Genomic DNA, 144179 nt, shown 5'->3' on the forward strand with positions numbered 1-144179 from the left:
ATTACAAGATCAAACATAGGAAATCTACCCCCTATCATCCACAAGAAAATGGTCAAGTTGAATCTACAAATAAGGTGATTGAAGGAATTCTCACTAAGACTGTGCATCTACATAGAAGAGATTAGGCAGAAAGGCTTCCTGAAGCCTTATGGGCCTATAGAACTACATGGATGAACACGACGGGACATACACCCTATGAACTTGTTTATGGGAAAAAAGTCTTGTTCTCTATAGAGTTTCAAATCAAAACCTTCAAGATGGCAGTCCAATTGGGATTGGATTTATCAGAGGCACAAAAACATAGATTGGAGCAACTCAATGAGCTTGATGAAATCAGGCAAGATGCGGTTCAAAGAACCAGTATAGTCCAATAGAAAAGGGCTAAATGGCATGATAAATATATCAAGGAGAAGAAGTTACAAGTAGGATATTGGGCACCCTTGTTCAATTCAAAATTCAAATATTTTCAAGGGAAGTTTCAGACTCATTGGCTTGGGCCATATGAGATTGAATAAGTCTTTAATAACGGAGCAGTAAGGATAAGGACAATAGATGAAAGAAAAATACCTCTTCTTCTGAATGTTTATCAGTTGAAGATATATCAAATGCCAATTTCAAGAGAGGAGTTAATTAATATTTTCCATAATAACTCTGAAATGAAGCTAGTGAAGAAGAAGAATTCTTCTCCACTAAATTAGCCTTCTCTTTTCCTAATAGATATATATATATATATATATATATATATATATATATATATATATATATATATATCTGAAATGAAGCTAGTGAGGAAGAATTCTTCTTCTCCACTAACTTAGCCTTTATTTTTCCTAATATATATATAATAAATTGTATAATTTTGAAAACCAATCATTGATTGGCATACTTATACAGAAAATACAGGGTGAAAATTAGAGATTTCTGACATCCTATATTTTCCATTTCCTTTCTGTAATAGGTAGTGACAAAAAGGTACATTCATTTGTAGTTCAGACTCTGCAAATTCATAGTCTTATTCCATCTCATTTTGTTTTCATTTTATTTTACAGTTCCATTTCATCTCAGTGTCATATATCATTTACATTTTATTTTTACAGTTTTACTCCATCTCACCCTATTTCCAGCTTTTTGTTTCATTTCATTCCATCTCACTATCATAACCCATTTCCATTTCATTTTTACACTCATATTCTATAGCCATACTTCACTTTTCCTTCTTTTCACATTCTGCAGCTGATTCCATTCTACAACTAATTTGATTCTGTAGCTACAACTTACTTATCAGCTTTGGCACAATTGTATAGCTCACAAATAAATCATGAATGCAGGAAATTGAAGAATCCAATTTTGGAGACCAAAAATGCTAAAAGGGACCTACAGATCAACAGCAAAAGAGTTATCAAGCAGAAAGGTTAAGTTCTAAAGGTAAAATGCAAAATTTATTTCAAACAGCAAGTTAAAAACATAAGGCATGTATAATATGGATAATCATATGTCTTCTTAACGAGTCATCATTTGATTTGACTGCCACTTCATCATACCACATCTTTGCCACATCTTCCATACTCAGTACCAAACGGTCCATAATAACTTAATCATACCAAATCTTCGCTACACTCTCCATACTCTGTACCTAAACTGTCCCTTAACTCCATCTGTTAACGGTCATGGCTACGATGTGACCAACTTGTCCACGTCTCTCCAAACCCTCACCATCTATTTATTCTGCGCAAACCCATAGTTCTTTTTCACCATACTCACAGTCAATCCATTTCATAGACCAGGAGAGTAATTCTGAAGGTGAATAAATTTTGTGAAACAGAAGCCATGGGACTCATTGTCAGGATAGAGCTAGTAGGAGCGAAATATATGGAAGGATACCCACAACTCAAGGAAATGTTGCAGAAGGCTGGATGGCTCAACTTCATTGAAAAATTTGATGGTTTTCACAAAGAGATCACAAAATATTTTTCTAGATCATTTGATGGTATAGAAGTAGAAATTGGAGACATTAAGTTTGCAGTAATAAAATCCTTCATAACAAAGGCTACAGAACTTCCAAGACATGGTGAAAGATGGTTCAAAAACAAGGAATTCCACACTGAATCATGGAAAGTAATCCTCAGGAACCCAGGTATGGATGTCTCTGTGTTTAGAAAAGGAATTCCTATTTCATCACTTAAAAGTAAATGGAGAAGCATGCTTTTGATATTACAGAAATTTATTATCTGTGACGGGAGATTCGAGTGCATGTATGTCTACCATATATGTTTATTGATGAACTTTCTAGAAAATGGAGAAATCAATCTTCCTTTCTTCCTGCTAAACAGTTTAAGAAGGATGGCTTCAAATGAACAGAAAAAAATAGAATTCAAAGACACAACCATGTACCATCATGGGTTGGTAAAGATACTGGTTGAGTTTCATTTGAAAAGAATAGGGTACACTTGGGAAAATTTCCTAATAAGAAACTATTTCCAAGAGGCACCAAAGTCACCTGAAGAAGGTAATGTCAGAAGGAGTAGGAGAAAGAAGACCGTTCAAAGAAAACCTAAGTCCTCAACGCAGAAAAATGATGAAGAGCTAGTCTCTGAAAAAATTGACAGAGATCATGAAGCAAATCAAGCAAAAAGAGAAGATGAAAAAGAAAGCTGGTGAAACTACTGGAAACAAAACTGAATCTTCATCACAAAAAGATGATGAAAAATTAATCTATGAAAAATTGACAAAGATTAGGAAACAAATCAAGAGAAAAGAAAAGACAATAAAGGAGAAAATGGGTACAAAGGAGGAGAACATAAGTCCTATAAAACTTAGAAGGACCTCTAAACTTTGAGGTATGGTAAAGAAGATATCATCAAAGGGGACGAAGTTCATAAATTTATAAGAAGAAACCCCAGTACCATCTCCTGATAATGTTCCATCTGCACATAGTCCTCAAAATTCTCCTGAACAGTATTTTGAAGGCAGCCCCAGCATAAGATCTCCGGGCATAGAGCTAGTGCAGCAACAAATATATGACTATATAGAATCACTATAGAAGAAAAATGCCTCAATGGATCTAGAATCCTGTGTCAATCTAGAACCCTCTGTCAATCCACAAGAACCTCTAATTGACTCTCTCAAACAGGAAATCTATGAATTAGAGATATTGAACAGACATATCAAGAAAGAAAATGAAACCTTGAGGGAACAAAGTAAATTGGACAAGGCTATTCATGATAATACAATTATGCATCTAGGACTGTGGTATAAGAAGAATAGGAAGTTGAAGAGGAAGAATAGAAGCTTGAATAGAACAGTCATCAACCTTAAATATAGGCTTCTTATGAAGAAACCCAGAATGGCAGTCACTTCAAAGAAGAGCAAAAGAAGAAAATTGGATGTACTAGCAGAAGTGTCTAAGCAAATGCAATAGGAAAGAAGAATTCACATTTTTGGAAAATTGCATGAGGACATGCAATGATTTTGTAGTGGGGGTATGTTGAACCTCAGAATTACCCTCTCCTTGACATCTTTTCTCACTCCTTTCCCTTTCTTTTCCATAAGATTACAGATCCCAATCAATGATAAATGATAGGTTTTGTCTTAAGGAAGGCCCTAAATGATTGACATGTTATATTTTTATGTTTTTGATATTTGAATAAATTTTTGAAAATTAGCTACAGAACGTAGCCTATTCTATAGATAACTGTGTATTCCGTAGCTACTTCCATGGTCTGGCAGGTTCCAGGTGTCAAATGAAGAATCGACCACATGGGCATCTCTAGAATCGTCTCCACATGGATTCTATCCTATTCACTCAACCCAGATCGACAAGAAAGCAAGCTCAAGATTGTAGTCAAAGGTGGAGTCAAACATATGATACCCGGAAGCAATAGGACTCTGTGTCTGCTATTTTGTGGTTAATCAATAAATCTAATAGTTTTATTGCAAGCATTAACTCGAATCAGCCACCTGTGTTAATGGTTCTATTGCAAACATGTTTGTCGAATTTAAGACACTTGTAGCTGATTAGACGTTTACACATTTCTGTTGTAATATGCATGAGCCACCTGTAGCTAGCTTTCCTCAAAGATAGTTATGATTATTTCCTTTTAAATACTGGTTGTACAGAACAGATGGGGGTTTGAAGAATTTTATTTATTAAGTTCATACTTTCAGCTCTGTATTTTGGACTTCGTTCTTTTCTATAATATAAATCGTGTGTTGACCAATGATCATTTAAGAGAGTATTTTTAATTAGTTAGCAGCTCAACCCAGTTAGTTGCAGAGGGCCCCTGCACTGAAGGAGTTTTTCTTTCCATTTGTTTTTTGTTTAGTTATAATTTCATTATTTTCTTTTAGCAGTATTTCTAACTTAGGTTGATTTATTTTAGTTTTGATCAATAGCATAATGTTAAAACTCAATTGTGTAGTCTTGTTCTTCCAACAAATTTCATGAAAGGAAATGATTTTGTTTCTAAACAGAGTAAGGTTGAAGTAATGAGAATGCACTGTTGTCTAACTTACTATTTTGTTATTTATTTTCTAGGACAAATTTGTCAATCCACTGCGTTAATGAATGTTTTTGAACACCATTTCAAGTTGATACTCATCCTAAACTAAATGGTTAAACATTCACTTCACACAATGGTTGAAATCAATCAGTTACCTTCTGCATGTTTCATTTAGTTCTCTAGATCATAAAGCACAGAAAGTTGCTTTTATCCCATCTCAAGAAGGTTATCTTTCAAAATTCAAGGTTAGAGTGACTAGAAGTACTTCAGTTGATTTCATTCTCTGTATTTATTTCGACATGCACTACAACTTCACCCCTAATTCTAAGAAATAGATTCATGACTTAGGATTGATGACGAGATAGGATAGATGCTTTGTTTTTCCTTTCTTTAAATTAGATTTTGACTAGCTTCAGCTCTTGGTTCACCTTTAGGAAGTTTAGATTCACTTAAGTTTCTCACAGTTTAGATTGTACATTATTGGGAATCAAAGAACATAAACCCCCAAAACAATATAAAAATACAAAGCAATGAAGTAAGAAGGGTTAACTAAGCACATATAGTGCATTACACTTCATCAGCTTACAAACCTCAGTTGATAATTTATGCAAGCAATTTAGGACACTAAATTGACTAAATAGACCCATATTCCTCAAAGTACTGACAATAGCCTTATCAGTTTCTGCCTCCGCACTCAAAGCTCCATTAGGTAGCACGACTGCCTGGAGATCCATTGACCAGACCATCTCTGCTACTTGAGTGGTCCCCGGTGCCAAACTGGTTGATGCAGCGTTGCTCTATCCTGCACCTGCCTGGATTCTAGTCGTTTGGATCTGCATCTCACACAGACTCGTCTATATGGTGGTTAGTGCCTGCTTTTGATGTTGCTCAAACTGTTGTAGCAATTATGTTGTTGTATCCTGCACCTTATCGCCAATATCATCCAAGTCACCCTCCATCAAGGTAATTGGATCTAGCGACGACTTAGTGGCTTTTGTCTTCTTACATAGTCCTTCCTTTTCCTGCTCCTTGTACCATTTCACTCATTTCACTTAGAAGGGAGTTCTCTCCTGCTGATCTCTCTACCCTGCTCTGACCCCTCTTCTTCCTTTGTTTGGGGTGAAGGAGATTTTTGACTTCTTTTGGAGCCACGCTCTTCCTACTCTGTATGTCCCTTCGCAGTGCACTTCACATCTACCCGGGCATTCTCCTCATCCTCTTTCTTCCTCTTCTCAGCCAATAGCTAAACATTCTCTTTCGCTACTTCCTTTTTCTATTTATCCATAGACTTGCTAGACTCGGTAGCCACATCAGATGCAAAATGCCATTCTATTGGCCAACGCTTGATGACCTTTGCAATAGCATCATTCATAGCCAGATAGGGTAAGTCGAACCATTTCTGCTTGGGGTCCTTACGCTCCCGAATGTAAATGTGATGGAAGTCTGCATTGAACTCCGCGTACCCCGAGAGTTTCTCAAACACAGTTGGTTACAACAGCAACTTTTGGTTGATGGCCATGCGAATACTCACCTCCATCAACATCCAAAAGACTTTTCCTTCTATTACCTGCGTAACATCTTTTATGGCCCAAAGAGATGTGAACTTTTCGGCTTCAGGTAAATCCTTCTCCACAGGAGGAAACTGGCTATCCTCCGGAAAATCCCATGTCACCAGCACTATTGAGATCAATAGCCACAAATAGTGAAAGGTCTTACTATCATTTTGTGCCTCTCTACTGTTTGTGAGGAACTCACTACACAAGTAGCACGCCCAGTTGAACTATACGCCCTCCGCGCACTGAGCTGCTAATGAAACCACTGGTGCCGGCACCTTGTCCGCACGGCACTTTCGCATAAATTTTCCAACCAGAATATGTGTGGCAATCTTGACCACAGGGTCAGTAATGCTAGCAATTGAATACCCGCGCGACTTTTTGACAAGTTTAAACTTGTCCTTCATCTTCTCAGCAAGGTCATGCTCACTCGTCTTTCTACCAAACGCATTTGTCGGATTCAATCCAGACTGCGGTAATAACATGATCTAATGGATCAACATATATGTGATAGATATCAACTCATTTAACCACAAGCACATATCATGCACCAAGCATAGAAGGTGCTTAATGACAATTAGGTTGATATTCGACCAATGATAGTGCGACACCCATAACAGGTTTAGCCACCCTGACTTGTTGACTCCATGAATGCATTCCACCACTCCAACGCGGTGACACTAGATTCCTTGTAGAAAAACCTCTACATGAAGGTGTCAGTAGCAAGGTGGGGGAGCCGCTTGTGGTCTATCAAATCCTAGTCTTCAAGCTTCAACTACGGGACCCACACCAAGCGCAGACCTTCAAAGGTGATGTTCTCCGGCAACAAGGGTGTGTTGACAGAGAACTGTCCAGCATATGGGTCCTTCAGGACCTTCACCCTGCCCTTGTGCGGAGGGATATACTCTAGTAGATTAGAAATAGGGTCCACCCCCTCAATGTCGATATCTTTTGTGCCCTCCTCCGGTTCTAGATCTACCACCTTCCCCTTCTCCTTTACACTTGGCTTTTATTTTCTCTAAGCTTGCATAGTTGCATGCTTTCTTGATGACTCATGCACCGGCATCTACTTCTTTTGTTTATCCTTCTTCAGCTTTGGGACCTCAGCACCGTAGGCACAGTTGTTGGAACCTCCATACTCACAACCTCAAGAGCAGCACCCTCAGAGGCAATAGACCCTCTAGCGCTGGCAGTTTCTACGGGACCTGGTCCTAACATGATATCGTAAATAAGCTTTTTGTCTAACTTGGAATACTGAGCGAATAAGGGGCTTGTGAGTAAATCCTCAAGGAACTCACGGTTCATGCGCAACAGACAACACAACTCAAAAATTCTCATAATGCAAAGTGTTTCTCATTGGACGACCACCTATAATTTATAAGTGAATTCAAATTCAAACTCGATTGTTCCCCCATAATTCGTTCATAAATTCAAGATTGGCGGTAGATTTCAAAATATTTCACTCTTAAAATCAATCTTAAATGCCTTAAATGGTGGTCGCCTACTCCTCTTAACCGTCTTCTAGCAATCAAATCATTAATAGTGACAGTAACAGTCACTTTCTAGCTGCACTATGCGGTCTCCCCTCCTATAGTGCAGCTCCCTTCGCACTTCTTCTGGTACTGTGACACCCTCTTGTTTCACACAGACCCCTTGTCATGCAACTCTACAACTCAGTCAGTGTAGCTTATAGTCTTGCACCTCCTTGAAGCTGCTTGGAGCACTAAGACTGTGCTACCATCATGTAGTCATCGGGACGAATCCCCGGTGTATGGCTTCAATCGGCTTCCATTTAACTTTCCCCAAAACGGATCTCCATTCAATTTCACAAGATGAACTGCTCCACCATAGGTAATCTCTTTGATAACATATGGCCCCGACCAGTGCATCTAAAATTTTCCCGGAAATTTATCAAACTTACTGTCATATAATAAAACTAAATCGTTTACCTTGAAGTTGCACAGTTTGATGTGCCAATCGTGACAAGATTTTTCACATTCCTTCTGAACCTACTAATGAAATCCAGCCAAAAACCTATCTTCCTCGAGCTTTGTAAACTGTGTGATCTTTTCTTCTGAGGCTCCGCTCTCTACCTCCCCTGTGAACTCCATTATGTGTAGACTAGGCACAATCTACTCCATAGGCATCATAGCCTCTATGCCATAAACCAGCCTAAAAGGTGTCTGACTAGCAATCTTCTTACATGAAGTTTTGTAAGCCCATAACATAGCTAGTATGCGCACGTCCCAATCATTCCTCTACACATTGCAAACCTTCTTCAGCGCATTCTCCAATATCTTATTAAATGCCTCAACTATCCCATTGGCCTGAGGATGATATAGTGTACTCTTCTGGTGATAAACTTAGAATTCTTATGTCAGCACGTTGATCATTTCATTGAGGAAGTGCTTACCGCGATCGCTCATTAAAATCTTCAAGAAACCAAACCTGGTCAACACATACTCAAATAGAAATTTTGTTTTTGTTGCCCCTGTACAGTCCTTCACAGGCTACGCCTCCACCCATCTGGTCAAATACTTGGTCGCGGTGATGATATATCGCACACCCATCATCTTTCCCGGAGTCTAAATTGGTCCTACAAAATCAATTACCCATTTCTCAAATGGTTGTAATGATACCTGCAGATTCAAAGGCAGCTCATCCCTCTGCGATGGCCTGTCAGTTCTCTAACATGCATCGCACGCCCTACAATATGTTTTGGAATATTTATGCAATGTTGGCCACCACAACCCAGTGCTTCAAATCTTTTTCATCATTGCTTTCCCTGCATAATGGCCGCCCGCAACCCCTCCATGAGCTTAGCTAGGATACTTCTTCATTCAAAAATAGGCACATAGCATCATAATATCTTGTATGATTCCATCTTATACAAGTGACCAGCAATAACAGAAAAATATGTCGTGCGCACCACCAATTCCTTCTTATGTTGACTAGTGTATCCTTCTGGAGCCATTCTCGTAGTTAGGAAGTGGATAATGTCTGCAAAATGATTGTTTTCTACACACGCCACAAAGAGTTACACGTCAGGCAGCCCCTCCTCTAAATTGGTAGGCTCCTCTCCTATTTCAATGTGTGACAGATGATCTAGCCCTGCATTTAATTGCCCTGGCTTCACAATAACTTTTAAGTCATACTCATGAAACAACAAAAGCCATCTGCATATTTCCCCCCCAACACAGGCTTGTTGACTAGGTACTTTAATACAGAATGGTCTGTTTACATCTTAAAGTGTCTGCCTAGCAGGTAATGTCTAAATTTCTAGAGCGCATACACCATAGCAAACCCTTCGTGCTTTGTCGTTGAGTAATTCTTTTCAGCCTTAGAGAGCTTCCTGCTTGCAAACGCTATCGGGTGATCCAATTCTCCTTCACAAGCCTGTGTTAGCACTGCTCCCAGCGTAATACATGAAGCATCGACATGCACATGAAATTCCTTTTTCCAATCCAAGAAGACTAGGATCGGCGCAGTGACCATTTTCTCCTTCAATACATCCAGACTCTGCTGACATTCTTCATCCCAACAGAATGTAGCATCCTTCTTTAGTAGCTTTTCCATTAGCCTGGTAATCTGAGCATAACTCTTTATGAACTTTCAATAGTATCCAGTATGACCCAGTGTCACGCGCAGCTTTTTAACACTCCTTGGAACCTCCAAATTAATTATGATCGTGATCTTAGCAGGGTCCACTATTAAGCCTTACCTCCATACCATATGACCTAGCAAGATTCTGAAAGGGACACAAAATAAGCACTTCTTCAATTTTAGTGTGATCTGATACCTCTGGCATGTATCCATCATCAAGCACAAACTGGCTACATGGAATTTTACCAATCCAAACATTGTCCAATTGTCAAAATATACCTCCAAAAACTTGTGAATCAACTATCTGAACATTGCAATGACTACGCACAAGAAGATTTTCGGCACATTCTTAAGTCAAAAAGGCATTACCATATACTAAAAGCATCCCCACTCAGTTGTGAAGATAGTCTTACTCCTATCTTCTGGCACGATCTTTATCTGATGGTATGATCCAAAAATGGATCCTGGATAAACCTCTAATTCTAAAAGACTTCATATAAGAGGTAAAAGGTGCTAAATGGAACAAATCCTTTGTAAATCAGAAGAAAATGAAAGTCATAGGCTGCTCTCGAAAATAATCTCACTGCAGATATCTCCTCATTCTAAATCCAACACAACTTGAATGGGCAAAAACGAACTTCAGATGGAGAAGTTATCACAAAAAGAAGTTCCCCTTTTTTCCTTAGAAAAAGAGGCAAAATCCTTTAAAAATGGCCTAAAAGGCTTAATGAAGAAAATCGCATCGGAGGAGGTCAAAGTCAAACTTAAATGGGAAAGGGAAGCACCCCCAATCACCAATCTCCAACATATCGGGTCGGAGGCAGGCTTGTGTGTATATAACCTAAGGCAAGATCCGGGGCAATGTGATATCATGATCGCCGATATCGGCAGATCATAATAGGCGACGGCATAAGGCAAAGGATAGACCCCGGGCTGAGCGACATTGAAATCACCAAAATCAGCAGATCGGCATTGGAAATGGCATGGGACATAAGGCGGGACCCCGGGCCATGCGACTTGCGATAAAGCCGGACTCGACGGGTCTTATAGGCACAAATATATACATTTTTAAGATCCAAAAAAGGGGTTTTTCCTATGTAAATTGGCATTTTCGTTAAATAAACAAAACATAAAGGAATGCGCCTGATGTGATATATGATGGACCCAAAAGGGTTTTGTAAATGCCACTACATAAACATTTTAAGTCCGTCTAAAGCGTTTTTATGGGATTTTTCAATGTTTTAATGTATTTTTTAATACAAAGGAAACAAGCAGATTTCGAGAGGACAAAAGGTGGAAAGTGGTTTGAACTAGGATCTACCCGATCCCATACAATGGTTGCCACATGTTTAGGCTAAGGAGAGAGAAAACCACCCTTATCAGGTGGTTAACCCCCGTATTCCTAGGCCGCCTGAGATCGCATATGGATCATTGGATCGGGGATTCCGTAGATCGACGATGGGGATTGCACTAGTGCCCAAAGGTGGACCCGATAGGAAAATAGAGTGGATTTGAGGACTTTTGAAGTCCGATGAATAGTGTTCTCTGTGTATTTTTCTCGTGTTTAGTGTATTTTCCTATGTAAGATGAGAATGCCAAAATTTGGGGATTTCAAAGGCTCGATGGCCCCTTCCATTATAGTACAGGTGGCCACCTACCCTAAAGGCATTAGAAATGATTATTTAACACTCAAAGAGGAGAGTTTAGCAGACCAAAGTGGGAAGCCAAAGAGCCCAAGAGGGAACATGAACCGACAAGCGTCGATTGGCTTTGAAAGCCATGAATGTCATGTGGTTGAAGGTTGTTGGGTTTTGTTGCTGAAAGCGAAGCCAAAGCAGGAAGCTAAGGCAAAAAAGAGTAGAAAGAGGGCCACAGAAGCCAGAGCCGAAGAGCCAGAGTCAGAGCCAAGAGCCAAAGCCTCAAGAGCAAGGGGAAAACATGGTGTCTGAACCCACTTCTTTTGTGAAAAACAGTAGGAGTTGAGCCAAGAGCTTGTAAAAAGGACTTATACTATAATCCCAGAGAGCCTAGTTGAGTTGACTAGAGCTCACGGAGACATAGCCCAAGAGTTGTGGGTGAACTCCTAATTAAATTGTTGTCTTATGTGTTTATTCGCTGCTACTTTATTTACTGTTATATGTATTTATATATCAGTTGAGCACATCAACTTATAGAACAACAACAGAATTTAAGGCATATAATCAGTTAAAAACAAACATCAGCATACACCTATATTTTCAAGCATTTCTTAATTCCGCATTGGTTAATCAATAATACTTGGGAAAATTTAAAGCTTTGGAAGTGGGATAGGTTCTTGTAAGTTAGACAAGAAGCCTAAGTGCCCCATTTTCAGATCAGGTGGTATCAGAGCTTAAGTTTGTTTAACCACACCTTTAAGAAGGTTATATCAGAATGCTTGATTGACAGAGCAAAGATTGCTTGTCTGAAAGGTGTTGCGCAGTCAAGGATTGATTGTCTGATTGATTGTATGCTTGTTGCAGACTAACTGTTTTCTGAGTTTGCAGAGGTAAAGGGAAAGTTGTTAATAACTCAGTACAGGAAGGACAAGAAGGAAGAAGGGCTGAATTAATTCTTCTATTCCAAAGGACCTCAAAGCAATGCTTGAAGCACAAGAGTTTTGTTGTAAAAGGTTGCTTAATAAAGCTCTTTATTTATCTTGTTGAATTTTTTTTGTTCATTGGCATAATGACAACTTCTACAAGTGGGTCCTCAAATTTTTCTTTCTTCAAAAGATTATTTGATGAAGACATGAAGCAAGAATTGTCCACCATGATGGATATGGTGAGAGAAATGTATGAGGATGGAAGGAAGAACATCATGCTTAGAAAGCAGCTGAATTCCATGAAGGAATAGAAGCAGTTACTTGCTGACAGACTGTAGGAAATGAAGAGGCAACTTCATATTGCAAATATGAACCTGAAGAGGATGCATGAGTTGGAAACATAGCTCTTTGTTGCCCAAGAAGCCTTAGTCAAGTATCAGCTTGAAGAAGAGGCAAACCATTCCAGTTTGTCTTCAAATTCCTCTAACGATGCTTATATTGGTTCTTTTGAAAAACATACTAGAGGCATAGGTTCCAAGCTAATTTCCAAGATGGGCTATGAAGGAAAAGGCTTGGGTAGACATGCACGAGGTATTTTTGAGCCAATAATGATTGAGGAAAGGCCCAAGTATTTGGGTCTTGGCTATGGAGAGTCATATGGAGAGAGTTCCAAATCTACCATGAAGGCCATTGAAACAGCTCCAAGAGGGAGTTGCATTGCAAGTGTTCAGAAGCACACACTTGAACCAGAGAGTTGGGGACACTCTAACAGCCTTGAAGAGATTGATGGTGTTCCAAAGGGAGCCACTTCTTCATTTGATTCACCTCCTCATGAAGGCAATAAAGGTGAAAGAGAAATGTATAAATCTGGTTCTAAACATTTTCCTTTTGATTTTGCAAAGCATGATAAATTCCCACATAAATATGGGAAAGAATTGCATGTTCCTTTTGTGGGTTGGATAACCATAATATTTCTAGATGTTGGAAGAGAATGGCCACATATAGGAAACTTTTGAAGGAAAATAAGCAAGAATCCAAAGGTCCATTGAACAAGGCAATTCATGCTGTCAAGAGGATGCACATGTAGTGCACTTACTACCATAAGCAAGGACATCTTGTTGCAAAATGTTGGACTCTGAATCCAACAATGCTTCCACAAAAGCTGAAGAAAGTGGAAAGAGAATATGGCAGAAATGGAAAGGAAGATTCCATGAATGATGTGTCTCAGGATGATTCACATGATGATGCTGATGTGCAGACAAAGGTAGTACCTTTGAAAGGGATTGGTGAGAAATGGTTAGAGTTCTTATCCGATTAAGATTGCATGTCTATTGATGCATCTACATTATATTTCATTTCAGCTTCGAAAGTATAGTGTGCTTAAGTGAAAGTTGAAGGATGAAATGCATGCATGAGAATGAGATGCATGAACATAGGGATGTTGATGATTTCCTTGTTTTTGAACATGTATGTGTAATTAACTTGTAGGGTTGATTGCTTTGACATGCATGTGATGCCATGTTGACTTGGGAGAAGTTAACTTGGTCTCCAAATGGAGATAATGATGAAGTGTTTCATCTTTTGAAAAGAGTCCTAATGGTCTTTTTCTACATGCTTGACTTGAAGGGTCATTTGTTTTTAAAGGCATGTTTTGTGGGCTTGTTGTCTAGTCCATCATTTGTATGCAGATACAAGACATGGAGGTGTTCACAAGATGTGAAATTTGTTTCTTTTGTTGAAGCAGCAGTTTAGTCCATCCAGTTGTTGTTTGTATGCCTGTTGTCGTTAACTGTTGTTGTTGGCAGCGTTTCAAATAGGTACAAATGAAATTTTGTGGAGCTGGTGTACTTCACATTTGTTTAAGCCACCTTGGATCAATGATCAAGGCAAGAAGTTCAAACTACCTTCTATGACCATTTCAGTAGAATTTTTACAGGAAGGCAAGGAGGAAGACAGTTCTGCCCAGGAAGACCAGCCCGTCTATAAGGGAAGTGGTCAGAAACTTTGGTTCAGAGGCACTATGCAAGGCAAGTGTAGGGAGGCTGAAAGAAGAGGGTGATACCCTCTAAAACTTAGAAGGAGCTCTAGACTCTGAGGTATGGTAAAGAAGATATCATCAAAGGGGATGGAGTTCATAAATTTAGAAGAAGAAACCCCAATACCATCTCCTGATAATGTTCCATCTGCACATAGTCCTCAAAATTCTCCTGAACAGTATTTCGAAGGTAGCCCCAGCAGAATATCTTCTGGAATAGACCCAATGCAACAACAAATATATGACTACATAGAATCACTGGAGAAGAAAAGTTCCTCAATAGATCCAGAATCATCTGTCAATCCTGGACCCTCTGTCAATCCAAAAAAAAACTCTAATTGACTCTCTCAAACAGACAATCTATGAATTAGAGATATTGAACAGACATATCAAGAAAGAAAATGAAACCTTGAGGGAACAAAGTAAATTGGACAAGGCTATTCATGATAATACAATTATGCATCTAGGACTGTGGTATAAGAAGAATAGCATGTTGAAGAGGAAGAATAGAAGCTTGAATAGAACAGTCATCAACCTTAAATACAAGCTTCTTATGAAGAAACCCAGAATGGCAGTCACTTCAAAGAAGAGAAAAAGAAGAAATTAGATGTACTCGAAGAAGTGTCTAAGCAAATGCAATAAGAAAGAAGAATTCACATTTTTGGAAAATTGCATGAGGACATGCAATGATTTTGCAGTGGGGGTATGATGAACCTCAGAATTACCCTCTCCTTGACATCTTTTCTCACTCCTTTTCCTTGCTTTTCCATAAGATTACATATCCCAATCAATGATAAATGATAGATTTTGTCTTAAGGAAGGCACTAAATGATTGACATGTTATATTTTTATGTTTTTGATATTTGAATAAATTTTTGCAAATTAGCTACAGAACGCAGCCTATTCTACAGCTAACTATGTATTCCGTAGCTACTTCCATGGTCTGACAGGTTCTAGGTGTCAAATGAAGAATCAGCCACATGGGCATCTCTAGAATCATCTCCACATGGATTCTATCCTATTCACTCAGCCCATATCGACAAGAAACCAAGCTCAAGATCATAGTCAAAGGTGGAGTCAAACATATGATACCTAAAAGTAATAGGACTCTTCGTCTACTCTTTTGTGGTTAATCAATAAATCTAACAGTTCTATTTCAAGCATTAGCTCGGATCATCCACCTGTGTTAACATTTCTGTTGCAAACATCTTGCTCGAATTTAAGACACTTGTAGCTAATCAGACGTTTACGCAGTTTTGTTATAATATGTATGAGCAACCTGTAGCTAGTTTTCCTCAAAGACAGTTATGATTATTTCCTTTTAAATACTAGTTGTACAGAACCGAGGGCTTTTGAAGAATTTTATGTACTAATTTCAGACTTTCAGCTCTGTATTTTGGACTTCGTTCTTTTCTATAATATAAATTGTGTGTTGACCAATGATCATTTAAGAGAGCATTTTTAATTAGTTAGAAACTCAACCCAGTTAGTTGCTGAAGACCCCTGCACTGAAGGATTTTTTCTTTCCATTGGTTTTTTGTTTAGTTTTAATTTCATTATTTTCTTTTAGCAATATTTCTAACTTAAGTTTATTTATTTTAGTTTTGGTCAATAGCATAATGTTAAAACTCAATTGTGTAGTCTTTTTCTTCCAACACATTTCATGGAATGAAACGATTTTGTTTCTAAACAAAGTAAGGTTGAAGTAATGAGAATGCACTATGGTCTAACTTACTCATTGTTGTGTTATTTATTTTCTAGGACAAATTTGTCAATCCACTGCATTAATGAATGTTTTTGAACACCATTTCAAGTTGATACTCATCCTAAATTAAATGGTTAAACATTCACTTCACACAATGGTTGAAATCAATCAGTTACCTTCTGCATGTTTCATTTAGTTCTCTAGATCATAAAGCACAGAAAGTTTCTTGTATCCCATCTCAATAAGGTTATCTTTCAAAATTGAAGGTTAAAGTAACTAGAAGTACTTCAGTTGATTTCATTCTCTGTATTTATTTCAACATGCACTACAACTTCACCCCTAATTCTAAGAAATAGATTCATGACTTAGGATTGATGACGAGATAGGATAGATACTCTATTTTTCTTTTCTTTAAATTAGATTTTGACTAGCTTCAGCTCTTGGTTCACCTTTAGGAAGTTTAGATTCACTTAAGTTTCTCACAGTTCAGATTGTACATTATTAGGAATCAAAGAACATAAACCCCCAAAACAATATAAAAATACAAAACAATGAAGTAAGAAGGGTTAACTAAGCACATATAGTGCACTACACTTCATCAGCTTACAAACCTCAGTTAATAATTTATGCAAGCAATTTAGGACACTAAATTGACTAAATAGACCCACATTCTTCAAAGTGCTGACAATAGCCTTGTCAGTTGCTGACTCTACGCTCAAAGCTCCATTAGGTAGCGCGACTGCCTAGAGATCCATTGATCGGACCATCTCTGCTACTTGAGTGGTCCCCGATGCCAAACTGGTTGATGCAGTGTTGCTCTGTCCTACACCTGCCTAGAGTCTAGTCATTTGGATCTACATCTCACGCAGACCCGTCTATATGGTGGTTAGTGCCTGCTTTTGATGTTTCTCAAACTGTTGTAGCAATTATGTTGTTATATCCCGCACCTTATCGCCAATATCATCCAAGTCGCCCTCTGTCAAGGTAATTGGATCTAGTGATGACTTAGTGGCTTTTGTCTTCTTACACGATCCTTCCTTTTCCTGCTCCATGTACCACTTCACTCAGAAGGGAGTGCTCTCCTCCTGATCTCTATGCCCTGCTTTGACGCTCTTCTTCCTTCGTTTTGGGCGAAGGAGATTTTTGACTTCTTTTGGAGCCATGCTCTTCCTGCTCTGCCTATTCCTTCGCAATGCGCTCCGCGTCTACCAGGGCCTTCTCCTCGGCCTCTTTCTTCCACTTCTCAACCAATAGTTGAACCTTCTCTTTTGTCGCTTCCTTTTTCTATTTCTCCACATACTTGCTAGACTCGACAGCCACATCGGATGCAAAATTCCATTCTGATGGCCAACAATTGATGACCTCTGTGATAACATCATTCATATCCAAGTAGGGTAAGTCGAACCATTTCTGCTCGGGGTCCTTGCGTGCCCAAATGTAAATGTGATGGAAGTCTGCTTTGAACTCTGCGTACCCTGAGAGTTTCTCAAACACAGTTGGTAACAACCGCGGCTTTTAGTTGATGGCCATGCGAACACTCACCTCCATCAGCACCCAAAAAACTTTTCTTTCTATTACCTACGCAGCATCTTTTGTGACCCAAAGAGATGTGAATTTTGCGGCTTCTGGTAAATCCTTCTCCATAGGAGGAAACTGGCTGTCCTCCGGCAAATCCCATGCAACCAGCACTATTGAGAGCAATAGCCACGAATAGTGAAAGGTCTTACTATCATTTTGTGCCTCTCTACAATTCGTGAGGAACTCGCTGCACAAGTAGCATGCCTAGTTGATATGTACGCCCTCCGCGCACTGAGCCGCTAATGAAACCACTGGTGTCGGCACCTCGTCTGCACAGCACTTTCGCATAAATTTTCCAACGAGAATGTGTGTGGAAATCTTGACCACAAGGTCATTAATGCTGGAAATTAAATACCCGTGTGACTTTTTGACAAATTTAAACGTGTCCTTCATCTTCTTATCAAGATCATGCTCACTCGTCTTTCTGCAAAACATGTTTTTCAGATTCAATCCAGAGTGAGGTAATAACGTGATCTAATGGATCAGCATATCTGTGATAGGTGTCAACTCATTTAACCACAAGAACATATCATGCACCAAGCATAGAAGGTGCTTAATGACAATTAGGTTGATATTCGACCGATGATAGTGCGACACCCATAACAGGTTCAACTACCCTGACTTGTTGACTCCATGAATGCATTCCACCACTCCAACGTGGTGACACTAGATTCCTTGTAGAAAAACCTCTACATGAAGGTGTCGGTAGCAAGGTGGGGGAGCTGCTTGTGGTCTGTCAAATCCTAGTCTTCAAGCTTCAACTGCAGGACCCACACCAAGCGCAGACCTTCAAAGGTGATGTTCTCCGGCAACAAGGGTGTGTTGAGGGAGAACTGTCCAGCATCTGGGTCCTTCAGGACCTTCACCTTGCCCTTGCGCAGAGGGATATACTCTAGTAGATTAGAAATAGGGTCCACCCCCTCAATGTCGATATCTTTTGTGCCCTCCTCTGGTTCTAGATCTACCACCTTCCCCTTCTCCTTTACACTTGGCTTTTCTTTTCTCTAAGCTTGCATAGTTGCATGCTTTCTTGATGACTCATGCACCGGCATCTGCTTCTTTTGTTTATCCTTCTTCGGCTTTGGGACCTTAGCACCGTAGGCACAGTTACTGGAACCTCCATACTCACAACCTCGAGAGCAACTCCCTCAAAGGCAATAGACCCTCTAGTGCAGGCAGTTTCTGCGAGACCTGGTCCTAACATGATATCGTGAATAAGCTTTTTGTCTAACTTGGAATACTGAGCAAACAAGGGGCTTGATAGTAAATCCTCAAGGAACTCACGGTTCATGTGCAACAGACAGCACAACTCAAAAATTCTTAGAATGCAAATTGTTTCTCTTTGGACAGCCACCTATAATTTATAAGCAAATTCGAATTCAGATTCGATCATTCCCCCATAATCCGTTCATAAATTCTAGATTGGTGGTAGATTTACAAATATTTCACTCTTAAAATCAGTCTTAAATGCCTTAAATGGCGGTCACCCACTCCTCTTAACCGTCTTCTAGCAATCAAATCATGAACAGTGACGGTAATAGTCACTTTCTGGCTGCACTGCGCGGTCTCCCCTCCTATAGTGCAGCTCCCTTTGCACTTCTTCTGGTACTGTGACACCCTCTTGTTTCACACAGACCCCTTGTCATGTAGCTCTACAACTCGATCACTGCAGCTTATAGTCCTGCACCTCCTTGAAGCTGCCTGGAGCACGAAGACTGTGCTACCGTCATGTAGTCATCGAGACGAATCCCCAGTGTATGGCTTCAATCGACTTCCATTTAACTTTCCCCGAAACGGATCTCCATTCAATTTCACAAGATGAACTGCTCCACCATAGGTAATCTCTTTGATAACATATGGCCCCGACCAGTGCATCTAAAATTTTCCCGGAAATTTATCAAACTTACTGTCATATAATAAAACTAAATCGTTTACCATGAAGGTGCACAGTTTGATGTGTCGATCATGCCAAGCTTTTTCGCGTTCCTTCTGAACCTGCTGATGGAATCTAGCCAAAAACATATCTTCCTCGAGCTTTGTAAACTGTGTGACCTTTTCTTCTGAGGCTCCGCTCTCTACCTCCCCTGTGAACTCCGTTATGCATAGACTAGGCACAATCTACTCCATAGGCATCATAGCCTCTATGCCATAAACCAGCCTAAAAGGTGTCTGACCAGTAAGCTTCTTACAGGTAGTTCTGTAAGCCCATAACATAGCTAGTATGCGCATGTCCCAATCATTCCTCTGTGCATTGCAAACCTTCTTCAGCGCATTCTCCAATATCTTATTAAATGCCTCAACCTTCCCATTGGCCTAAGGATGATATGGTGTACTCTTCTAGTGATAAACTCAGAATTCTTATGTCAACATGCTGATCGTTTCATTGAGGAATTGCTTACGGCGATCACTCATTAAAATCTTCAGGAAACCAAGCCTAGTCAACACATACTCAAATAGAAATTTCATTTTTGTTGCCCCTGTACAGTCCTTCACGAGCTACACCTCTGCCCATCTGGTCAAATACTTGGTCGCGGTGATGACATATCACCCACCCGTCATCTTTCCTAGAGTCTGAATCGGTCCTACAAAATCAACTGCCCATTTCTCAAATGGTTGCAATGATACCTGCGGATTCAAACGCAGCTTATCCCTCTGTGATGGCCTGTCGGTTCTCTAACATTCATTGCACACCCTATAATATGCTTTGGAATCTTTATGCAATGTTGGCCACCACAACCTAGCACATATTTTGCGTCATTGCTTTCCCTGCATAATGGCCTCCCTCAACCCCTCCATGAGCTTCAGCTAGGATACTTCTTCATTCAAAATCAGGCACATAGCATCACAGTATCTCATCTGATTCCATCTTATACAAGTGACTAGGAATAACATAAAAATATGTCACGCGCACCACCAATTCCTTCTTATGTTGACTAGTGTATCCTTCTGGAACCATTCTAGTAGTCAGGAAGTGGATAATGTCTGCAAACTGATTTTTTTCTACACACACGATAAAGAGTTGCGCGCTAGGCAGCCCCTCCTCTAAATTGGTAGGCTCCTCTCCTATTTCAATGTGTGACAGATGATCTAGCCCTGCATTTAATTGCCCTGGCTTCACAATAACCTTGAAATCATACTCCTGAAACAATAGTAGCCATCTGCATATTTCCCCCCCAACACAGGCTTGTTGACAAGGTACTTTAATACAGAATGGTCTGTATAAATCTTAAAGTGTCCACCTAGCAGGTAATGTCTGAATTTCTGGAGCACGTACACCATAGCAAACCCTTTGCACTTTGTCGTTGAGTAATTCTGTTCAACCTTAGATAGCTTCCTGCTTGCAAACGCTATCGGGTGATCCAATTCTCCTTCACAGGCCTGGGTCAATGTTGCTTCCAGAGTAATACATGAAGCGTCCACATGCACATGAAATTCCTTTTTCCAATCTAAGAAGACTAGGATCGGTGCGGTGACCATTTTCTCCTTCAATACATCCAGACTCTACTGACATTCTTCATCCCAACAGAATGCAGCATCCTTCTTTAGTAGCTTTTCCATTAGCCCTGTAATCTAAGCATAACTCTTGATGAACTTTCGATAGTATCTAGTATGACCTAGTGTGACGCGCAGCTTTTTAACACTCCTTGGCACCTCCAAATTAATTATGATTGTGATCTTAGTAGGGTCCACCATTAAGCCTTGCCTCCATACCACATGACCTAGCAAAATTCCTAAAGGGACACAAAATAAGAACTTCTTCAATTTTAGCATGATCTGATACCTCTGGCATGTATCCATCATCAAGAACAAACTGGCTACATGGCATTTTACCAGTCCAAACATTGTCCAATCATCAAAATATACCTCCAAAAACTTGTGAATGAACTATTTGAACGTCGCAATGACTACACTCGAGAAGATTTCCGGTGCATTATTAAATCCAAAAGGCATTACCATATACTAAAAGCATCCCCACTCAGTTGTGAAGGTAGTTTTACTCCTGTCTTCTGGTGCGATCTTTATCTGATGGTATGATCCAAAAATGGATCCTGGATAAACCTCTATGTCTAAAATACTTCATATAAGAGGTAAAAGTGCCAAATGAAACAAATCCTTTGTAAATTAGAGGAAAATGAAAATCGCAAACTGCTCTCAGAAATAATCTCATTGCAGAGATCTACTCATTCTAAATCCAACACAACTTGAATGGGTGAAAACAGACTTCAAATGGAGAAGTTATCACAAAAAGAAGTTCCCCTTTGTTCCTTAGAAAAAGAGGCAAAATCCTTTAAAAATGGCCTAAAAGGCTTTATGAAGAAAATCGCATCGGAGGAGGTCAAAGTCAGACTTAAGTGGAAAGGGGAAGCACCCCCAATCGATGATCCCCGACATATTGGGTCAGAGGCGGGCTTGTGTGTATATAACCTAAGGCAAGACCCGGGGCGATGTGATATCATGATCACTGATATCGGCTAATTGCAATCAGCGATGCCATAAGGCAAAGGACGGACTCTGGGCCGAACGACATTGCCATCGCCAAAATCGGCAGATCAGCATAAAAAATGGCATGGGACATAAGGCAGGACCCCAGGCCGTGCGACTTGCAATAAAGCTGGACCTGACGGGTCTTATAGGCAGGAATATATATATTTTTGAGATCCGAAAAAGGGGTTTTTCCTATGTAAATTGGCATTTTCGTTAAATAAACAAAACACAAAGGAATGTGCCCGATGCAATATATGACAGTCCCAAAAGGGTTTTGTAAATGCCACTACATAAACATTTCAAGTCCATCTAAAGACTTTTTATGGGATTTTTCAATGTTTTAATGTATTTTTTAATACAAAGGAAACAAGTGGATTTCGGGAGGACCGAAGGTGGAAAGTGGTTTGAGTCAGGCTCTGCCCGATCCCATACAATGGCTGCCATGTGTCCAAGCTAAGGAGAGAGAAATCCATCCTTATCGGGTGGTTAACCCCCATATTCCTAGGCCACCTGAGATTGCATATGAACTGTTGGATCGGGGATCCTGCAGATTGATGATGGGGATTGCACTAGCGCCCAAAGGTGGACTCGATAGGAAAATAGAGCAGATTTGAGGACTTTTGAAGTTTGATGAATAGTGTTCTCTGCAGATTTTTCCCATGTTTAGTGTATTTTCCTCTGTAACCTAAGAATGACAAAATTTGGGGATTTCGAAGGCCCGATGGCCCCTTTCGTTACAGTATAGGTGGCCACCTCCCCTAAAGGTGTTAGCAATGATTATTTAATGTTCAAAGAGGAGATTTGAGTGGACCAAAGCAGGAAGCCAAACAGCCTGAGAGGGAACATGAACTGACAAGCGTTGATTGGCTTTAAAAGCCATGAATGTCATGTGGTTGAAGGTTGTTGGGTTTTGTTGCTGAAAGCGAAGCCAAAGTAGAAAGCTAAGGCAAAAAAGAGAAGAAATAGTGCCATAGAAGACAGAGCCGAAGAGCCAGAGCCAGAGCCAAAGAGCCAGATTTAGAGAAAGACCTAGAACCAAGAGCCAAGAGCCAGAGCTTCAAGATTCAAGGGATAACATGGCGTCTCAACCCATTGTTTCTGTGGAAAACAGCAGGAGTTGAGCCAAGAGCTTGTAAAAAGGAATTATACCATAATCCCAGAGAGCCTAGTTGAGTTGACTAGAGCTCATGGAGACGTAGCCCAAGAGTTGTGGGTGAACTCCTAATTAAATTGTTGTCTTATGTGTTTATTTACTGCTGCTTTATTTACTATTATATGTATTTATATATCAGTTGAGCACATCAACTTATAGTACAACAACAGAATTTAAGGCATATAATCAATTAAAAACAAGCATCAGCATACACCTATATTTTCAAGAATTTCTTAATTCCGCATTAGTTAATCAATAAGACTTGGGAAAATTTAAAGCTTTGGAAGTGGGAGAGGTTCTTGTAAGTTAGACAAGAAGCCTAAGTGCCCCATTTTCGGATCGGGGGGCATCAAAGCTTAATTTTGGTTAACCACACCTTTAAGAAGGTTATATCAGAATGCATGATTGACAGAGCAAAGATTGCTTGTCTGAAAGGTGTTGGACAGTCAAGGATTGATTGTCTAATTGATTGTATGCTTGTTGCAGACTGACTGTTTTCTGAGTTTGCAAAGGTAAAGGGAAAGTTGTTTATAGCTTAGTCTAGGAAGGACAAGAAGGAAGAAGGGCTGAAGGAATTTTTCTATTCCAAAGGACCTCAAAGCAATCCTTGAAGCACAAGAGGTTTGTTGCAAAAGCTTGCTTAATAAAGCTCTTTATTTATCTTGTTGAAGTTTTTTTGTTCATTGGCATAATGACAAATTCTATAAGTGGGTCCTCAAATTCTGCTTTCTTCACAAGATTCTTTGATGAAGACATGAAGCAAGAATTGTTTACCATGATGGATATGGTGAGAGAAATGTATGAGGATGTAAGGAAGAGTAGCATGCTTAGAAAGTAGTTGAATTCCATGAAGGAAGAGAAACAGTTACTTGCTGACAGACTACAGGAAATGGAGAGGCAACTTCATATTGCAAATATGAACCTAAAGAGGATGCATGAGTTGGAAACACAGCTCTTTGTTGCCCAAGAAGCCTTAGTCAAGTATCAGCTTGAAGAAGAGGTAAACCATTCCAGTTTGTCTTCAAATTCCTCTAAGGATGCTTATATTGGTTCTTTTGAAAAACATACTAGAGGCATAGGTTCCAAGCTAATGTCCAAGATGGGCTATGAAGGAAAAGGCTTGGGTAGACATGCACAAGGTATTGTTGAGCCAATAATGATTGAGGAAAGGCCTAAGTATTTGGGTCTTGGCTATGGAGAGTCTTATGGAGAGAGTTCCAAAGCTACCATGAAGGCCTTTGAAATAGCTCCAAGATGGAGTTGCATTGCAGGTGTTCAGAAGCACAGACTTGAACTAGAGAGTTGGGGAGACTCTAACAGCCTTGAAGAGATTGATGGTGTTCCAAAGGGAGCCACTTTTTCATTTGATTCACCTCCTCATGAAGGCAATACAGGTGAAAGAGAAATTTATAAATCTGGTTCTAAACATTTTCCTTTTGATTGTGCAAAGCATGATAAATTCCCACATATATATGGGAAAATAATTGCATGTTCCTCTTGTGGGTTGGATAACCATAATGTTTCTAGATGTTGGAAGAGAATGGCCACATACAGGAAACTTTTGAAGGAAAAGAAGCAAGAAGCTAAAAGTCCATTGGACAAGGCAAATCATGTTGTCAAGAGGATGCACATGCAGTGCACTTACTGCCATAAGCAAAAACATCTTGTTGCAAAATGTTGGACTCTGAATCCAACAATGCTTCCACAAAAGCTGAAGAAAGTGGAAAGAGAAGATGGCAGAAATGGAAGGGAAGATTCCATGAATGATGTGTCTCGTGATGATTCACATGATGATGGTGATGTGCAGACAAAGGTAGTACCTTTGAAATAGATTGGTGAGAAACGGTTAGAGTTCTTATCGCATTAACATTTCATGTCTATTGATGCATCTACATTATATTTCATTTCAACTTCGAAAGTACAGTGTGCTTAAGTGAAAGTTGAAGGATGAAATGCATGCATGAGCATGAGATGCATGAACACAGGGACGTTGATGATTTCCTTGTTTTTGAACATGTATGTGTAATTAACTTGTAGGGTTGATTGCTTTGACATGCATGTGATGCCATGTTGGCTTGGGAGAAGTTAAATTGATCTCCAAATGGAGATAATGATGAAGTGTTTCATCTTTTGAAAAGAGTCCTAATGGTCTTTTTCTACATGCTTGACTTGAAGGGTCATTTGTTTTTAAAGGCGTGTTTTGGGGGCTTGTTGTCTAGTCCATCATTTGTATGCAGATACAAGACATGGAGGTGTTCACAAGATGTGAAATATGTTTCTTTTGTTGAAGCAGCAGTTTATTCCATCCAGTTGTTGTCTGTATGCCTGTTGCTGTTAACAGTTGTTGTTGGCAACCTTTCAAATAGGTACAAATGAAATTTTGTGGAGCAGGTGTACTTCACATTTGTTTGAGGCACCTTGAATCAATGATTAAGGCAGATAAGTTCAAACTACCTTCTATGACCCTTTCAGCAGAAGTTGTGCAGGAAAGCAAGGAGGAAGACAGTTCTTCTCAGGAAGACCAGCCCATCCAGAAGTGAAGTGGTTAGAAACTTTGGTTCAGAGGCACTATGCAAGGCAAGTGTAGGGAGGCTGAAAGAAGAGGGTGAGTCACTCTCATTTACTGATCAAATCAGTATATCAGTCTTTTGGAGACCAAAGGTTCTCTTAGTGGGAAGGCATGATCCAAAAATGGATTCTGGATAAACCTCTAAGTCTAAAAGACTTCATATAAGAGGTAAAAGGTGCCAAATGGCACAAATTCTTTGTAAATCAGAGGAAAATGAAAGTCGTAGGCTACTCTCAAAAATAATCTCATTGCATAGATCTCCTCATTCTGAATCCAACTCAATTTGAATGGGAAAAAACGGACTTAAAATGGAGAAGTTATCACAAAAAGAAGTTCCCCTTTGTTCCTTAGAAAAAGAGGCAAAATCCTTTAAAAATGGCCTAAAATGCTTTATGAAGAAATTCGCATCGGAGGAGGTCAAAGTAGGACTTAAGCGGAAAGGGGAAGCACCCCTGATCATCGATCCCTGACATATCAGGTTGGAGGCGGTCTTGTGTGTATATAACCTAAGGCTAGACTTGGGGCAATGTGATATCACGATCACTGATATCGACAAATCGCAATTGGTGGCGGCATAAGGAAAGGACGGACCCCGAGCCGAGCGACGTTGTGATCACCGGAATCGGCAAATCAGTGTCGGCAATGGCATGGGACTTAAGGCGGGACCCCAGGCTGTGCGACTTGCGATAAATCTGGACCCGACGGGTCTTTTAGGCACGAATATATATATTTTTGAGATCCGGAAAAGGGGTTTTTCCTATGTAAATTAGTATTTTCGTTAAATAAACGAAACACAAAGGAAGATGCCCGATGTGATATATGATGGACCCAAAAGGGTTTTGTAAATTCCACTACATAAACATTTCAAGTCCATCTAAAGCGTTTTTACAGGATTTTTCATTATTTTAATGTATTTTTTAATACAAAGGAAACAAGCGGATTTCGGGAGGACCGAAGGTGGAAGGTGGTTTGGGTTGGGCTCTACCCGATCCCATACAATGGCTGCCACGTGTCCAGGCTTAGGAGAGATAAAACCACCCTTATCGGGCAGTTAACCCCCATATTCCTAGGCCACCCAAGATCGCATATGGACCGTTGGATCGAGGATCCCATAGATCTATGATGGGGATTGCACTAGCGCCCAAAGGCGGACTCTTTAGGAAAATAGAGCAGATTTGAGGACTTTTGAAGTCTGATGAACAGTGTTCTCTACGGATTTTTCCCGTGTTTAGTGTATTTTCCTGTGTAAGCTGAGAATGCTAAAATTTGGGGATTTCAAAGGCCCGATGGCCCCTTCTGTTACAGTACAGATGGCCACCTCCCCTAAAGGTGTTAGCAATGATTATTTAATGCTAAGAGAGGAGATTTGAGTGGACCAAAGTGGGAAGCCAAAGAGCCCGAGAGGGAAGATGAACCAATAAGCCCCGATTGGCTTTAAAAGCCATGAATGTCAGGTGGTTGAAGATTGTTGGGTTTTGTTGCTAAAAGTGAAGCCCAAGCAGGAATTTAAGGTGAAAAAGAGTAGAAAGAGGGCCACATAAGCCAAAGCTGAAGAGCCAGAGCCAGAGCCGAGGAGTCAGAGCCGAAGAGCCAGAGTCAGAGCCAAGAGCCAGAACCAAGAGCCAAGAGCCAGAGCTTCAAGAGCCAGGGGATAACATGGTGTCTGAACCCACTATTTCTATGGAAAATAGCAGGAGTTGAGCCAAGAGCTTGTAAAAAGGACTTATACCATAATCCCAGAGAGCCTAGTTGAGTTGACTAGAGCTCACGGAGACGTAGCCCAAGAGTTGTGGGTGAAGTCCTAATTAAATTGTTGTCTTATGTGTTTGTTCATTGTTGCTTTATTTACTATTATATGTATTTATATATCAGTTGAGCACATCAACTTACAACAAAAAAACAGAATTTAAGGCATATAATCAGTTAAAAACAAACATCATCATACACCTATATTTTCAAGCATTTCTTCATTCTGCATTGGTTAATCAATAAGACTTGGGAAATTTTAAAGCTTTGGAAGTGGGAGAGGTTCTTGTAAGTTAGACAAGAAGCCTAAGTGCCCCATTTTCATATCATGGTATCCATAGAACCCATCTGTGAATGAATATGCTTCCTGTCCACCAACATTATCCAATACCTCATCTGTGAACGGAGTTGGAAAAGTATCATGAACACAAGCATCGTTCAGCTTCGTGAGGTCTACGCAAATCATTATCTCATCCTTTTGCTTCTTTTCCTGAACTACCATTGGACTCACCCAATCGGATTCCTCCACTGGTTCAGTAATACCTACTGCAAGCATCTTTTCCAACTCCAGACGGACCTTTTCCTTGTATTTAAGGATTAACAGGATTCTTGTCTAGTTTCAACATAATTTTTATCACTCCTAAATCACCTACAATGCCTTTTAAATCTGAAAACTTTGTGGGGAAAAAATCTTGATATTCGTAGAGCAACTCAGTGACCTTATCCACCGTAGCATCATATCAGTAATCCCCTATCTTCTCAAATTTCGGCTCTACCTCCATTCCAATTTTCACTTGTTTGGTTTTGAGCGACGCGGTGATATCTGGATCCTCTATCTGTGGTCCCTCAACTTCGCAGTGACCTTCTGCCTCTGGGATATTAATTTTCCTTGGATCCTCTTCTTCTTCTTCAACAGTCACATTATAGCACTCCAGGGCATGGCGTAGCTGGGTGGTCCAATCTGGTTGAATCCAATCCAATGGATCCTATGGTGTTCTGAAAATCACTACCTTGACCTCCTACGATGCTTCATAAATGCATTCAAATCCATCTTCAAAGCTAAATTTCATTAAGAATCCATGTCTCAAAATATCCCACTCATCAGTGTCATGGCAGAGCTTTATTTCCAAGTACCAATTCATTGGTATTACATCCAAAGTGTGACAGAACAAATGCACCCACTCCAGTTGCAGCTCTATTCCATAAGCATTAGTCCATTTCTCTAAGTGATCGGGTGGATCACTCATCCCATCATATTTCTCTGTTAGTCACACTTTTGGGTGACCAAACTAAAACCCCATCATTTTTTTGTACTCGTGTCATCCATCAAAACTGTCTTTATGCATACCCCACCATCGTGCAAGCGTAGCGCACAACCCCAAATCTAGTGCTTGGAAGCGATGTTTCTCAGGAACTTCCCTCTCAAATGCATCCAAAAATTTATCTACATTAGTTAGACCATCATAATAAGGAAAATTCCTTACCTCCGATGATACATAGTGCAGCGATTTAGTCATCATATTACAGCGCAGCGTAGATACTTCATGCAACCTATTCTGCTAGTGTTCCAACTCCTCATCTGAATCTGATGTATAAGAACTTTTATGATCCCGTGCAATGAGTCCATCTGCTGTCGAATTCACCCAACCTTGGTCTCATGCTATTATTTTGTAGATCTGGTCCAAATCATTGTCACTTTCATAATCGCAGACCGGTTCAATATAATGCAGTCCTTCTGCAGGGTCCAAAGTACTACTATGCGGAGCGACTTCCTCTCAAATGACATTGTCTACTTCTTCAAATTGATCACCCCATTCATGTCAATAGCCCAATCAATCCCAAGGATCCCATGGTATGGATTGCTCTCATCAACAATCTCTATCACTTGGAAATCAGTCAATGTGCTCACGCCTTCAATATCTACTGTCACTCCCTGCAATCTTCCCATGAGGATAATATTCTATTGATTTTATATCCTTAATTAAATTGAAAACCACTGCAACATAGGTCTCCCCATTCTCTCCCATGTTTGTTTAGGCAAAACATTCGCATCTGAACCCAAATCCAGAATAAATTGATCCATTTCATACACCCCTATTTGCGCAGTGAGCCTCATCTCACGTCCTTTTCTTGCCTTATGCTTACCAATTTTTCTAATTACACGAGGTCCTTCAAAGGAATTTTCTTTACCGACACATTTATTTATCAACTCCTGTAATCTTTTCATAGCCTTGCTATCATGAAGCAGCTTCATACACATCTCCAAGAATGTGGTAAGCATGGAGGGGTCCATTTCTTCAGATAGCTTATCTTGACTTCCTGAGGTAGAGGCCTCAGCAAAGCTTTTCTTCGCTTCCATGAAATTTTCTTTCATGCACTCCAAATCAAACCCAACCTCTTTTCTTGGAACCTTGCAGACCCACTCACCTCCTTTAGGTTTCTTTTCTTTATCCTCACCAGTTGTCATTACACTCCACAACACGATATTCACATTAGGATCTTCTTCACGGGGTTCAACCCTCATCATCTACAAGTTTTGGGTAGGCTGCTAAGGTTTTTCCCTTTTCTCCTATATTTTAGCTATCAATACAGGGTAATCTTCTATCGCATGGTCAAACTGAGTACAGTATCAGCATGACAGACACGTCGGATTCGTACATTCCCATGCATAGTGTCCTAGCACTCGACAATTGTAGCAAATAACTTGTCCATGACCTCTCTCGGGTCCTCCTCCACCTCAACCTCATCCATGCCCCTGATATCCTCTTCACGTTCCCTCAGCGCCTTCATTTGGAGATCGAGTTTCTTTCTATATTCGATATGCGGGCATTCTCTCCATCGTCAAATCATATCTACGATAGTTACACTCATCGTGGCCCACTGATTTGCAGAAGTTGCAAAAGAGTTGTTGCGGTATCTGTACAAATTTCTGCAGCAAGTGACAATTGTCTGTTACATGTTTTCCAGCTACCTGACAGATAGCGCACCACAGCACAAGCCCTGTATTTAATCCTGCTTGAGCTTCTGGACTCAGAGGAATTGGCCCTCCTCCTACCACATAATTTGCAAAGACAGGGCAGTGATCTTTATCGTGCCCCTCACTTTTACATTTTAGACACCAAACTTCTTCATGCACCTCTGGCCGAGAAGCTCTATCTTTCTTCAGACTTTGGAACTCTAGGCAAAGATTCTGCAGCTCTATGTGAATTTGATGAACTACCAAAGTAATGTTTGCATTATGATACATATGTTGTACTTGATGGCAACCCACTCATCTCAGATAATAAATTATAATGTAGAGAAAAGTTCACGCACTTTTATGCAAAGAAAAGTTTATTTCATGTAGAGAAAAGTTCACGCACTTTTGTGCAGAGAAAAGTTTATTTCATGTAGAGAAAATTTCACGCACTTTTATGCAGAGAAAAGTTTATTTCATGTAGAGAAAAAGTTCACGCACTTTCATGCAAGGAAAAGTGCGTATATGTTGGAGAACTTACCTTTGGTCCATGGTAGTTAGTCCTTGGTTTTTGATCCTATGGTTTTGGCCCATGGTATTGCATCCAAAAGTGTTGATCTCACGCACTTTCATGGTTGGTTCATGGTATTAGTTCGACAGTTTTTGATCCTATGGTTTTGGCCCGTGGTATTGCATCCAAAAGTGTTGATCTCACGCACTTTCATGGTTGGTTCATGGTATTAGTCCAACAGTTTTTTGATCCTATGGTTTTGGACCGTGGTATTGAGAAAGGACTAAGGCTATAAAAGAGGAAGGAGATCATTTGACAAAGCATCTTCTGAATTATTGAATATCTTATAAAGTGATAGATCTGGAATATTGTGATTGGGTTATGGTGCAGATCTGGATTTGAATGAAGAAGGAACCTGAGCGTAAGGAGAAGGATAAGTTCTATTGATGGGTCAAAATCTTAAGGCTGGAATAGTGGTATCTCTATATGATTTTGATCTGTGATATGTGGCATACGCTTGATCTATAAATCTAATAATCTGGGTCTGAATTATTGATGCATGTTTTATTTTACACGTGTTATGATATGGGTATGTCTGATGTATGGAACAACTGCAAAGTTATAAGGAAATATTTGCATATCTGTATGCGGGTTGGCTTTGGTGAAATCAGAGATTGATGATGCAAGTGTAGTTGATGGTTTTTTTTTTATGTTCTTGGATCCAGTCTGAAAATTAATGAAAAGTGGTCCTTGAAAGAAAAGAAGTAGGGGGTTGTAGCTCCCTTCCAGGAGAGACTGGAAAACGAGAGAGAGAGTTGTAGCTCTCTGCAGGTTGTAGCCTGCGTACTGGTAAAGGACTGCACCAGTACAAAATCATTGTAAAAGGAGTTTCTTATTAAAAGAAGATAGAGACATATTGCAGCAGGTGGTTTTCACCCACATTGGGTTTCCACCTTATATCTGGTGTTCTTTTGTGTGACTATTTGCTTTTCTTGTTCCTGCTCATTATTTTATGATTCTGACATACAAAGTAATGATCAATATTTGAAGAATTATTCAAAATAAATAAGGAAGATATATTGAAAAGAATTTGATAATATTGATTCACCCCCCCTCTCAGTATTATTTCCAACAAGTAGCATCTTGAATCAGCATCTCATTCAACCTCATCACAATCTCCAGGGCTTCTGTCTAGGTCCCGATCTTTTGTTGTGATAAATCAACCCTTAGGTGAGGCAAGAGCGAAGCTACAAACCATTCTCAGTGTTTTCCATCTGTAAGATTCATGTTAGCTTCGTGGATCTGGAATTTCAATCTCTGATCCAGCTCCCAAGGTGTCTCACTAGGCCTCATCATGATTTCCTTGAATCCAATGATTGATTGTGCTTCAGACTTGGGCCTACTGAATTCCTTATTCAGTGCGATCTAAATGTCTACCAACATAGCCGTCAGGTTATTCGTGCAGTACTTAATGTACCACATTATTGCACGATCTTGTAAAGTAGTAACCAATGTTGCTTTCTTCATATGATCATCTGTAATATTTTGGGCTATCCACATGGCCTTCACAATGAACCAAAATTGGTTTGGGTCCTCATTTCCCAAGCCCTTGAAAACAACAACTTCAATGAATTCGCCATATTGAATGGCAGTGGAGGTGGAGGTGGTTTGGGTGAAGGTGTATGCTGTGGAGGTGAAGATGGAGGTGGTGTGGGCAGATGGGGTATTCGCGGGAACCCTTACCTTATTAACTGGGCAACGTTCTACGGTGAATCCTGTGATTCTCCTTTGTCGTCACTCAGAGGGGGCTCAATCAGCGGGCTATATTCAAGGCATGTTCTCCCTCTATCCCTGAATAACTTTCTGCTTCGCGTAGCTCCAAACATCAAGGTAATGGCATAACCCTCTTTTCACACAAGATAATTTTAATCCAAGTATTCAAAGATGTAAAATACTTACCTCGCGGTCCCTTGAAGAAGCGTCGCTCTGCTTCATGGGAGCTGACCGAGGTATCGACCACAAATTCTGTCATGAATCCCTTGATGACACGATCCAGCCAGTGATTGATAGTGTGCACGATCTTATCTTCAGAGGCTTCCAATCTCACACTAACTCCGAGGTCCACACTATTGGACCATCAAGCCTCCACCTTCCTTCGCCATCTTCTAATTTAGTGATCCACTCGTATAGCTCGATCGGGAAGGAACAGAAGAAAATTTTGAGTATCTCTGTGTACAGATACCTATCCAACCACTGTTCTTTCGTCAATCATGGATTTCTATTTTCTTGCTCTAAAATTTGTGGATCTTTCTATCCAACCACTCCTAAATTTATTTCTTTGTTGGATTCCAATGATGTGACATCACACATCTCTTTATGTAGATCCTGGTACCGGCAACAGAACCATTTGTTGGCTTAGTGGGTCCTAGCCCAGGTTCACAGTTAAGTTTGCCAAACAAATCCCTACACTATTGGCCCTTTCGTTTCAACCCGCGAAGTGTGGACTGAAGTCTCACCCTGTTATGAAACCAGCTCAAGAAAAGATAGAAAAGATAGATCAATGCCTTAGAATTCAGCCTCTTCGAGGGGGCAACCTCCTTTACATTACATAAATGAACAATTCTTGGATGATTCAAATGACAAAACCTCCTTTCTATATATAGGAGTCTAAGGTGTCACAAAATAATCCAGCCGACCTAACAATAATAATATAAAGCCACAAAAATAACAATAGAGGGATTCTATGGGGCACAGTAATAACAATATGGGGGCAATAGGGGCACAACAATATTAATAAGGGGTATAACTACAATAGTAATGGGGTAATGACTAGTATTATAGGGACCCAACATGCCCCTCTCCTTCAAAAAAGTGTTGTCCTCAACGCTTGAGTAGTTCTGGATACTTCTGCATAAAATTCTCATCCTCCCATGTGGAATCTTCAGCGGATAAGTTCTTCCACTTGATAAGATACTCTGAAATTGATCGATTTCGTAGCTGTCGAGTTCTTGTTTCTATGACTGCTTCCGGTTCCAATATAATTTTTCCTTCCTCATCAAGTTCTGGCAATATTGTTTGAACTGGGAGCTTGTCGCCTATAACCTTCTTTAAACATGAAACATGGAAAACTGGGTGCAATCGAGAAGCTGCAGGAAGCTCCAATTTGTATGCCATAGTACCAATCTTTTGCAACACCTTGTATGGACCATAATACTTTGGTGATAATTTATTATCCTTCTTAGCTTGCTTGAGGGACATTTTCTTATATGGTTGTAGCCGTAGGAATACCCAATCACCTACATCAAAACTTCTTTCACTGCGATGTTGATCTGCCTGTTGTTTCATTCTATTCTGTGCCAACACGAGGTTATCCTTTAAGAGTTGGAGGACTTGTTGTTGATGTTCGATGTGATGTTCCACTACCTGAACCTTAGAATTTTCTCTTAAATATGATGTGATGGATGGTGGTTGATACCCATAAAGTGCCATAAATGGGGTCATTTTTGTTGCTGTATGGAAGGAAGTGTTATACCACCATTCAGCCAGAGGCAACCATTTGACCCATTGTGTCTGTTTATCAGATACAAAGCAACGAAGATATCCTTCCAAACATTTGTTTACTATCTCAGTTTTCCCATCAGATTGAGGATGATAAGATGAGCTATGAGCTAACTGAGTACCAAGACAAGAAAATAATTCTGTCCAAAAATTTCCAGTGAAAATGGGATCTCTGTCACTTACAATAATCTTTGGGTTTCCATGTAGCTTTTGAATTGTTTCCATAAATGCAGTAGAAACTGTACTGGCTTTAAATGGATGTGATAATGCACAAAAGTGTGCATACTTGGTAAGTCTGTCAACTACCACCATGATGACACTCTTTCCCTCAGACTTGGGTAAACCTGTGATAAAATCCATTGAAACCTCCTCCCAACGTTGGCTTGGAATGGATAAAGGTTGTAATAGACCCGGTGTCTTAATTGTTTCAACTTTATTTTGTTGGCAAACCAAACATTCCGCCACAAACTTTTGAATATCTGATTTAAGGCCATCCCAAAAAAATTCCTTCTTAACCCTGTGGTAAGTTTTTAAAAATCCTGAGTGCCCTCCTAAGGGAGAAGTGTGCAATTCCATAAGAATCTTTTGTTTTAGCTGGGAATTCTTACAGAGGTATAAGCGATCTTTGTACCATAACGAATCATTTTGCCAGCTAAATGTATCAGACGTACTGGAATCTTGTTGTAGCTTTCGAATAAGTGCCCACACTTCTTCGTCATTCTTCCATTCCTCCCTTGCTTCATTTATCCAATCTGGTTGGATAATAGAAATGGCGCACAACAATGCTTCCACATCCTCATCCTTTCTTGAGAGTGCATCTGCCACCACATTTTGCTTCCCTTTTTTGTAGATGATTTCAAAGTCATAACCCAACATCTTTGTGACCCACTTTTGTTGCTCTTCAGAGGATAATCTTTGTTCTAAAAAGTATTTAAGGCTATCATGATCCGTTTTTACCTTGAAGTGTCTTCCCATTAGGTAGGGTCGCCATTTCTTAAGTGCATGGAGTATTGCCAACATTTCCTTCTCATAAATAGCTTTGCTTAAAAACTTTCCCTTGATTGGACGACTTTCAAAAGCAATGGGTCTTTCATCTTGCATTAGAACAACACCAATTCCATTTCCTGAAGCATCACATTCCACAATAAAGGTTTTTGTGAAGTCCGGTGTAGCTAAGACCGGTGCTTGGCACATTGCCTCTTTAAGATGTTCAAAGGCCTTTGTTGCTTCCGGAGTCCATGAAAATGCATCTTTCTTCAATAATGTTGTTAGAGGTGCTGCTATTCTCCCATAATTCTTAACAAACTTGCGATAATACCCTGTCAACCCAAGAAATCCTCGCAGATGCTTTATGGATGTGGGGATTTTCCATTCCTTAATGGCTTTAATTTTGCTAGGGTCTACCTTAACTCCTTCATGAGATACAATATGACCCAAATATTCCACCTCTTGGACTCCAAAGAAACATTTGGATCTTTTTGCATATAATTGTTTCTCCTCCAATAGTTGTAGCACCCTGTCAACATGTTCAACATGATCCTTCCAAGACTTGCTGTAGATTAGTATATCATCAAAAAATACTAACACAAATTTTCTAAGGAATGGTTTGAAAATTGAATTCATCAAACCTTGAAATGTTGAAGGTGCATTGGTAAGGCCAAAAGGCATGACCAAAAATTCATAATGACCCTCATGAGTTCTAAATGCTGTTTTCAGAATGTCTTCAATCTTCATTCTGATTTGATGATATCCTGAACGAAGATCCAACTTGGTGAAGTAAATTGATCCATGCAATTCATCTAGTAATTCATCAATGACAGGAATGGGGAACTTATCTTTAATAGTGAGCTTGTTGAGCTCCCTATAATCCGGACACATGCGCCATGATCCATCCTTCTTGTGCACCAATACTACTGGAGTAGAGAAAGAACTTTGACTCGGTTGAATTATACCAGCCTCTAGCATTTCTGCAACCATACGTTCAATTTCACTCTTTTGGACATAGGGATATCTGTACGGCCTGATGTTTGGAGGAACACTTCCTGGAATCAGATGAATAGCATGATCATGATCACGCATAGGTGGGAGACCTTTGGGAGTCTCAAATACCTTGGAATGATTGTCCAGGACTTTTTGGAGATCTGGAGAAATAGATGATTCCGATGTGGAAACATCTAGCGAACATAATTGTGCAATTACACCTCTTTGCTCCTTTTTTAGAAGCTTTGTCATACCATTAGAGCTGATTATCTTTCCTGGTTTCCCTGCAATACCCCTTAATTCAACTTCCTTTCCTTCTGTAGAAAATTTGATGAAAAGTTCTTGAAAATTAAAAGCTATTGTACCCAAGGATTGTAGCCATTGGACTCCTAGTACAACATCAGCACCTCCCATTGGAATGGAAAGCATTGGGCTAGTCAATACATATTCTCCCATGGATAGCTTGATATTATGGCACTTTCCAGAGAAATTTATTGTTCCTCCATTTGCAATCATCACTTGACACTCTGGTGCTGGATATAGGAAGCAATTCAATTCTTTTGCTACCTTACAATGAATAAAATTGTGGGTGCTTCCTGAATCAATCAACACTATTACCTTTTTCTTCTTGATTTGTCCTTCTATCTTGATGGTTTGAGGAGTGGTAATTCCCGCCAATGCATTACAAGATATGGTCGGATTTATTTTTTCTTCATCTAGGCTTTGTTCCTGGAGTATATCCTCTTCTTTTGACCTTTCTTGCTCCTTTTCTTCTTCCTCTTCACAATCTATGTAGAATAATTTCTTCTCAGCACACTTATGACCTTTAGTGTATTTGCTATCACAACTGTAACAAAGCCCTTTTGCTCTTTTTTCTTCCAATTGTTGTGGTGTCAACCTTATAGGTTGTGGAAGACTATGGGCAACAACACTTCCGTCTTTATAGTTGTGAGTGGTATGCTTCCTGGTTGCCATAATTTTGCTTTCCATTTTTCTTGCTAACCTGAATGCCTTCTCTAATGAATCAGGTTCCAAAGGCAAACATCATGTTGGATATTATCCTTTAAAGACCCTATGAACACATCAATCCTATGCTCCTCTGGAATATCTTTTACCCTTATGTTCAATTTTTGGAACTCTTCAATGTGCTCCATTATTGAACCCTTTTGTTTGAGACTTATCAATTGGCTAAAAAAAGTGTTGCTTTTTGTATCCTCATAATGTGCTATCAATTCTTCTATAAAAATTGCCCAAGTGATAAATTGTTTACGAGAGCAAAGCCATTGATACCATACAAACTGATTTGGTTCCAAATATAAAGTTGCCATACGTACCTTTTGTGTGTTTTGCACATTATTGAGATCGAAAAATTGCTCCATCTGTAATATCCATGTTGCGGGATCCTTGCCATCAAACTTCCTCATATCGATTTTTGGAATATGGTGGGTCTTCGATCCAACATTAGAGTCTATGATATCATGATTAACATTTCTTTTGTTTGCATCATGAGTTTCCTTTACTACCTTTTCACCATTAGTAAGTATTTCTTGTAGAAAATTTGTCAAATCTGTCATGCCTGTCTTCAAGTTTGTGTTCAAATCTATCTTCAATTCTTCCATGTCTGTCTTCAAATTTGTCTTCCAATCATCCATCTTAGCTTCCACGCCCTTTATCTTAGATTCCATGCCATTTATCTTAGCTTCTGTTAGCTTTTGTGAGCGTGACATTTGTTGCACTTGTTCTTGTAATTTTGATATATCATGTAGCATTTCTTCCTCTTCTTCATGAGTCATGCTAGAGCTTTCAGGTTCCTTACTAGGTGTTTGCATTTTCTTTCCTCGGGTCATCAGTTACCGATAATAATTCTTTACTATGCCCTTTGAATTCCTTCAAACCCAGTTTACAAAAAAATTTAAAAAAAAAAACTACACACCTTTTTTCACTTTGTAGAAGCCTAATATTGAATCTGATTTATCTCTGTAATTCCAGATCCTCCAATTCTGAAATTGTGACCTGTAGTATCCTTCTTTGTCCTCTTTCCAATGCCATGATTCTGACCCAAATTGGATTCTCCAAGGAAGCGTTATGCGAAATCTCCCATAGTGACTTGATTATAGACTAGTTCAGTAGAGTGAACTTGTACGACATGCAACGAGTCACTGTTTCAACCTATGGATCTGAAAAATACATACAAGAAACTACAGTCCGTTCTCTTTCTGTACCTTCTTACGAAATTTCAATCCGATCCTCAGAGAGAAAGTTATGACGATTTTCCTCAGGTCACCTGTTTTGAATGTAATTCAGGAGTCTACAAAAATACCAACTTCCTCAGATCATATCTCCGCAAATATCATGCCAAAAGCTCTGAAATTCAGACCCAAGGTTCAGTGAAATTTCTTCTCAAATGGGTTTTTTTTGCGACTTCTGAAACATCACAGAAAAAAAAATTATAGCGAAAATGCCATGATGACCTGTTTGGAGCAGTGAAACCCTAGAATCCAAAGCTTTGATACCAAATGTTATGAAACCAGCTCAAGTAAAGATAGAAAAGATAGATCAACGCCTTAGAATTCAGCCTCTTCGAGGGGGCAACCTCCTTTAAATTACATAAATGAACAATTCTTGGATGATTCAAATGACAAAACCTCCTTTCTATATATAGGAGTCTAAGGAGTCACAAAATAATCCAGCCGACCTAACAATAATAATATAAAGCCACAAAAATAACAATAGAGGGATTCTATGGGGCACAGTAATAACAATATGGGGGCAATAAGGGCACAAAAATATCAATAAGGGGTATAATTACAATAGTAATGGGGTAATCACTAGTATTATACGGACCCAACACACCCGAAGCAGTATGGGGGGATGTTGGAACCAAGTTTTTGCACCTAGAGATGAGCGTGATGTTGTTTTATGCCCTAAACCTGCCTTGGCGCAGATCGATAAACCTTAAGTCTTATTGATATATCTTTAGTTAACCAAATTCTAGACCTTCGTGCATCAATACAGTATTAATTCATAAACCCATCATTCATCAGAACATAATAGCGCATTCATTCATAACATAAATAAATAGCCAAAACACAGGAATTGTTGGAATAATCTCTTTATTAATACTTCAGTTCATCTTACAGACTCAAGACTTCCCTGCACACACAGATGCAGGTGTCGGCGCACTCAGCTACGTACTCTACTCTAGGCCTCTGCGCACACATCTGTAGAACCTCTCTTCTATTCTAAGACTTCTTTGATATTTCCTCTACTGACCCATTACATTTGTCTTCATTGATATATACCTTGTCTTAAACTCTCTAAGACTCCCCTTTTTTATACAATCCCATGGTCCGCGAACCATGGGTAGATCTACTAAAGCTGACACAACTTACATAAAAGAAGGGTAAAACCCTTTATGACACTTTACTATCTATGTGCTCCATGACCACAACTTGCAGAGACTTTACATTCTTTACAATAAAAGTTGGGCTTTTTGCCCCAAACTTGGGCTTTTGCCCCAAAATTGACCCTAGGGGACCCTTTCCCAACAGTTGCGGCTATATATTCAGCTTCAGCTGTAGAGAGAGATATAGATGATTATTTTTTGCTGAGGCAAGATGCCAAGCAATCTGCTATAAAAAAGGCATTTCCACTTGTGCTTTTACAATTATCCATTCTTCTAGCCCAATCAACATCAGTATAAGTTGTCACTGTAAGATTTATGTTTTTGGGATACCAAAGGCCAAAGTCAAGAGTTCCTCTCAAGTATCTAAGAATTATTTTCAAAAACAACAAATGGGATTGCTTAGGAGATGATTGAAATCTTCCCACCAATCCTACTTCTTGCATAATGTTGGGTCTTGTAGCAGTTAAGTATAGGAGAGCTCAAATTATTGACATGTAAAGAGTTGCATCTACTGGGGGGGATTCATCATCTTTTCTTAATTTGTAGTTTATGGTCATTGATGTGATCCAGGTGGATGTTGGTGGCCACCCACCGATCCCACTTGGACCCCCAAAAATGTCTCTTTTAGTTTTTTAGTTTCCGTAATTGTAGCACAATTTACTATTTTTAGCATTTTTTCAGGTCCTAAACTTCCAGAGCCATTTTGAGGCCCTAAACGACATTTTTTGGGAAATCTAAGAGAAACATGGGTCCATGTACCGATGTTTCTCTTCCCAAAGTTGTATTTCTTAGATAGATATTTCTAACAAGATATTGAACGCATCAAACAGAGATCATATGTCAAAGTTACGACCCTGGGAAATTGATGTACCAATTTGCCCAAATGGGGCCCACAGTTTGGCGTTTCATCTTCTAGGGTTAGGTTTTTGGATGTTTAGGGTTTTCCATTGTTTCTCAACAATAAATAGGCCTTCGAGCCTCATTGTAACACAGTTCATAGGCATGTAGCCACCACATCTCTTCTTAGAGATAAGATACCATCGCCCTAGCTGGTTATTTCCATTTCTATTTGTAAGCATATTTCAGTATTTTACATTAATGAAATGAAGTAGTATTTCTATTGCATCTCTGTATTTATGGTTATATCTATAATTTGTTGCATTCCTGTTTAAATCCGGATCAGTGGTATTAGAGCGGTCTGCTTTTTCTTTGTTTTTCTTTGCATGTCCCCAATGAGGTCAGGATATAAGGAGCTAGGGCTCGATCTGGTTGAACTTTGCAAGATCAGCCTCACAAATCTCGACGGCCTCCCATGGCAAATGAAAAGAAAGACGAAGGGGTAGGAGATCCTATCAAAATCTTGCTCGAAGAAGCCCTCGAGTGAAAAAGGAACGCGATGATGGAAAACTTTGCCCAAATCCTTCAGCAGCTACCATGAGGCAAAGCATCGACTTCCAACAGCTACTCTGGAAATGCCACACCCTTTAAGGTACAAGTTAATTTTGAAATCCCCATATTCGAGGGTCAGATAGACGCAGATGTCGTAGATAAATGGTTAAATCTGCTAGATGGGTATTTTTATGTTCATGATATTTCCAATCGGGAAAATATTATTTTCGCTCTTCTCAAAGTAGACCCCCACATCAAGGACTGGTGAGAAACATACTGCGAGCAGAAGGATGAAAGTTCGGGCTCACTATTTTCAGCCGCACCCACTTGGAATTCATTTTGGTATGCCATCAAGGAGAAGTACTACCCTGTCAAAAGCTATGAGAACAAATACATAAAGTGGACCACATTGTGGCAGGGAAGGGACCAAGATGTGTCGGACTTCACAAACATTTTTCATGCCCTTCACACACAGTTGGGTATCAAGGATTCTAAGTTGCATTTGGTACTCAAATACTATGGCTGCCTACACAGATACATCTAGGATGAGATGGAGTTCCTGAACATCTCCTCGCTCAGCACGGCGTACCGATACGCTGTCAAAATCGAGCAGAAGTTTAAACAGAAGAAGCGAGACTTTGGATCTGCGAATCCGAAGACCAAAGGACAAAGCCAAGGTGGGGTGACCCAAGACAACCCGTCGAAGCCACAAGAAAGGAACAACACCACAAAGTTGAAGAAGGACACAGGAAAGTGGTGTGAGTTCCACAAGAGCCCCACTCACAACACAAGTGAGTGTCATATCAAGTAGTCACTGGTGGCTGAGTTGAAGGCTTCAGAATCAGAGACATGTTTCGACCAAGTCAGAACCTGACAAGGGGAATGGGCCACTGTTGTCACTGCCAAGATCCAGAAGAATGAGCTCAAAGATCTAGAGGAGGGGGGGCGTCTTTTCCACTCATAGATGTCGGTGAAGGGTTCGCCACTGCAATTCATTATTGACAGTGGGAGCCAAACGAACCTCATTTCAATAGAGGTCGTGAAGCGGTTGGGCCTACTGACTACACCACACCCATAGCGATACAGTATTAAGTGGCTTCACCAAGGACGATATCTTCAAGTCCGCCAGCAGTGTTGCCTTCCCTACAACATCAAGCCCTTTACAGATGAGGTGTTGTGTGATGTCGCACCTCTTGATGTTTTTGATGTACTATTAGGCCAACCATACTTATGGAGGAAACATGTTATGTATGAGTCAAGGCCTCATGCCGTTATTATTACTTTGGGTAATTCATTATACAAGATATCAAAGTTAGTCCCACCTACCACCACCTCTTTTATCACTACTAAGAAAGGCAGCAAGCTTATCTCCCAAACTAGGAAATTCATTCTCTGTCTGGTCCGCTCCCAAAGTAAGGGGAAGATCATCGCCACATCCATGACCCCCGCGAAGTGTTCCTCCACGCAGCAGCAGTAGATGGATACGGTCATGAAAGTAGACAGGAACAACTTCTCCTCACCCATAGGGGTACCACACAAGTTTCAGGTGGGCAACAAAGTCTGGTTGCATCAGCAGAAAGAACACCTTACCAGAACCCATCAGAAGCTCAGACCACTCTGACATGGTCCTTACACCATTACCAAGGTTGTGGGAAACAATTCTTTGGAGCACAACATTCCCTCATTCCTTCGCCTGCACCAAGTATTCAATGTGTACCACCCTCGACCATGCTTCCCACCATTACTGGACACATCCGAGATCGCAGAATGGCTCACCAAGGACCAAGTTCAGCGGATGGAGGAACTCAACGCAATGGGGACCATTGCTTCCTAAGGGGGCAGGAATGATCCAAGTGGATGTTGGTGGCCACCCACCTATCCCACTTGGACCCCCACAACTATCTCTTTCATTTTTTCAGTTTCCGCAATTGTAGCATAATTTACTATTTTTAGCAGTTTTTCAAATCCTGAACTTCCAGAGCCGTTTTAAGGCCCTAAACGCATTTTTTGGGAAATATGGGAGCACCATGGTTCCATGGACCTATGTTTCTCTTCCCAAAGTTGTATTTCTCGGATATATCTTTCTAACGAGATATTGTGTGCATCAAACGAAGATTGTATGCCAAAGTTACGACCCTGGGAACTTGATGTACCAATTTACCCAAACGGGGCCCACAGTTTGGCGTTTCATCTTCTAGGGTTAGGTTTTTGGATGTTTAGGGTTTTCCATTGTTTCTCAACAATAAATAGGCCTTTGAGCCTAATTGTAACACAGTTCAGAGGCATGTAGCCGCCACATCTCTTCTCAGAGATAAGCTACCATCGTCCTAGCTAGTTTATTTCCATTTCTGTTTCTAAGCATATTTCAGTATTTTACATTAATGAAATGAAGCATTATTTCTACTGCACCTCTGTATTTTTGGTTATATCTGTAATTTTTTGCGTTCCTATTTAAATCTGGATGAGTGGTATTAGAACAGTCTGCTTTTTCTCTGTTTTTCTTTGCATGTCCCCAATGAGATCGGGATATAAGGAGCTAGGGCTCGATCTAGTTGAACGTTTGCAAGATCAACCTTGCAAATCTCGACGGCCTCCCATGGCAGATGAAAATAAAGACAAGGGGGTAGGAGATCCTTTCAATATCTTGCTCAAAGAAGCCCTCGAGCAACAAAGGAACGCAACGATGGAAAACTTTGCCCAGATCCTTCAACGACTACCTAAAGGCAACGCATCGGCTTCCAATAGCTACTCTGGAAACGCCACACCCTTTAAGGTACAAGTTAATTTTTAAATCCCCATATTCGAGGGTCAGATAGATGCAGATGTCGTAGATAAATGGTTAAATTTGCTAGATGGGTATTTTTCTGTTCATGATTTTTCTAGTTGGGAAAATATTAGTTTCGCTCTTCTCAAAGCAACCCCCCATGTCAAGGACTAGTGGGAAACGTACTGCAAGAAGAAGGATGAAAGTATGAGCTCACTATTTTCAGCCGCACCCACTTGGAATTCATTTTGGTATGCCATCAAGGAGCAGTACTACCCTGTCAAAATCTATGAGGACTAATGCATAAAGTGGACCACATTGTAGCAGGGAAGGGACCAAGATGTGTGGGAGTTCACAAACATTTTTCATACCCTTCGTACACAGTTGGGTATCAAGGATTCTGAGCGGCATTTGGTACACAAATACTGTGGTTGCCTACATAGATACATCCAGGATGAGATGGTGTTCTTGAACATCTCCTCACTCAACACGGTGTACTGATACGCTGTCAAAATCGAGTAGAAGTTTAAACAGAAGAAGCGAGACTTTGGATCTATGAATCTAAAGACCAAAGGAGAAAGCTAAGGCAGGGTGACACAAGACAACCCGTTGAAGCCGCAAGAAAAGAACAACACCACAAATTCGAAGAAGGACACAGGAAAGTGGTGTGAGTTCCACAAGAGCCCCACTCACAACACGAGTGTCAGACCAAGCAGTCATTGGTGGCCTAGTTGAAGGCTTCATAATCATATACATGTTCCGACTGAGTCAGAACCTTACAAGGGGAATGGCAAAGGGAAGCAGATCATTGATGCAGGGCATAGCGCCACTGTTTCCACTACCAAGATCCAGAGAAGGGGGGTGTCTTTTCCACTCACAAATGTGGGTGAAGGGTTCGTCGTTGCAATTCATTATTGACAGTGGGAGCCAAAAGAACCTCATTTTAGCAGAGGTTGTGAAGCAGCTGGGCCTACCAACTAAACCACACTCACAGCCATAAAGTATCAGGTGGCTTCACCAAGGACGAGATCTCTAAGTCTGCCAATAGTGTCACCTTCCCTACAGCATCAAGCCCTTTACAGATGAGGTATTGTGTGATGTTGCACCTCTTGATGTTTGTGATGTACTATTAGGCCAACCATACTTATGGAGGCGACATGCTGTGTATGAGTCAAGGCCTTGCACTGTTATTATTACTTTGGGTAATTCATTATACAAGATACCGGAGGTAGCCCCACCTACCACCACCTCTTTGATCACTGCTAAGAAAGGTAGCAAGCTCATCTCCCAGACTAGGAAATTCAGTTTCTGTCTGGTTTGCTCCCAAAGTAAGGAGAAGATCGTCGCCACATCCATGACCCCCGTGAAGTGTTCCTCCATGCAGCAGCAGCAAATGGATATGGTCATGAAAGTAGACAGTAACAACTTCTCCTCACCCACAGGGGTACCACACAAGTTTCAGGTGGGCAACAAAGTCTAGTTGCATCAGTAGAAAGAACGCCTTACCAGAACCCTTCAGAAGCTCAGACCACTCCAACATGGTACTTACACCATTACCAAGGTTGTGGGAAACAATTGTTTGGAGCACAACATTCCCTCATTTCTTTTCCTGCACCAAGTATTCAATGTGTACCACCCTTGACCATGCTTTCCACCATTACTGGACACATCTGAGATTGCAGAACAGCTCACTAGGGACCAAGTTCGGCAGATGGAGGAACTCAACGCAATGGGGACCATTGCTTCCTAAGGGGGGAGGAATGATCTAGGTGGATGTTGGTGGTCACCCACCTATCCCACTTGGACCCCCACAACTATCTCTTTTAGTTTGTCAGTTTCCATAATTGTAGCACAATTTACTATTTTTAGCAATTTTTTGGGTCCTGAACTTGCGGTGCCATTTTGAGTCCCTAAACGATGTTTTTTGGGAAATCTGGGAGCAACATGGGTCTCTGGACCTATGTTTCTCTTCCCAAAGTTGTATTTCTTGGATAGGTCTTTCTAATGAGATATTGTGCGCGTCAAACAAATATCGTACGCCAAAGTTACGACCCCAAGAAGTTGATGTACCAATTTACCCAAACGGGGCCCACAGTTATGTGTTTCATCTTCTAGGGTTAGGTTTTTGGATGTTTAGGGTTTTCCATCATTTCTCAACAATAAATAGGCCTTCGAGCCTCATTGTAACACAGTTCAGAGGCATGTAGCCACCACATCTCTTCTCAGAGATAAGCTACCATCACCCTAGCTACTTTATTTCCATTTCTATTTGTAAGCATATTTCAGTATTTTACATTAATGAAATGAAGCATTATTTCTATTACATCTCTGTATTTGTGGTTATATCTACAATTTGTTGCATTCCTGTTTAAATCTGGATCAGTGTGCTAATAGGTGCACATTCTTCCATTCCATATATTTTAAGCATGTCTTTAAGATATTTTGTTTGAGAAATGAACATACCTACTATGGTTTGTGATACTTTCAGTCCAAGGAAGAAGGATATCTCACCAATCATCGACATTTCGAATTCTTTTGACATATTTTGAGAAAACTTATGGCTCATTTCATCATTATTTCTAGCAAAAATCATATCATCAACATATGCAAGAGTGATTAGTAAATTATCCTTATCCATCTTCGTGTAGAGATTACTTCCTGCCACCCCCTTTTTGAAGTTTTGTTGTTGCAGATAGTGATCCAATATTGTGTACCATGCTCTAGGAGCTTGTTTCAACCCGTATAATGCCTTTTTCAATTTACATACAAAGTCTTTTCCTTCTGCTAGATCAAAAACCTTTGGTTGCTCCAGTAGACTTCTTCCTTGAGTTCCTCATTCAGAAAAGTTTATTTTACGTCCATTTGATAGACTTTGAATCCTTTTGAGCAAGAAAATTCCATGAACATCCTTATAGCTTCCGTATGAGCTACTGGTGCAAAGGTTTCTTCAAAGTCAGTTCCTTCAATTTTTTAATAACCCTTATAGACAAGCCTTGCCTTATTTCTAATGATTTGCCCATCTTCATTCTTTTTTTTTTGAACACCCACTTAGTTCCAATTATATTTTTATCCTTTAGACAAGGTACCAACTCCCATGTCTCATTTTTCTCAATTTGAGACATTTCTTCTTCCATGGCTTCACCCAATGAGGATGCTTGCTTGAGTAAAAGTTTTTGGTTCTATCATAGATAGGAGAGCAACATCATTTTTCTTTGGTGTACTTGTCATCCTTCTTCGGGTTTGTATCCCTTCATCTACATTTCCAATAATCTACTCTTCCGGGTAGTGTTTTTGGAGGAATCTCACTTTTATAGGAGTTTGAGATTGTTCTTTTTCCTTTTGTTTTTCTTGATCTTTCTCCTCCTTTTCAGGTTCTTCTTCACTTTCTTCAATGAAAGGGTCAACTTCATGATATTCAATTTTTTTTCTAGAAGGCCTTCATCAATCTTCACATCAATAATTTCCACTATTTTTTGTAGTCGATTATTATAGCACTTGTAAGCTTTTCTTCTGGTAGAATATCCAAGAAAGATTCCTTTGTCAACCCGAGAATCAAATTTTCCTGGTGAGTCATCATTGATCTTTGTGAAGCACTTGCTTCAAAAACTCCTGAAGTATTTTACTGAAGCAGGTCTTCCTTTCCATAATTCATAAGGATTCTTCTCATTATTTGGTCCTATTTGAGTTTGATTCAAGGTATAAACTGTTGTCCTGACTGCTTCCCTCTAAAATTTTCGCTGCAAGTCAGCTGCAGTAAGATAGTACTTACCATTTCTTGAATAGTTCATTTTCTTCTTTCAACTACCATTTTTCTTAGGTGTTCTAGCAGTGCAGAATTCTCTTTTGAATCCATGTTCGTTACAGAATTCATCAAAATATTTTGATGTGAATTATTGCCCCTATCCGTTCTAAGACATTTAATTTTGGAATCCTTTTCATTTTCTACAAGAGCTTTAAGATTCTTAAAACATTCATATGCTTCAGATTTATATTTTATCAAATATACCCACATTAGTCTAGTATATTCATCAACAAACAAAGAAAAATAACTTTCTCCTTGGATTGTTGGAGTTCTAGTTGGCCCACATAGATCTGCATGAATGATCTCCAGAGGTTTTGATGTGCAGAACTCCTTAGTCTTGTGGTTGGTTCTAGTTTTCTTGCCATGTTGACATGGGCCACATATAGCTTGATCTGGTTTGAACATATTTGGAATGTCCCTTACTACATTGATTTTGTTGATATTGATCAAGTTATCAAAACTTGTATGCCCCAGTCGCTTATTCCACAACTAGTTTTCATCTATTTGACTTAGATAACATTTATCTTCTTAAATTTTGTTCAAAATGTAGACATTATCTGATGTTCTAACTCCTTACGCCACAAGTTCTCCTAAGAAAGAGTTCCTTATTTCATAATTTTTAGTGCTAAAGACAACAGTATGTCCTTGATCATAGATCTGGCAAACACAAGAGATTGTGTTTGATCCCATCTACCAGCAAAGCATTTTGAGCCTTTCATTTTCCATTAATAAGGGTAAAGGTACCTTTTCCAACAATTTTAGCAGATCCACTGCCAAAGGATACATTTCCTTCATTTTTGTTCATTGAGACAAACTTCCTTTTGTCACATGTCATATGTCTGGAGCATCCACTATCCACAAACCAAATATTTTCATCATTGTGAGCACATAGAGCTAGACCACATTTATCTGTATTGGGATTTTCATCTTTTGATTCTCTTCTTTTGAGGGGGCACTTTTGTTCACTATGTCCATTATCATTTCATAATGAGAAAATTGGATCAAATTGGATCAAAAGAGTTGAAGGTCTTTATCTATCCTTGCCCTTTGAGACTACATGGTTTATTTGTTTGATCCATCAATTTTGGTGCTTCATTCTTACAATTCATGCAACGTTTAGCTTGATGACCAAAATTTTTACAATAATAACAGTACCCAAGAAAGATAGTTTGGTACCTGTTGTAATAGCCATGATTTGAATCAACTATCTTTCTTGGTGTTACTCTTTATTCATTATTTGGATTAGAGATGGGCCTTTGATGAGATGATTCTTCTTCTTTTGGATTGTTGGAAAGTATTGTTGAGCTAATTTGTTTACCTAAATTAGCACAATTATTTCTTATCAATCCAGGTTGTTTATGCTTTGAGGCAAGTTCACTATATGTGAAGATCAGATGTAATCAAACCTTGAAAGATAAGTTATTCAAAAGCTGAAAGTAATACATCCTACAACTCTAATTCAATTAGTTTACAAAGAGGAAAAACATTGAAATGGTTCTTGACTCAAGAAGTCCACTTTTGCCTCAATTACCACTTAATGAATCAGAGGTTAAAACCAAGAACTTAAGATGGATCAATTATTAATGAAATAAGCTCTTAACTTAAGAGACACATAAGATATTTCATCATAATTCATTCATCTCAATACCAAAATCTCAATAAGAAACTACTTGCATGCAAACAAAGGAAACTAGTTTTACTTCATCATTTTAGTAGAAGGGATGCTCAACTTGAACACTTGTTTTTCCAACTTAATAAAGTGATGAATAAGCTAATAACTAATGAATTCAATCACCATGCATGAACCATAAAGCAATCTGAAATAAAGCTTTGAAAAACCAGTTCTACAATAACCAGATTACAAGAAATAAAACTAGTTAACAAGGAAGTGTACTTAGCTTGGAATGGGGGCCCTCCACCCTTGCCTTGCACACTTGAGAAGTGATATTAGAAGATCAAATTCAGTCACACATCCATAGCATTGAACAGCAAAATAATAATAGCACAAGTCTTCAAATTAACTCTTCAATCCAAAAGTGTCAGCATAAAAGTATAATGAGTCAATACATAAGCCATCAAAGTTTTGGCTCTTAAATAAGAAGTCTCATGAAACAAACTGATCTATATTCACTCAAACAAACCCATCTACTCTCATCCACCTATCTAAGTCGAATTCATTACTCCCATCCCAAGAAATATGACCAATCCCATAGAATCTCAAAACTGCCCTATTTCTATGGGATTTTTGACTGACTAGTCATGATTGACTAGCACCAAATGGGCCTAATAAAGCTTGTTCTATTCGAACTAAGCATAGTTGGCTTAGTCCTAGTTCCCAAGCTGTCCATCCATGCATTCAATTCATGCCCAAGTGTCCTACAACCATATCAACCATAGAGCTATTACTTCTGAATCTGCCAATTTTGCACTAAAAACCAAACTTTCATAAAAACTTTAGAAATTGAGAAATTAAAAATAAATACCTGAATGGATATCAAATATACATCAAAATGGGATGAATGAAGGGAAAATGGATGGAAAATAGATGGATTAGTAAGTTTCTTAGAGCAAAAATAAGACCAAAACTAAGGCCCAACATCTCTCCCTTGCTTATCATCAAGCATGTCCTCATGCTTGCTTACTCCTCTTTGATCTTCTTCTCTCTGTAGTAGACATTGTACCTGTAGATTCTTCCTGTTGTGCTGCCCTGACCAAACAATCCAAACCTGAATCATGTCTTTCCCTGAACAAAGCTGCTTTTACCTTCTATTTTTCATACTTTGCCTGCCGCATATTCTTTTCCTTTAGCCATTTAAATGCTTGCTTAGAAAGTAGATCATTTTTCCGTTTCAGTCTCCCTAACTCTTCATTTAACTTTTCATTTTCCTTGACCAACTTAGAATTATCTTTCTTATTTGCCTTGTTTTCCTCTTTTAATTGTTTTTCCAGGATTTTGCTAATTTCCAATTGGTCAGTTAAGTCCCTGATTCTTCCCAAATTGATTTCTTTTTCAAAATCTTGTGTTGTTTTCATTAATGATGCTGCTACTGAATCATCATATGAAGAATCCCTCTCAAATACTTCTTGTGCAATGTCATTTTCTTCTTGTTTTCTTGGAGAATATGTTTCTACTTCCTTGTCTAAGTCAATGGGACTTTTATTCCTAAATCTTCTAGGAATAGACATAACAGATGTTTCATTTTCCTGCATGGCCATGTTATTTTTCTGTTTAGCTCTTGTTCTGGGATACAAGGGTGAATTCATCAATCCTCTATTTTCCTGCTCTATTTATCCTGTACTTCATTAATATGTTCAATGAATTGATTTTTAGACATGAACTCTCTCCATACTATGCCTTGTGACCTCACCTGATACTCAACTAGGATTTTGATCAATCCTTGGTGGTAAATCTGTCTTGCTTTAGGCCTGTGTTCATGTCTCACTGTTTCAATCATTCTCAAGAGGCTCCTATATAGGAAATATGGCAAGTTAATCCTATCCTCTCCCTTAATATGTTGTAGAAGCCTGACATGATACAAGTGGGCAACACTATATCCTCTATCACAAGTCAAAAACTTCTGGATGACCAAAACCAACTCACCCCATGGTTCATTGAACCATTCCCTTGGTATCCCCTTTGTTCTATCAAAAGTCCCTTTCCGGTTCTTCTCAAGAAAGAAAGTCCATGCTTTCTCCTTGAAGTGCAGGCCTTTGTAATATTTCTCACCTATCATGGGTAGATCTAAAGCTTGGGAAAGATATTCCTGAGTCACAGGAATAATAACATCTCCTACCCGTGTCTGGTCCTGACTGAAATTGTTTATAAAGTCCCTGGTTATCTCTTCAGAGTGGCCATCAAATTTTTGTAAAAAGCCTATCATCCCCGCTTGGTAAAGTTTTTCTATAGTTTCCTTCCCCCAGCTCTCTATCTGAAATTTTGGCTCTACTCTGGCTGACATTGTTTCTGAAAACCAGTGAATGTATGCTTCTGCTGTTACTAATTTCATCTTGACAATAAAAATTTTATGACTATTGTTCTTTTCAAAATGAAATTCTGAAAGCAGAGAAGCTTACCTTCCTCTTCACAACAATTTAATTTTGATTTCTTCAGCCTCTGTTTACTCTTTCTCTGCAGCAACACTGTTTTAAATCCCTGTTCAAGCAATCAAACACCTGTATATCCCTATCAATATGCTAATCTCTGTTCTGGTAAACAAAATACATATGAAAACATTTTTTTTGTTTTGTTCCACGTATGCCCATCACCCTACATTGTGTATACTGTCACCAAAATCAAGCCATATGTTCACTGTGTATATACAATCATTAAAAACAAACAGCGTTTTGACTAGCAGCGCATTCAAATGGCTCTCGGCCTCAACATAAAAATTTGGAAATCGACAAAAATGCTCTCGGCCTCAAAACAAATTGGAACAAAACAAATAGCGCATTTAAAATGAATTTTAAATGGCTCGGCCTTTACTCCCTTTGGCAATCAGCGCTCGGTCTTAGACACATTACACAGCAACTAAATCGCCCAACATTACACAGCTCTTCTTTTAAACATGACACGGCTCGTTCGGCCCACATAGACTTCAATCCATTGTTTTGGTCAAAACAAAGACGCACAGCAGCAAAAAGGTTCATAACAGAGACACATCCATTATGTTTGTTTACCATTCGGGCCGTTTCCATGCACAGGCATATGATATATCAGTTATATAAATGATGACAGCGCGCAATAAAACAAAGGATGTGTATTAATGCGCAATCAAAACAATGCACAATCAACCAACAGTGCGCATTCAACCAACAGCACGCAATCAAAACAAATATGCTATGAAAATCACATTTCGGCGCTATGAACTAGACTTTGCCTCCTCTGTTTATAGACTTTGTTGTGATTTACAACACTTCACTCTGTTTTAGTTCACAAAACTTCACATGCGCTCCTCATACCCTAACGTGTTATCCATGCAACAAGTTTAAACTTAAATTATGTGCTATTTACTAGTGCTCTATGCCATGATTTACGCAGTGAATCTTATCGCCATATTTATTAACTGCTATCAACCGACTTATTGCTGGGGTTAATGCGTAGTTTCGGCGTTACCTGGTTGTCAACGAGCGCTGAGGAGTGTTAAACAGCGCTCCAAATCCCTGTTCATTCGTTCAACTGACTGGTGGCAAGGGCAGAATAATTTAACCATTAATTATTGGTAGTTTACAACTATATTCCACAGTTTCCGAGCTTAAACAAACTACTTTGTTACCTGAATGAATCCCGAAAATCAGTGATCACTCGTCGTTAAATCCAGGGTAATTTTCCTTCTTAAATCCTCACAAACCTGCTTCAATCTCCTTTTCACTAGTTTGCAGCTCCAAACACCATTGTTTTGAGCTATTCGGAAATGAAGAATGAGGTTAAATAGTGCAAGAACCATCAGTCAGTTCATGACCATTTCATGGGTGTATTGTGCACTCTTGTTTATTGGTGCTACAGTGTATGGTTGGTATGGGTGTCCTATTGACCAATCGCCCGACTGTGTCATGAGGATGGTTGAATCATGGTTTTAGTTTGAACATATGCGCATGACTCCTACACAGCGCACAGTCCAATGAAAAATAGTCGCCATGCCACGGTGTTTACCCCGTACCTGTGTGCTGGCCGGTATTTGTCATTTTGTTGATGTCGTTCCATTCAGTCGCTTAACCTTTGGCTGCATACAATGTGATTTCCACCGTCGTGTGTTTATACCCATCAAGGATAATTTTAGGGGCGAATGTTCGCCCTTTGGCGAAATTAAGGGGTTTTAAATTTTTAGTGGGCGAATATTTTGTATCATAGTACATTTTTACAAATCACCTCAAATAGCCCACCTTATTTTAAGGGAGAGGGTAAAAAAGGTAAATTTAGCCCTTGAAATTAGGACTTACAACCTTCCATTCGCCCATTTTCAAGAATAGGTTTTATTTAAGTGAATCCATTCGCCCATTTTCAAGAATAGGTTTTATTTAAGTGAATCCTATGGGCCAAATACCATATTTATAAAAGAGGTATGGTAAATTAATAAAAATATAAATAAATGAGAGGTATGGTAAATAAATAAAACATTTTTTATATTTACTCCATAAGTCACCTTATATACATGTAAGGGTGTAAACAAATAAAAATATAAGTAAAGTGGAGGTATGGTAAATAAATAAAACGTCTTTTTATACTTACTCAAAAGGTATGGTAAATAAATAAAAATATAAATAAACTAGACGTATCATAAATAAATAAAACCTCTTTTTATATTTAGTGCATAACCCTTGTTCTATTTATGAAGGCTCAAGAAAGAGGTTTTATTTAAGTGAATCCTATGGGCCAAATACCTTATTTGTAAAAGAGGTATCGTAAATTAATAAAAATATAAATAAACGAGAGGTATGGTAAACAAATAAAACATTTTTTTATATTTACTCCATAAGTCACCTTATATTTACGAACACTCAAAAAATGGGTTATATTTAGGTGAAACCTATGGCCAAAATACTATGGGACAAATACCATGGACTAGATTGTTATTAATACCATGCAAAAAACAATTATTAACCCTAATATTAGAATTAATAAAAATAAAAATGGCACATGGTATTGACCCATGATTTCACCAAAATGGCACATGGTATTGACCCATGGTATTCACCTGGAATGTAGCCTATTTAAATGGGGAATTAAACCAGCATGTAGCCTATGCTAAGATTCACTAGGACTTTACAAAGTTTTATTATTTAGTGAAAGACTCGCCAAGATCTTACAAGATTTTATAATTGAGTAAAATATTCGCCATGCCTGGTGAGAGATTCGCCAAAAAATTATATATACATATTATATTATTGATAAAATCGCCTTTCATTTTTCCTATATACCATGGAGATTCGCCCATTTATTATATTTATAAATTTAGGGGGGTTCTTAAAATTTTCCCTGATACCCATGCTCCTCACTCATTCTCATATGCAATGATGTTAAACAATGCGTTCGTATTGCAATGAGTTTGAACAATGTGCAATTATCATTTAAGCCCTACACAATACCCCGCTGCCACATATGCAATCACAGTTTCGTTCTTTGTACGCGGTCATGCCATATGGTTTGCACGCGGCCTTCCCTTTATACCCCTTACTTTATATTATATGCGCCCTTCCTTATATCATATACATGCGCTTTGGGTTATGATATATGTATATAATCTTTACTTCACCATTTTGACTATAGCGCATGCATATTATAACCATTTGGACTATAGCACATATATTTTCATATGGCATATATGGATTTTCATATAGCGCATGATTTTTTTGATTATATGCACATCTTTATAATTTTAAAATGACCATCTTGGGTCATATTTAAAATTATCACCATTACTAATTCTTGAGTTGTATGTGCAGGTTGAAAAGTTGTCCCAGTTTGGTCTTGTTATGCTTCTAAAAAAAAATACTTAGGGGTTAATGATCATGAAATAAATATGGGATATGTATGGAGATGAAATGGAATATGGTGTATAAGGGTTATAGGGTATGTATAGGGAATATAGGATATGAAATGATAATGAATATCCTCAGGTACTAATTTCAACTTAACAAAGACTAAAAATTTCTAAGAAAAAATTGAATTTTCAAGAACAAAATGACTATACATATACTCCCATGGATGATGTCTGTACAAGTGGGATGAAATCAATTGATCAAATGTTGTAGATGGATTGAAAAGTAAACTTTATTGCTGCTCCTTGTTCTTCATGCTCTGGTTCTTGAATTGTTGTTCAGGTCCCTCTGTAATGATTTCTTGTTTCAGGTCCCTCTGCAATGCTTATGGAATATGTACATGTTGTTTTGACATTGGCAGGTCTTTCAGGTCCCTCTGTTGACAATACAAGTTCCATCTATACTTCAGCTTTCCAGCTAAAGGTCTTATGCAATTCTCCCCCTTGCTTATGATTTGACTTGTCCTCAAGTCAGTTGTCTGTGGAGAGTTCCTGCATTGAAATTATGTGAGAACAGTAGAACAAGAATAAGGAATTCATAGAGTCCAAGTTGCCCTGGTTTTCCCCTATGAATTCGTGTTTGCTTAGTGCCAGTTTCCTGGTTTTCACTAGCAAACAAATTATTTATTTTTTATATGTTATATATATATTTTATTTTTTTTTCTATTCAACTACAAGACTGGAAGATGGCTGAGCCTGGTGTGCCATGATTTCCAGTTCTGTATCTTCTATCAGTTGTTTCATAAATGCTTCTTTACTGATAGGCCTATTATAAACTTTGAGCCTATGTCCATTCACTACAAATGAGGTGGAGTCCTGGTCGATTGTCCTGATCTTTACTGCTCCATTGTCAAAGATTTCGTCAATTTCATATGGGCCTAGCCAGTGTGTTGTGAACTTTGCTTTGAAGTCTTTGAATTTGGAGTCAAAAAGTAATGCCCAGTCTCCCTTGTGAAATGTCTTTGTTTTGATATATCTGTCGTGCCACTTCATTCTTTGTTGTTGCACCAATGTAATATGTTCTATGGCTTGTTGACGATGCTCATCTAATTGATTTAGTTCCATGATCCGCTGCTGTTTAGCTTCAGTCAGGTCTAGTCCTAGTTCAGCTGCTAGTCTGTATGTTTGTATCTGAAACTCTATAGGCAATAAGGCCTCTTTTCCATATACTAACTAGTATGGACTAAAACCAGTTGTATTCTTCCATGTGATTCTGTAGGCCCATAGTGCATCTTTTAATTTTTCAGACCAATCTCTTATGTTCAGCTGTATTGTTTTAGTCATGATATTTTCTAGGACTTTATTTGTTGATTCAACCTGCCCATTTTCTTGAGGATGATATGGTGTAGATTTCCTGTGTTTGATCTTGTATTTCTCTATTAGATCTCATACTAGCTTTGATGTAAACTGTGCCCCTTGATCTGTTACAATTTGTCTAGGTACTACGTATCTGACAAAGATTTTTTCAAAGAGAAAGGTGACCACTGTATTTTCTGTTGCTCTGTTCACTGCTTTGGCCTCCGCCCATTTGGTTACATAATATGTACATACTAGGATGTACCTCTTTCCATTTGATGGTGGATTGATAGGTCCAACAAAGTCAAGTGCCCATTGCTCAAATGGTTCTATGAGGACCTGTGGCTTGAGCGCATCTCATCTGATGTGATTGGTCTCCCTGTTCTTTGGCAACTGTCACATTGCTTGACATATGCCTCAGAGTCTCTGAAGATGGATGGCCAGTAATAGCCCAATTGCAGCACCTTATATGTTGTCCGTTTGTCTGCAAAATGACCACCACATGGTTCATCATGACATGCTCTCAGAATGTCTAATATTTCATCTTCTCGCACACATTTTCTAATCATCAGATCTGAACTAGTATAAAATAAATCACCATCTACCCAACTATACCTAGAACTTTCTCTAACAATTTTTCGTTTTTTCTTTTTAGAGAATTGAGTTGGAAACTTTCCAAAAGATAAATAATTTGCAATGTCTTCAAACCATGGTGTTTTTACTGTTATGGAAAACAGGTGTTCGTCTGGAAAGTTATCTACAACCGGATTTGGATCGTTGGGTGAATGTATGCGGGACAGAAAGTCAGCCACTTGATTTTCCTTGCCTGGCCGGTCTTGTATTGTGATATTGAATTCTTGCAATAACAATAACCATCTTGTTATTCTTCCATTGGTGATGGGTTTATTCATCAAGTACTTGATTGCTGAATGATTTGTATGAATAAAAACTTGATATCCTGTTATATAGTGCCTGAATTTGTTTACTGCATCTATAACGGCTAACATTTCTTTCTCTGTGACTATGTAGTTCAATTCTGCAGGTGTTAGATTCTTGCTGATAAAGTATATTGCATAATTGAACAAGTTCTCTTTCTGCCCAAGAGAGGCACCTATCGCGGTATCAGATGCATCAGTTGATATATGAAATGGCAAAGACCAGTTTGGCCCACGGAGAATGGGTGCAACTGATAATTTTTCTTTCAGAATTTGAAATGCATTTTGAAAGTCATTTGTCCAGTGAAATTCAATATCTTTTGCTAATAGTTTGAACAGAGGTTGGGCTATTTTACTCAAGTTTTCAATGAATCGTCTATAATAGCCTGCATAGCCTATGAAACTTCTTACCTCTTTTTGTGTTGTAGGAGGCATTAAGTTAACTAGGACTTGGATTTTTGCTGGATCCACCTTAATTCCTGAAGCGGAAATATGGTGTCCCAGAACTATTCCTTCTGTCATCATATAGAATTTCTCATTTCTCAATGACAAATTTGTTTCAATGCATCGTTTTAGGACTTTCTCAAGGTTATTTAGGCAATCATTATATGTGTTTCCATAAACTGTGAAGTCATCCATATAAACCTCTACACATTCATGAATTAGATCAGCAAATATTGCAAGCACTGCTCGTTGAAAAGTTGCAGGTGCATTGCATAAACCAAATGGAAAAACATTATATGCATAGGTTCCCCATGGGCAAGTGAATGTTGTCTTGTCTTGGTCTTCTGTTGCTATTCTTATCTGGTTGTATCCGCTAAACCCATCCAAGAAGGAGAAAAATTTCTTTCCAGCTAATGATTCTAACACTTGGTCAATGAATGGTAGAGGAAAATGATCTTTTAGTGTAGCTTTGTTTAGTTCCCGATAGTCAACACATACCCTCTGTTAATACCCAGGTTGTTCCCTTTGACTCCCAAGGGAATACGGCCGAGGTAACCACTAACCAAGCTTTGGATTATAGGTTCTAGCCTACCTATAATCAGAGAGGGCTCTCTCTTTAAGATTTATCTCTCTTTTGTCAAGATTTTAGGCTAGTTATGATGTTCAGTTTTGTTCAAGGTTTTGGTTGAATGATGTCTTTCAGTACCTAGGGTGAAAATCTTTAGATAGTATTAGTTCATTGGGCAATGGAGTCTGGTGGTTATAGGTTGTTTGAAGTATTGAGTGAGATTGTTGAAACTACAGGGCCATTTAAACATTTCATGAAACAAACTTTGAAATAGTGATGGTGAAGTGTGTTTAACCAGTGGAAAGCAGTTAAGAATTTTCCACTAAGCTGTGAGTGAGAGAAAGAGATATACTGCACAGAAGCAGACTTGAATTTCTGAGCAATAACCACTGTGAAAGATATAGTGTGGAGGTGCAGCAATTAAGAATTACACCCTCATAACTATAACTGAAGAAAACATTTATAACAGCATAGATTGAGGCCAGGGTATTCTATGAATAAATCCTGGAACTATTCTTTTTCTCTGCCATTAAACTGTGAAACATAGAACATGAATGGGTTATGAAGAAATAATAAAAACACATAACGAAGAGTTTAAAGGAGACTTATTGTGCCATGAAATACGCAGGAATCCTGTAGCACTCAGCAACACACTACAATGCCTCAGACAACGCAGAACCTTAGAAATTCCATCAGCTTTTGCATTAATACTCTGAAAATTTACAGCATAAGATCTCTAGAAGAGAAAATCAACAACCCCTGCATGCTTATGCGAGGGGGAATATATACAATCGGTTTCATAAAATATCTGAACCGCTGAGTCACTTGATGAATTGAATACGCTCACCAACTTTACAAAATAGTAGATAAGGAAGTTATTACTGCTCTAAATACAAAATGAATGCTCTTTAATGCTGTCAGAAGTCTTTTTGACCTTTGGAGGCCACTGAGTCGGTTTAGCGTTCTGAATAAATGCTGAATGATGTGTCTTTATGCTCTGTCATCCTGTAGCTTTCTCGGCCCTGTCATTTGCAGCTGTCAGTATTGCTTTGGTGGCCGAATCTTTCTGCTGAGTTGGCTCAGTCCACTCTTCTTCATTCATATTGAATGCATCAAATTTTCCTGTATATGATAACTTATGTTTTTTGATGAAAAAACTTGATGAGAGCCTCTTGTTCACAGTATCATCTGTATCATTTTGGTCCACCATTCCTGTGTGGGCAGTTGATGTCTCAGAATTGCATCTAAGGTCTCATCTGCCTCTGTATATTTATAGAAGTTTGGAGGCACTTCAAACAAATGTTTGATCTCATTCATAATGAAAAATAAGTTCTCTACTCTGTTATAGAGACTTTGCCCAGATGCTGGCCCTGTTTCTTCTGAGGTACTTGGTCTTTCAGTGATTTGATTGGTAGCAAATGTATTGACCCTTTTAGCATAGTTCTCATGTGAAAGTAGTTTCCCTGCGCTGTTCAGTAAGCCAGGAAGACCTCTGTTTTGTAATGCTGCAAACTTGTCCATAAATCTGTTTACTTCTATCTGCATGTCCTGGCTTCTTCTTTCTAGTGTTTGTACCAGGCTTCTTAATGTAAGGACCCTCTTTATCAGCAAAATGGTTTCAGTTCTATTGGGAATTCCCATTGCTGGCAGCTGAGGACCTGTACGGTTATTGAGCACATTAATCATTCTGTTGGCTACCTCAGGCATGTTGCCTAGAGATGCCCTTGATCTCTGGACTTCTCTGTGTGCTTTTCCTATGAGCTCTATTTGCTCATGAATGGTCTCAATATACTGCCACTGATCTGTGATTGATTGGCCAATGTTGGCCCATAAAACTGTCTTGAGCTGAGCCACCACTTTGTCAAGGGTGAGCTCTTTCTCCAGCTCCTTTATCTTCTCCTTAAGGGCCTTTATTTCCCTCCCTTTTTCTGCTATGCTTTGTTTTGACTTGTCATATTTTTCATTGAGCTTAGCCAAATTCTCCCTGGCTTCATTTAACTCTACCATTTGGGCTTCCAAGGCCTGAATTTCATTCTTCAGCTTCTGCATATCAAGGCTTGGAGCCTGCTCTGTTGTTGGTGCTGGTGCTGATGTAGATGGTGCTGCCTGAGCTGTCTGTTCTGTAGGAGGAGCACTAGTTTGAGGGGGTTCCTCAAGGTTGATTATTTGTGGAGGGGGCTGTGATGTTTGACCTACTTCCCTCTATTGTAGGGCTGCCTACAGTGCTGCCTCTGATTCTCCCAATTTCTCCTGTGTCTGGATCAGCTGTTTGTATAACGATACTAGCATAGCTGCTGCATCCTGGTCATGTCTCAGCTGAGCAACCTCTTCCGTTTGTGGGTGAATAGTTGTTGGGACCTTAACCATTTTTCTTAGTGCTGCCATATCTGCATCTCTTAGCTTCAGCAGCGCTTGTACAGCCTTGATTTCCTTGGGATCATGCCCAAGTTCTATGATTATATCCTCTAAAGCTTTGATTCGGTTCTCCTTTGCTTGAGAGGATGCCTTCTCCAACTCAAGTTGGGAAGCTGTATTGTTTAGGCTATTTTCCAGCCTAAGATTTACCAATTTTTTGTCTGCAAGAGTGGCATACACCATCTCACCCGTTTGCTTGTGCAATTCAATCTGATCCATAGGGCGGATGTCTTTTGCAAGGACATCAAGGTTGGTCCTTATGTAGTCTGCAGCTGACTGTGGCTGCAACATGGTTGGCATGAAATGATTCATTACGATTTTGCCCTCATGTACATCATATGCAGACATCAACCTTTGTTGGTTTGTAGGAGCCATATTTAATAAGTGGTTGTAGAGCTGTATCTTAAGTGGCTCATTCCTCTTTTTGATATCTATAAACTGTTGTTTGATGCCTGCTTCAGCTCCCTTTTGGTGGCTTGAGGAGCTGACTTCTCCTCCAACTGTCCTTTCATGTTCCTGCTGAAAGGAACTTGCAGATGCTTCCATGCTTGGTGGGCCCATGCCCAAAGATTGCCCAATAGGCATTTCTTCCTCAGAGAGGGGATTCATTCTGTGTCTTTTCTCCCCATGACTTATAGATGTGGTGAGGGGAGTCTCCTACTCTCTATCCCTCTTCTTTCCCTTTTCTTCTTTTTGTGGAGTCTGTAGTACTGAGGCCTCCACTGTCTTTTCTTGCCTAGGGGGCACATTCTCTTGAGCCTGTTGCTCAGTGGATATTGGGGTTTCAGGTGTTTGTTCTTGCTGTTGTACTTGCTGCTCCTCTTTTCGCCCTCCTTCTTGTTGTTCTACCTGTTTTTCTGCTTGCTTTTCTGCCATAGGAGGTGGATGTTCTTGCTGATGTGCTGTTGAAGATGATGCCGCTGCTCCAAGCTGCCTTTGGTATGAAGAGGAAACTTGCCCACAAGTTTCCAAGTCAGCCTCTTTCTCAATATTTTTTGCTTCTCTTTGTAGCATTTGCTCTCTAGTGATTGGCTCTTCTAGGGTGCCCTCTTTCCAACTTAGTAGATTGGCATATTTCTCAATATGAGGCAATTTAATGTGAGCATAGCCACCCAATTTATGTTTTATCCTCCTGAGAGAAATGAAATGATTAGGGTCATAAGGTACCCATTTGAAACTAGTTTCGAATCGGAGGGCCTCTAGCATGCCATCTGCTTCCTTCCATCCCTCCTCCCTTATGTTGTAAAGGAAAGGGCCTAGCTGGTTCCTAACTTTTAGTTGCACTTTCTTGTTTTTACTATGGAAATGGATCATGTCTGCATTTCCAAACTGCCTGAAATACTCGAAGGCAAATAGTCTCATAGGGACATATCTTGGCAGCCTATAAGGGTCCAACTCACAGCCATATATTCTGATTACTGTGTGGTGTTGGTAAAAGTACCAATCACCAATGCTGTAGGACTTAGAGAGATGGAGAATTCTTTGCATTTCATCGGTTAATCTTGGAGGAGGAACACCATATAACAAGGTCAAAGCTAGATGAATGAAAAGGTCTATGAATTCAGAGTATGTGTATGGTGAGCAAGAGGTGTGATGAAAAACTGAAGTCCAAAACACAACTGACCTTGGATTTCCCTGGGCATCAAGTTTCTTGAGAGGAATAGGGAAACTGTCAGGTTGATAAAATAAGAACAGATGATATATGTATCTGGTGTATCTAAACACCTTCTCCCTTTCTAGATTCATCAGTTGCTCATGAATCTTGTTTGCAATATATGTAGCATAATCATAGTGCACAGCAGGAGGCTTCCCAGGAGAAAATATGGACAGCATAGCCATAATGGTGTCATCAACATCCTCAACTCCCTTGTAGCCCAAGACATAGCTAATCAAATCTACAAGCATTTTGCCCAAGTCATTGAGGTATGGATTTCCAATAGGAGGCGTTCTCACAGTTTCAGAGCTTGGCTGTATGAATAACTGATTGATTTTGATGATCTGGGCACTGGACAGGTTGCCCCCCTTCTTTAATAAGTCTAACATGGAGAGAGGAGTCAATGGTCTTGCAGTGTGAAAGTGCAGCATCTCATTTATGGCCTCAGGGGTAATATGAAACAAGACTGAGCCTATGGGACTGATAACAGCTCTCTGACATGGATCATAGCATTCACAGCATTTATGGATCAAGTCTGGTAGGGAATTGACTTGAGGAAGGTTAAAAATGGGCAAATTGGAGTCCCAAATCCCTAATATATCAGCTCCACTAAGGTGTTGGGCCTTTAACTCATTCAGCAGATGGATGTTAAATTTGGAATTCATTGGAAATGAGTCTATCATCTGATAATCCTTATCCCCTAGGGCCTTCCATTCTAATTCTCTTTGTGGAGCATTCAGAGGTTGAATATTCAGGGCTACTGGTGTTTCCATGGCTACTTTAGGACTTTGTTTCGTATATGAACTGGTGTTACTGAACAGAGCAACACAGATGAGTATTTCTTGGAACAGAGAGGTGAATTACAAAGGAACAGAGGGTAAATGGCAGTGACAACAATTGAAATACTGTGCAGAGGACTGATAAAGCCAATACCAGCACTGATAAGAGTGTCTCCATGGTGAATTAGTGCGGTTGAGGTTCTTAGTTCACGAATGCGCGAACTAACTGTGAATTTAGGTAAATTTTGCTAAATGCAGGCTCTGCAGAGGAATTGCGACCCACCAGTTGGAGATAGATAGAGGTTACTGGAGGTTTGCTGGTAAATTCAGTGTTTTTCACTCTTTTAAGCTAGCATCTGGACAAATATGGATAAAACCAGGCGTGGGGAAGTGATTTTGATAAATACCTCTTTAATTGCAGGCAATGGCTACGAATGCAGGTGGAATGGAAGCGCCCACGGTCTCTGTGTTGATTTCAGCAGGTTGGCGGATGAGGTCGTGATATGCATGCAGAGCAGAAAAGTTCTTTATTTTTTGCAAAAAGTGAGAAAAACCGCGTTCAGCATGACGTCATCAGGTGGGGTCAGGGTCGGATGACGTCAGCATGACGTCATCGAGTGACGTGGCGGCCTGTGGGTGGTCCACGGGGATGGTGAGGTGGTGGACAGGTCGGAGCAGTGGCAGACAGGGGCGCTGACGCGGCGGCGATGTGGCATGACGTAGGCATGACTAGTGGTGACGAGGACGTGACGTGAGCAGCGGAAAACCATAAGCGGTAAGCGGATTTTCTCGGACCGCCTTAGATACGGTCGCGGTTTTGTCAGAGGGCGACCCGAGAGGATATGGGGGTGACGCGTGGCAGAGGCCTGACGTCACCCTCTGACAGTTTCTCGGGCGATAAATTACGGTCATCGGGGCCGACCCGATATGGATGTGGGCCGTCGGATGGGAAAGCCCAGATCCGACGGTCGACGGGTCATCAAGTTTTCTGGACAATATGGAAGCGGGCGGGGAATAAAATAATGCTTTTTGTGAAATTCGTGCCCGGCGGAAACATTAGAAAAGTGGGTTTCAAGCTGTGTTACGGGCAAAGTGGATTATGCGCGGGCTTATTTACAAAACCGAGTTTAAGGTTATTAATCCCAACAGATTTTGGATTAATCCCTGGATTAATATACCAGCGCTTTTGGGTCGCGCTATAATGTTTTAGCGCTCAAAACATTTCAAATCAATAATAGAGCTATAATGCTCGGGAAGGGGATATGTAGGTATTTTTGGGTTTTTTGCATGATTTACATAGTAATAGGGGGAATAGGGGGTATAGGGAGTTAAATAGTAGAAGTTAGGGGTTAATATGAGTGGAAGAGGTGGATGAGGAGTGGAAACACTAAGTTTTATATGGAATCAACTTAGTTTAGGGAGTAGATCAAAATGAAAAGAATTTTACACAAGAAATGTGGCTTTTAAAGAAACAAGAACCACCACAAGACCTTGACTTTCTTTCATGAGCATAACTGGTAATGGGATGTTAGTAATGAATGTGAGGGGGGGAAAACAGGAAGTTAGACATGCTCCTTTGTATTGCTGCAAGATGATGGAGAAGAGGAACTTCTCTATCCATTGATGTTTCCTTTATGTTAGACCAGCACAATTCAATTGAAAGGAATGACATTTCTGCAACCCCCTCTACCTACCCATTAACTTGCCTAGCATTTTTTGTTTCTTCATGGAGGGTGCACTTAGACTTGCAGACCCTCATGTGCCTTTTCTTTTCTTTTGGCTTTTTCTTTTGATTTTCTATCTATAACTACCCTTATTGCTTCCAAGGTCCCAGATTAAGCAGTTGGGAACCTTATTTCTCTACCTAACTACTGGTCTGCCAAGATTAAACAGTTTGGACAGACTTCTTTCTCTATTCTACAACAAGAAATTGAAACATGGCATGATCCAGATTAGGCTGTTGGACCATCCATCCAAAATTGAGTCAACATCAAGCTATGTACACATATTACCTTCTCTTGAAAATATGGGATCTTTGCATCACCAAAGCAGAGCATATTTGGAACTTCCTTTGCCAATCATGAGATATGAAACCTATTGGTATAGGTATCTAACAGTGGCTCCACATGGGGATGGTTTTTCCCTTTGAAAGACCAAGAACAGCAGGTCAGAATGCCTTGGCCCTTGACTTCTTTCACCAAAACTTGGAGTTTTCCTCCTTTGAACTCTCAAAATTGTGCTCTTGCCATCTTGGTAAATCTCTGAACCTATTTGCCTTTTGCTGATAATTCACAAAACTTGAAAAACTGCATTTTTTACATGTTAACAGAAAGTAATATATACACCTGAGTATGTACAAAGGAGAATTAGGCAACACTCATGGATAGTAGTCAAAATAGTGCTTCAACATCCTGCCATTCACAAGACCTTCATCCAAATCAGTTTCACCAAGATTCTTAAGGAAGTAAGTATTGTTTCCTTGTACTGCTTGAACAGCAAATGGTCCTCTCCAAAGGGAATCAAATTTTCCATGTTTTCCTTTATCTTCCCTTCTTGAATCCCACTTGAGGACTTTGTCACCAATGTTGAAATCTTCAGCCTTAGTCCTTCTATCAAAAGCTTTCTTTAGCTTTTCTTGTAAAACTTGAACTCTACTATAAATTTGGTCTCTAGTTTGCTGCAAACATATTATTTGATTGATCCTTCTTTGCATGTCATTTGGTTCAGCCTGGCTTTCTTGAAGTAGTTTCATAACAGGAACCCCTAGTGATGAAGGAAACTTGGCTTCTAATCCATAGACTAACTCATATGGGCTGACCCCAATTGATCTCTTGGTTCTTAGTCTATCTTCCCATAAGGCATTGACCAGCTTCTTATGCCAATTCTTCTTATTTTCTTCCAACGCCTTCTTTATGATGTTTATAAGGCTTTTATTTGATGATTCTGCTAGACCATTTCCTTGAGGGTAGTATGCAGTGGAGTGGCCCAAAGTAATATGAAATTTGTGGCAGAAATTCACCATCTTCTTAGATCTAAAAGCAGCAGCATTGTCTGTTATTATCTTATCAGGACAACCAAATCTAGAAAGGATATTGGTCTCGAGGAACTGAATGATAGCGGAATCATTTGCTTGTCTGCATGGAATAGCTTCAATCCATTTAGTAAAGTAGTCTGTAGCTGTTAGGATCCATCTATGTTGGCCTGAAGATGAGGGATGAATTTCCCCGATGAAATCCAAGCCCCATTGTTGAAAAGGTCTCTCTGTTGCAATAGGCCTCAAAGGAAGTGGCAGTAACTTTCTCTTTCCCTCAAACACTTGGCATTTGTGACATGAGGTGGTAATTTTTTTGACATCAGAGAAAACAGTGGGCCAATAGTGACCAGCCCTTAATATCTTATCCACAGTGGACTTCCAATACAAGTGTCCACCACAGTCACCTGCATGAAATTCTTTCATGACATTGTTAGTCTCATTCTCAATTAGGCAGTTTAATAATATACCCTCATGGTTTTTCCAAAGCAAATTGCCATCCATGACACAAAATCTTGAAGCTTTCATTTTTAGGAACCTACTTTTAGTTCTGGACAATCCTGGGGGAGCACACAGGTTTTGCAATACATAACAGATATCAGAGTACCAAGAGGATTGTTCAAAGGCTACATTAATCTTTGGAGTCGCCAGCTCCGGTTCATTGTCCAGCTGGTTTATGTCTAAGGCTTGGAAGTTTGCCTCTGTCATTAATTTGGCCAAACCTTGCCCTTTTATCAGTTTTGTGGGTTTTATTTCAATATCAAATTCCAAGATGTTGGCAATCCATTTTCCTCTTCTGCCCTCTAAGTTTTCTTGAGTGAGTATGTCTTTCACAATGGGACTTGGCACATAAGCTATAACATGGGAGTATAGGATATAAATCCTAAAGTCTTTGATAGCTTTGACCAAAGCATATGCTTGCTTTTCCATGATCTGATATTTCAGGGGTGCATCTCTGAGAGCTCTACTAAAGAAAGCAATGGGTTTTTCATTTCCTTGGTCATCTTTCTGTAATAAAACAGCAGCAATGGTATGCTGGGAAGCAAAAGAGAAAATGATAAATTCTCTGTCAAATTGAGGATTTGTTAGAACTGGGGTTTGGGTAAGGGCCAATTTTATACCTTCAAAAGCTTGGTTGGCTTCTACTGTCCATTTCACTTTTGAATCCTTCTTTAGCATGTTGTTTAGTAATCTGATCAATTCTGCTAAGTTTGGGATAAACCTCCTTAAAAAGTTAATTTTTCCCAAGAAGGCTTGTAATTCTTTGATGTTTCTTGGGTGGGGCATTTGCAAGATGGCCTGTATTCTGTCTGGGTCAATTCTAATGCCATCCTTTGAAATGATATGCCCTAACAGCTTACCTTCTTCCAGACCAAATAGAGACTTCTTAGGATTCAAGGAAATGCCATATTTCCGACATGTTAAGAATATTTGTCTCAAATGTTTCAAGTGTTCTTGGTCAAATTTTGAGAAAGGTGTGAGGTCATCTAAATAAATGACAAGGAAGTCATGAATCTCTTTGGAAAAAGCAATATCCATTGCTCTTTGAAATGTAGCCCCTGCATTTTTCAATCCAAAAGGCATTTTTACATATTTGAAAGTTCCCCATGGGGTTGTGAATGCGGTTTTGTCTTGATCATCAGGGTGTACTAGGATCTGATTAAAGCCTGAGAATCCATCGAGTAATGAGATCCTTGAGGCCCCTACCACTCTTTGGAGAATGTGATCCATCTTAGGTAAGGGATAGTTATCCTTGAGGGATACTTGGTTTAAATTCCTTAGATCAACACAGAGTCTGATTTAACCAGTTTTCTTTCTTGTGGGCACCAGGTTTGAAATTCAGTCTGAGAACCTGATAGGTGCTATGATACCCGCTTTAAACATTTTTTGTACCTCTTTCTCAATTGAAGGGCGAAGCATAGGATTTATCCTTCTTAGTTTCTGCTTGAATGGCTTTTGATTAGGCTTGAGAGGGATTGTGTGTTGGATAACAGAAGTGTCATAGGATTTTAAAACCTCATAACTCCATGCAAAGACATCTTGAAACTCTTTGAAGAGGTCAATGTATTTAGGCTTCTGATCAGGAGGTAAGGATGCAGACAATTTTATTATCTTGGGCTTATCAATAGTTCCAATGTTGCATTCTTCAATGGCAGCATTAAGGGGCTGCAATTTTGGTTTTCTAGGGAGATCATTTGAGTCAAAAATGTCCTCCAATGGAGTTAGGCCTGTTGGTAAAAAGTTATCCTTCAGCTCTATGATTTCAACCTCTGCACCAGCTACTTCTTCACAACTGATTTGTTGAATTTCTTGTATGTTATCTTTGTTGAAAATTGTTGGATGTAGCATTTGATTAGCTGTTTTGGGTGATATTGCCTTGTGGTTCTGTTCATTCAGTGTTTGTAACTCACTTGCAGCCTCTGTATCAATGTTTAGTCCTGAGAATTCTTGCTGCAAGGTCAAGAAGTTATTTATTTGTGTATCATCCTCAAACACTTGCCAATCTTTAACATTGTTTGGGACAGAAGGTCTGTGTTTTATCTCGGCTGTAAAACAATGCTTGGGTTCAAAAGGTAGTTTACAGGTGCTTGCAAATGTGGCCAAACTATGAGCATGAAGATTATGGGTTCTAGAAATTTTGGTGATTTGAAATTCTGTGAAGGAATTTAGTATTTCAGCAGCAGCAGACCTATAAGATCTCAATCTTTTGTCATTAGTGACAAAATTCCCCTTTACTTGTTGGATAATTAGGTCTGAATCTCCCATGATTGAAACTTTTGTGGCTTGTAAGGATTTTACTAGTTTGAGGCCTAGTAAAAGAGCTTCGTATTCTGCCATATTGTTGGTGCACCTGAAGTTTAGCCTATAAGCTCGGCCCTCTGCATGACTGTTTTGTTTGTTATGAATCCACACCCCAGCTCCTGCCCCTAATTTGTTTACTGACCCATCAAATTCAAGGAACCATAGGACATCTTGTTTTAGGGGAGACTTAATAGCTTCTCTGTAACCTGGAATTGTGAGTTGAAGTTCTGGTTTTTCATCTGGTTTGTCTTCTAGGACAGTTTTGTTTATTGATTGCTCAACCATTATTTCTAGAGCAGCAGTTTGTTCATTAATGTCCTGATCTTGTTTGAGTGTCTTGGTTTCATCATTTGTAGGACCTGTATTGTCATTGAAGAGAATATATGAGTCTATGTCAGAATGGACAGCATATATGGGAAAGTTTTGAGGTTTTTCTTCACTGCTGACCATGTATTTCATGAGGGTTTCTCTGTATAGTCTCTTTGGTTGCCCAAAGACAGAGATGGTGGCATATGACATGTCTAACTGCAAGGAACCTTGGAGTTTAGCCCCCCATGATCTTGATAACAACATTCCATACTTGGGTGGGATATCAGCAACTACAACATCCATCAAGATAGTCTTATTAGGGTATTGGACAAGTGACACACAGAGATCTTTTATAAGGCCTAAACACTTAACTTGGCTGGAGTCAAATGAGAATAAGTCCTTATACGGTCTTGTAATATCTAGATTTAATCTTTCCATGACTGATTTGGGCATCAGGTTGTGAGAGGCACCTGAGTCAAACATTGCATTGTGTAATATCTTGTCATGAACATGCAGGCTGACATAAAAAGGTAAGATCCCTGTAACTGTTGTCTTTCCATCAACTTCTGGGCCGAAGAGTAGTTCAAGAGTATCATCCAACACATTAACATCATCTTTGTTATTAGTAAGTTGAAGGGATCTCTTGATTTGTTGTTTGTAGATGTTATGTTTGGCCAACTCTGAGAGAGGAATGGCTATCTTCAATTTTCCAATTTCAGCTTCTAGGTCAAAAGGTCTTTCAGATTGGGTCTTAGTGTTTTGGTTAACAGCCTTTTCCTTATCAATGGAATCCTTAATGCCTTCCTCCTGATTCTCTCTTTGATGTTGAGGCTTGTCCTCTTTACTTGTCTTTTGAGAAATGTTGCTTGGATTATGTTGGAAAGGTGTTGTATCCACTGGTTGTTGATTTGAGGGAGATATTTCAGTTATTTCCTCAACTGTTACCTCATTTGTAATTGGACCAGTTTGGTCACTTGGCTCTATGACAATAGCTTTCTTAGGCTGTGGGGTGTCCTTTGTTTTGTCAGGTTGTGTCACATTTATTGTCCTACTCCTCAATCTGTATTGCTTATGAACTTCAAAAACAGTTGTATCATAGCCTTGTTTAAAATCATATGACTCACCTGATTTGGTTTGGAATTGCTTGATGTCATCATCCTTATGATCTTCCTGTGTTAAAAAGACTTGATTTTCACCATCTAAACCCATTAGATTAATGTGAGGGTCTTCATTGGGTTCACTAGATGCAGAAGCCTCAGCATAATTCTCTTGGAAAGGGGTTCTGACATGTTGGTCAGGATCAGCTCTTCCAACATTGGGATTTTGATTCTTTCTAAAGTTTTGGTTTCTTACATTGCTTGTTTGCCCTTCCCATGATGACTTTCTTTCTATGGTTTCCACTCTGTCCCCAAGTCTATCCATACCTTTGATGATTGCATCTAACTTCTGCTCAAATGCTGAAGGTTCTTCCTTAAAGGTAGTTCTTCTTTCAGTTCTTGCCCTATTTCTCTTGGCAATCAAATTTGCCTCTACACTTGCTGCTATGTCTTGCATGTCTGCCAAAGTTGCAGGGGCTCTTTCTCTCAATTGATATGCCATATCAGCATCAAATCCATCAAGGAACTTAATTAATGCTAAATCAGGTGGTGGTCTGAGGTTTTGAGGAATGGCACTATAGACAGAATTGAATCTAGTGCAATAGTCCGATACAGTTTCTTGTGGACCTCTCTTTATGGAGTCATATTCAGATAAAATGTGTAGAGGGTCTTTTTTCTTTTCCCATCTGTTTAGGAAGGACTGATAAAGGGCACCCGAATTAGCTATAGAATTTGCAGCCAGTGCCCTGAACCATGTTCTTACTTCACCTGTCAGACTTTGTACAAAAATTTTCATTCTCACATCATCATCATCTATCTCATAGTTTTCGAAGTAGTCTTGCATCTTCTTTGTATGCTGTAAGGCAGTGTATGTACTGGTTCCATCAAAATAAGTTATTTTTCCTTGGTAATCCTTAGGCATGGCCCCAGGATTGTTAGGTAGCTGGAGGGGAGCATAACGATTTGCCATGTTAGGTGGGACAATTGGGACAACAGGAACAACAATAGCAGTTTTTGTGTTAGATGTTGCCAATATGTTTTGTGAAGTGAATGATGAAGAGGGGGAGGAATGAGTTGTATGGAGGTGAATAGTAGGTTTAGAAGGGGTGGGGATAAAACTATGTTGAACTGCCTCAGGGCTAGATTCAGGAGATTTCTCCCATTCCTCTTGGCTTTTATGAGTTTTATGGATCAAATTGGGGTTATTGAAAATAGGAGGAGGATTTGGGTCAGGATTTGACCTGGTGTGCCTAGTTTTCCTTTTAGGAGCCAGCTTCTGAACTTCTTTTTATGAGAATTTCTAAGGAGGTAGTGATCTTTTGATGAGGGCTGGTCAGTTATAGCACAACTATATGAAAATTAATACTGAATAAAGATTGACTGAGGCAGCTTTTATATACTCCTGCAAATGCAAAGCAGAGGCAGTTTCTAAGGCTATCTGGCTGTCACCCAGGCTTTATCTACAGCATTAAGAATCAGATAGGAGATTGCAAAGTTTATCCAGGTCCCCAGTGGAGTCGCCATTTATGTTAACACCCAGGTTGTTCCCTTTGACTCCCAAGGGAATACGGCCGGGGTAACCACTAACCAAGCTTTGGATTATAGGTTCTAGCCTACCTATAATCAGAGAGGGCTCTCTCTTTAAGATTTATCTCTGTTTTGTCAAGATTTTAGGCTAGTTATGATGTTCAGTTTTGTTCAAGGTTTTGGTTGAATGATGTCTTTCAGTACCTAGGGTGAAAATCTTTAGATAGTATTAGTTCATTGGGAAATGGAGTCTGGTGGTTATAGGTTGTTTGAAGTATTGAGTGAGATTGTTGAAACTACAGGGCCATTTAAACATTTCATGAAACAAACTTTGAAATAGTGATGGTGAAGTGTGTTTAACCAGTGGAAAGCAGTTAAGAATTTTCCACTAAGCTGTGAGTGAGAGAAAGAGATATACTGCACAGAAGTAGACTTGAATTTCTAAGCAATAACCACTGTGAAAGATATAGTGTGGAGGTGCAGCAATTAAGAATTACACCCTCATGACTATAACTGAAGAAAACATTTATAACGGCATAGATTGAGGCCAGGGTATTCTATGAATAAATCCTGGAACTATTCTTTTTCTCTGCCATTAAACTGTGAAACATAGAACATGAATGGGTTATGAAGAAATAATAAAAACACATAACGAAGAGTTTAAATGAGACTTATTGTGCCATGAAATACGCAGGAATCCTGTAGCACTCAGCAACACACTACAATGCCTCAGACAACGCAGAACCTTAGAAATTCCATCAGCTTTTGCATTAATACTCTGAAAATTTACAGCATAAGATCTCTAGAAGAGAAAATCAACAACCCCTGCATGCTTATGCGAGGGGGAATATATACAATCAGTTTCATAAAATATCTGAACCGCTGAGTCACTTGATGAATTGAATACGCTCACCAACTTTACAAAATAGCAGATAAGGAAGTTATTACTACTATAAATACAAAATGAATGCTCTTTAATGCTGTCAGAAGTCTTTTTGACCTTTGGAGGCCACTGAGTCGGTTTAGCGTTCTGAATAAATGTTGAATGATGTGTCTTTATTCTCTGTTATCCTGTAGCTTTCTCGGCCCTGTCATTTGCAGCTGTCAGTATTGCTTTGGTGGCCGAATCTTTCTGCTGAGTTGGCTCAGTCCCCTCTTCTTCATTCATATTGAATGCATCAAATTTTCCTGTATATGATAACTTATGTTTTTTGATGAAACAACTTGATGAGAGCCTCTTGTTCACAGTATCATCTGTATCATTTTAGTCCACCATTCCTGTGTGGGCAGTTGATGTCTCAGAATTGCATTAAGGTCTCATCTGCCTCTGTATATTTATAGAAGTTTGGAGGCACTTCAAACAAATGTTTGATCTCATTCATAATGAAAAATAAGTTCTCTAGTCTGTTATAGAGACTTTGCCCAGATGCTGGCCCTGTTTCTTCTGAGGTACTTGGTCTTTCAGTGATTTGATTGGTAGCAAATGTATTGACACTTTTAGCATAGTTCTCATGTGAAAGTAGTTTCCCTGCGCTGTTCAGTAAACCAGGAAGACCTCTGTTTTGTAATGTTGCAAACTTGTCCATAAATCTGTTTACTTCTGTCTGCATGTCCTGGCTTCTTCTTTCTAGTGTTTGTACCAGGCTTCTTAATGTAAGGACCCTCTTTATCAGCAAAATGGTTTCAGTTCTGTTGGGAATTCCCATTGCTGCCAGCTGAGGACCTGTACGGTTATTGAGCACATTAATCATTCTGTTGGCTACCTCAGGCATGTTGCCTAGAGATGCCCTTGATCTCTGGACTTCTCTATGTGCTTTTCCTATGAGCTCTATTTGCTCATGAATGGTCTCAATATACTGCCAATGATCTGTGATTGATTGGCCAATGTTGGCCCATAAAACTATCTTGAGCTGAGCCACCACTTTGTCAAGGGTGAGCTCTTTCTCCAGCTCCTTTATCTTCTCCTTAAGGGCCTTTATTTCCCTCCCTTTTTCTGCTATGCTTTGTTTTGACTTGTCATATTTTTCATTGAGCTTAGCCAAATTCTCCCTGGCTTCATTTAACTCTACCATTTGGGCTTCCAAGGCCTGAATTTCATTCTTCAGCTTCTGCATATCAAGGCTTGGAGCCTGCTCTGTTGTTGGTGCTGGTGCTGATGTAGATGGTGATGCCTGAGTTGTCTGTTCTGTAGGAGGAGCACTAGTTTGAGGGGGTTCCTCAAGGTTGATTATTTGTGGAGGGGGTTGTGATGTTTGGCCTACTTCCCTCTGCTGTAGGGCTGCCTACATTGCCGCCTCTGATTCTCCCAATTTCTCCTGTGTCTGGATCAGCTGTTTGTATAACGATACCAGCATAGCTGCTGCATCCTGGTCATGTCTTAGCTGAGCAACCTCTTTCGTTTGTGGGTGAATAGTTGCTGGGACCTTAACCAATTTTCTTAGTGCTGCCATATCTACATCTCTTAGCTTCAGCAGTGCTTGTACAGCCTTGATGTCCTTGGGATCATGCCCAAGTTCTATGATTATATCCTCTAAATCTTTGATTCGGTTCTCCTTTGCTTGAGAGGATGCCTTTTCCAACTCAAGTTGGGCAGCTGTATTGTTTAGGCTATTTTCAAGCCTAAGATTTACCAATGTTTTGTCTGCAAGAGTGGCATACACCATCTCACCTGTTTGCTTGTGCAATTCAATCTGATCCATAGGGTGGATGTCTTTTGCAAGGACCTCAAGGTTGGTCCTTATGTAGTCTGCAGCTGACTGTGGCTGCAACATGGTTGGCATGAAATGACTCATTACCATTTTGCCCTCATGTACATCATATGCAGACATCAACCTTTGTTGGTTTGTAGGAGCCATCTTTAATAAGTGGTTGTAGAGCTGTATCTTAAGTGGCTCATTCCTCTTTTTGATATCTATAAACTGTTGTTTGATGCCTGCTTCAGCTCCCTTTTGGTGGCTTGAGGAGCTGACTTCTCCTCCAACTGTCCTTTCATGTTTCTGCTGAAAGGAACTTGCAGATGCTTCCATGTTTGGTGGGCCCATGCCCAAAGATTGCCCAATAGGCATTTCTTCCTCAGAGAGGGGATTCATTCTGTGTCTTTTCTCCCCATGACTTATAGATGTGGTGAGGGGAGTCTCCTGCTCTCTATCCCTCTTCTTTCCCTTTTCTTCTTTTTGTGGAGTCTGTAGTACTGAGGCCTCACTGTCTTTTCTTGCCTAGGGGGCACATTCTCTTGAGCCTGTTGCTCAGTGGATATTGGGGCTTCAGGTGTTTGTTCGCTGCTGTACTTGCTGCCCCTCTTTTCGCCCTCCTTCTTGCTGTTCTACCTGTTTTTCTGCTTGCTTTTCTGCCATAGGAGGTGGCTGTTCTTGCTGATGTGCTGTTGAAGATGATGCCGCTGCTCCAAGATGCCTTTGGTATGAAGAGGAAACCTTCCCACAAGTTTCCAAGTCAGCCTCTTTCTCAATATTTTTTGCTTCTCTTTGTAGCATTTGCTCTCTAGTGATTGGCTCTTCTAGGGTGCCCTCTTTCCAACTTAGTAGATTGGCATATTTCTCAATATGAGGCAATTTAATGTGAGCATAGCCACCCAATTTATGTTTTATCCTCCTGAGAGAAATGAAATGATTAGGGTCATAAGGTACCCATTTGAAACTAGTTTCGAATCGGAGGGCCTCTAGCATGCCATTTGCTTCCTTCCATCCCTCCTCCCTTATGTTGTAAAGGAAAGGGCCTAGCTGGTTCTTGACTTTTAGTTGCACTTTCTTGTTTTTACTATGGAAATGGATCATGTCTGCATTTCCAAACTGCCTGAAATACTCGAAGGCAAATAGTCTCATAGGGACATATCTTGGCAGCCTATAAGGGTCCAACTCACAGCCATATATTCTGATTACTGTGTGGTGTTGGTAAAAGTACCAATCACCAATGTTGTAGGACTTAGAGAGATGGAGAATTCTTTGCGTTTCATCGGTTAATCTTGGAGGAGGAACACCATATAACAAGGTCAAAGCTGGATGAATGAAAAGGTCTATGAATTCAGAGTATGTGTATGGTGAGCAAGAGGTGTGATGAAAAACTGAAGTCCAAAACACAAGTGACCTTGGATTTCCCTGGGCATCAAGTTTCTTGAGAGGAATAGGGAAATTGTCAGGTTGATAAAATAAGAACAGATGATATATGTATCTGGTGTATCTAAACACCTTTTCCCTTTCTAGATTCATCAGTTGCTCATGAATCTTCTTTGCAATATATGTAGCATAATCATAGTGCACAGTAGGAGGCTTCCCAGGAGAAAATATGGACAGCATAGCCATAATGGTGTCATCAACATCCTCAACTCCCTTGTAGCCCAGGACATAGCTAATCAAATCTACAAGCATTTTGCCCAAGTCATTGAGGTATGGATTTCCAATAGGAGGCGTTCTCACAGTTTCAGAGCTTGGCTGTATGAATAACTGATTGATTTTGATGATCTGGGCACTGGACAGGTTGCCCCCCTTCTTTAATAAGTCTAACATGGAGAGAGGAGTCAATGGTCTTGCAGTGTGAAAGTGTAGCATCTCATTTATGGCCTCAGGGGTAATATGAAACAAGACTGAGCCTGTGTGACTGATAACAGCTCTCTGACATGGATCATAGCATTCACAGCATCTATGGATCAAGTCTGGTAGGGAATTGACTTGAGGAAGGTTAAAAATGGGCAAATTGGAGTCCCAAATCCCTAATATATCAGCTCCACTAAGGTGTTGGGCCTTTAACTCATTCAGCAGATGGATGTTAAATTTGGAATTCATTGGAAATGAGTCTATCATCTGATAATCCTTATCCCCTAGGGCCTTCCATTCTAATTCTCTTTGTGGAGCATTCAGAGGTTGAATATTCAGGGCTACTGGTGTTTCCATGGCTACTTTAGGACTTTGTTTCGTATATGAACTGGTGTTACTGAACAGAGCAACACAGAGGAGTATTTCTTGGAACAGAGAGGTGAATTACAAAGGAACAGAGGGTAAATGGCAGTGACAGCAATTGAAATACTACGCAGAGGACTGATAAAGCCAATACCAGCACTGATAAGAGTGTCTCCATGGTGAATTAGTGCGGTTGAGGTTCTTAGTTCACGAATGCGCGAACTAACTGTGAATTTAGGTAAATTTTGCTAAATGCAGGCTCTGCAGAGGAATTGCGACCCACCATTTGGAGATAGATAGAGGTTACTGGAGGTTTGCTGGTAAATTCAGTGTTTTTCACTCTTTTAAGCTAGCATCTGGACAAATATGGATAAAACCAGGCGCGGGGAAGTGATTTTGATAAATACCTCTTTAATTGCAGGCAATGGCTACGAATGCAGGTGGAATGGAAGCGCCCACGGTCTCTGTGTTGATTTCAACAGGTTGGCGGATGAGGTCGTGATATGCATGCAGAGCAGAATAGTTCTTTATTTTTTGCAAAAAGTGAGAAAAACCGCGTTTTTCGACAGAAATATTGACTTTTGGGTCATTGGCGCTTTTTTTGGATGACGTCAGCATGACGTCATCAGGTGGGGTCAGGGTCGCATGACGTCAGCATGACATCATCGAGTGACGTGGCGGCCTGTGGGTGGTCCACGGGGATGGTGAGGTGGCGGACAGGTCGGAGCAGTGGCGGACAGGGGCGCTGACGCGGCGGCGATGTGGCATGACGTAGGCATGACTAGTGGTGACGAGGACGTGACGTGAGCAGCGGAAAACCATAAGCGGTAAGCGGATTTTCTCGGACCGCCTTAGATACGGTCGCAGTTTTGTCAGAGGGCGACCCGAGAGGATATGGGGGTGACGCGTGGCAGAGGCCTGACGTCACCCTCTGACAGTTTCTCGGGCGATAAATTACGGTCATCGGGGCCGACCCGATATGGATGTGGGCCGTCGGATGGGAAAGACTAAATCCGACGGTCGACGGGTCATCAAGTTGTCCGGACAATATGGCAGCGGGCGGGGAATAAAATAATGTTTTTTGTGAAATTCGTGCCCGGCGGAAACATTAGAAAAGTGGGTTTCAAGCTGTGTTACGGGCAAAGTGGATTATGCGCGGGCTTATTTACAAAACCGGGTTTAAGGTTATTAATCCAAACAGATTTTGGATTAATCCCTGGATTAATATATCAGCGCTTTTGGGTCGCGCTATAATGTTTTAGCGCTCAAAACATTTCAAATCAATAATAGAGCTATAATGCTTGGGAAGGGGATATGTAGGTATCTTTGGGTTTTTTGCATGATTTACATAGTAATATGGGGAATAGGGGGTATAGGGAGTTAAATAGTAGAAGTTAGGGGTTAATATGAGTGGAAGAGGTGGACGAGGAGTGGAAACACTAAGTTTTATATGGAATCAACTTAGTTTAGGGAGTAGATAAAATGAAAAGAATTTTACACAAGAAATGTGGCTTTTAAAGAAACAAGAACCACCACAAGACCTTGACTTTCTTTCAAGAGCATAACTGGTAATGGGATGTTAGTAATGAATGTGAGGGGGGGAAAATAGGATGTTAGACATGCTCCTTTGTATTGCTGCAAGATGATGGAGAAGAGGAACTTCTCTATCCATTGATGTTTCCTTTATGTTAGACCAGCACAATTCAATTGAAAGGAATGACATTTCTGCAACCCCCTCTACCTACCCATTAACCTGCCTAGCATTTTTTGTTTCTTCATGGAGGGTGCACTTAGACTTGCAGACCCTCATGTGCCCTTTCTTTTCTTTTGGCTTTTTCTTTTGATTTTCTATCTAGAACTACCCTTATTGCTTCCAAGGTCCCAGATTAAGCAGTTGGGAACCTTATTTCTCTACCTAACTACTGTTCTGCCAAGATTAAACAATTTGGACAGACTTCTTTCTCTATTCTACAACAAGAAATTGAAACATGGCATGATCCAGATTAGGCTGTTGGACCATCCATCCAAAATTGAGTCAACATCAAGCTATGTACACATATTACCTTCTCTTGAAAATATGGGATCTTTGCATTACCAAAGCAGAGCATATTTGGAACTTCCTTTTCCAATCATGAGATATGAAACCTATTGGTATAGGTATCTAACACCCTCCACTTTCCATTTTTCTTTGGTACTATAACCAATGGAGAAACCCATTGACTATCTGAAATAGGATAGATGAATCCAACATTTAACAATGTTTTCAGCTCCTCTTTCACTATTTCTTTCATCATGGGATTCATTCGTCTTTGAGGTTGCCTTACAGGTTTGAGTTGATCATCTATATAGATGTGGTGGATACATGTGCTAGGATGGATTCCTTGCATGTCAGTATAATCCCAGGCAAAAGCTTTTGAATATTTCTGTAATAATGCAATTACCTCTTGCTCTTGTGCTAATTGCAACTGGTTTCCAATGTTTAAATGTTTTCCAGGATATACCTCAATTGTTTTTGTTGTTGGATTGGAGATTGTGTTTACAGGAAATATGTCTATAAAAGAATTCCGCAAAGTTTGAACAGTACAAGTTTCCTGAAAACATTGATTCAAAAGGTTACTTGCAGCTTCATATTGGACTTCTCTCAGCTGCTCTGAAATACTTGGTTCTGAAATGAAAAGATCCATTAAGTCTTCATTCTCTTCTTCTTCTCTAAAGTCAAAGAACTGATTTATACTTAAAACTGATTTAGTTTGTTGTTTTTCTTGAGTTTCAAGTACTGATTCTAAAGAAGTTGTTTGTGCAGGTGAATAAAGAGCAATGTGTTTCCTTTCATCTCCATGTGAAATAATCATGCTTCCTGATCTGCATCCTATGAAGGCATCAGTGGTAGCTAACCATGGTCTGCCTAAGATTAGAGGATGTCCTCCCAAATTTGTTTTTGGTTGCAAGATAAGGAAGTCAACAGGATACTCCCATGAATCCAAAGAGACTATGATATCTTCTAATATTCCTTCAGGAACAACTTTAGATCTGTCTGCTAGTTCTAAAATTGTAGAAGTTGATCTAATGTTGTTTAAATGCAAAGTTTTCATTGTCTCCATTGTCATTACATTTATAGTTGCTCCCAAGTCTATTAATGTATTTGGTACTGATAAATTATTTATTGATATAGTAACCATAGGGATACCAGGATCAATATATTTCTCTATAATGGTTTGTGTAGACATGAGGCTTGCTAGTTTACCAATGACTTGGATTGTAGTAGGATCCTTCTTCTTTTTCCCTGATTTCTTAATGCACAATTCCTTTATTGTTTTAGCATATATTGGTATTTCTTTAATTGCCTTCAACAAAGGAATTTTTACATAAGCATTTTTTAACTCATCTAAAATATCAAATTTAGGAAGGGTTATTTCTTTTTGTTGTTCCACTAACCTTTCAGGATAAGGTGGTGTTTGTGTTGTAATGGTTTTTCCTTTCTGAATTTGTATCTCAGTTTTTGATGTTTCAGGTGATTCTCCTTGTTCAGTTGGTTCTTCTATGATTGGAGGAGAATCCTTTTTAAGCACTTTTCCAGACCTTAGATGGACATCATTAAGAGGAAGAATCGAATATGTGGGAAAACATGTTGCTTCCTCTACAGTGTATGCAGATTTGTCCACCTTATTATTCGGATTTGCCATTGGTTGGGCTGGTAATTGAGTTGGTCTGGGTTGATTTGTGGGTATCTATAACTGTTGTGGTTGGGTCAACAATGATGGTGGATTCTGCTGTGGAAATGGCATGGATTGTGGATATGCAGAATGTTGTTGTTAAAATGGTATGGATTGTGAATATTATGGATATGCAAAGGGTTGTTGGTACTGTTGCTGGTATTGTTGTTGATATTGTTGAGGTGGCTGGTTTCCATAACCATATCCTCTCCAACCTTGTGCAGGTTGTTGTGAATATTGTTGTGGAGGCCAAGATTGCCATGGCATTGGAGGAGTCCAAGGATTTTGAGGTGGATAGAGGTAATTTTGTTGAGGAAATTGTTGTTGATTTTGTTGAGGCATCCTAGGTTGCCATGGTCTTCGTGGTGCTACATAATAAAAACCTTCTATTCCTGGCACTTCTTCCATTGAGTTCATTTGTAATTCTTTCAATCTTAGACAATTTTCTGTGGAATGATTTTTTGTACAAAGACCACAAACCTAAATACTATCCAAAGGACATTCTCTCAATAGATGTTTCTTTCTAAATTTGGAGCAAAAGATTGCTAGAGCTTGTTATTGTTCTTCTTTCTTCTTGTTTGCCTTTAGAACATCTACTTGTGTCCCTAATGTACTCAAGAGGTCAGTTTTGAAATTTTCCAATAAGCTTCCTATTTCAGCTCTTGTTATCCCTCCTACAGCTGACTTTGTTGCTTTTGAACTTGCTTCTCTTTTTCCTGTTTTTGATCTTCCTCTAGAATATTTTTGACATAACTCAACAATTTCTTCGAATGGTAGGTTTGAAATGTCTCCTTTACCCATCACATTCAAAATGTCAAGGTATTCATCCCTTACACCCTTGAGAAAGATTGTTTGAATGGTTTCTTGATTTAGAGAGTGTTGTTTAGATTTTTGTAGATTATATGCAAATCTTTCCAAATATTCTTCTAAACTTTCATCTTCTTGTTGTGTCATTCTAAAAACATCTTCCTTTGAATCTCTAGATCTACAATAAGCTTGATATTTTTTAAGGAAGATTGATCCTATATCATCCCAAGAAGCTATTGTTTGTTCTCCTAAACCCATAAACCATTTTAAAGCTGCTTCTTTTAATGTTGCAGGGAAAAGATGAAGTTTATGAATGTCATCAGTGTATCCATATGTTCTACATAGAATATCAAATTCAAAAATAAATGCATCAGGATCTTCCGTGGACATTCCATAAAAATTTGGCAATACAGAAGGTGGAATATTTTTCATTTTCACTTCTTCTCCTAATATTGCACTTGTGTCTACTATTGGAAAGCCAAAGGTAGCCTCTTGATCATTACCATCTTCTTGTCTTTTCCGATCATTTTCTATCTTTCTATCATTTTCTTGTTTTACCTCCTCTCTCTTTCTTCTCCATTCTTTTTTTTATCTTTCATATTCAGCTCGTTGTTCAGGAGTGAAAATAACAGATCCATGTCCCTCTTCTGCCATTGGTTGATTTGTTTCAATTTTGAGTGGAGATTCAGGTTGTTGAAAGATAGGTGGATTTATGGATGGAAAGACAGGGTGTTTTCCTTTGATAATTTTTCTTTGTTTTCCAGAAATTGAAGATTATTTTTGCTTTGCTTCCCAAGCTAACAAAGTTTTCCTCTAAATCAAAGTTAATCTTTGTCCAGTTCTTTGTTTTTCTGCCAATTCCTCAATTATTGGATTACCAGTAACTGGGGTGTTTGATGATCCTATCTCTATTTGTGGGGGGTTTTTAATAAATCTACCTTGAGGATCTTTATATCTAGGCATAAAGAAACATAATTAAAAAGGAATGTAACTAATGTTTTTGTTTGTTTTGAAATTTATCTTTCTATTGACTATGTCGATATTTGCCTCCCCGGCAACGGCGCCAAAATGTTGAGCTAATTTGTTTACCTAAATTAACACAATTATTTCTTATCAATCCGGGTTGTTTATGCTTTGAGGCAAGTTCACTATATGTGAAGATCAGATGTAATCAAACCTTGAAAGATAAGTTATTCAAAAGCTGAAAGTAATACATCCTACAACTCTAATTCAATTAGTTTAAAAAGAGGAAAAACATTGAAATGGTTCTTGACTCAAGAAGTCCACTTTTGCCTCAATTACCACTTAATGAATCAGAGGTTAAAACCAAGAACTTAAGATGGATAAATTATTAATGAAAGAAGCTCTTAACTTAAGAGACACATAAGATATTTCATCATAATTCATTCATCTCAATACCAAAATCTCAATAAGAAACTACTTGCATGCAAACAAAGGAAACTAGTTTTAATTCATCATTTTAGTAGAAGGGATGCTCAACTTGAACACTTGTTTTTCCAACTTAATAAAGTGATGAATAAGCTAAGAACTAATGAATTCAATCACCATGCATGAACCATAAATCAATCTGAAATAAAGCTTTGAAAAACCAATTCTACAATAACCAGATTACAAGAAATAAAACTAGTTATCAAGGAAGTGTACTTAGCTTGGAATGGGGGCCCTCCACCCTTGCCTTGCACACTTGAGAAGTGATATCAGAAGCTAAAATTAAATCACACATCCACAGCATTGAACAGCAAAATAATAATAGCACAAGTCTTCAAATTAACTCTTCAATCCAAAAGTGTCACAGCATAAAAGTATAATGAGTCAATACATAAGCCATCAAAGTTTTGGCTCTTAAATAAGAAGTCTCATGAAACAAAGTGATCTATATTCACTCAAACAAACCCATCTACTCTCATCCACCTATCTAATTCGAATTCATTACTCCAATCCCAAGAAATATGACCAATCCCATAGAATCTCAAAACTGCCCTATTTCTATGGGATTTCTGAATGATAGTCATGATTGACTAGCACCAAATGGGCCTAATAAAGCTTGTTCTGTTCGAACTAAGCATAGCTGGCTTAGTCCTAGTTCCCAATATATCCATCCATGCATTCAATTCGTGCCCAAGTGTCCTACAACCATATCAACCATAGAGCTATTACGGGAATTTCTGAATCTGCCAATTTTGCACTAAAAACCAAACTTTCATAAAAACTTTAGAAATTGAGAAATTAAAATTAAATACCTGAATGGATATCAAATATACATCAAAATGGGATGAATTAAGGGAAAATGGATGGAAAATAGATGGATTAGTAAGTTTCTTAGAGCAAAAATAAGACCAAAACTAAGGCCCAACAAGTATGTTGGCATAGCTTCTTGTATTGTCCTTAGTACTCGATGATTCTCCTTTAACCAATCCCAGACTTGTCACTTTGAGATTTCTGAGTGTTGAGAATGTGATCAAGTGTTTGAGAACATTGCCAACTTATTTTGATTTGTTCCAATTCTTTCTTGAGAGATACTATTTCAACTTTAGGTATTTCACATATGACGCCCTCCCTTCTTTTAGTTTCCTCTTTTTCCGTTTTAAGAGAGATAACCTTCTTTCGTAACTTCTCATTTTATTCAATGGAACTTATTAGTAATTCATTTGTACCTTCTTCATTTTCCTGTCTTGGTTCATCATCTTCATTGAATGCCATAAATAATATGTCCTTGCTTCCAGCATAGTTTTTTTCTTCATCTAATTCATCATTACTTTCTTGGGATGATTTATTTTTGATGACCACATATTCATCCTCATCATATTCATCTTGTTTAGAGAGAAAAATCTTGTTAGTAAATCCTTTCTTTAGTCTTTGTACAAATTGTACCAATTAGGATTCAACATCGGATTCATCACTACTGACATTCCTTTCTTTCCCCTTTTTTTATTTTGAGGCCTTGAATGTTGCATCTTTGGAACTTGGGACTAATTTTCTCATCTCATAGGCAATGAAGATTCCATGAAGTTCATAAATCTTAAGAGTGTCTAGGTCCTTCATTTCTTCTATAGCACTTAATTTGGAGTCAAATCTGTCTGGGAGAGATCTTAGGACTTTTTGAACAACAGTTCTTTCTTGAATATTTTCTTCCAATCCTTTAAGAGAGTTGACTACTTCAGCTACTCGAAGGAAGTATGATGCAATATATTATTCATCATCCATTTTTAGACTTTCAAACTACCTCCTATGAGTTTGAAGCTTTTCCTTCTTAAATTTGGAGTCCCCGTCATATAAGCTAACTAGCTTATCCCATACTTCTTTGGCTGAGTCACAATTCAAGACTTTTGTAAACTCAGAATCAGTAATTCCACTGGTAATGGAATTTATAGCTTTGGCACTTGCAATGTATGCTTTCCTTTCATCTTGATCAATAGGAAGAGTGGGAGGGGCATTGTACCCATTCAAAATAGAGTTCCAAACTCCAAGTCCAAGGGACATTAAGTTGTAATACATTCTCTTTTTCCAAAAACCAAAATTTGTACCATCAAACAAGAGAAGCCTTCCTATCATTTCTTGATTCTTCATTGTAACTAAGAATCCTTCTTCCAGCTATTAGGATAATTCTAAAGAAGTTGGCTCTGATACCAATTGTTGGAAATACTGAGAGGGGGATGAATTAGTATTTATTTTCAATTGTTATCATTACTAGTTTAGATTCTTTATAATTTTAAACAAAGAAATTATTTTATTATATATAGAAAAAAATGGAATACAATATCTGATGAATTTTTCCAAGCACCAACTTGGACTTTAATGAGGCTCCAACCTCTAGGGCTTAAATCCTATCTTATGAAGCCACCAACCTTGAATTTAGGAGCACCAACTCCAAGGACACCAATCCTTTCAATTCCGAGGCACCAACCCCAAGGGCTTCAACCCTATATTTTTACTTTGTTAAGAAATGTTTGATTGTATTACATTGCTCCAAGGGTATTCTTCACTAAGCCATGTCCTTGTAGTCTTTGTAACAGGTCATGGTCTACACCATAGATTTATTTCAGGTCTAAGCCTTTCAAGATTAACCCAGTCAAAAGATTTTTTTTTCCCACCCAGTCTTCATCTTCCTTTAACTTTCGGCTTCCTTCCTTCTTGCTAGACCTTGGACTTCCTTCCTTCCTGCTGGACCTTCGACTTCCTTCCCGCTGGACCTTTGGCTTCCTGTTATTTCTTCAAGTTCACGAGTTGTGAACTATCTCACCTTCTTTGTGATTAATCCCTTACACCAATGCTCAAGGTGAGGTGTTTAGCTTGTATTTATACGGGTTTCACCAATACCCAAAGTACACGTTCATTGGGAGGGAGAATTCAACTTATTTCACGTTACAAAATATATCGTAAACTTGTTTATTTTCGTAAATTTCATAGGATAAGGTCATACCCGCATGAGGTCCCACATCCATGTCATCACCTTTAATCGGAATCACAACTTTACAAAACTCCCACAATCGTAATATTCAATATTATCGATATGAAATTGTCGATACCCTACTACCGACGGAGCAGATTTGATGTGACATTAAACTGTTTTTGATAACTCCGTCGAGTCCACAACATTATCGCAATCGGAGTTGTTGAATGTAACATCCCTTTATGACTTGTGATATGCGATGGATGCGATATTGTATTAGGGTTGTTACTATGAACTTTTTGGTTCTGCATATAATAACGCAATTGTTGTTTTAGTGTGACATTTCTTTAAGATTTTGCGATACATAACTTCCGATAGGCGGATGCGATATTTCATTAAATTTCATTATAATGGTGTGGCAAGTCCACAATGATATCACAATCAACGTTTTTGAATGTAACAGGCCTTCATAACTTGCGAAGGTTCCGATATGGTGGATGCGATATAACAATAGGGTGTATTGTGATGGAACCACCGGGTCTGTAATACATATCGCATCGGGGGTTTTGAGCAATAGCATATAATAGAACCGTTGATAAATTCGTCGATATATTAAATTTTATGCACTGTTAATTTCTCCAATATGTTGATTGTTCTTTCCTTTTGGCTTTTTCTCTTGTGCATATGTGATAATTCAATAAAAGTGAATTGTAACAGAATTTGCAGTGCTCCTCCGCCGCAATGCTCCTCCACTATTTTCTTCAACTCTTACTCTTGGCTTGGTTTTCCTGGGGCTTCTTTTGCTCCAATAGCTCTTGTTCTTGATTTCCAATGGATTCACATCATCATTTAGTATCCCAAAATATTTCCATGTTGACATCAATGACAATCTAGGTCAACAAATAGCATTTCCACACTAAGTGGATTTGGTTCGTTATTTACTATTTTGGATTTGGCATGTTAGTATCGTATAGTGATGAGAATATGACTTCATGTTGCTTTTTATATTTAAAATTGATATCATGTCGTGTTGTCTGAAATTTGGATGTTCATTTTTCCTCAAGCTTTCCTTAGGGAGTACAAGTTTGTAAATGTTGGTACTTTGAACTTTGAACTTTGAAACATAGTTTTTAAGACATTGTTGAATTAAATTTCAGTTTCAACTTTCAACGAAGATGTTTTTTTTTTTTTATTTTGGTTTCATTTTTAAAAATTGTGGTAATTTGTGGTGGGTATACGCATACAATGAATTGGGTTTTCATGATTTGTGATGTAAGTTAGGTTGATGCTTCTATGCTCTTTTATTCTTGTGCAAAGTTACTAGATCTTTTTTGGTATAGGTATGGTCCTTAAGTCATTATGCTGCAAAAAGTTGACATGGTCCTCAATGATATTTTGATTATCTCTTACTTCCAAAAATGAAACAATTAATTATTACTATTCTACACTATCGTAAGCTCAATCTGGATCTCGTCTAATATTTAGAGATAATTATAACACAATGAAGTGACCTTTTCATCATTGATATTTTGAATATCCTTATTTTCAAAAATGCCACGATTCATGTTTGATGCTTTTAATTTGTTAAATTAGGATTCTTTGATTGATTATTTTTTATGTTTCTCATAAAGGAAATGGTCATTGTGTAAGATAGTTTCTTTTTAAAGGGTATATTGTTTCCATTACTCAAGTGTTTAGACTAGTGCATAATTATCCTTGTCACACTTGTTGTAGTTGGATCTTGACATTGAAATAAGGCCTTTAAATTAACTAATTTGTCATCATGTGCCTTCTATGCTTAAGAAAAACATCAATGTCATATAAATTGGCCTTTGGTAGTGTAGCTTCTACTATGAAACCAATATGAAAGGTGTGCTCCATGGAAATAAAAAAGAAAAGGTCTAATTCCTTCCTTAAATGCAGTAATAGCCTATAAATTAACCTAATACAGAAAGTGTCTTTAGAATTTCTTACCTAATCCATGAACCATGAACTATTATATTAACCATGTGACATATTGCATCCTTACAAAATCCACATTGCAATGTGGTTACAAAAATTAAGTCATGCCACCCCTATGCTTGATGGCCTCCATTTCCTACATTGCCAAAACTTGTTGAGTTTCGTTCCAGACCCAAGTATGGTGTCCTACCCAAGATTGGTTGATTAGGACATTCTTGAATGTTACCATATGCTTGAATTCAATTTTCTCCTTGTGTCCATGGAGGGACTGAGTAACCCAAGTGTCCTCGTGTGTTACTAACCCTAGCACTGAGTGCAGGTGTCCTATAAACACACATAGGATTTAAACCTGCATTTATAGGGGTATAAGAGGTGGGCATAACCCATGGATGATAGTGGGGGACTTGAAAGTTAATCAGGTCTTGGAATGATGGTGCATGCTTTGCAATGTGGTCCAAAGTGTTAGAAATCCTCCTATTTTCCTCAAACAAGCTTGGACCATAGTCCTCCTTGTTTGTCACCCCTCCTTTTTCCAGCACTTGTTGATTGTTAAGATATTCCGACACATAGGAAATAGTTAAGTATAACTTGGTCTAGTGTAGAGTTAGGTAAAGTGTGTTTCTTTACTATGTACTTTTGTAACTTGCAATCTGACAATCACAATATGTTCTAGACATGAAGTGATCTGAAAGTTCATTCTCTCCTCGGTATTACTGACACTTGATCCATGGTTTAACACCTGATTGGTCCATGATATCTATTTAAAGAGCATGGAGGGTCATTTGTAGGGTAACCATTCATGAGAGAAGCTTATGTAAATTTTCAGTCTTTTATTAATAAATTTCCTGAAGTGGCTGCATTGGCTCAGGCCGTGGACTATTTCCCTCTTTGAGGGTGTTAACCACGTTAAGAATATTGGTGTATAGATTTGTGATATGTTTGTGAGTGGTGTCCTTTGGTGTTCTGTCTAAGAAAATTTCCCTGTAAATTCCTACATGGTATCGAAGCTATTTGAGGGCCGCATCCGTTGGTGATCCAAATTTGAAGCCAGTACAACTGCCTCCGACTGTCGTTTCCTAGATCTACTATTTATGGCCGCTTTCAGGCTGAGAGGACTACTCTATTGTGTTAGGAGCATCTGTTCCAATGATGAAACCCTTTCATTTCACGCGAAATGGTTTCTGGTAGCCCTAGCTATGTCATTTTTAAGATCTGGAGGTATACAACCTTTATTTGCAGTTCTAGCTATTCATCGCTCTGTTTATTTCGGTTTATTAAGCTCTCTATTTTTTATTACCAGATCTATACCTTTCATTTCTGAGTATGCTCTTTGCCCCATGACTCTGTGCGATCTAGACAAATCAGAAATAGAAAGGAAGGATTTTTCTCATGTGTATGCTCTTTTCTGCTGCACCTTAGTGTGATCTCGGAAAATTAGAAACATTGAGGAAAATATTTAGTTTCCGACTAAAGCTAACTTCAAGCCGTAAAGTTTATTTTTTTTGTATGTCCCTATTGGGTTTTGTGGTTTTTGTTTTGTACGCAAAAAATAGCTTTTTCAAGTAATCTCACACCCCAAAGCTTCAGTGACTAAAAAAAAACCCCTCCTCTTTTCCAAAAATTACTAACCTTTTAAACTAGCTCACTTGGTCCAAAGTTAATTTATGAGAATAGAGGTCTTGAGTTCAAGTCTTTCTTTTTTTTGAGTTACTTTTTCAAAAATAACATATAACTTATGTTTTAAAGTTACTTTATGTAAAAGTGTTCTCACCCATTATAAAAAGTGAGTCACTTATAATTCTAAAGCCTCTTTATCTTTTATTTAAGTTACAATTTAGTGGGTAGCTCATAAAGTACCATTGTAAAAGTGAATTTCACTTATTTATAAAAGTGATTCACATAAAATCTTTTTTTTAAAGTGAGCTAATTATATTAAGTTTGGAAAGAAGGGGGGGATTTTTTTAAATATAACATTATCATTCATTTCCGCACATTTACGCACTTCGTTGGCATCTTCAACAACTTTTCTTCGAAAAGCCATAACTTCTTCATCTAGAAGCCGTTTTCAAAGCTGTTTTTTTTAATCTGCCTAATTTTTCGAGATATTTCCATTGGAACACTTAGTTTCAACATCTACAGCTTCAGTTTCTATTAAAATGGAAAGTCCATACCAAGTTATTCTTGACAACACCAAATACTTCCAATGGTGGTCCTACATTGTGGATTTACTTAGAAGTAAAGGTCTTTACATAATAGCCTCAAGCCAAGAAACAAAACCTCAAGATGAAGACAATGCAGCCAAATGGGAAAATAGGCAATATCAAGCACGTGGGTTGATAGGGATGTCTATTTCTCCAGACCTTAGATTACATATCGCAAAACTTGATACTCCTAATGAAGCAATGAAACAGCTCACTAAAATTTTTGGAATTAAAAAAGAAATTAGAGCCCATCAACTCGAAAATGAGTTGTTCACATTGGACCCCAATAATTTTTCTTCCATTGAAGATTTTTGGTCCAAGTTCAAGACCCTTAGACTTCTCTTGGAAGGTGTTAAGGTTAAGAAAGAATATGGTAGCCTTATCTATTCCATTCTTACTAAGTTGGGACCATCCTACTCTGTGTTTGTTTCCACCTTCCATTCTACTAGAGAAGCCTCTATTTCTCAAGGACAAGACTACAAGTCCCCCTCTTTTGATGCCTTTTGTGATTCTTTAATAAGAGAACAAGAAAATCTCTTATCTTAGTCTTCTTAATCTTGGAAACTCCTCTAAGAAAGCCTTAGCTGCCCAGCAGCAACCAAATTCAAAGAATCCTAAGAAGCAGTATCCTAAAAATAATGGTCTTAAACCAAACAAGGGTCCTAAGCAATTTCAGTCTCAAAATGAAAAATCATTTAACAAAATGATAAGGCAAACAAAGACAAAGGGAAGACGACTGATAGACATTGCCACTTTTGTAATCGAGATGACCACTTAGAATCCAAATGATTTAAGAAGATGGAAGCCTTGGAAGTAGCAATGAAGAAGCATAACATCCATTTGGAGCACTCTTCAACTTCAACTTCATCTTCAGGAATAGAACTTTCTACATGTGGTTGTCAAGCATCTCGGTCTGGTTATGCACTAAATGTATCTTCTTCTTCTCATTCTCATGAGTGGCTCATTGATTCTGGAGCATCTTATCACATGGCCAAAAACAAAGCTATGTTTTCTTCTTTAAATGATTGTAACACCAAAAATATATATGTTGGTGATGATAGATCTCTTAATCTTGTAGGGACTAGATCTATTCATCTAGACAATGGTCAATTTAATGATTTATTATGTGTTCCAACCTCATCCTGAAACCTTCTGTCTATATATTAGATAACTCATTCAGGTGAAGGTAAAATCATTGAATTTTCACCTCACGATGCTGTAATTAAGGACCTACGAGATCCTAGACGGATTTTAGCTATTGGAATTGCTGATGATTCTATAAGGTTGTATAAGTTTAACAACTTTGGGTCATCAAATCTTCCCTCAATATTTGTTGCTCATAATGATGAAGTGAGTGTAGAAATTCTAACCATAGATTAACCTGATAATGCAATATAACTAAAGCAAAATACTTTATTCTAATTCTACAATCAATTTTACAGAAGCTTAAAATATTTGAGCAAGATCAAGCTGAACACATATAACTAGAAGAAGAATTAATGCACATGAAACATAGAGGAATACTCAGGGGAAAGCCTCAGCTACAAACCCCACTATCTATATTATCATACAAGGTGGAAATACATCAAGATTATACAAAGCCTTAGCTCTCGCAGCTAGCCAGCTCTCAATACAATCCTACTGGATGCTCACAAGAAATCAAAGCTTCTCACAAGCCTTATCCTCTACCATCCAAGCTCATATTTCCTTGCGCAGTTACCTCTGGGATGATCTGTAGAAATTCCCATTGTAGATCAACATATTATGCAATAGACTAAAGCAAAATACAAGATCTACTTCTATAACAAACTTTGCGGAAGCTTAATCGAATTGAGCAAGATCAATGAGAACACATATAACTGAGAAACAATCACACATAACACAAAAGAAATAACCCGGGGAAAGCCTCAGCCTAAAACCCCAATCTTTGTATTATCATACAAGTGGAAATCTTGTTCAAGTTACAAAAAGAATCAGCTCTCAAGCTATCCTGCTCTCTCTACAATCAAACAATACTGCTCATAGATAGTTAAAGGCTCTCACAACCTTCTCCCCTGCCCTCCAAGCCTCTTATTTCCTTGCACAATTTTTCCTGGGGTCCAGTGCTTCCACTTGTGTGAATTCCCACCTCACACTGCTCACTTGGCTCAGAAATAACTACACAAACCTGAAGGAGATAATTCCTTCTACATGGATGAGTTTCCTATATAGGAAAAGTCCTCCAACTAATAGTACATTGTCCCTTCCTCTAATCTCAACTGGGTCTCTGACTAAACTGAAATGCATGAGTTATTTATGAGAGAATATTCAGTTATTTGGAGAGCAGCAGTTACATGCATGCAAGCATTAACTAACTGAACTCATAATTAATTCCACAAACTATTGGAACTAATCTAACTGGACTTAACTCAGTTAACTGAGCTAACTAATTACAACTCAAATTACAACTCATCCTTATCTCTTTAACTAAGGGATAAATTCCTCAATCAATGGAGAAATTGTTGCATGTCCTCACATAGACTTCATGTTTGATTTTCTACAACTAATTAACTCAAGATGAATTAATTAATTATTTTACAAACAACTGCTAAAATCAAATTCAAATTTTACTTCTCAATTTTAGTTCAAGGACTTAACTAAAATTGGAATCCATCCCGAAATGCTATTTTTTGCACTTCCATTTTTCATTCCTTGTTGCTATGTCCAACACTGGTACCTGAACTGCTATTTATAGCAGTGCTATTTTTAGCACTTCTATTTTTAGCATTTATTGTTGCTATTTTCAACATGATCTCCTTCACCCAGTGTAACACTGCTCTCACACACTACTCTAACACACTGTTAGAACTACACAATCCTCAAGGAACCTTGTTCCTTCTGCATGCATGAGTTTCCTTTATAGGAGAAAACATGCAAGTGATAGTACGTTGTCCCTATCTCTAATCTCAACTGAGTCTTTCCCAGAATAGATATGCATGAGTTACTAATCAGAGAATCTTCAGTTACCTGGAGTACACTAGTTGGATGCATGCATGCACTAACTGACTGAACTCACAATTAGTTCCTCAAACAGTTTGGAACTAATTTAACTGGACTTAACTCAGTAAACTGAGCTAACTAATTACAACTCAAATATAACTCAATCTTATCTCCTTAATTAAGGAATAATATCCTTATTTTAAGGGATAACTCTTGCATGACTTCAGAAAAACTTCTAACTTGAATTTATACAACTAATTAATCCATAATGAATTAATTAATTATTTCCAAGCAGCTGGTGAGACTAAATTTGAATTTTAACTCACAATTTTAATTCAAGGACAAATTAAAATTGCAATATTCTATATTCTATTTGTATCATTTCTTGTTGCTATTTTCAACACTCCCTCTCAACAAGAAAGGAATTCAACTCGATCCCGATCCTGAACCTTTGGAATGTTTTGCATGCAACACTTCTCTCTAGTGTTGTTGCTCCAGCAATCTCCAAAAACAAAAAACAAAAAATCCAACCTGAATTAGAATGATGCCTCTATCATCAAAGTTTCTGACTACTATTGCCTCTGTCGACTGAAAACTCTGCGCTTCTGCTGACTCAACCTTTCTACACTGTTTTCAATCCTTCTCTGCACTCTTCAGTATCTGACTACTCTAGCCTCTGTCACTTTGATCTCTGACTGCATCAATCCCATTGATTCCTCCTGCTACTATGTAATTTGGGCTCCTGTAGCAAGGTATGATCCATGAGATAAAACCTCTCAATGGACCCTGCCCAATTTCAACCTTCTTGAGATGATCACTTCACATTGCCCCACCTCACACCTGGAGGTATGGCTGCATGTGATCCCTCTGCCCACTTGGCTCAAAATTTCCCCCTACTAGAGGTCTCTGTATGAGTGGATGTCTCCACTCAGTCTCCTCTCAGCATCTCCAATTCTGGCTCCTCCACAATTGTCTGAGACTTCTTCTGGGGCTGCATATTGAGACGTAATTTACTCTCCCTCTCAACCACCAAGTCTTTAACATTTTCCTTGCTCCTAAAGGCTTTGCATGCATCTTGAACCTCAAGAGCATACAGGTTCTTGACTTGCGAACCGATCTGTTTCACCTGTCTCATGGTGATGTGTCTAAGGAAAACCTTTCCCTTACTAAATACAACATCGTAGCCTTTGTCCTCCAACATCGTGATCGATACCAAGTTCTTCTTCAGTCCAGGCACATACTTCACATCTGTCAAGGTGATAGAAGCTCCATGCTCCCTCTGAAAAGTAACCGGGGTTTTAAGCTGATGAAGTGTAGTGCACTATATGTGCTTAGTTAACCCTTCTTACTTTGTCGTTTTGTATTTTTATATTGTTTTGGGGGTTTCTGTTCTTTGATTCCTAATGATGTACAATCTGAACTATGAGAAACTTAATCTAAACTTCCTAAAGGTGAACCAAGAGTTGAAACTAGTCAAAATCTAATTTAAAGAAAGGAAAAACAGAGCATCTGTCCTATCTCGTCATTAATCCTAAGTCATGAATCTAATTCTTAAAATTAAGGGTGAAGTTGTAATGCATGTTGAAATAAATACAGAGAATGAAATCAACTAAAGTACTTCTAGTTACTCTAACCTTCAATTTTGAAAGATAACCTTCTTGAGATGGAATACAAGCAACTTTCTGTACTCTATGATCTAGAGAACTAAATGAAACATGCAAAAGGTAATTGATTGATTTCAACCATTGTGTGAAGTGAATGTTTAACCATTTAGTTTAGGATGAGTATCAACTTGAAATGGTGTTCAAAAACATTCATTAACGCAGTGGATTGACAAATTTGTCCTAGAAAATAAATAACAAAATAGTGAGTAAGCTAGCCAACACTACATTCTCATTACTTCAACCTTACTCTATTTATAAACAAAATCATTTCCTTTCATTAAATGTCTTGGAAGAACAAGACTGCACAATTGAGTTTTAACATTATGCTATTGATTAAAACTAAAATAAATCAACCTAACTTAGAAATACTGCTAAAAGAAAATAATGAAATTAAAACTAAACAAAAAACAAATGGAAAGAAAAACCTCCTTCAGTGCAGGGGCCGTCTACAACTGATTGGGTTGAGTTGCTAACTAATTGAAAATTCTCTCTTAAATGATAATTGGTCAACACATGACTTATATTATAGAAAAGAACGAAGTCCCAAAATACAAAGCTAGAAGTCTAAACTTAATACATAAAATTCCCCAAATCGACTTCGGTTCTGTACAACCAGTATTTAAAAGGAAATAATCATAACTGTCTTTGAGGAAAACTAGCTAAAGGTGGCTCATACGTATTACAACAGAACTATGTAAACGACTGATCAAATACAGGTGACTTAAATTCAAGTGAGATGTTTGCAACAGAACCGTTAACATAGGTGGTTGATCCGAGTTAATGTTTGCAACATAACTGTTAGATTTATTGATTAACCACGAAATAACAGATAAAGAGTCCTATTGCTTCCGGGTATCATATGTTTGACTTCACCTTTGACTACGATCTTGAGCTTTCTTTCTTGTCGATTTGGGCTGAGTGAATAGGATAGATCCATGTGGAGACGATTCTAGAGATGCCCATGTGGTCAATTCTTCATTTGACACCTGGAACCTACCAGATCATGGAAGTAGCTACAGAATACATAGTTAGCTGCAAAATAGGCTGCGTTCTGTAGCTAATTTGAAAAAAATTATTCAAATATAAAAAACATAAAAATATAACATGTCAATCATTTAATGCCTTCCTTAAGACAAAACCTATCATTTATCATTGATGGGGATCTGTAATCTTATGGAAAAGCAAGGGAAAGAGGTGAGAAAAACTGTCAAGGAGAGGGTAATTCTAAGGTTCAACATACCCCCACTGTAAAATCATTGCATTTCCTCATGCAATTTGCCAAAAATGTGAATTATTCTTTCCTATTTCATTTGCTCAGACACTTCTGCTAGTACATCCAAGTTTCTTCTTTTGCCCTTCTTTGAAGTGACTACCATTCTGGCTATCTTCATAAGAAACATGTAGTTAAGGTTGATGATTGTTGTGTTCAAGCTTATATTCTTCCTCTTCAATTTCCTATTCTTCTTATACCACAGTCCTAGATGCAAAATTGTATTATCATGAATAGCCTTGTCCAATTTACTTTGTTCCCTCAAGGCTTCATTTTATTTCTTGATATGTCTATTCAATATCTCTAACTCGTAGATTTCCTGTTTGAGAGAGTCAATTAGAGGTTTTTGTGGATTGACAGAGGGTTCTGGATTGACAGAGGATTCTGGATCCATTGAGACACTTTTCTTCTCCAGTGATTCTATATAGTCATATATTTGTTGTTGCACTAGGTCTATGCCTGGAGATCCTCTGTTGGGGCTGCCTTCGAAATACTGTTCAGGAAAATTTTGAGGACTGTGTGCAGATGGAACATTATCAGGAAATGGTACTGGGGTTTCTTATTCTAAATTTATGAACTTCGTCCCCTTTGATGCTATCTTCTTTGTTGGAAATATTGAGAGGGGGGGGTGAATGAGTATTTCTTACTATTTATTTTTTTTTAATTTTTCTAGTGATTGCCAACAACCTATATAGATATGTATATGTATATGTATACACAGAACACAGAAATCAACATTTGAATTTAATTATTTTATTAAAACTCAAGACAGTGCAAAGAAATAAATACAATATAAGTATAAATCTGATTGTGAATAGTTGCCAAGCTCCAACTTGGACTTCAGTGAGGCTCCAACCTCCAGAGCACCAACTCTGTTTTGCAGTGGCTCTGCACTTAGGAGCACCTACCCCAATGAATTCAGTCCTGTTTAGTTCTGAGGCTCAAACCTCTTGGGCTCCAACCCAACCTTGGTATAAACAGGTATGTTGTTGCACTCTATTCAGCTGAGGTTGTCTCACTCCTGCTCTCCTGCCTCTGCTGCCTCTACAGCCTCCGCTGCTTTTTCTGCCTCTTTTTCCTCTATTGCTTCTACTATCTCACCCTCGAGTTCTTCACCACCATAACCGCACCAACAGTTCTCTGTTTCTATTGTTTTATACATTCCCATGCCTTTGTCCATTCGTTTCCGCTTACACCATCTCTTAGGCTTCCTCCTCAGTCGCTGTCGTTTCCTCTGACTCGCTTGATCTTTCAACTTCCCTCCTTGATCGCTGTGACCAATTCTTCTCATTACTGTCTTTGTCTTCTATTTGTCCTTCCGAGGAATTTATGGGTACTTGTGGGACTAATCTGGAGTATGACTCAAAGAAATAAGCTGGGCCAAAAAGTGACCCACTAGCATTCTCTGGTGAGTGAAGAAGTTTCCTGGAAATATGCCGATGAATGCCGAGTTGTCTAAAAGCCATTAGGTAAGGATTTTATAAATTATTATTTTGAAAGAGGCTTCAGCCGGTAGCACCAATAAACGACGGACATGTCTCTATTTTATACCTTTGAAAGACTTCTAATAATAAAAGATATAAGCCCAGATTTCTGAACAATCGCAGCAGAACACTTCGGATTTGAGATGGATTGCAATTAGGTTGAATAGTGGTCACAAGGTATTCATATCATCCAATGCTTAACCCTAAGCTTTAACAAAAATCCCAGGCTCGCGGCTTTCTCTATCACATCAACCCCGAAACGTGCGCAATTATCTCAGTCGTTTGATCGCATCCACCATATCATCCGACAGCATTCGCTAGCCCTCATCCCTCAAGCCACGCCCGCGATAACCCACGAGGAAAGCGGTTTCGCGCCCATCGCACCAGCCACGTGTCGCCGTTTCACTGGATCGCGTGGCCATATACGGATACCGCCATTGCTCCGTAGGCGGTGCGGGGAATACCGCCCGCCCGTGAAACCGCTTGTCCCCCAGTCGTTAACCTCCGCGCGACTTCTGCTCCTGATCACCGTTGGATCCACCGCGCCCTGATCCAAGGGCCCACATCCCTCTCGCTAACCTGCATGCATCTTTATCGCCCGCGACCGTTGGATCTTCCCGTTGTGTTGCATCTGCCGTCCATTGCAATCAAAGGCACGTCCATTACGATCATAATCATGTGCATATGGTTCTACCTTCCTATGTCTTAATGGTGAATCAGAACCTGTAGTACCTGAAGTTTTGTATCCTTTCATGTCATATCCTAAGGACGGAGGTAATCTATCACCAGTAGTAGCACGATCGTATGCACGGCCATGACCGTTGGTGCGGCGTGGCTCCTCGCGCCTGATCTCTCCAGGCTTGTAATCATTCCCTCCTCCTCCTTCGTTGTCTGAGGGTCTCACCACCAGACTACTAACACTCCCGTAGACTTGATCTTTCATTCCCATCGTCACCTCTGCTCTTCGCTCCTCTTCTTTGGCTCTGTCTACTCCTCGAATATTTCCATCTTGACATCAATGACAATTTGTGTCCAACATTCTTTACCATACCTCAGAGTCTAGAGCTCCTTCTAAGTTGTAGAGGACTTACATTCTCCTCCTTTGTACCCTTTTTCTCCTTTCTTATCTTTTCTTTTCTCTTGATTTGTTTCCTAATCTCTGTCAATTCTTTAGAGATTAATTTTTCATCATCTTTTTGTAATGAAGATTCAGGTTTGTTTCCAGTAGTTTCACCAACTTTCTTTTTCATCTTCCCTTTTTTCTTGATTTGCTTCCTGATCTCTGTCAATTTTTCAGAGACTAGCTCTTCATCATTTTTCTGCGTTGAGGACTCAGGTTTGCTTTGAATGGTTATACTGGTCTTCTTTCTCTTACTCCTTCTGACATTACCTTCTTCAAGTGACTCTGGTGCCTCTTGGAAATAGTTTCTTATAAGGAAATTTTCCCAAGTATCTCCTATTCTTTTCAAATGAAACTCAACCAGTATATTTATCGACCCATGATGGTACATGGTTGTGTCTATGAATTCTATTTTCTTCTGTACATTTGAAGCCATCTTTCTTAAACTATTTATCAGGAAGAAAGGAAGATTGATTTCTCCATTTTCTAGAAATTCCATCAATAAACATATATGGTAGACATACATGCATCCAAATCTCCCCTCACAGGTAATAAATTTCTGTAATATCAAAAGCATGCTTCTTCATTTACTTTTAAGTTTTGAAATAGGAATTCCTTTTCTAAACACAGAGACATCCATACCTGGGTTCTTGAGGATTAATTTCCATGATTCACTGTGGAATTCCTTGTTTTTGAACCATCTTTCACCATGTCTTGGAAGTTCTGTGGCCTCCGTTATGGGGGATTCTGTTACTACAAACTTAATGTCTCAAATTTCTACTTCTGTACCATCAAATGATCTAGTAGAATATTTTGTGATCTCTTTATGAAAACGATCAAATTTTTCAATGAAGTTGAGCCATCCAACCTTCTGCGGAATTTCCTTGAGTTTTGGGTATCCTTCCATATATTTTTCTCCTACTGGCTCTGTCCTGACAATGAGTCCCATGGCTTCTGTTTTGAAAAATTTCTTAACCTTTAGAATTACTCTCCTGGTCTATGAAATGGACTGACTACGAGTATGGTGAAAAAGAACTACGGGTTTGTGTGGAATAAGTATATGGTGAGGGTTTGGAGAGACATGGACAAGGTGGTCACATCGTAACCATGACCGTTAACAGATGGAGTTATTAGGGACTGTTTAGGTGCAGAGTATGGAGAGTGTAGCAGAGATGTGGTATGATGAAGTTATTATGGACCATTTAGTATCGAGTATGGAAGATGTGGCAAAGATGTGGTATGATGAAGTGGCAGTCAAATCAAATGATGACTCATTAAGGAGACATACGATTATCCATATTATACATGCCTTATGTTTTTAACTTGTTGTTTGAAATAAATTTTTCATTTTACCTTTAGAACTTAACCTTTTTTCTTGATAACTCCTTTGGTGTTGATCCACAGGTACCTTTTAGCATGTTTGGTCTCCAAAACTGGATTCTTCAATTTCATGCATTCGTGATTTATTTGTGAGTTGTACAATTGTGCCAGAGCTGATAAGTAAGTTGTAGCTGCAGAATAAAATTAGCTGCAGAATGGAATCAGTTGCAGAATGTGAAAAGAAGGAAAAGTGAAGTATGACTATGGAATATGAGTGTAAAAATGAAATAGAAATGGGTTATGACAGTGAAATGGAATGAAATGCAGAATAAAATGGGAAATAGGGTGAGATGGAGTAAAACTGTAAAAATAAAATGTAAATGGAACTGTAAAATAAAATGGAAACAGAATGAGATGGAATGAGCCTATGAATTTTCAAACTCTGAGCTACAAATGAATGTAGCTTTTTGTCACTACTTATTACAGAAAGGAAATGGAAAATATAGGATGTCAGAAATCTCTGATTTTCACCCTGTGTTTTCTGTATAAGTATGCTAATCAATGATTGGTTTTCAAACTCATACAATTTGTTTTTTTATTATTTTTTTTACATATTTCTTTTATTTTTATTTTTTAAGGAAAAATAAAGGTTAGGTTAGTGGAGAAGAAGAATTCTTCACTAGCTTCATTTCAGAGCTATTCTGGAAAATCTTAATGAACTCCTCTCTTGAAATTGGCTTCTGATATATCTTCAACCGATGACCATTCACAAGAAGAGGTATTTTGCTTTCATCTATTGTCCTTATCCTTATTGCTCCGTTATTAAAGACTTCTTCAACCTCATATGGTCCAAGCCAATGAGTATGAAACATCCCTTGAAAATCTTTGAATTTTGAATTGAACAAAAGTGCCCAATCTCCTTCTTGAAACTTCTTCTCCTTGATATATTTATCATGCCATTTAGCCCTTTGTTGTTGGACTATACTGGTTCTCTAAACTGCATCTTATGTGATTTCATCAAGCTCATTGAGTTTCTCCAATCTATGTTTCTATGCCTCTGATAAATCTAGTCCCAATTGGACTACCATCTTGAAGGTTTTGATTTGAAACTCTATAGGGAATAAGACTTGTTTCCCATAAACAAGTTCATAGGGTGTATGTCCCGTTGTGTTCCTCCATGTAGTTCTATAAGCCCATAAGGCTTCAAGAAGCCTTTCTGCACAATCTCTTCTATGTAGATGCACAGTCTTAGTGAGAATTCCTTCAATCACCTTATTTGTAGGTTCAACTTGACCATTTTCTTGTCGATGATAGGGGGTAGATTTCCTATGTTTAATATTGTAATCTTCCACAAGACTTTTCACCATTAAATTGAGATCCATGATATATCACAATTTCTCTTGGAACACCAAAACGAGTGAATATGTCCTCAAAAAGAAAATTAACTACAGATTTTTCATTAGCAAAAGGTAATGTTTTATCCTCTACCCATTTAGTGCGATAATCAATGCATACCATCATATATTTCTTTTGCTTAGATGGGGGATTAATTGGTCCAACAAAATCCAAGGCCCATTTTTCAAAAGGTTCAATGAGTACCTGAATTTTTAGTGGCATTTCAATTGAAGAAGCAGGTTTTCCTACCTTTTGGTAGTTGTCACACCTCTTGACATATTCTTTGGCATCTTTGAAGATGGATGGCCAATAATATCCTAAAGAAAGGATTTTATAGGCTATCCTCTTGTCAGCAAAGTGTCCACCACACGGTTCATCATGACATGCCTTAAGAATCTCAGGCATTTCATCTTCCCTAACACATCTTTTGATCATGAGATCTGGACCTGTTTTATACAATTCATTAGTGATCCATGAGTATCTTGCACTTATTTGAATGATTTTTCTTTTCTCTCTAGGAAACAAATGTGAAGGAAATTTCCTTGTGACTAAGTAATTGGCAATATCTGCAAACCAAGGGGTCTGAGTAGTCACTGCAAAAAGATATTCATCAGGAAACTTATCTTCAACTAGAGTGTCATCTTTGATATTTTGAATTCTGGACAAGAAATCAGCAACTGTGTTTTGTTTTCCAGGTCTATCTAGCACAATAATATTGAATTCTTGCAAGAGTAATAGCCATCTTGTAACTCTGCCATTAGTAATAGGTTTATTCATTAAGTATCTAATTACAAAGTGGTCTGTATGAAAAAAGGTTTCGTAGCCTGTATATAATGTTTGAACTTATTGATAGCATGAAAACAGCTAAAAATTCCTTTTCAGTTATAGTATAATTTAACTCAGTGGGAGTCAAGTTCTTACTTGTATAGTAGATGGTATAGGGAATCAAATCCTTTTTTCCTAATACAGCTCCTAGAGTTGTATCTGAAGCATCTATTGAAATGTGAAAAGGTAGTTTCCAATTTGGACCTCTCAAGATGGGTGCTTTTGAAATTCTTGCTTTTAAAGTCTCAAATGCTAACTAGCAATCAGGATTCCAATTGAATTCACAATCCTGGTGAATAATTTGAAGAGTGGGGATGTTATTTTAGTGAAATTTTCTATAAGTCTTCTATAGTATCATGTAAATCCTAGAAAACTTCTAACATCCTTTTGACAATTTGGAATTGATAATTTAGAGATGACTTCAACTTTAGATTTATCAACTTTAATTCCATCTCCTAAAATGTGATGTCCTAAAAAAATCCCTTTTGTAAACATCATAAAACATTTTTCACGGCTTAGTAAAAGGTTTTCTTCCTTACATCTTTTAAGAACCTTTTCCAAATTTTCTAAAGCTTCTTCAAATGTATTCCCATAGACTATAAAGTCATCCATATATACCTCTACACAATCATGTATTAGATTAGAAAAAATTCCTAGTACTGCTCTTTGGAATGTTGCAGGTGCATTACATAATCCAAAAGGAAGTACTCGGTAGGCATAGGTTCCCCATGGATAAGTAAATGTGGTTTTATCTTGATCTTCAGGTGCCACCTGAATTTGATTATAACCACTAAAACCATCCAAGAATGAGAAATACTTCTTACCTGCTAATGTATCTAACACTTGATCTATAAAGGGCAAAGGAAAATTATCTTTAAGGGTAGCTTTATTCAATTCTTGATAATCAATGCATACCCTCCATTTACCATTATTTTTTAGGCACAATCACTAGAGGGGAAACCCATTGGCTGTCTGAAATTGGGTAAATGAAGTTTACATTCAGCAATTTTTGCAGCTCTTCTTTCACAATTTCCCTAAGATTTGGATTCATCCTTCTTTGAGGTTGTCTGATAGGTTTACAATTTTCCTCAATGTAGATGTGATATATACAAGTATTAGGACTAATTCCTTTCATGTCATTATATTCCCATGCATATGCAGCAGAATGTTGTTGTAATGTTTTGATTAGCTTTTCCCATTGTAATTTCTCCAAGTTATTGTTTATGTTCGATATTCTTCCTGGAAAGATTTCAATTGTAAATCTACCAAATTATTCCATAGAATAAAGATACATCTGCCTAGATGAAAAATATTCAATATTGGATTTTTCTTGGAATTGATCATGTTCATATTCTGGAGACGATTCAAAATTTTCCATTGTATTCAAGATTTGGCTATCTTCACTAATGTCTTAAATAGTAAAGAGAGGTTGAATGTCATTTTCATCATCAATCCATTCTTTTTCATCTATTTCTATGATTGTTCTTGATGGAGGATACAGAGTGAATTTCTTAGTTGAATTCCCATCAGAAATATACATGTCACCAGATCTACAGCTAATGAAAGCGTTAGCTGTGGCCAACCAATGTCTTCCTAATATAATTGGATGTCCTCCTAAATTTTTCTTGGGGGTTAAGATCATAAAATCAATAGGGTATTCCCAAGAATCTAAGGTCACTGAAATATCTTCTAACACACCATCTGGTTTGATTACAAATCTATCTGCTAATTGCAATAATGTAGGTGTGTAAAGAATATTAGGAAGCTTGAGTTGTTCCATGGTTTATTTGGTCATGATGTTTATTTCTTCTCCTAAATCAATCAATGTATTCAGAATTTAAACTCCATTGATATGTGTTTTCACAATTGGGCTTCCTAGATCTACATATTTTTGTATGGAAATTTTTCCCATCATTATGTTGGGTCCCTATAATACTAGTGATTACCCCATTACTATTGTAGTTATACCCCTTATTTATATTGTTGTGCCCCTATTACCCCCATATTGTTATTTCTGTGCCCCATAGAATCCCTCTATTGTTATTTTTGTGGCTTTATATTATTATTGTTAGGTCGGCTGGATTATATTGTGACTCCTTAGACTCCTATATATAGAAAGGAGGTTTTGTCATTTGTATCATCCAAGAATTGTTCATTTATGTAATGTAAAGGAGGTTGCCCCCTCGAAGAGGCTGAATTCTAAGGCGTTGATCTCTCTTTTCTATCTTTTCTTGAGCTGGTTTCATAACATTTGGTATCAGAGCTTTGGATTCTAGGGTTTCGCTGCTCCAAACAGGTCATCGTGGAATTTTCGCTATAACTTTTTTTCTGTGACGTTTCAGAAGTCTCAAAAAAAACCCATTTGAGAAGAATTGGCGCTGAACCTTGGGTCCGAATTTCAGAGCTTTTCGCGTGATATTTTCGGAGATATGATCTGAGGAAGTTGGCCTTTTTGCAGACTCCTGAATTACATTCAAAACAGGTGACCTGGGGAAAATCGTCATAACTCTCTCTCTGAGGATCGGATTGAAATTTCGTAAAAAGGTACAGAAAGAGGACGGACTGTAGTTTCTTGTGGGTGAGTTTCAGATTCAAAGGTTGAAACAGTGACTCGTGGCACGTCGTACAATTTCGCTCTACTGAACCAGTCTAAAAGCAAGTCACTGTGGGAGATTTCACATAACTCTTTCTTGGAGAATCCAATTTGGCTCAGACTTGTGGCATTGGAAAGAGGACGCAGAAGGCTACTACAGGTAGCAATTTCAGAACTGGATGATCCAAAATTACAGAGATACATCAGATTCAATATCAGGCTTCTATAAAGTGAAAAAAGGTGTGTAGTTTTTTTTTAAATTTTTGTGTAAGCTTGGTTTAACAGAATTCAAAGGGCATAGTAAAGCATTATTATCGGTAACTGATGCCCCGAGGAAAGAAAATGCAAACACCTAGTAAGGAACCTGAAAGCTCTAGCATGACTCATGAAGAAGAGGAAGAAATGCTACATGATATATCAAAATTACAAGAACAAGTGCAACAAATGTCACGCTCACAAAAGCTAACAGAAGCTAAGATAAGTGGCGTGGAATCTAAGATAAATGGCGTGGAATCTAAGGTAAATGGCGTGGAATCTAAGATAAAAGGCATGGAAGCTAAGATGGATGGCATGGAAGCTAAGATGGAAGCTAAGATGGATGGCATGGACGCTAAAATTGATGGCATGGATGATAAGATGGATGAATTGAAAAGTTGCTACAAGAAAGGGTCACTAATGGTGAAAAGGTAGTAAAGGAAACTCATGATGAGAACAAAAGAAATGTTAATCATGATTCCATAGACTCTAATGTTGGATCGAAGACTCACCATGTTCCAAAAATCGATATGAGGAAGTTTGATGGCAAGGATCCCGCCACATGGATATTACAGATGGAGCAATTCTTCGATCTCAATAATGTGCAAAACACACAAAAGGTACGTATGGCAACTTTATATTTGGAACCAAATCAGTTTGTATGGTATCAATGGCTTTTTCTCGTAAACAATTTATCACTTGGGCAATTTTTACGGAAGAATTGATAGCACATTATGAGGATACAAAAAGCAACACTTTTTTTAGCCAATTGATAAGTCTCAAACAAAAGGGTTCAATAATGGAGCACATTGAGGAGTTCCAAAAATTGAACATAAGGGTAAAAGATATTCCAGAGGAGCATAGGATTGATGTGTTCATAGGGTCTTTAAAGGATAATATCCAACATGATGTGCGCCTTTGGGAACCTGATTCATTAGAGAAGGCATTCAGGTTAGCAAGAAAAATGGAAAGCAAAATTATGGCAACTAGGAAGCATACCATTCACAACTATAAAGACGGAAGTGTTGTTGCCCATAGTCTTCCACAACCTACAAGGTTGACACCACAACAATTGGAAGAAAAAAGAGCAAAAGGGCTTTGTTACAATTGTGATAGCAAATACACAAAAGGTCATAAGTGTGCTGAGAAGAAATTATTCTACATAGATTGTGAAGAGGAAGAAGAAAAGGAGCAAGAAAGGTCAAAAGAAGAGGATATATTCCAGGAACAAAGCCTAGATGAAGAACAAATAAATCCGACCATATCTTGTAATGCATTGGCGGGAATTACCACTCCTCAAACCATCAAGATAGAAGGACAAATCAAGAAGAAAAAGGTAATAGTGTTGATTGATTCAGGAAGCACCCACAATTTTATTCATTGTAGGGTAGCAAAAGAATTGAATTGCTTCCTATATCCAGCACCAGAGTGTCAAGTGATGATTGCAAATGGAGGAACAATAAATTGTTCTGGAAAGTGCCATAATATCAAGCTATCCATGGGAGAATATGTATTGACTAGCCCAATGCTTTCCATTCCAATGGGAGGTGCTGATGTTGTACTAGGAGTCCAATGGCTACAATCCTTGGGTACAATAGCTTTTAATTTTCAAGAACTTTTCATGAAATTTTCTGTGGAAGGAAAGGAAGTTGAATTAAGGGGTATTGCAGGGAAACCAGGAAAGATAATCAGCTCTAATGGCATGACAAAGCTTCTAAAAAAGGAGCAAAGAGGTGTAATTGCACAATTATGTTCGCTAGATGTTTCCACATTGGAATCATCTATTTCTCCAGATCTCCAAAAAGTCCTGGACAATCATTCCAAGGTATTTGAGACTCCCAAAGGTCTCCCACCTATGCGTGATCATGATCATGCTATTCATCTGATTCCAGGAAGTGTTCCTCCAAACATCAGGCCGTACAGATATCCCTATGTCCAAAAAAGTGAAATTGAACGTATGGTTGCAGAAATGCTAGAGGCTGGTATAATTCAACCGAGTCAAAGTTCTTTCTCAGCTCCAGTAGTATTGGTGCACAAGAAGGATGGATCATGGCGCATGTGTCCAGATTATAGGGAGCTCAACAAGCTCACTATTAAAGATAAGTTCCCCATTCCTGTTATTGATGAATTACTGGATGAATTGCATGGATCAATTTACTTCACCAAGTTGGATCTTCGTTCAGGATATCATCAAATCAGAATGAAGATTGAAGACATTCCGAAAACAGCATTTAGAACTCATGAGGGTCATTATGAATTTTTGGTCATGCCTTTTGGCCTTACCAATGCACCTTCAACATTTCAAGGTTTGATGAATTCAATTTTCAAACCATTCCTTAGAAAATTTGTGTTAGTATTTTTTGATGATATACTAATCTACAGCAAGTCTTGGAAGGATCATGTTGAACATGTTGACAGGGTGCTACAACTATTGGAGGAGAAACAATTATATGCAAAAAGATCCAAATGTTTCTTTGGAGTCCAGGAGGTGGAATATTTGGGTCATATTGTATCTCATGAAGGAGTTAAGGTAGACCCTAGCAAAATTAAAGCCATTAAGGAATGGAAAATCCCCACATCCATAAAGCATCTGCGAGGATTTCTTGGGTTGACAGGGTATTATCGCAAGTTTGTTAAGAATTATGGGAGAATAGCAGCACCTCTAACAACATTATTGAAGAAAGATTCATTTTCATGGACTCCGGAAGCAACAAAGGCCTTTGAACATCTTAAAGAGGCAATGTGCCAAGCACCGGTCTTAGCTACACCGGACTTCACAAAAACCTTTATTGTGGAATGTGATGCTTCAGGAAATGGAATTGGTGTTGTTCTAATGCAAGATGAAAGACCCATTGCTTTTGAAAGTCGTCCAATCAAGGGAAAGTTTTTAAGCAAAGCTATTTATGAGAAGGAAATGTTGGCAATACTCCATGCACTTAAGAAATGGCGACCCTACCTAATGGGAAGACACTTCAAGGTAAAAACGGATCATGATAGCCTTAAATACTTTTTAGAACAAAGATTATCCTCTGAAGAGCAACAAAAGTGGGTCACAAAGATGTTGGGTTATGACTTTGAAATCATCTACAAAAAAGGGAAGCAAAATGTGGTGGCAGATGCACTCTCAAGAAAGGATGAGGATGTGGAAGCATTGTTGTGTGCCATTTCTATTATCCAACCAGATTGGATAAACGAAGCAAGGGAGGAATGGAAGAATGACGAAGAAGTGTGGGCACTTATTCGAAAGCTACAACAAGATTCCAGTACTTCTGATACATTTAGCTGGCAAAATGATTCGTTATGGTACAAAGATCGCTTATACCTCTGTAAGAATTCCCAGCTAAAACAAAAGATTCTTATGGAATTGCACACTTCTCCCTTAGGAGGGCACTCAGGATTTTTAAAAACTTACCACAGGGTTAAGAAGGAATTTTTTTGGGATGGCCTTAAATCAGATATTCAAAAGTTTGTGGCGGAATGTTTGGTTTGCCAACAAAATAAAGTTGAAACAATTAAGACACCGGGTCTATTACAACCTTTATCCATTCCAAGCCAACGTTGGGAGGAGGTTTCAATGGATTTTATCACAGGTTTACCCAAGTCTGAGGGAAAGAGTGTCATCATGGTGGTAGTTGACAGACTTACCAAGTATGCACACTTTTGTGCATTATCACATCCATTTAAAGCCAGTACAGTTTCTACTGCATTTATGGAAACAGTTCAAAAGCTACATGGAAACCCAAAGATTATTGTAAGTGACAGAGATCCCATTTTCACTGGAAATTTTTGGACAGAATTATTTTCTTGTCTTGGTACTCAGTTAGCTCATAGCTCATCTTATCATCCTCAATCTGATGGGCAAACTGAGATAGTAAACAAATGTTTGGAAGGATATCTTCGTTGCTTTGTATCTGATAAACAGACACAATGGGTCAAATGGTTGCCTCTGGCTGAATGGTGGTATAACACTTCCTTCCATACAGCAACAAAAATGACCCCATTTATGGCACTTTATGGGTATCAACCACCATCCATCACATCATATTTAAGAGAAAATTCTAAGGTTCAGGCAGTGGAACATCACATCGAACATCAACAACAAGTCCTCCAACTCTTAAAGGATAACCTCGTGTTGGCACAAAATAGAATGAAACAACAGGCAGATCAACATCGCAGTGAAAGAAGTTTTGATGTAGGTGATTGGGTATTCCTACGGCTACAACCATATAAGCAAATGTCCCTAAAGCAAGCTAAGAAGGATAATAAATTATCACCAAAGTATTATGGTCCGTACAAGGTGTTGCAAAAGATTGGTACTATGGCATACAAATTGGAGCTTCCTGCAGCTTCTCGATTGCACCCAGTTTTCCATGTTTCATGTTTAAAGAAGGTTATAGGTGACAAGCTCCCAATTCAAACAATATTGCCAGAACTTGACGAGGAAGGAAAAATTATATTGGAACCGGAAGCAGTCACAGAAACAAGAACTCGACAGCTACGAAATCGATCAATTTCAGAGTATCTTATCAAGTGGAAGAACTTATCCGCTGAAGATTCCACATGGGAGGATGAGAATTTTATGCAGAAGTATCCAGAACTACTCAAGCGTTGAGGACAACACTTTTTTGAAGGAGAGGGGCATGTTGGGTCCCTATAATACTAGTGATTACCCCATTACTATTGTAGTTATACCCCCTATTTATATTGTTGTGCCCCTATTACCCCCATATTGTTATTTCTGTGCCCCATAGAATCCCTCTATTGTTATTTTTGTGGCTTTATATTATTATTGTTAGGTCGGCTGGATTATATTGTGACTCCTTAGACTCCTATATATAGAAAGGAGGTTTTGTCATTTGTATCATCCAAGAATTGTTCATTTATGTAATGTAAAGGAGGTTGCCCCCTCGAAGAGGCTGAATTCTAAGGCGTTGATCTCTCTTTTCTATCTTTTCTTGAGCTGGTTTCATAACACATTATGTCTACTATTTTTCCTACCAGATGAATTATTTTTGTTTCTTTTGTTTTTCTTCCTGGTTTCTTTATGCTCAACTCCTTTATTGATTTAGCTTGAATTGGAATCTCCTTAATGGATTGTAACAAAGGGATTTTGATATAGACATTTTTCAATTCATCTAGAAAATCATAATTAGGCAACATAATCTACTTTTCTACCCCTCTATCAACTTGTAATCTTTCAGGAAAAGAAGGTGCAGAAGTAGATAATGGGTGTTGAATGATAGGAGTTGAGTTCATTGGTTCTTTTTGTTTTTCATTTTCAGTATTTTGGTTTTGGAGAGATGTTCTTTCAAAAAATTTATTGGGCTATAGAGAATCTTCCTCAGAATGGTCTTGTTCCTGAATAACTACAGAAGGCTTTTCCTTTTCTAATATACTACCAGATCTTAGTTGAACATCATTAATATCTATAGGAGTGATCATGTTAGTTGGAAATTGTTGTCCTTCCACCATGTAAGTATTCTGAGGATTTTTATTGTTGGGGTTTGGTAATGGTTAGGCAGGTAGCTAATTTGGTCTCTGTTGAAATGGTAGTAAGAGTTGAGGATTTTGATTTTGAAGTTGAGATTGTTGGTTTTGTTGTGAAATTTGTTGTGGGAATGGTAGTGAAAGTTGAGGATTCTAATTTTGAAGTTGTGGCTGCTGATTTTGTTGTAGAATTTGTGGGGGAAGATAATTCTGATATGATGGAGGATATTGATAGTATTGAAAAAATCTTCCATAAGGATTTTGTATTCCTTGAGCCCAAGGTTGAGATTGAAATTGAGATTGAGATTGAGATTGAGGCCAAGGTTGCTGCCAAGAATTCCAATTTGGTGGGGGCTGAAGATACACTTGATTGTTAAATCCCTGATTTTGTGGCCCCTTCCAAGGTCTTCTAGAGAGAAAGCAACAAGAATCTGTTGAATTTGGACTTTTTTCTTCTTGAAAAATAGCCTTAAGACCTGGAATTGAAGGACAACCCTTGGTCTCATGGTTTTCTGAACAAATCACACAAGTATCTATGCTTTTTGCATCCAAATGGAATTCTCTTAAAGCGTGTTTTTTCTGCATTTGGGATAGAAAAATAGTTAAAGCATCAGCCTCAGTTTTCTGCTTGTTTTGTAACTTAGGGGTGTCTATTTGCTCACTAGACTGTTGGAAATAATACTGAGAGGGGGGGGTGAATCAGTATTATCAGATCAATCAAACTTTTTCAATGCTCAGAAACATATACGCTACTTCAGTTAAGTGAACCAGCGTGTACACGCTACTGTGACTAAGTAAAACAGCGTATAAGAAGAAAACTCACAATTTAGTTAGCTTATTCTTCAGTTAAGTGCATCAGGACATTATTCACCACATTAACAGTAAACATGTGCAGTATAACAGAACAGATCAAAAGCCACACACATGAACACCAAGATATAAGGTGGAAACCCAATGTGGGTGAAAACCACCTGCTGCAAGTTGTCTCTATCTTTCTTTAATATGAAACTTCAGTTTACAATCTTTTGTACTGGTGCAGCCTTATACCAGTACGCAGGCTACAACCTGCAGAAGGCTACAACCTTCTCTCGTTCTCCAAACTTCCTTGGAAGGGAGCTCCAACCCCCTTTGCTCTTGTACTAGCCAAGATACTAGTACGTAGGTGCTGACCTACAATCTTCTTTCTTTCAGGTATCACTTTTCATACATTTTCAGACTTGGATATTCCTGAAGCACAACCTTACAATCTGAAGACCACAATTCATTCAATTTCGACAATAGATCATTGAAGCATAAAACAACCAAACTTTGAATCACTGAACCACTGAACCCTGTCAATCACCAGTTACCAGAACACAGAGCAGACTACAGAACTCTGCAATAACAGTCAGACCCCACTGTAAAACCCAATATCAAGCTTCAAAAGATATACGCTGCTTCAATGAGCAAAACCCGCGTATACACGCACTTTTACCGAAGCCAACCTGCGTACAGATCTAAAAATAAACTTTCTCAATTTGCAGCTGTACCAGACATTAGTTAGACCCAGAACATAACATTGCGACAATATGCAGATCTAGAAATACGCATAATCAACCATATCATGATAGTGCATTTCAAACCATTAGATCCCGATCTATCCTTAGATCTAGTCTTCCATCAACCGATGTGATCTCTCCTTGGCTTAGATCAAGCAACCCAGAACCTGCATATCAGATCTCTTTCTCTCTTAGATATTCAAGCCTTGTCAAAAAAGATGATCTTTGCCTAATGATCTTCTTCTCCTTATATAGTCTTAGGCCTAGCTCAATACCAAGAGTCAAAACCATAGTAACACAATACCATCAACTTCAAAACTAGGGATCGACACGCCCGTCAAGACACAATGATCCGAAATCATAGGCACAACTTCCAAGGACTAACCACCATGGACCAAAGATACTTTTCCACATACACGCGCTTTTTCTGAATCCAACTAGCGTATACACGCGACTTGGGCTTAACGAACATGCGTATATGAACTTCCTTGGCATGGTGTACTAAGATCTGTCTTCTGATTAAGTTGCCATCACCTGTACCAACCTCTGAGCACCTGTACCATCCTCTGAGTGAGTTGCCATCAAGGACAACACTTGAATCATAATGCCAACAATCTCCCCCTTTGGACTTGATGGAAACCACCACACCAAGTCACTCTCCCCCTTTGACATCAAGGGCAAAGGGCTGTGCTCCCCCTGAGGACATGCTGATACCTCTGCTTGGCTGTGCTGACTCGTGCTCCCCCTGACAGTAGGCCAGATCTGCAAAAGATGTTCTTCAACAAGAACCAAGACTTATACACCATAAGGGACCGTCCTATCACCAAAAGACTCAATACATACATCCATACTCCCTACCAAGAGGGGACATATCAGAAACAACCAATTATATTACAGCATTCATCCCAGGCATAGTGGGGAAACCAACATAGGCCGTTACATGACCTTGACACCATAAAAGAGATATGACAAGAGAGATACATGACATAGAGACAACAGATCTAGACCAAGACTTAGGAAAGGCACCAGCAGCATCTGATAAACATCTTGTTAGATCAGCAACCAGGATTTCTTTCTGAGCTCCTTCTCCTGAAACCAACAACCAAAACATCTGAATGCCAACAATGCTTTATGAGACTTTTAAGCTGCTCCCCCTGAACCTGTGCCTGTTGCACTCCCTGAAACTGTGCCTGAAGAATTCTGACATTCTCATTGCTGTTCAGAACTCCAGAGTTTTCCCTTGCTGTTCAGAACTTCATATACGCGATTTTTCCTGTATAAAACAGCGTATGTACGCGGATATACTTTCTGCAACAAGCGTCCAACATACACGCGACTTACCCATCATGAATCCGCGTATATACGCGCATATCCCTTTCGTAACCTGCGTATACCAACTTTTCTGTAGAACAAACAAACTTTAACAAAAGGATGAAGCATCAACTACTCCCAGCTTTTGTCTGAGATATTCAAAAGTTTCCCTGGGCAGTGGTTTTGTGAGAATATCAGCAACTTGCTCCTTAGAAGGAACATACTCCAACTTGACCTTCTGCTCAAGCACTTGTTCCCGAAGAAAATGGTACTTGATTGGTATGTGCTTGGTCTTTGAGTGCATGACTGGATTCTTTGAAATGCTGATTGCACTTGTATTATCACATAAGATAGAGACAGGTGGAGTGCAAGTGATTTGAAAGTCCTGCAAGGTCTGCATCATCCAAAGAAGTTGTGTGCAACAAGATGCTGCAGCCACATATTCTGCTTCAGCTGTAGATAAGGCAATCGAACTTTGTTTCTTGCTGAACCAAGATACTAATCTGGAACCCATGAAGAAAGCACCTCCACTTGTGCTTTTCCTATCATCCACACTTCCAGCCCAATCTGCATCTGTGTAAGCATGAAGAGTGAGATCTGTATTTCTAGGATACCATAAGCCATAGTTTTGGGTCCCTTGAAGATATTTGAAGATTCTTTTGACTGCCTGAAGATGAGTTTCCTTTGGGTTGGCTTGAAATCTTCCAACCATTCCTACTGCATGTGTAATATCTGGTCGAGTACCTGTCAAATAAAGCAAACTCCCAATCATGGATCTATAAGTGGGTTGGTGAACTGCTGCTGATTCATCATTTGCACTGAGGCTGCATCCTGTAACCATGGGTGTACATACTGGCTTTGACTCTTCCATGCCATACTTCTTCAAGATCTGCTTGAGGTATTTGGTTTGAGACAAGAAGATACCTCCTTCATTTTGTTGGATTTGCAATCCAAGAAAATATGTCAATTCTCCAAGAAGTGACATTTCGAATTCTTTCTGCATAACCAAGGCAAAGTTTTGACTCATAGTCTCTTCATTGCTGCCAAAAATAATATCATCTACATAAACAACAAGAATTAGCAATTTGTTATTTTCAACTTTTATATAGAGATTGCTATCTGCTGATCCTTTTGAAAAGCCTTGTTGGTGAAGATATTTGTCCAACCGATAGTACCAAGCCCTTGGAGCTTGTTTGAGTCCATAGAGTGCCTTTTTCAATCTGCATACAAGGTTTGGATCATTCCCAAGAATGAAACCATCTGGCTGCTCAATATATACTTCTTCTTCTAAGTCTCCATTCAGGAAGGCTGATTTCACGTCCATTTGAAATACCTTGAAGTTTTGAAAGCTTGAGAGAGCAAGGAACATTCGGATGGCCTCTAGTCTTGCCACAGGAGCAAAGGTCTCTTCAAAATCTATTCCTTCTTGCTGTGCATACCCTTTACAAACAAGTCTGGCCTTGTTTCTAATTACTTCTCCATTTTCATTTAATTTATTCTTGAAGACCCATTTTGTTCCTATTACATTCTTATCTTTTGGTCTAGGAACTAATTCCCAAGTGTTGTTCTTTTCGATTTGCTCAAGTTCTTCATCCATTGCTTTGACCCAACATTCATCTTTGCATGCCTCTTTCACATTTTGTGGTTCAATGGAGGAGAGTAGTGCCAAGTAGCTTGAAGCTTCTGCAAGTGTCCTTCTTGTTTGTACTCCTGCTTCTTTCTGCCCCACAATCTGAGTTTCTGGATGATTCTTTTGGACATATCTGGATGGAGTCTTCTCTTCTATTCTTGTCTGCTCCTCTGGTTCTTCTTGAGATTCTTCTTCTTCTTGAGGTTCTTCTTCTTCATCATTTCGCCTTTGAGAGTAACCTTCATCTTCTTCAATGTCTTCATGATGAACTTGCCTAGGAATATATCCCTTCTCATCAACCACTATATCAATACTGTCAACAATTCTGCCAAGTCTTTTATTGTAGCACTTGTATGCTTTGCTATGTGGAGAATAACCAAGAAGAATGCCCTCATCTGCTCTAGGTTCAAGTTTGCCAAGTTGCTCATCAGTATTCTTAATATAACATTTGCTCCCAAAGATTTTGAAATGCTTCACGGAAGGAGTTTTACCACTCCAAAGCTCATGAGGTGTTTGAGTGCTGTTTACTCGGACATTTGTTTTGTTAAGAATGATAACAGCAGCATGTGCAGCTTCACCCCAGAAGGTTGCAGGAGTACCTGATTCATCGAGCATAGCACGAGCCATTTGTTGGATAGTTCTGTTCATTCTTTCCACAACCCCATTTTGCTGAGGAGTTCTAGCTGTAGAGAATTCTCTTCTTATCCCATGTTCATCGCAGAAATCGAAAAATTCATTTGATGTGAACTCCCCACCTCTGTCAGATCTGAGGCACTTAATTTTGTGTCCTGATTCATTTTCAGCCAATGCTTTGAAGGATTTGAATTTTTCGAATGCTTCATCTTTGTGCTTCATAAGCCCTAACCAAACAAACCTTGAGAAATCATCAATGAATAATATCAGATATTCTTCTCCTCGAGGTGTCCTTTTCCTAAATGGACCACATACATCTGTATGGACTAGCTCAAGAGGCAAGCTAGCTGATCCTTCCTTCTCTGGAAAGTTAGTTCTGGTTTGCTTTCCAAACTGACAAGATTTGCATATGGTGTTGTCTGGAATTTTGATATCTGGAAGATCGCGAACTGCCTGATATTTGCATGCTTTCCTTATTTGTGAGAAGCTTAGATGTCCCAACCTTCGATGCCATAACCAGTGCTCTTCATCCTTGCTAAGATAGCATTGTTGTTGTCCTTCTTCAAATATGTACAGATTATTTGGAGTTCTTTTGCCTTTGAGAACTGTTTTACCTGTATCAAGATCACGAACAAGACATCCATTCGATCTGAAAATAACCTCGGTTTTTTGATCACACATCTGGCTGACACTTAGTAGATTATGCTTCAATCCATCAACATACAAAACATTTCCAGCCTTGACCTTTTCTTTCAAAGGAGCAATACCTTTTCCTTTTATAGTTGCAGGAGTATCATTTCCAAAAGAAACTTTCTTTCCCTTTTCTAAAGTAGAATAAGATTCAAGTTTTTCTTTATCACCTGTCATATGTTTCGAACATCCACTGTCAATGTACCATAGATTTTCCTGTCCTTCTGCATAAAAAGCTATCCCACATCTTTCTGTCTGAGGTTCCTTTATTCTCCATTTTTTGGTGCTCGTGGCTTGTTCCTTTTTCTCCTGAAACCTGCTCCTGCATTCAGATTCTTTATGACCAAAATTATTGCAAATAGAACATTCAACTTCATTTTCAAGAACCGAAAAGTTGTTATAGGTCCTCTTTGTAATCCCTGTCATACTTCTTTGTTTTTGAGCTTCCCTAGTCATGATTGTTTTATATGCAACACATTGAGCTGCTTTGTGACCAAAGTTATGGCAAGAAAAGCATTGTCCATTGAAGAAGCTTCTGCGGTTATTGAATCTACCAGCCAACTGATTGTAATTTCTATTTTCATCTATTCTTGTGCCAAACTGAGAAGATTTTACCTGTGGTTGGTTGTAGCTTTTGTTCACCCTTAAGAAGGATTGTCCCTGATAGTTTCTGTTTGTAATTCGTCCCTGCTTTACCTGATTATCTTCATTGTTCTTCTGCTCATTTCTTCTTGCTGCATCAAGATAACTTTTTGAGGTGGATGCTTGAGAGGTTTCTCCATTATAGCCCAAACCTGTCTTGTTTAGAGGAGACCGCTGCACATTGATAATCTCATCCAAAGTTTCAGATCCTTTGACAAACTTAAGATTAATAGCTTTTGTTTTCTCAATTTCTTTTCTGAGACCAACAATTTCACCTTCTAGTTTTTCAAGATGTTTTTCCTTTTCATCAATTTGAAATTGCAAAGTATCAATGATCACACTCTTTTCTTCTATGCATCTCTTGAGTCTAGTAATTTCATTATAGAGATTATCCACATCTACAGCATCCTCATAATCATCATCTTCAAATGCCATTAACAGCTTATATTTATTACCTTGTTCATCTTCATCACTGTTTGATAAGCCATCACTATCTTCATGGGTGTAGTAGCTTTTCTTATTTGCACTTTGTTTCTTGTTCCATCTAGCAGGTTCTTTTCCTTTATCCTTATAAGGACATTTTGCAGCATAATGACCTACTCTTCCACAAGCAAAGCATTTGAAAGGTAGCTTACCTCTGAACCTTCCAGCACCCCTTTGAAGATTTCTGACAAAATTTGATTCTTCTTCCTCTTCTTCTGGAACATGGCTTGCTTCATAGTAATCTTCTTTTCCTGATGCCTTAAAAGCAGCTTCCCTTCTGTCTGATGGACCTCCCTTTCTCATTTCATAAGCAGTTAGAATTCCATGTAGCTGAGACATAGTGAGAACTTTGAGATTTTCTTTTTCTTCTATTGCAGATACTTTAGATTCAAACTTGGGGGATAATGATCTTAGAATCTTTTGAACTACTATAGTCTCTTTTATTTCTTCACCCAAATTTTTCATACAATTAACAATCTCATCTACCCGAAGAAAATAATTAGCCACACTTTCATCATTATACATCTTGAGAGTCTCATATTGAATCCTGAGAGTTTGAAGTTTAGCTTGCTTTACCTGTTCATCTCCTTCATAGCTAGTGATCATTTTGTCCCATATCTCTTTTGCTGATTTGAAGTGCATGACCTTCATGAATTCTGTTTGGGATATACTTCCTAATAGAGTACTGACTGCTTTTGCATTTGTTTCATATGCCTTTTTCTCAGCTGGATCTGTAGGAGTAGCTGAAGGAAAAGCATAGCCTGTTTCTACAATGTTCCAAACTTCTGTACCAAGAGATTGAAGATATGCAGTAACTCTTACCTTCCAATAATTGAAATTTGTTCCATCAAAAACCGGTGGCCTGATTGATGCTTCTTTCTCGTAGTTGCTCATGATGAATGATCTACCTTCAAGCGATCAAGCTTCTCTGAAGGACCTGCTCTGATACCAATTGTTGGAAATAATACTGAGAGGGGGGGTGAATCAGTATTATCAGATCAATCAAACTTTTTCAATGCTCAGAAACATATACGCTACTTCAGTTAAGTGAACCAGCGTGTACACGCTACTGTGACTAAGTAAAACAGCGTATAAGAAGAAAACTCACAATTTAGTTAGCTTATTCTTCAGTTAAGTGCATCAGGACATTATTCACCACATTAACAGTAAACATGTGCAGTATAACAGAACAGATCAAAAGCCACACACATGAACACCAAGATATAAGGTGGAAACCCAATGTGGGTGAAAACCACCTGCTGCAAGTTGTCTCTATCTTTCTTTAATATGAAACTTCAGTTTACAATCTTTTGTACTGGTGCAGCCTTATACCAGTACGCAGGCTACAACCTGCAGAAGGCTACAACCTTCTCTCGTTCTCCAAACTTCCTTGGAAGGGAGCTCCAACCCCCTTTGCTCTTGTACTAGCCAAGATACTAGTACGTAGGTGCTGACCTACAATCTTCTTTCTTTCAGGTATCACTTTTCATACATTTTCAGACTTGGATATTCCTGAAGCACAACATTACAATCTGAAGACCACAATTCATTCAATTTCCACAATAGATCATTGAAGCATAAAACAACCAAACTTTGAATCACTGAACCACTGAACCCTGTCAATCACCAGTTACCAGAACACAGAGCAGACTACAGAACTCTGCAATAACAGTCAGACCCCACTGTAAAACCCAAAATCAAGCTTCAAAAGATATACGCTACTTCAATGAGCAAAACCCGCGTATACACGCGCTTTTACCGAAGCCAACCTGCGTACAGATCTAAAAATAAACTTTCTCAATTTGCAGCTGTACCAGACATTAGTTAGACCCAGAACATAACATTGCGACAATATGCAGATCTAGAAATACGCATAATCAACCATATCATGATAGTGCATTTCAAACCATTAGATCCCGATCTATCCTTAGATCTAGTCTTCCATCAACCGATGTGATCTCTCCTTGGCTTAGATCAAGCAACCCAGAACCTGCATATCAGATCTCTTTCTCTCTTAGATATTCAAGCCTTGTCAAAAAAGATGATCTTTGCCTAATGATCTTCTTCTCCTTATATAGTCTTAGGCCTAGCTCAATACCAAGAGTCAAAACCATAGTAACACAATACCATCAACTTCAAAACTAGGGATCGACACGCCCGTCGAGACACAATGATCCGAAATCATAGGCACAACTTCCAAGGACTAACCACCATGGACCAAAGATACTTTTCACATACACGCGCTTTTTCTGAATCCAACTAGCGTATACACGCGACTTGGGCTTAACGAACATGCGTATATGAACTTCCTTGGCATGCTGTACTAAGATTTGTCTTCTGATTAAGTTGCCATCACCTGTACCAACCTCTGAGCACCTGTACCATCCTCTGAGTGAGTTGCCATCAAGGACAACACTTGAATCATAATGCCAACATAGACTCCCTAGAATATATGTTTTGAATTCATCAAGCATATTCCCAATTTCTGCCCTACTCAATGTTCCAGTTGCAGATTTATTCACTCTAACAAGAGAAGGATATCTTGGACCTTTCCCAGTTTTGGATTTTCCTCTTGAGAGATGAACACATAATTCCCCTATGTCACTTAATGGGAGTTGACAGATATCTCCCTTCCCCATCATGTTAAGGATATATATCCACTCATATCTAATGGCTTTTAATAGAAGAGCTTTTAAGGTATCTTCATCTAAGTTATCCATCTTTTCTCTTTTCAAGTTATAGTTGAATCTCTCAATTAAATCCTCTAAATTTGAATCCTTTCTTTGCATCATTTTGAGCACTTCATCCTTGTGATTGGTAGGCATGCAATAATCCAAATACCTGTCCAAAAACACTTTCTTCATGTCATTTCATGTTCTAATGGACTGAGTGACCAACCCCATGAACCACTTCAAAGTAGCTCATTTCAACGTTGAAGGAAACAACTTAAGTTTTTGAGAGTCTTCTAAATAATCATAGGTTCTGCAAAAGACTTCAAATTCAAATAAAAAAAATTTAGGATCTTCACTTTTTAACCCATGGAAATTTGGGAGGACAGAAGGTGATATATTTTTCATTATGGCAATTGTTTCTTCATCAACTATAGGGAATCCAAAAGAATTATCAATTTCCCTATTTCCTCTACCTCCTCCATTATTTCCTCTGCCTTCTCCATTATTTCCTATACCTCTTCCTCTACCTCTAAACAGTGTGAATTCTCCATCTTCTCCTTCTGCCATTATAGTTTCTTCATAGTCAGTATAAGATTCAACTTGAAAGGTTAATTTATCTTCCTGGGGTTCCTTCTATTGGAGATCCAAGATTTTCCTCCTCTAGGACTGCCTCAGTAGATGAAGTAGGAGATCCTCTTGATTTAATTTTTGACCTTAGAACTTCAGGAGTTCTATGGCTAGGAGTATGAGCTTGAGATGGAGGTGTATCTCTTCTTAGTCTTAGTGGAGTAGGTGGTGTTGTAGGAATGGAACTCCTGCCTCTAACTATAAATCTACCCCTAGAGTCTCTTTCTCTATGCATATCATTTTTTTTTAATGTAAGAGATAAGGTTACCTAATTTACAATTCCCCGGCAACGGTGCCAAAATGTTTAGTCAATTTAGTGTTCTAAATTGCTTGCACAAATTATCAACTGAGGTTTGTAAGCTGATGAAGTGTAGTGCACTATATGTGCTTAGTTAACCCTTCTTACCTCGTTATTTTGTATTTTTGTATTGTTTTGGAGGTTTTTGTTCTTTGATTCCTAATGACGTATAATTTGAACTATGAGAAACTGAATCTAAACTTCCTAAAGGTGAACCAAGAGCTGAAACTAGTCAAAATTTAATTTAAAGAAAGGAAAAACATAGCAACTATCCTATCTCGTCATTAATCCTAAGTCATGAATCTAATTCTTAAAATTAAGGGTGAAGTTGTAATTCATGTTGAAATAAATATAGAGAATGAAATCGATTGAAGTACTTATAGTTACTCTATCTTCAGTTTTGAAAGACAACCTTCTTGAGATGGAGTACAAGCAACTTTGTGTACTCTATGATCTAGAGAACTAAATGAAACATGCAAAAGGTAACTGATTGATTTCAACCATTGTGTGAAGTGAATGTTTAACCATTTAGTTTAAGATGAGTATCAACTTGAAATGGTGTTCAAAAACATTCATTAATGCAGTGGATTGACAAATTTGTCCTAGAAAATAAATAACAAAACAGTGAGTAAGCTAGACAACACTGCATTCTCATTACTACAACCTTACTCTATTTAGAAACAAAATATTTTCCTTTCACGAAATTTGTTGGAAAAACAAGACTACACAATTGAGTTTTAACATTATGTTATTGATCAAAACTAAAATAAATCAACCTAAGTTAGAAATACTGCTAAAAGAAAATATTGAAATTAAAACTAAACAGAATGAATGGAAAGAAAAAACTCCTTTAGTGCAGGGGCCCTCTGCAACTGACTAGGTTGAGCTGCTAACTAATTGAAAATGCTCTCTTAAACGATCATTGGTCAACACACGATTTATATTATAGAAAAGAATGAAGACCCAAAATACAAAGCTGGAAGTCTGAACTTAATACATAAAATTCCCCGAACCGACTTTGGTTCTGTACAACCAGTATTTAAAAGAAAATAATCATAATTGTCTTTGAGGAAAACTAGCTACAGGTGGCTCATACGTATTACAACAGGACTATGTAAACATATGATCAGCTACAGGTGACTTAAATTCAAGTGAGATGTTTGCAAGAGAACTGTTAACACAGGTGATTGATCCGAGTTAATGCTTGCAACAGAACTGTTAGATTTATTTATTAACCATGAAAGAACAGACGAAGAGTCTTATTGCTTCCGGGTATCATATGTTTGACTCCACATTTGACTATGATCTTGAGCTTGCTTTCATGTTGATCTGGGCTGAGTGAATAGGATAGAGTCCACGTGGAGACGATTTTAGAGATGCCCATGTGGTCTGATTATTCATTTGACACCTAGAACCTGCCAGACCATGGAAGTAGCTACAAAATACACAGTTAGCTGCAGAATAGGCTGCGTTTTGTAGCTAATTTGAAAAAATTTATTCAAATAGAAAAAAACATAAAAATATAACATGTTAATCATTTAATGCCTTCCTTAAGACAAAACCTATCATTTATCATTGATGAGGATCTGTAATCTTATGGAAAAGCAAGGGAAAGAGGTGAGAAAAACTGTTAAGGAGAGGGTAATTCTGAGGTTCAACACTTTCTCCTCCAAGGTATTGAATAAACTTTTATCGCCGGTCATGTGGAATGAGGCTCCACTGTCAAGAAACGAACCACAACCCATCATCGATGACACCATGCATGCGATGAGGGTGAAGTCCATTTCGAACTGAGAGGCTAATGCCTCACCTTCCGATCCTTCCGAGGATCCCTTCTTGGACTTCTTCGATGGGAAATTAGTCGCATAATGACCCATCTCGTGACAATTAAAGCATCTCACTTTAGACTTGTCAACCTTCTTACCTCCATGAGAAGAATTCGATTCGGAATGGGATGCCTTCCCCTTCCCTTTCCTTGCCTTACTTGCTAAGGCCATATTTTCTTCATCATCATCCTTGGATGAAGAGCCATCTCGAGTGTTCCTCCCTCCTCCTGTATGAGATCCGACCACAGTCCTTCCCAATCCGACAGTTTCTCCCTTCCATTCACAGATTCTTGGTAGCTATTCCATCTCTTTGGAAGGCCAAGGAGAGCGAGGCTCACCATATCATCATCAGCAATAGTTATTCCCACACTTCGAAGCTCATCTCTGCAAGCAGTGAGCTTTTTCAAATATGTGGAAATAGTATCGCCCTTCTCCACCTTGATTTTCCAAAGCTTATCCTTGAGCGCCAATTTCCTCTGTTCGTTATTGTTCTGGTAGAGGTCTTTCAATGTCTTACACATTGAAAATGGAGTATCCTTCCCATGGAGACTCAAGACAATATGGTCTCGAACTACCTCCAGGATGATCTGTCTCGCCTTCACCACACACTTCTTCCACTCAGCCAACTCTTGTGCATTAGTTGCATCTAGCTTTGGGATTTCTTGATCAATGAAATCCTTCAAGCCCTTGTCTTCTAATATAGCTTCCATTCTATCTTTCCATTCTATGTAATTTGAGCTGCCTTCCAAGGCATACTCGAATCTCAAGCCATAGAACGTCATTGGCCAACCTTGAAGTATGATAAGAATTCGATTTGCACCTACAACCTGAACTTCAAACTTTGAATTCTATTCTCTTTATACTTTTCACAGCTCCGATAACCTTTGCTATGGTACCATGTAGAAATTTTCACTCTAGATTAACCTGATAATGCAATATAACTAAAGCAAAATACTTTAATCTACTTCTACAATAAATTTTACAGAAGCTTAAAATATTTGAGCAAGATCAAGCTGGACACATATAACCAGAAGAAGAATCAATGCACATGAAACACAGAGGAATACTCAGGGGAAAGCCTCAACTAAAAACCCCACTATTTGTATTATCATACAAGGTGGAAATACATCAAGATTATACAAAGCCTTAGCTCTCACAGCTAGCCAGCTCTCAGTACAATCGTCATGGATGCTCACAGGTAATCAAAGCTTCTCACAAGCCTTCTCCTCTTCCCTCCAAGCTCCTATTTCCTTGCGTTGTTACCTCTGGGATGATCTCCTTCACCCAGTGTAACACTACTCTCACACACTGTTAGAACTGCACAATCCTCAAGGAACCTTGTTCCTTCTACATGCACGAGTTTCCTTTATAGGAGAAAACATGCAACTGATAGTACACTATCCCTGTCTTTAATCGCAACTGGGTCTTTCTCAAAATAGAGATGCATGAGTTACTGATGAGAGAATCTTCAGTTATCTGGAGTACACTAGTTGGATGAATGCATGCATTAACTGACTGAACTCACGATTAGTTCCTCAAACAGTTTGGAACTAATTTAACTGGACTTAACTTAGTAAACTGAGCTAACTAATTACAACTCAAATATAACTCAATATTATCTACTTAATTAAGGGATAATCTCCTTAATTTAAGAGATAACTCTTGCATGACTTTAGAAATACTTCTAAATTGAATTTCTACAACTAATTAATCCATAATGAATTATTTAATTATTTCCAAGCAGCTAGTGAGACTAAATTCGAATTTTAACTCACAATTTTAATTCAAGGACAAATTAAAATTGGAATATTCTGGATTCTATTTTTATCATTTCTTGTCACTATTTTCAACAATGAGCAAACTTTGGCATGAGCGATTTGGCCACGTAAACTATCACTCCCTTTAGAATCTATGTAAAGAAAATATGGTGACAGGTCTTCCAATGGTATCTTGCAGAGATGGTGTTTGTTCCAGATATGTACTAGGAAAACATCATTGGGATAGTTTTTAAAAACGTGCCTCTTGGCACGCCTCAACCCCTTTATAGCTTGTGCATAGTGATTTATGTGGTCCACTTCCAATTGTTTCATTCTCTGGCTACAAGTATTTCTTAACTTTCATTGATGATTTTTCCAGATGCACTTGGGTATACTTCTTAAAACTCAAGAGTGAAGTATTTAACATGTTCTTGGCCTTTAAGGCCTTTGTTGAAAAACAATCTGGACATAAAATTCTTAAGCTAAGATCTGATAATGGCAGAGAATATGTTAACAACAAATTCATCAAGTTTTGCACTGAGAATGGAATTCAAATGCAACATATTGTTCCATATCCTCCACAAAAAAATGGTGTAGCTAAAAGGAAGAATCGCACCTTAAAGGAAATGGCTAATTGTATGCTTCAATCTAAAGGACTTAGTCTTAATTTTTGTGCAGAAGCAATTAACTGTGAAAATTGCATAGTAAATCGCACTCCTACTAAGTTTTTAAGGAATATCACTCCAAAAGAAGCATTGAGATCAATTAAACCAGATGTAAGTCACTTTCATGTTTTTGGAAGTGAAGCATGGGCCCATATTCCAGATGAGAAACATAAAGCTTTAGAATCTAAGAGTGAAAAATGTATTTTGTTGGATATTCTGAAGATGTCAAAGGATATAGACTTATTCCACTTAAGTCCAAAAATGTTATCATTAGAAGAGATGTAAAGTTTGTTGAAAATATAACAGCCTACGAGCCTAGTTCGGCGGATGTGCCACCTCTCTCTATCCCTTCTACTTCTGAAAATATTTCTTCTTCAGATGATGACAGCGAGGATGAAAATCCTCCCCCACCTTCTCAAGATCCTCCTTCAGCTCCTCAGCTTCCAAAATGGGTCTATGCTACTTGGGATGCAGCAGGTTCTCTTGCCGGTGATCCTACAGATCAGTGACGTACACGTTCTCAGTTCGATATAGCCTCTTCTTTACTGGCTGAAGCTTTAGCGAATTATGATCCTAACACCTTTGCAGAAGCTTCAAGCCATCCAGATTTGGATGCAGCTATCAATGAAGAATATCGTTCATTATTGGAAAATGATACATGGGATCTTGTTCCTATTCCAAAGGGACAAAAACTTATTAGATGCAAATGAGTTTACAGAACCAATTATGGACCAAATGGAAAATTTGTTAAACATAAAGCTCATCTTGTTGCTAAGGGTTTTTCACACGTTGAAGGCATTGACTATGCTAAAACCTTCTCCCCTCTTGCAAAAATGAACTCTATCCACCTTGTTCTTTCCCTTACTGCCTCTTTCAAATTGGAAGTCCATCAGCTGGATGTTAAATCTGCCTTCTTTCATGGGGACTTGCATGAAAAAATCTATATGGAACAACCTACTGGCTTTATACAAATAGACTCCAGCCTTGTATGTTGGCTTAAGAAATCCATTTATGGTCTTAAGCAAGCTCCTCGGACTTGGTATGCCAAAATGGATAGCTTTCTTTTAGAAACCGGCTTTTCTAGGTGTCATTCTGACAAAACTGTATACACCAAGAAAGTGGGCAAGTTTCTTATCATTCTTGTTCTTTATGTTGATGATATTATCCTTACTAGTAGTGATCCCAACCTTATAAACCATGTGAAGTCTAGCCTTACAAAGAAGTTTGAAATGACAGACTTAGGACACTTGCATTATTTTTGTCAGACCAGGCAGTAACTCCATAAGGCAAAAATGATTCGACTATTCTATTCCATCAGGTAGGTCTTCATTATATACATGAGGGAGAGACTATTCAGTTCGTCTCTTGATGACTGTTCATATTTCCTATTTATCTATTTACATAAATTCACCCAATCACAAGGATTAGGTGTCAACATTCCCCCCCTTAATCTGAAGGGATGTTGGTGAGTCCAAGCATCATTCTGAATCGTTCAAGCTTTTCTCTTCCAAGCGCTTTGGTGAAGATGTCTGCAATTCGCTCATTTGTGGAACAATGACGGAGATGGATTGTTTTGGCCTCAACATGATGTTGAATCAGATTATATTTAGTATTGATGTGCTTTGTTCGATCATGGAACTTTGGGTTCTTGGCCAACTTTATTGCAGAGGTATTGTCAATCATGAGTGGAGTTGATTGTACTTGTTTTACCTACAAATCTTCAAGAATTTTCCTGAGCCACACAATTTCTTTTGTTGCTTCAGCTACTGCCACGTATTCTGCCTCTATTGTGGAATCTGCTGGAACTGATTGTTTGCGTAATCTACAGGAGACAGCTCCTGATCCAAGACTCATAGCATATCCTGAAGTTGATACCCCAGTTTCTTTGTCTCCATCGAAGTCTAAATTAGAGTATCCAATCAAACTAAAGTTGTCCACCTGAGTATACTTGATTCCAAAGTCTTGAGTTCCCTTCAAGTACCTTAGAACTCTTTTTGCAGCTGACCAATGTCCCTCACAAGGATTTTGCATAAACCTAGAGAGGATTCCAACAGCAAATGAAATGTCTGGTCTAGTAGTATTTAGGTAGTTGAGACTTCCTACAAGTTGTCTATACTTTGTTGCATCGTCAAATTCTTTTCCTTCAATAGATGTGAGCTTTAAGTTTTGTTCCATTGGAGTAGTAAGAGGATTTCACTCTGTCATGCCAAACTTGGTCAACAGATCTCCAATGTATTTCTTTTGAGAAATAAATATGTACTTTGGATGTTGGGTTACTTCAATGCCAAGATAGTAATGAACATAGCCTAAATAAATCATTTCAAAACTTTTCCCCAATTACTTCTTTATGGATGCAATGTAGCTTTCATTGTTCCCTGTCATCAAAAGATCATCTACATATACCACAAGATATACAACTGTTTTTCCAACTTTCTTGACAAATAAAGTTGCATCATCAAGATCAAAATGTTTGAAATTGAGTTTCAGAAGATGCTCAATTAGTTTTTCATAACAGGCTCGTGGTGCTTGTTTGAGGCCATACAAGGACTTCCCAAGTTTGCATACTTTATGTTCATGTCCTTTCACAGCAAATCCTTCAAGTTGGGACATAAAAACAATCTCTTTTAGATCTCCATTCAAGAAAGCAGTTTTTACATCCATTTGATGGACTTTCCAACCGTTCTGAGATGCTAGTGCAAAGAGTGTCTGGATGGTAGCCCATTTTGTTGTGGGGGAAAAAGTCTCATCATAATCAACCCCTTCCTTCTGTGCAAAACCTTTTGCCACAAGCCTAGCTTTGTGCTTGTCAAGTGAGCCATCAGCTTTATACTTGTTCTTGTAGACCCACTTGCAGCCAATTGGTTTGGTGCCCAATGGAGGATCCACCAGCTTCCAAGTGTCGTTCTTTATGAGGGCATCATACTCCTTTTGCATCGCTTCTTTCCATTCATCATGAGAAGCAACTTCTTTGAATGAAGTTGGTTCAAAATCTGTAGACAAGTTCAATTCACAATCATAAAAAACATCCATATCAACAGGTGAATTAGAGTCATCTACATCACCTCCATTTTGCCGGTTTGAATTTCTGGTTCCTGCCTTTCCAACTTCATCAGGATGAACACTTTCAAGTGTCTTTTTCAGCCATTTTGGGGGATCTTTCTCAGATGGTCCAAGCTGCTCCATTGATTGAGTTGAGACTAAATCAAGATTAAGTCTCCCAATTCTATCAATCACATCACTTAAAGCATCATCCGTTGTTGGAGTTTCATGCAGGGGAGAGTGTTCTTCAGAAGAAGATTCCACATGTTGATCTAATATAGGAATCCCCCCTTCAAGATGTGGAATCTGATTATCAAATTCTTGAAATGATTTTGCTTTTTCCAATTTATCCAAGCGATCAAGTTGTCGCTCAACAACATTGTCAGTTTTGGAAGATTCAAGGAAAATTACATCTCTAGACACAATAAACTTCTTATTTACTTCATCATAGAGGCGGTATGCTTTGGAGGTGTTTGAATATCCCACAAAGATACACTTACGACTTCTAGCACCAAGTTTGTTTCTATGTACCTTTGGTATCAAGGCATAACAGGTGGAACCAAAGACCCTGAGATGCTTTACCGAAGGAACATGTCCATACCACATTTCATATGGAGTCTTGTTTCTTATAGCATTATATGGACATCTATTCTTTATATATGCAGCACATAGAACAACATCAACCCAAAACATTATCTTTACATTTTTGAAGAAGAGCATGGATCGTACCATATTTAATATTGTCTGATTCATTCTTTCAGCTACACCATTCTGTTGGGGATTATAAGGCACAGTTGTTTGATGTTTGATCCCATGTTGGCAAAGATAGTTTTCAATTTCATTTGATGTGTATTCTTTTCCATTATCAGTGTGAATATACCCAATATGAGATTTTGCATCATTTTCAATCCATTTATGAAAATTCTTGAATGTTTGAAAAGCATCAGATTTGTTCTTCAATAAATAAACCCAACAAATTCTGGTGTAGTCATCAATAAATGTCATGATATATTTATTTCCATTTGCAGAAGGAACAGGCATTGGACCACATAAATCTGAATGAATGAGTTCAATTTTTCTATGTGCTCTTGAATGTGAATCATGAAAAGACTGTTTGTTATGACTTCCTAGAATAACAAGCATCACATTGCTTAAGTTTCCTAGGAATTGTAGGCAAACCAGCAACACCATTTTTCTTCAACAAGCGGAGACTGTCATAGTTCAAATGTCCAAATCTAGCATGCCATAATAAACTTGATGGAAGTGTACCTTCTTCATGATGAGAATTGTATGAGAAATGTTGTACATGAGCAGAGGTTCCTTGTAGTTTGAGAAGCCTTTCTTCTTCTATTCCCCTCATGACAAGTGAGTGGTCAAATGCTTTTCTTACCTCAAGCTTGCCATCAAACATATGAATGGAGTGACCTTGCTGGCGGATGTGGACCAAGGACAGCAAGTTTCTCTTGAGCTGTGGGAGATATAGAACATGATGCAGAAGAAAGTCTGGAAGACCAAGTAGTTTAACCCTGATTTTGCCAAGCCCTGATGGCTTGATTTTTGATTGATCTGCAAAGTATAGTGCTCCATCAACATTTTCAGTGAAATCTTCAAAAAATTATTTTCTATGAGTCATGTGGCAGGTTGCTCCTGAATCAAGCAACCAATCATTTTTCCAAGAAGCAAGTGAAGCATTAAATAAATATTCATTTACTCCAATGTTACATTGTGCCACAACATAGTGAGCGGATTCAGGTGCTTTACCTTTGTCTGTATCATTATTTTTACCTTTCTGTTGGTTTCTTTTCTGCTCAATTTTGTCCCATGGTAGCTTGCATGTAGAGGCATCATGTGATCCATTTCTTTTGTAGTGAATGCAGTGAAAATCTACCTTTTCTCCTTGAGAATGTCTACCTCCCTTGCCTCTGAAATATCTTCCTCTTCCTCTTCGACCACCTCTTCCTCTTGTAGAATCTTGAGCAAGATGCTTTCTTTATGAGCAAGGCACACAGCCTCTTCAGAAGATTCAGGGGTTGTCTTCTTTCCAAAAGCTTTTTCTCTTTCAACAAACTTTTTCACAAGAGAATCAAAGGTTATATCTTTGAGATTTCCATTTGCTTGCAGTGACTCAAGATAATTGGAGTAAGTAGGATAAAGTGCCTTGAGAAAAGCGATAAGAGGAATATCCAATTCAACCTTAGTGGATTTGATATCATGCATTATAGACTTTACTTCAGATGCAAGAGCAAGAGGATCATTATTTTGCAGTTCAAGAGTGAAGAGTTTAATCATGAGTTGAACAACTTCAAGTGCAAAATTTGAGTCATAGAGTTCTTTCAGCTTTTGTAAGGCTTCACAGGCAGTTGAATATGATGAAATATGGCGACTCGCCTCTTCATTTACAAATGCTGTGATTAATGCATAAGCTTTGTTGTTCTTATTTTCCCAAATGACGAGCTCTTTGTCTGAGGTAGGTTTTACTGGTTCATTGTCTCTGTCTCCGACACACACTCCTTTCCACAACTCATTGAAAGTGAGGGTGTGTTTTATCATCCGGGACCATTCAGGATAGTTCTCCTTGCCAGTGAGAACTATTCCCACCACGGATATGATTGAATGCATACTGTAGCAAAAAAAAACTTCTGCTGCAAAAATGTTACTCTTAATGGAAAATAAATATAGTTTTGATGTGATTGGACAGCAAACTCAAATGTCAATTCACATTCATCTGCACAACGTTAAAGTATAGAATATGGCAGTATACTAAGTCCAAAAAAATACCCTCAACAACATAAAGCACTGCGTCCACTAAAAGGCCGAAGAACGTAGTCCAGACGTATTTGGACTCTCAATATCACAAGTTAACATATATGAACAAATGGCCTACTGCCTTTTCTTGCTTGATTTAGAACCAATAAGTATATAAACCCCACAACGATTGTAAGAATGGGCGTTTAAATATTTGTATGTCCATGTTTCTAATAGAAAATTTTAAAAACCAATTTTTGTTTGTTCGAACTATACAGTAATTTAATATATCAAACCAGCCAGAAGGCGGAATATAATGTAGGGCTCAGCTTGACCACTTCTGTGGGCCTACGAAATCAAGTGATCTGTATGCGATCCTACCTACACAAACGAACGGTATGGCACAGTGTGTAGGGTTTACAGATTCATAGTTTGCGGTGCTTTTTCATGGTTGACATTGGCACGTTCCATTCATATGTTTTTGGAGCCTTGTAGAGCATTCATCAATCGCTTCTTCCTTGTTCGAACATTACATTACAAACAGTCGACGTCCCTCCGAGCACATGTCGAATTCCTGAAAACAGTGCCATTTCCGTTGTGGGGATAGTGAGCACCTGCAATCAGATTCGAAATGGATATGGAGAGCTGCAGAAACGCAAAGAAGTGGTGCATTGCATTACGCTGTATGAGATTAATGTCATCAATAGCAGGACGCAAGGGTTTCTGGCCCTCTTTATAGGAGACAAGGAGAAATACGCCATTTGAAACAGAATCGCAGGCCCTTCAAAAATTTTAATGCACAGCGCTTCTTTTATGAAACGTTTATGGACAGTCAGGACAACGCTTTTTTTATGAAATGTTCATGGACAGTCCAGAGAGCACAGGTAAAGCAGCGTTTAGACCTGGCAGCAACTGTGGAGGGGGCAGGTTTGTATATATGGAATATGGCAGACAGAGGGCGCAGCTAATTGTATGGAGGAGTAGCGCAGGTATATGGAGAGCAGACAAGGGAGTTATAAGGGACATAAGAGATAAAAAGGAGTTGGCTCTGATACCATGTCAGACTAGGTAGTAACTCCATAAGGAAAAAATGATTCGACTGTTCTATTCCATCAGGTAGGTCTTCATTATATACATGAGGGAGAGACTGTTTATTTCGTCTCCCGATGACTGTTCATATTTCCTATTTATCTATTTACATAAATTCACCCAATCACAAGGATTAGGTGTCAACAATTTTCTTGCTTTTCAAGTCTTGCAATCCAAGGAAGGTATTTCCCTTTCCCAGTCCAAGTATGCATGTGATCTTCTATGCCATTTTCACATGGAAGAATGTAAGCCAGCCCCTTCTCCCTTTCAGTCTAGAGCCAAACTTTTAGTCACTTGTACTTCCCCTGAAGTTGATGCTACATTATACCGTCAACTTGTAGAAAAAAAATTTGTATCTGACCCATACTCGTCCTGACCTTTCCTTTGTTGTTGGCCTTATTGCTCGTTTTATGCAAAACCCACATTAAATTCATTGGAAAGAAGTTAAAATAATACTTCGTTATGTTTGTGGAATAGTTAATTTTGGGATTCATTATAGTGCAAAAGCATCTCCTCTATTGGTTGGTTTCAGTGATTCCGATTGGGTTGGTGACCCTGATGATCGGAAATCTACTGTAGGTTATGTGTTCACTCTTGGTTTAGGACCTATTACATGGGCTTGCAAGAAACAAAGTGCCATTTCTCGTTCTTCAGCAGAAACAGAGTATCGTGGTGCCATAGAAGCTGGTAAGGAAATCCTGTGGCTTAATCAGATCTTGTCAGAGTTTGGCTTTCAGCAGTAGCATCCGACTACACTTTGGTGTGATAATCAAAGTGCCATTCAACTATGCAAAGATCCAGTCCAACATCAGTGCAACAAACACATTGAACTGCACATGCACTTCATCAAAAAGCTGATTCATGACCATGTTCTTGAAGTGCAATATTGTTCAACAGATGATCAAGTTATAGACATCTTTACAAAGGCTCTCATAGAGGCGACGTTTACTAAACTTCGATTTATGGTTGGAGTTCAGGAAGTTGTCACTAAGGGGGGATAGGCTCTAATGCCTCCTTCCTTCTCCTATTGTGTCATATTTGTAAATCCTTCAATCCTATCCCAAGTTGTTCTTAAGGGTGGATGTTAGGATATTCCGACACATAGGAAATAGTTAAGTATAACTTGGTCTAGTGTAGAGTTAGGTAAAGTGTGTTTCTTTACTATGTACTTTTGTAACTTACAATCTAACGGTCACGATATGTTCTAGACATGATGTGATTTGACAATTCATTCTCTCCTCAGTATTACTAACACTTGATCCGTGGCTTAACACCTGATTGGTCTATTATCTCTATTAAAGAGCATGGAGGGTCATTTGTAGGGTAACCATTCATGAGAGAAGCTTATGTAAATTTTCATTCTTTTATTAATAAATTTCCTTAAGTGGTCGAGTTGTCTTAGGCCATGGACTATTTCCCTCTTTAAGGGTTTTAACCACATCAAGAATACTTGTGTATTGATATGTGATCTGTTTGTGAGCGGTGTCCTTTGGTGTTCTGTCTGAGGAACTTACCCTGGAAATTCCTACATTGATTCTTCTTACCTCCCTCTCTTCCCTTGCCAATTGTTTTTTATTTTCCTTATCTTCCCTTGCTTTTTGTCTTTCCATCCTTTGCTTTTCTTGAGCTTCTATTGTTGCAACCCTTGCAGCTCTCTTTTCCTTGAACAACTCTTTATTTCTCTTTTTAGATTCCTGAATTTCGATTTTTTTACATTCAAACTCAAACAATAAATTCATATAGTCTTCAAAGGTGAGAAACTATGAACTACTCCCCAAACAAAGAAAATTTGATGTTGAGTGCCATGATGAGGCCTTCACTTTCTCTAGTAGTAGCTTTAGGAATGCACCAAGTATTCTCTGCTTTGTTGTCCCATGCTCCTCAAGGCCTAACACTTGCCTTTCAACCTCTGGGACAACTGATTGCCCCCAAATGTTGTCTTCCTCGGGTACTTCATGTTGAATAGGATCCTCTTACAGTGATCCATTTTCCACAAAATAATGAAAAAATTCAATGTTCAAAGCTATTGGTTGTGAAGGCATGTCCATGCTTTCCTCATTTGTGGAAAACACATTATGTGTGTTGATATTCATCATGGCCTCTACCAACCATGATGGTGGGATTACTTGGGTCTGCATGCTCAATTGCTCATTATTTAATCCTATTGCATTAATATTGGAAATCAAGTTTTCATTGTAATTTGCATGATAAACCATCTCATATGGAATATCACATGTAGAATTGGCAGGTGGTTTAGTGGGTGTGATAGCCTCCATGTTATTGAAAATTGGTTCATGATTGAACTATGTCTCACTCACATGTTCATCATCATCACCATAGAAGTTTCCTTCATGAAGGGACATTATACCTTCAGCAGGAACAACATCTTCCTACCCATCCACACCTTCTTTGGCATCAACATGGTCTTGTAAGTTCTCTACTTCTTGACCTTCCACATTAAATGTCTGGTTACAATCAATACCATGCATAAGAGCATCAACATTCAGTGGGCATATATCAGTCCTCTTAAATCCAACCTTGATATTAGAAGGTGTGAGATCCCTTTTAAATTATTTACTTGCAAGATCAACTAGCTTAAACCTTTTTACTTCCACCCCTAGATTATTTTCCATCCATGAAGCTCACTCAACCCTGAAATAGTTCTTAAAAGGACCAAACATGTTAACATCAAGGGGTTGAAATTTGTGAGTTGTATGAGCAGACAATGTTAACAAGTCAATGCCTAAATTGTTGGCCTCCTCAATTGTATGCACAACCAATGGCTTCCATGGTCATCTAAAACTAGTATGTGTCTGTTTTTAGGCAATACACCACCTGGTACAAATGTAAAAAAGTGACAAAGCCAATTCAAGAATAGTTCATTTGTCATTCATGTATGGGGATGTGCAGCCATGCATACACCAGGTTCACGATTTTGTATATAGTTTTTTAGTTGAGTTTTAACTTTGAATAGATAAATCCTTGGATTTAACAACCAATTGCATTGACACAGCAAAAAGTAGTGATCCACTCCCTGCTATTAGGCAAAATCTTAGGCACATTTTTTTCTCCCTCTCTTGGAAATTACCTGCATACCACAATTCCTTATTGCATGTAAGCTTGTTTCATCATAGTTCCATATATATTATGGGGCATATGAGTGTTGCTCATATGCAGCAGAAAGAGTGTCATAGAAATTGGACACAATTGCAGGGTGTATATTTAAAGCCCTGTTTTTGTCAAGGCCCTTAGTTGTACGTAGCACAAGGTATGGATGCCTTTTTTTAAACCCACTCCACCATGATTTACCAGGAAACCCATCTTTGAAGGTTTGTTGCCTCCCCTAATAGATTTGGGCTACTATGTATTTAAGTTTTATAAGCTCTAACCCACGTCCAAATTAGGCCATCTCCTTACACCACTCAACCACCTCGTCCTCCTCCTCTTCAGTCATAACTATAATAGGCCCTCTAAACTTTGTATCAGTCAACCCATTTATCCAATAATGTATTTTAGAGGCAGCAATACCATGTTTTTTTTCGCAAAGTCATGAATTGAATATCCACTAAACTCTATGTCATCAATTGCAGCTAGCATGTCTTACATTTTCTAGCCTCTTATGGAACCAGTCTTCTTTGTTGAACTTGCACCTTGCACTATGGTTGAAGGTGGCTTTGTGATAGATGGTGGGATAGCATGATCTACCAACATAGTGTCATTCTCAAAAACATTGTTGGGAGCATTGGGAGTATTTACATCAGCCCCCCTGTCTTCATCTGATGAACTGGATCACAGATAGGCCCCCCTGGTCCCTCGCCTCCTCATGTTCCTCGTGTTATCTGCAATAAAAACCCTTGGCATGGTTACAACAACCTGCATATTTACCACAAAATTGTGATCTAAAAAAATGTTGATTTTTCTCAGTAGATCACCAACCATTCATGCACTAGCAATTTCTCAGTGAAAATAAGGCTTATTGCATGGAATTTGACGTATATTTTGAAGGTAGACAAGCATGAAATTCTTGATCCAAAAAAAATATTGTTGATCTCGACATTGACCCCTGCTAATCTAACCAAACAACAATACCATTTAACTACTCATTATACCCTAATTTCTACAACTCTTGCAAATAAGTATAGAATGAATAATACCCTGTCAATGTAGTATTAGAAAACAAGGTAATTTATTGGCCTTTGTAATCAATAGGAAACAACAATCAATTCTTTAGCTATGTACTTAAACTTCAATCTAACATTTCCTTTTGTTGAGTTCCAATACTATGTGTGTGGTAATCCATGTGTCCCTAAACAATTTGGGGTTGCAAATAATTGAAAATTGTTTATCAAATCATTGTTTGCAATGTGGTTGCAATTACTTCTTTGATAGGTTAAATTATGTGAGGTGTATAAAAAATAACATAGCTTGTAACAGAGAGCATACACCACTAGAAAAAATACATGTTGATTTTGCTCATTCTTATTTTTGTATCAGTAGATACGATCTGCAATGGTAATTGGTGAATAGTCTATGTAGACTTGGGCATGTAATTACACAGTTCTTGTTTTCTTCCTACATTTAGGGTGTAGTCTTGATCTTAATCCCTCTTCTACATGAGAATAGGGAGTCCTCAATATCAAAATAAGGATAAGAAGTGTGGAAGAGTAATAAGGGTTCCCTGGTTGCTTGGTTATGTGTTTTAGCTATTCATTTTCTGGGTGCTTTTGCTGATCAAATATTACCTCTAAGGCGTGTGAACTTTGTCTTTCAAAGAATGCATGATGTTAGAATATGTCTATCAAGGAATATATTGTGTAAACATTATGGGAATGCTCCTATTGTGTAAACATTATGGGAATGGATGAATCATATAAAAAATAACAACAACAAAAGTAAACAAAAATAACAACAACAAAATCAACATGATAACATTATTCAACAAAATTAAACCTGATAACATTGTGCACACACTCTGATTGTATGTCTCCAGTAACTGATGAATAGAATGAATGTAACATTATGCACACACTCTGATAGTATGTCTCCAATAGCTCATGAGTAAAATTAATGTTTCAAATGAAAGTCGGTAAGGGTTGAATAAATAAAGATGCATTTTATACAGAAGCATCCAAAACTACTCAAGAGTTGAGGCCAACACTTTTTTGAAGGAGAGGGGCATGTTAGGTCCCTATAATACTAGTGATTCCCCCATTACTATTGTCATTGTAGCCCTTATTTTTATTATTGTGCCCCTATTGTCCCCATACTGTTATTAGTGTGCCCCATAGAAGCCCACTATTGTTATTGTTATGCCCTTATATTATTATTGTTATATCGGATTTGATTATATTTTACCCTCTTAGACTCCTATATATAGAAAGGAGGTTTAGTCATTTACATCATCCAAGAATTTTTCATTTTTGTAATTTAAAGGAGGTTGCCCCCTTGAAGTGGTTGATTTTGAAGTCATTGATCTATCTTTTCTATCTTTTTGTGAGATGGTTCATAACAGTTGTTTTATAGTTTTTTGAGGTAGAATTTGATTGGTAGGGAAGATTGGCATGGATTGTAATCTCCCAAATTCAAATGTGTGTTCTGGATTGATTTGTACATGATCCAATGGTTAATAAACTTTCATGGTTGATCCTTGTTCCTTCCTGTGTTTAATTCTTGAATTGAAAGGATTGGTGTCATTTATTGCATCCTGTGAATTAATTCCTGACTTGAATGGTGTCATTTATTACCTTCATTAGGTTGAATGGTTAAACACACATGTAGATATGGTTGACACACATTTCACTTGTTCTTGTGCAAGTATTATCCAGCGATGGGATGTGTTGGTCCAATAGAAATTAGTGGGTTCTTGTTTGATGGGATAGGTGTACTCCTCAATAGAATTCAATGGAATGTTTTGTAGTGCATTAATTGGTAATTTAAATCTATAGGTATTTGGGATAGGATGTCTTGCCAACTTGTTATGTTAAGGCTTAGTGTTTGACATTTGTTGGTCCAATCAATATACGGGTCCATTTTGGACATAATTTAATAACTTATGTAACTTAATATAAACTATTTATGTGCAATTTTTTTATGTTTTACGATGATTTTTTGATGGATTTTTGGGATCATTACTATAACAATTATGGGTCCCTACACAACAATAGAATCCTCTCCCCTAATGTAATTCGATTTGATGGTGCAGAACACTTTGTCACTTAATCGAAGTGATGCAACCAATCATTGTGGCGAGCGAATGACCAATGAAATATGATGGTATTATTTCTTGTATTCCTCATAAATAGTTACATAGGGTTTAGCTCTTCAAGGGGGAGTGCTACTCACACCACACTATGAAGTGAGAATGTGTAGGGAAATAGCATGCAAAGCCACAAGAAAGTGGTGCAGGGGTCAATAAGGTAAGGGGAGCCAATAAGTGAGAGCCGAGTTGGAGAAGAAACAAGCTACAAGTGATCCATGAATTGTCTTCCACACAACCCTAGTTCAAATTTGAAAAGAAAAGGATGAGAATGGGGATGAGTAGCGAACAGCGAAGACATGAAATGCTTATGCAAACAAATGTGGAAGAAGATAACCAAGACATTAAACGCCCATGCCATAATAGAAAATCTGGTGGTCAAAGAGAGAGATGAGAACTAAGAGAGCTACGGGTTAAATGTTGAATGAATGGCATAAATAAGTTACACTAACCGGGGCAGAACCATCTAAATTTAGCTATGATAACATTGTCAAGCTAGGGATGAGTAACTCCACACTAACATTTCAATATTTTGGAATTTGCTATAAACAATGGGGGTGACCCTTCGTTTAATGTTCCAAGGGTCAAGAATACAATAGGGTGATCCTTCATTTCATGTTCCAATACCTTCCCTTCTATTTTATTTATTTATAATTTGTAGGATAAAATCCAAAATAGTATATCCAACAAAATTTAAGAGGGAGGATGGAATAAAGGTTGGAAAAGGTGTGAATATGGAATGCAAGGAAGTAGATTCAGTGTTCGATGGAGCAAACACAAGGATGGAAATTAAATGATATATCCACTTTGTGCCCCAATAAAACAAATACAAGTAATGCAAAGGATTAAAAAAGGAAAGAGAAAAAAAGAAAATAATTGAGGGAAAGAGGATCTTTGTGACCTTGCCTTTGTTGTGAAGAAAGACCAAGGAGATTAGTCCCAATAATTTAAACAACATTGATTCTAAGAATTTATGTCGAGGAAATTTCCTCATGGAATGATCGAATCATTGTCATGATGGGATGTTATCCGCTCCACCCAGTTTCAAATCCCACAGGGAACATCTTTGGTCCTTTGTGATAATGCCCAAGGAGTAGGCTCTCCCAAGTTGAGAAATATAGGGCATCTTAGTTAGGATTATACTTAATTTGATTTCAATTCCTTTGATATTTTCTTGTGATGTTTTTTAATTATTATTTTCAATTTATTAGGTCCTTATCATCAAGAAAAATGCCAAAAAATAAATATCACAACACATAACACAAGATGTAGGCACTCAGCCAGGGAAAAACCCCTATGAAGGGGAAACCCAATCAAACTCTTCCACTAGTAGATTCAAATCAAATTGAGACAACTAGGACCCAAGATCAAGACAAATGACTTCCTTCACTCCACCAAGTCAGCCTCCCATAAACAAGTCAAATTGTTAGGTCAAAGAAAATTATCATGCAAACTAGGGTTTTGGCCCCTCTCTTCTTTCTTCTACAACTTTTGGTCTCCTAAAATTTTTCGGCCCTATAATCCATTAGAAAACTAGCACATGTAGCTAAGGATCACTTATTTCATACCTTTGATTGGCTTCTTTTCCTTCTTGGCATAGGATAAACTTGTTTCCTTGTATTTCACACTTCATTACTCCTTCTTAGTTGTCGATCAAATGTCATCTATATGTGCTCCTCAATAGGTCAGATGATTGGCTATTAATATTGGTTTGAAGCCCCATTTGAGGCTGATTTGTAGAGTAGGGAAGGTTGACATATAGGAGAGGGATTTGAATTGGTCGAGGAGTCTATTTGACACAAAAATATTTTTTATTCTTTAACTTAAGGTTACCATGAAGGGTCTTTTACATTATGACTTTGACTTTCACACAATATAAAAATCCTAGAGCACACAATGGGTGCTTTTGACCTACTGGCCTATGACCCAAGCATGAAACCCATGCTTTAATAAGTCAATTTTTATTTTACAATAAACAAATTCTTTTTCTTTCTTTTGACAAATACAATTGTGAAGACTGACAATAGTTACATTCTTCAACACTCCCTCTTAACTAGGGAGGTATTCATGGTTACATATATACATAGGTACATGGATGAACTCAAAATTGATATGCTTCTATGAAGAGTCATAGCACACGCATTGCTACAGATTAGATACTTGACCAAGGTATCTAATCGGTTGGGACTAAGGTGTGTTCCAAGCTTTAGCCACTATAGGTAACTTCAGGATTCAACTCTAACACCAACCCAAGAATCCAAGTATCATATCCAATGTCGAAGCTCCACAAGACCAATGATACCCTCCCTACTTCAGGATATAGACATCATCATAGGTCAGCTAGATTTCTTCCCAAGCATCTTGTTGCCCCAATATGCTTCATCTCTCGTTATCAACTAAATCATATATATCCACCAGTCCAAGCATGCTTCAAAAATGTTCAAATTTCTTATGGAGAGGTCTACCAATACAATCATAACCCTAATTAGTAATAAAATTTAAAATATATACAAGTTAGCACAAACCTAAGGGGTCCTCAAATATTTTGATGTTTCTTAAGTCATCACAAAAAAAATCTCCACAAAATTTTCCTTCTCCAACTCTACCAGCAGCACCAAACTCAACTTCATCACTTCTCAAAAAAATCAAATTGTATTCTCAATACATAAATATCAGCAGTGCCTTATCTCTTCTCCGATCTTATTTTCTCCTACTATACGTATGGTTGACACATCATGTCCTCCCTCTAAATTATGGAGGATATACACTTTCCTTCATCCAAGCTCCCTCTTAACTAGGGATAATTCCATCATCAATTTTATTCTTCCAGCTACATAGGCTCTTTATTTTGTTCCACCATATCATTGAAGAACTTTGACCTTCCAAAACATCATTCTTTTTATCTTCATATAGTAATAAGGTCATATTTTCAATCACTCATGTAAACTTCAATGTCATCAAGATTCTTATAGCTCCCTCTTTCCATCATGCTCAATATCATCATAAAGTCATCATCAAGTATGAGGTAGGTGAACATCTTCAACAAGTATAACCAAGTACAAATATACAGGAGCATGAAGTTAACTTTATCAAAATAGGTTAGCATGTTATTATAAATATAGCATCTAAGGTTACCAAAAAATTAAACTTTAAATATCCAAAACATAAACCTAGTTAGGTCCAAAATCAACAAGGGTTCCATCTTTCATACCCTAGACTTTCACATCCATCTATGCTAGGGTTTTTGTCACAAATCCTAGAGTCCATCTTCAAGACTAAAGTATTAGATTTATCAACTATAATAAGTTAGTATTTTAATCATAATGAAAGAATTTCTACTTCTAGGGTTTCATTATTATGCCCTAGAATCTTATATCAATATCTACCAGGATTTTGTCATGAACCTTAAATACAAATAACAAAACTTTAATGTTAGATATACAACAATTTGACCAAGATAGGGTTTCAAACATACAGAAGCACATATACCTAGGGTTTCATTTCCTAAGATCTTTCATTAATTGTTTCAAGGGTTTCGTCATAAACCCTAACTCACCAAACCCTAAAAATTTAGGGTTTATGCATATATCCTAGACATCAATAATATTACCAAAATCATAAACATCAAGAGAGAAGGATTTCATCATGTGTTTTAAACTTTATCAAAAAACCCTAAGTAGACTAGGATTTCATCATTAACATACACTGAGCATCAAAAGGCTAGGGTTTTACAGTGAACCCTAAAGGTTAGGGTTTTGTCAAAATGAACAAATAGAAAAAAGATAGTATGACAAGGGTAGATTCAATCTTAAAGATTAATCACCCTAACAATATAGAATCTTAATGATTCTATAGCAAACCCTAGAAATGAGAGAGTAATAAAGAGCATTAAGGATAAAATAATAGAACCTTCTTTTGAAGAGCTACTGTAAGCCTTTATACATATCTTAAGTTACTTATTTTACAAACCTTTTAGAGTTCCCTTATTGAAGTTCTCCCTCTGAATTTAGGCCACAATCCTTCTTTGGGAATATACCTAAATAATTACATACCCGTGTCCTTTATTGAATTTATTGTTCTCCTTGCTTAACTAAAGACATATTGTTAGAGGTCAGAGACATAAAGAACAAAAAAATACTTACTTGACCTATGGTGAAATCTTCATGGCTTTTTCCACATGTTGGAGCAAGACATTTGAACAATTTCTTCTTCATTGTTGTAGATAGCTTCCTTCTTTGGGACATAGATACTAAGCTTGATGTTTAACCTATTTCTGTAGTCTATGATTTATGAATTAGATCTTATTATCTTCCAAGGGGGTGGATATATGCTTTACCAAGAGTGATGGAATGTCCTTCTAGATTAGGGATTACAGAAATAGGTCTTGTAATCCTACTTCAAAAATCAACTTTCTTTATTAATGATGTAGCTTTTCCTTTCCAATATATACATGTATGTCAAAGATTGTGTTCTCCTCTTCAAATATAGTGATTGTAGCTAGGTAACTGGTCCTTCAAAATAGTCTATAAGATCTTTCAGATGATTCGGTCTAGATCTTTTCATGTATACAACTATTAACAAGAGTCTTGGCTCAATATTCTAGGTGACTGTAACTCTATAACAATTCTCTTAAGTAGGATTCGATCCTCTTTTATTCCTTGGCATATGTGGTGATTATGACTTTATACAGTTCCTTTAAATAACTCAGTCTTAGTCCCTTGCAATACCTCTTATACAACTTTTAAATTTGATTGATCACTGGACTGCAATTTCAACTTTGGATCACTTGTCACAAAACTGCAACTTTGAATTGTAATTTGCAACTTCTTTCAAATGTTCTTAAGACTGCCTCTATTAATTTGGTCATTGTTCCTTATTATAAGTAAGCTCTTCGCTGGATATCGGTCACCTTATGTTATTGCACAGATCCTTATAAAATTTTCAAAACTTAAGATGAATGTACAGAACTTCACTTTATCCAACAATAAACTTAGCTTTGTCTAGATTGGATATCTAGTTATTTGGTTCTCCAAATGGTGCTACTCGGATCCCTTATCTTTTCAATCTCAGGTATGCGGATTTATTTTAGTTGTATATACTTGTAATTGAACCAAGAAATATTCTCTTTTAAAGCTCAGATTTCCTTCTATAAGTTCTTCCATTGTCTTTTAACCCTACAAATTGTGATCTTTTAGTTTCATTTTTCCTTCTTATTCATCGTAACTTTGATTCCATATTGAGAATCTAGAGCAGCTTTGTTAGGATTATACTTAATTTGATTTCTCTTCCTTCAACACTTTCTTGTGATTTTTATTAGTTCTTTTTTGCAATTTATTAGGTTCCAATTATAAATACAAATTCCAAACAATAAAGATCACAACACAGAGCACAAAATATAGGCACTCAGCCAGGGTGAAACCCCTATGAAGAGGAAAACCCAGTAAAACGCTTCCATTAGTAGATTCAAATCAAATTGAGACAACCAAGACCCAAGACCAAGAAAAAGGACTTCCTTCACTCCACCAAGTCAGCCTCCCATGAAAAATTCAAACTGTTAAGTCAAAGAAAATTATTGTGCAAACTAGGGTTTCGGCCCCTCTTCTTTAAATTTCTGCAACTTTCAGCCTCCTACACT

The sequence above is a fragment of the Pinus tabuliformis genome, chromosome 5_2, assembly GCF_031772625.1.
Source record: "Pinus tabuliformis cultivar Carrire ecotype Pingquan chromosome 5_2, CPIR1, whole genome shotgun sequence".
Classification (NCBI taxonomy): domain Eukaryota; kingdom Viridiplantae; phylum Streptophyta; class Pinopsida; order Pinales; family Pinaceae; genus Pinus; species Pinus tabuliformis.